Source organism: Myotis myotis, unplaced genomic scaffold (genome assembly GCF_014108235.1).
Source record: "Myotis myotis isolate mMyoMyo1 unplaced genomic scaffold, mMyoMyo1.p scaffold_m19_p_10, whole genome shotgun sequence".
Lineage (NCBI taxonomy): Eukaryota > Metazoa > Chordata > Mammalia > Chiroptera > Vespertilionidae > Myotis > Myotis myotis.
In genome coordinates this window covers 65,231,214-65,356,483 of record NW_023416314.1, presented here as the reverse complement: position 1 = coordinate 65,356,483, position 125,270 = coordinate 65,231,214, and the positions used below count along the sequence as shown (strand labels likewise).

Here is a 125,270-nt window from a genome sequence, read left to right as displayed (position 1 = left end):
CAATGTTGTTTACTCCCCAGAATACAAATATGAATAACATATCTGTCCCTTAAAGAAGTTTGCAGATTGATGGGATACTTAAAGAAATAATACTAGGTACAAATGATTAGTTTCCAGAAGAAAAACACATGGAATGTGAGACACTGGTAACTACCAGTGACAACAACAGTGCTTCATATAGACAATAATCAACAAATATATGTTAAATACATGAAAGACTAGATTTAATTTATTGTTTCTACCATGCCTCCCATGTTTGGTTTTCTGGCATCTGCATCACCTGTTGTTTCTCCCATTTATTAAGCTCAGGGCCTTTCTTTTTGTTATTCCAACGTGCCAGGCTTCATGCCTAAAACTTTGATTCTCCTGGTTACAATTCCCAAAGACTTTGGTTATGATTGCCTTATGCTGTTTATCTAGACTGCAATTCAAATGTCACTTTCTCCAACAGTCCTTTCCCATCTATTGAAGCTGACCCATTAGCATGACCTTCGCTTCTGATGTGGCCAGTTACCATCTTCCATATTGACTTGTCTTACTCTTTCCACAGCATTTACCCATACCTGAGACATTCCTTTCTAATTTATCTTTATTGTTAAAAGTATGATGGATGAGATATTCTATCTGTTTGTTTGCTATCTGACTCTGTCCCTCCTAAAGTTTAATAGAGGACTTTTTTGTCTTGTTTATTGTTGAATCTCCAGTTCTAATATATTGCCCAGTGATCAACATAAGTTCAGTTAATAAACATTTTAAACCAATGATAGCAATCACTGTCTCCAGATAGCAGCTCAGCAACCAATCTAGAAAGCAACCGTGCAAAATCCAAGAGTAAGATAGAAGCCTCGGGGCGAAAGTGTGCCTATTATAGGTCATCCAGCAGTTTGTCTCTACAGAAGGTCCTGTATAGTTCAGTGAAAGTTCTGGGGAAAGTGGACACAACGATAAAAGTAAAGACAACTGTCAGCTCTATGAAAATCAAACAATTCTGCAAACAGAGAATGACATTCATAGTACTACTAACGATCTTAGTAATTAGTATTGGCAATGCTCTTAGTGTTACTCATAGTATTAAAGTATCACTAATGATATATTCATAGTAGTTTAAAAAAAACAATATTTATTTAAGAAAAAATTCAAATGTGGCCAGATTGTGAAGATGAGGAGAAAGAAGTGGTGGCTCTTGGATAGGAATGCAGGTATTTGTGGAAGAATTATAATGCTTTCTTTTTTAATAAAAAAGGTGTCAGTCAATCATGGTCATGATTGAAAAATCAATGACTAGACATATAATATAATCTAAAATGAGTTAATTACCAAAGGAAATAATAGGAAGATGATATCTATGGGAAGACAAGAGTAAGAAGTGAGACAAAAACTCATATAAGTCTTATAATATTAATTGACTTTTGAAACAATATACATAGTTTACATTAGTAATTAAAACAATAATTACAATAAATGATTTTAACTAAACACATGCATATATGTAAAAACATAGAAAAAAGACTGGAAGAATATAAATTCCCAATTGTGATTTTTTTTGGGGGGGGTTGTGGTGTTTAATTTCTATATGGTATGCATCCCACCTGTTTAAATTTTATATGATTAATATTGTATGAGTCAGAAGAGGCTATTTCCTAGAAATAAGTAACTCAACATATTGTAGTAGCTTATAAAACAAAGGGCACTTCTCGTTCATTCTATGTTTCTATTTTGAATTGACAGTGAGGTTTGTTTCACATCTCCTCACTCAAGGACCCATGATGCTCACCATGGAAAGAAAAAAACCCACTGAAGGGTTCTCTTACCAACAATTATATGCTGAACTGAGAATTGATACATATGAATTCTAATCTAACTCATTGTCCAGAAATAGCAACACACTTTCACCTAAACCCAAAAGAGAAACATAATTCTATCATGTGCAAAAAAAATAATTATTTGTTTATATATGTATTTTAACATAATTTGTAGATAGTCTGGCTTTCGGTATAAAGTTATTTAAATATCATCTGGTCATAAGAGGGTTTGAAATAATTATATGGGATAATATACAATTAATGAACATTAAAATGTTATCCTACAGAAAATATTGAGCAAAAATAGGCTCTAAGTTGGGAAAGAAACTGAAATAAGCTGAGAAAAAATATCTCAGTTGGAGATGACTCATTACAGTTCTGTGACTTTTCCTCTGCCACTGGCAGCAACATTAACATATGTGATCACCAATCAGTTCTAACACTTACTTTGTTCAGACCTGCATGTTCTGACATAACATTTTACTGGAGGCTATGAGTATTTTGGAGCAGGAGCACAAGGAATGATTAAGTTTTTGTCTTGCACAACCACAAGACTATCTTCAGTATGCTGGGAATAAATTGCTTCTTTCCTCTTTTGCATTAGCTCTTCCATCTTTTAAACACTTGACAAGTTGTATTGATTTTTCTCTTTACAGCTTCGTGAACTCGAGAACCTATACAATCTTAGAACTCCTAAAGGTGCCTTAGTACTTGGAGCAGTACTTGGCTTATTGGAAATGCTCAGTACACATTCATTGATTTTGCTTATGTTATGTCGTTGCAAAGTCACCTGGAATGTTAACATCGCCAAAGAATTAACTCCTCGAAGGATAATTGTAGGTAAAATTTGAACTGTGGTACAAATAGCAAATATCTATCTCCTGAAAAGTAAATAAATATGCAGAGATGAGGGAAGACATACAACCCTAGGCCCCAGGAAGCTAGAATGACAATAATAAGCTCTACAGAAATTACAATTCTTTCTGAGACAAGCCATATATTTTTATAAGGGCCATTCTTAGCCTGTTTCAGAAGTTATATCTAAAACAAATAGTCTGGAGGTTCTTGTTTCCTGTTAGGGCAGAAGAAGGAAATGTCTTATTAAAAATAACTCTCATAAGCAGAGAGAAATAAATGGATGTCAGGCAAGGACATGGGGGTGTTATAGTACGTTCTTTTTCCTAGAGGTGACAGCAAGCCTCAACAGCATTTTGGTGACATTTCTGTAAACCATGGGATCAAAACCCCTACATTGTAAATGCTACAGAATTATAAAATACTAAAAATTAGCTCATGATAGTCAACATGTGTATTAAAATTGTATGTATATGTGTATATATACAATCATACCATATATTGATTTGTAGATATATAGAAATTTTCTTAAAACTTAAGAACTATTAATAGTGAGAATTTTGAGAAATGACAATGGAAGCTCAGGATAAAGAAAAAATATATTTTATTCTTTTACTTTATACTCTTCTAGAGTTTTGATGTTTTACTCTAAGAATGTTTTATAATCTAAAAGTAATATATAAAGTTATAAATGTAAAAATGTATATAGGAAGAGGAAGTATACCCCACATGCATATATAACTCCCCCCTCTTTACATACACAATGCATTCACATGTCTCATAGAAAACTACACATCCTCTGTACACGTCTTTTAAGTTTTGTAGTTATATTAGAGCTTTCATCAACAATTTAAAATTGATTTTACTATAAATGCAGTTAAAGTCAGATCCAGCTGTTATAAATATATCTTTTATTTAATTTTTAAAGAAAGATACACTGGGATATTACTTCAAAAGTACATTTCTTCTAACCAATTTCCACAAAGCTTGTTTCACATCCTTGTTCCTCAGACTGTAAATGATGGGGTTCAACATAGGGCTTACAAAAGTGTAGAACACAGCAATGATTTTGGACTCCTCCACTGACTTGTCCGTGGGAGGTCTAACGTACATGCAGAAGAGGGTCCCATAAAACACAGTCACTGCCACCAGGTGGGACCCACAGGTGGAAAAAGCTTTCTGCCTGCCTTCAGCAGAACGTATTCTCAGGATGGCAATGAGAATGAAGATGTAGGAGATGAGGATAATAAGGAGGGAGTTGGAGAGGTTAAATCCTGCTACCACGAACATGGATGTCTCCTTAATGAAAGTGTCAGAGCAAGAGAGTCGGATAAGGGGTGGATCCGCACAATAGAAGTGATTGATGATGTTGGAGCCACAGAAAGTCAAGCGATATGTCCACATGGTTTCCATCAGGCCGCTGAGGAACCCATAGACATATGGACCAGCAATCAGGCGGATACAGACGCCTTTGGACATCTTGCTGCTGTAAAGCAAAGGGCTACAGATGGCCATGTACCTATCATAAGCCATTACAGCTAGCATGTAATATTCAGTTATCACCATGGCAATGAAAAAATAACACTGGACTAAACACGCAGCATAAGAAATGGTTTTCTTTTCAGATAAGAAGTTCATCAACATCTTAGGAGTCACGTTCGTGGAATAGCACAAATCCAAGCAGGACAAACTGGCAAGAAAGAAGTACATGGGGGTATGGAGTCTTGCATCTATCCTGATCAATACCAACATGCCCAGGTTCCCTCCAACAGTGATCAGGTAGATCACCAGGAACAGCACAAAGAGGATGGGCTGAAGCTCTGGACGATCCGTTAATCCTAAAAGAATAAATTCAGTCACCAAGGTAGAATTTCCTCTGACCATTTTCTTAGGTGCCAGCATTGCTCACTTAGATGAATGAAAATAAATTAAGAAGTGAATGAGAAGTCCATCATATGTTTCTTTTCTCTTTCTCTCATTTTCCTTCTCTCTTCTTCTTCCACTCTCAGGCACCCTCACACATAGCTATTATTGGAATCTGAGACTGTAGGAGTGGGAACTTTTAAAAGAAGGTCAAGGTCCCTATTACCTAGGTATATAACATTCAGATGATTCCCAAATAAAATGACCCTTGTGACACCAAGTTGTTTTGGAATATGGGAATTATGACACATAGTTTGTCTAAAAATGGATTGAACCACAACGTGCCACATGCAGTACACAACGTAAAATCACCGGCTTCATCACTGAGCTCGGTATTTGTTTCTGGACAAAATGGTAATGTGTTTGAAAATGTTTTTCAGTCATTAGCCATTGTGCATATTTAGAAGTTCAACCTCTGAGTACTGCACTCCCTACTGAATTAGAGAGCTTAAAATTATAGAGGTTTGAAGCAAATTCCCTTGGACCTGTTTGACTGCATAATCCATGAACTATAGGAGGTTGTGGTATCCCTAAATGAATAGATAAGAACCTTGAAATTGGAAATAAAGGCCTAAAATTAAAATTACTGATAAGCCCATAAATTACTGATGGAAAAATTTTCATCCAGAAGAGTTTCTATGAATAAGAGCAAGAGAGACATAGATGAGGAAAAGAGAAATAGTCAAAACTTAGATCATAGTTTTGTTTGCTTATCCCTTTTTTTCACTTAACACTAATTGCATTCAGGCATCAGGATAGGTATCAAAGAATGATAACCTTCAACTGGGCTTAAAGGTAACTAAGAATTTTCTAGGACCAGTGTAGGCCCTTCAGTTAGTGAAGTTGGTCTATGCAGAGACAGCAGGCTTTCAAGAGAAATCAAAGATACTCCACCTAGAGGCAGGCATGCATTTTCAATTGTGCCAAATGAAACATTTAAGAGAAGGCAGAGAAAGATAAATACCACATGATCTCACTCATTTGTGGAATATAATGAACAACATAAACTGATGAACAAAAACATCCAGAGACAGAGAAGCATCCATCAAACCGTCAAACCTCAGAGGGAAGTCAGGGGAGGGTGGGGAGTTAGGAGGAGCGGTCAACCAAAGGACCTGTATGCATGCATATAAGCATAACCAATGGACACAGACACTAGAGGGTGAGGGCACGGGGGCGGGGGGGGGGGGGCATGAAGGGGAGGGGAGACAAGGAGAATAGGGGGATAAGGACACATATGTAATACCTTAATCAATAAAGGAAAAAAAAAAAAAGATGTGGCAAACATGGGAACAAACTGAAAGGCCCCACTATAAGCTCAGAAGAGTGTGAACACTCCTGAAAGCTCTTTGAATTTGTCTTTGATGTTGTTTTTTTCGAGTGTGTGTGTGTGTTATTCCCTGTTATTCCCAAGTTACTGTGATAAATTAGAACCAACATCCCCTGGTAATTTGACATAGAATTTGCAAGGCTTAAATATACAACTTTGGCCTTTGGCAGGAAAATGCAATCATTAGACAATCAGGATTTATGTCAATAGCAAAAGAGCTCTTTCCTCACTCACCAGAAGAACAAGTTCATTAGGAAAATGTTCGCTTAGTAATGAAATCTTCTATTATTGTGACATGCAGATACTCATCTAATCTTTAAATCTCTACAACCATGTTCCAAATAGTAGCACCTGGTGGATCATCATATTACATTAAACAACTAATAAAGACAACAATAAAGAAAATAAAAATGTAAAAAAAATTAGATTGGTATTTAATCTGCCTATTTTCTACTCTTTCCTGTAAATAGGCTTAGCAACCACATTCTACAGTTATGAAAGGAAAGGCTATATTTTGATAATAGTATTTTTTCTCATGCCCACAGACACTTCACTTTTACAAAGCAATTATGCCATTCTAATCTATTTTACCTTTAGGAGAATCCTGCAACTGATAGAACAAGTACAATTAGGAATGGGGAAAATAGGGCACAAATAAAAAGTAAGCTTGCTGTCACCTGAGTTTTTTTTTAATATTTTTTATTGATTTCAGAGAGGAAGGGAGAAGGAGAGAGAGATTTTTTTAAAAAAATCAATGATGAGAGAGAATCATTGATAGGCTGTTTCCTGCATGCCAACCAGGGTTTAAGCCCTCAACCTGGGCATGTACCCTTGATCAGAATCGAACCCAGAACCCTTCAGTGCATAGGCCAATGCTCTATCCACTGAACACAGTTCTGTCACCTGAGTTTTTAGATTAATATTTCCATAACTGTGTTCAGCGAAACAAGTGAATAATGGGCAACAAAAACTGGTCTATGATAAAAATAAATATTAAAATGCTGAGTTTGGAGGGGGAAAGGGAGTTGGATCCAGGCTTGCAGGAAGTCTCAGAACCTTTTATATACCGACATGCACTTGAACCTAAAGGAGAGGGGTAAGAATAGGCTGCCTTTCCTAAACTCACTTGTTCAAAGAGCCTGGAGCTCAAATGCTCTCTTTGGGCTAAGCAAATCTCAGTGGGGAAAAGTTTGCTCTCTTCAGGCTCCAGTTAAAATCCAAATGTCTAAGGTAGCAGGATCACATTGGACTCTGTCATATGTACTGTTTCATACACATAAGGTCACCATTGTCGTACTCCCATAAGATAGACTGACAGACTAGGGGCTAGCTATTGAAGTCAAAGGAAGAAGCCCAGAAAATAGATAGAAATGAGTTGCTGACTTTTAGTTTTAGTAATTTAGTCCAGAAACTACCACAACAAGTCATTAAGACTTAAATTTGCAAGAATAGCTGAGGAAAATTATATTTTAAGGTAGAAAATAAAGAAAAAAACTACCTGAGTCATATAGGTGATGGAGCCAAGCATGCCATGTGAATATAATTTCCCAGATTAGAGCACTCTGCCATATGAACTCCAGCACCTTCTCCCTCTCTTGGTCTTTTTATTCCAGTGTCTCACACATATAAGGGCAGGATGGATTACCTGAGTACAATGTATGAACCTAAATTATAGATCATGTTGTACATTGTGACTTCATACCAGTCAATCATACAACAGTAAAAGTGCATTAGAAAACATTCCTTTTACCTTAACATAGTGGCTTTCTTTCTACAGAGTCCTCATTTATTCAGTATCAGACTTTGACTAAATAATTTCTAAAATTGCCATCACTTGGAAATTCTGACTCATCATTTATGTAGTTACAAATCCCACACTCATTATAGTCATATAATATTTAGTGAATATTAAATTTGCCCCAAAAGTTTATCTCTCCGATAATATAATATAAAGTTTTATGAGAGTTTTACTTTAATAGAATGAGTATAATTATGCTTGAATTTGTCCTTCTTAAAAATTATTTGTCAAAGTGTTTTGGGTTTTTTTTGTTTGTTTGTGTTTTTGGTTTTTTTTTTGTTTTTTTGGAGGGGGAACTGTTTTTTCAATAGATATTATTCTAAAAATAATTTATTAGATTGTCAACTGCTTACTCCAATACAGTTATTTATTGTGCACTAAAATTATTAAATGAATAAAGAGAATGGTATTTATAAAGTAAAATGATTATAGTAAACACGGAATTCCAATTAAATTTTATCTTGTCTAGTGACCAATCTAAATAATATATACTGAGAAATTATACTAACATTCAAAGCTGCTTTTGTTGTCACCTGACTCCTACTCGTGAAGATTCAAAACTGAAACAAGAAGAGAAAGTACAGACCTAGCCTATGTGGCTCAGTTGATTGGAGCATTGTCCTATGCACCAAAAGGTGGTGGGTTTGATTCCTGGCCAGGGCACATATCCAGGTTGTGGGTTCAATCCCTCATCAGAGTGCTTATGGAAGGCAACCCATTAATGTTTCTCATTCTCTCTCTCTCTCTCTCTCTCTCTCTCTCTCTCTCTCTCTCTCTCTCTCTCCCTTCCTCTCTCTAAAATCAATTTCTTAAATTTTTTAATTAAATAAATAAAAATAAAATGCAAGCATGGAAGTCAGAATTTTCATACCTACCTGACCCAGGAAAGATTTTCTCAGAGACACTAATGGTCCAAGGAATGAGCTGCTGGGAATGATTTATATACTTACAACTTGGAACTTTTATCCCTGAAGTATTCTTCAACACACCCTGGAAAAATGATTATCATGTTACTACTGCAAGAGAAAACTCCAGGGGAATAGTAATTTATGTCGACTCATAGTCATTAGAGTCTTGGATTATGCACAATGGAATTGCATCAGATTGTAATTGTTTTGAGCTTATTGTTTTAGGAGTTTCTCATAGAATTTTTGCCTTGTGGATCACCATTCATTCCAATCAAATCAGTAAAAATTTAAGACATAAAATAATGATATAATTCATGGACTTTGATGTTTCCCCAGTTGAAATTGTGTTTTATAGAGTCCCTTCAACAAAACGACTACTGTTTGCTAAAAAGACTTTCATATCTAGAATAAAGTGGTTAAATTACAAAACCCAGTAAGTAAAATCATTTGGACAAGATAACATAATGAATTGAATTGTAATGTAATTAGTTCAAGGTGTGAGGTCCAGGACTTGGAAAGTAATATATTATTCAAAACCTGGTGAGCAATTACTTTATCAGTATGTGATTCATTTGCCCAGAGATGAGAACAGAGTAAAAGAAAATGATATACTACCTTTTCTTCCCATTTACCAAATATCTATCTACAACAACAAAAAATGTAATTATAGATGATAGATGTCTTAACCAACCTTACTGTAATAATCACTTTCCAATATATACCTTAAACAATGTTATATGTCAATTATATCTCAATAAAGCTGGAAAAATATTAGCCAATAAATTTTCAAGAATAAAATTATAAGACAAGGTCTTTGACCAGAGAACTTACAAACATGTAACAATAAAATTTCTTTTAAAGTCCCAAATGTATGGTCATTAACCACTCTCTGCTAAGTAATCCATAGATGAAAGAAAAAGTCACCAAGAGGATAAGAAAATATAGCAAACTTAACTGTTAAAAAATAGTAGCTTTCAGCTAAAACAGTGTTTAGGTAAAATGTACAAAAACTTACTAGTATATGACAAAAAATGTGAGACTGAAATCAATAATCCAAACATTTATTTTTTTAAAAAAAAAGAAAAGATAACTTCAGTTAAGTATTAAATTTTTCGAATTCAGGTGCTACAGAAAGAATTCATTCTTTTTCCTAGAACTGAGTTCATGGATCCAGGGTTGCAATTCAGAGGAAGAAAGTAGAATCCTATAGCTCAGAGGCCACAAACTAGATCCACAAACTCATGTTTATGAAAGATTCCAGTCTGATTCTAGTCCTCTCTCTACCAGTCACATACTGAACATTTCTCAAGCACATAAACAGGAAACCATTATTCTGACCCATAGTTTATGGTTTTACTTAGTAAGTTGGGGTGGGAAGACATATTTCTTAAAAATAGATGGCAATAAGAACAGAGTGAATTCAAGGAACTGGGATGAAAGCATGTTTATCCTGTCTACTGTTATAAACAATAAGAGCACACCAGTGCCCCAGGTCATTCCAAGAGGACGTTTCCACTGAGAGCACTGCTGCTCAAATTTAATGTATTTACAAATCACATAGGATTAGGCTGAAACACAGATTTGGATATCATAGATCTGAGGTACAGAATGTGATGCCACGTTTCTAAAATCTCCAAGGTAATGCTGTTGCTGCCGGTTCAAGGACCGCACATTGAGGGGCAAGGGTATAGCTCACTTACTTTTGCCCAGAACTGAGTTTTACAGATTACCTTGGGACAGACCCATAGAGAATACCCAGACTTATCATCAGTATGCAAGGACATTTGAGCCCAAGGTTTAGTGTTATGGTTTATTGGGAAATGGAAGCATTGCCATCCTAGTGACCACATTTCGTCTGAGGACATTCTTCAATGCCTGCTTCACATCTTTGTTCCGCAGGCTGTAGATTAACGGATTAAGCACTGGATTTACAAAGGTGTAGAAGACAGCTATTATTTTGGATTCCTCAACAGTCTTATCTGTTGGTGGTCTTACATACGTACAAAAGAGTGACCCATAAAATAGGGTAACAGCCATCATGTGGGAACCACAGGTGGAGAATGCTTTGTGCCTTCCCTCTGCTGATTTGATCCGGAGGATGGCAGCAATAATGAAGGCATAGGACACGAGGATGATGGTGAGGGAGCTGGAGAAATTGAAGCCAGCTGATATGAGCATGGCAAGCTCTTTGATATAAGTGTCAGAACAGGAAAGCTTAATGAGTGGTGGGTCAGCACAGTAGAAGTGGTTGATGACATTGGATCTACAGAAGGTCAGGCGGAAGGTCAGGATGGACTGTAACAGGCCATCTGAGAAGCCATAGACATAAGGAAATGTGGCCAAGCAGGTGCAGACCTGCCTGGACATTTTCACACTGTAGTGCAAAGGGCTGCATATGGCCACATAGCGGTCATAGGCCATGGCTGCCAGCATGTAAAGCTCTGTGAGAAGGAGCGCAATGAAAATGTAACACTGGGTAAAGCAGCCAGCAAAGGTGATGGTCTTCCTCTCTGAAAGAAAATTAGCCAACATCTGTGGGGTGGCGTTGGAGGTATAGCACAAGTCAACAAAGGCTAAATTGGTGAGGAAGAAGTACATAGGGGTGTGAAGGCGAGAATCCAGTCTGATCAACACTATTATGCCCAGGTTGCCAAAGAGAGTAGCAAGGTACACAACCAGAAACAGCACAAAGAGGAGAGGCTGGAGTTCGGGGCGATCTGTGAGCCCCAGGAGAATGAATTCTCTTATTGCACTGCCATTTGTGATGGACATTTTCTGAGAATCTGTGCCTGAACCTGAAACAAATGTGATAAGGTCAGACATGAAGGCACACATAATGTTACTGATTATTGAAATTTTTTTCCTAAATCCATATAATTCAAAATGAATACTATACTAAACCAACTTTGTGCTTCTACTAAACCATTTATATTTTTGCCTTTATATTGAATTACTATTATACTTATCTACACTTATACCTACAGTTATCCCTATAGATACTTATACCCATCCTTACCTATACTTATACCCATCCTTAAGTTGATATATACAGCTTATATTCATATACCCATACATATCCCCTTTATTCATGAACTATTTTTGCCTCTCAAATTCTACTTGTCCTCTAAAGGTCAAATTCAAGGCCAGTTGTTTGTGAGACACTTCTCACTCCACTCTGTCATACATGAGATTGAACTCGTCCCTTTCTGTGTTCCTCTTCCAACATACCCCTCATACCACTAATTTATTCCAGTCCACTGTTGTACTGTTACTTCTAAGCACATATTTATATACTGTACTTAAGAAGAAAAGAAAAAATAGTGTACACATGAAAGAATAAATTGCATGCAATGTTTTACTCATCTCTATATCTCCATGAACTTTTCATGGTGTCATATCCTCAGAAGAATTACGGGATTTTTAAGCAATTGCTTGAAAATTTGTTAATCAAGCAAATTACAAAAAAAAAAAAAAAAAAAAAAGTTTTGCTTCAGAAAGTCTGACGTGACGATTCTAATGCAGATGTTCCCAGAATCACAATTTAGAAAAGCATGGTCACAGGGTCCCATAAACATATGGTAAATAAGTGAACAATGAATAGTGAAATCAAATGAACACTCACCTAGTATCCTGAGGATGGTTTAAAGCAATGACATAATCCTATATAATAAAGAGCTAATTTGCTAATTAGACCGAACAGCAGAATGATCGTCCAGATGATCTTCCGGACAACCCTCCAGATGACCTTCCTGATGAAGCTGGGGCTGCGAGGGCCAGCTGAGGCTGTGAGGGCCGGCCGAGGCAGCTGGGGCTGTGAGGGCTGAGCCCCTTGCGTGAATTTGGTGCATCGGGCCTCTAGTGTGTTTATAAATAAAAGAAATGTTTTAGATACTATTTAATTAGTCACAACTTGTATTTTCCTAGAAGTGTCACAATTTATATAGATTTTTAGCTCTCCTTTGTATCACAACTAGTGCTGAGTCCCCTCTTCCTTTCTCTTAAGATGCTTTCATTTTTTCGACCTTTCTCTCATACTTAAGTTTTATAAACCTTCCCAATTCTTGCCTGATTTCAAAATGTCACTAAAAGTTGCTTTAGTAAAAATTTGAGAAAGACAGTGACAATAATATCTCCTCTACCTAAAATATTAAGTACTTAATAAACATTTGTTGCATACATTAATACTAGTTATTGGGAACATATAATTATCTTTCAGCATGAGTCATTTGATTTTCCCAATGTAAGGAGGAGGATAATATCTATTTTGTCTCCTTCTCAAGCCATCATGGACATCAAATTAAGTATTCATGAAACAGGCAATTATGGGTACTTAACATAGCATGTGATTAGTCACTGTAGATACACAATGAACAAAAACTTCAAAAACCCCTGCCTTTCTGGAATTATATTCTAGTGGACAGAGACAGATATTATTGCAAGTAAGTACATGGTGTTTTAAATGGCACTGTTATGGAGAAAAGTAAAGAAAATAAGGTTTGGGGAAATGATAATCAAATTTTAAAAAGTAGCATCAGCAAAAAAAAAAAAAAAATCATGAAAAGGTGACTTAGCAACAAACTAAAGGAGGAGGAGAACAAGCAATAACGTGATTTTAAGAAGGGTGTTCTAGGAAGATAAAGAGAAGGTGCTAAGATACCATGTGTGGTCTTCCTTTGGAATTGCTAGTGGGGTGTGTGTGTGTGTGTGTGTGTGTGTGACTAAAGTAGATTTATGTTTTGTCTTCAGGGAAATATATCAATTCTATGCCATTGGAAACTACAGATGAAGAAAAATTGCCTACTTCTAATCTGTTTTCAAAATGATTTTTCTGTTTAAAGGAGAGAGGGTGAATGGGATTACCTCCATTTCTTCCTCATTGCCCTCTCTTTCTTCTCTCTCTCATGATATCTTAGAAATGTTCTAACAAATAATTAAGGCAAAGAAATTATTGGAATTCAAATTATAAAATGTTTAGAGACAAATAGTCAGCAAGTAATATCAATTCAGGAGAGCATCTCAAGGAAAGAAGAGTGTACAATGGTGTTCCAGAGTGAGAGGTGGATCTAAGGGCCAGCACATTGTCTTGTGTTAACTTGGCACATGCAACCTGAGTGGATCAACCCTCATTACAGGTGTACACTAATGCCTAACTTGTCAGCAAGCTGCCCTTATGATCAGATGCTCATGACAAGGGGAGCACTAAGCCACTCAATGAGTTTTTTTCTTTGTTTGCAGAATAATTCCATCAATCAAATAAAGGTTCTGGGTGGGTCTGGAACCTTTTTTCCAGCTTTGCGACCAACTTACTCTGTGAACTTGAGTAACATTTAGCTCAGATGCAACTTTTTCACAATAAATAAATCTAATTAGATTATGCCAGGCCTGCTTTAACATGTCTAATGAGTCAATACTTTAGTACTTAGAAAGTCAGAATTTCATGAACCTAATTCCATTTAGTGATTCTGATTCTGGCTCCATCAGTTATGAATTCCATGCCAGTGTCAGGGTATTTAACCTGTCTTTGTTGTTTTCCTAACCATAAAATGGGAAATGCAATTGTCAAGAGTAATAAAATAGTTAACTCATTTAACGTACTTAGAAAAAGTATTTAAATAAAGTAGGCAAGAAATGAGTAGGGCAAGAAATAGAGATAAGACTTTTTATAGTTGAGCTTCCCTCTCTACTTCTTTTCCCACAGCCCTTGAGAGAAAGGCATGTTCTCATTCACAGCTAAAACTCAAAATTCATGAGCCTACTGATTTGCAAAGTCAGAAAAAAATATCTGACTTTTGAGGATGGAAAAATGCATATAATCCATGGATCTCTGTTTGAGACTTTAATATAATTTCCTTTTGACTCAAAATAAGGACAGTAAAAAGACTTACTTCTGGTTCTGATAAGCACCTGTTTGTCAAACTCTGATTAAGGAAGTTTCTTGATGCCTCTCTAAGCTGGTAAACATAGCTGTATTTATATCTGGATGTAGGATGGATCTGCTCTTAAAGGAAATCTCAGAAGGGCTTAAAAGTATCAGCAATGAGTGTTACTTTGGGAATCACCCTCTTGGGTTTAATTGGAGCACTCTAGGAACAGAAAGCTAATCATATGCAATAGTCATCTATACTAATAAAAGGGTAATATGCTAATTAGGCCAGGCGATCGGACATCTCCTGGATGCCCGACTTCCTTCCGGACAGTTAGGGGGCAACCAGGCCAGCAGTTGAGGGGCAGCCAGGCCAGCAGGGGGCAGTTGGGGGCAGCCAGTTGTCAGGGGGGCAGTTGGGGGGCAGCCAGGCCAGCAGGGGGGCAGTTGGGGGATGGCCAGGCAGGCAGGCAGGCAGGCAAGCAGTTAGGAGCCAGCGGTCCCAGATTGCAAGAGGGATGTCCAACTGTCCAACTGGCAGTCGGATATCCCTTGAGGGGTCCCTGATGGGAGAGGGTGCAGGCCGGGCTGAGAGACACCCCCCCCCCTCCATGCATGAAATTTGTGCACCGGGCCTCTAGTATTTTCTATAATTTTAAATTCACCATTTGAATTTAAGACCTCTAAGACCTCTGTGGAAGACACAAATAGGTGCCATCTCAACATTTTGATGATGGTCTGATTTTACATGTGGTTTTTTATCTTGGGTTTTTTGTGTGTGTTTTTTTCCTATCTCTTCTGAAAATCCAGATCAATGTTCCCTATCATAAACACTGATGTTTTGAGTAGGGTCTGCTATGAACAGGATTGTGAAACAAACAGGGTCTTCACATACCAAGTTGAGTACTTTATCAATTGTAGGAGACTGCCATTCCTCAAGCTATAGTCACAATTTATCCTTCCTTCCTGCATCACTTTTAAAATATTCCCTTAGCTATCCCCGAGTCAGTGTTTTCCTTATTCTCATCAGAATCGAGTTGGTTTGGGCAGTAGGAAAGGCTCAGATTGAATTCTTCCTTAAAGATGCTTCCTCTGCTTCCACAGCGCTGAGCCTGACCTCCCTCCACGCATTGTAACACTCTGCCCCTGGTAATATTTCTATTGCCCACTAGACTGCAAACCCTATGGGCAATAACTGTAATCTTCACACTTAGCATAGGCCCTGGAAAATAATAGTTGATCAATCAACACTTTCTGAATAACTTAAGGAGTGTTCAATATGCACTTAATTCAGTGAATAAAAAATGAATCTTGGTTATCTCCTCCCAGGTAACTGCATTTTATTGAGCTCATTTCCTTATCTCTGAAAAATTAAGAAGATGGATGGAATGAGTAACTAATTTGTTTAGGAAACTACAACAAAGAAAACAGGATGTGGGTAATTATTATAAGTAGTAAGCATTCAATACTTAACATGTACTATGCATTAGGCTTAGTACTTTACAAGCACTCACTTAGCTAATCCTCACATAGCTCCATGGGTTATTAGAATTATTATATTTATTTTACAAATGGCAATTTTGTGTATCTTGGAAGGAAATGCCAAAGATGATCAGAAGGATGCCATGACATGGTTGGGTGTGCAAATCGCCCAGCAGGAAATGTACTATTTTTGATGCATAAAGAGTAAAATAACACCACAACACCTCATTTCTGTGGCTCTTTGCCCTATTGGCTCTTAAATCCAGATATGGTACCTTCCAGCTAGGAAATTGGCCCAGTTTGGATAGGAAAGAAAGAATAATCAAGACATTTACAACTGATGATGTCTTGCAAAATAGATTAAACCATAGGTAAGGAATATTTGTGAAGGTGACTACCAAAATAAGAGGGTAATACAGGACTAAATAGAGGCCATAAATAAATTTATTTCTCATTCTCATAGACACCATTTCTGGGTCAATGAAGTTGGTTTCACCTGCCTTCTGGAGCAGTGAACTCATTAGTCAACAGAGCCAAATATCAACAGTACAACAATTGAAATTTCTTTTGAGAGCCAAATTTTTTAAGCTTAAACTATATAGGTAGGTACATTCAACTTTAAATTCATGGTTTTTGTCTTCCATTTTTCTTTGCTTCTTTGTAGCCATGTCAAACAGGGCACCTAAAAAAATGTTTCATTTTATAATAATAAAGCCACCAACACAAAAGAATTACAATTCTTAAATTGATGACAAAAATGCCTGTAGGATTTGCAGTTGTTTGGAAAAATACAGGTAACTTTATGCTTCGAGTAGGTACTTTTGTCACCCATGTGCGATTTGCGGATGCAACTAGCACTAACCACTGCACAATGAGACTGCTCACTGACTGGCTCACTCAACTCGTGCATGAATCACGCGCCCCTCCCCCGCGCCGCGTCTCCCATCGCCCGACCAACCGACACCCCCCACTTCTTCTAACACCACTTCTTCAAAATAGACTCGCCCAGGCTGAAAACCGACTTCTGTGCATGGGCCATGAAGTTTCAATCTGTACGTGCACACCTGCATGTGGTATTTTGTGGCAGAGCCACACTCAAGGGGCCAGAGACCACATGTGGCTTGCAAGCCACGGTTTGCCAACCGCTGTTCTGGAGAAATGATGGAAGTAGACTCTGGAGAGATTATACGTACTTCTATTTATTTTAAAGGTGTCTTCTGTCATAGATCCTTCAAGAAAATAATGTTCCAAGCTTTCAGATGAGGGTTGGTAAAGCTATTCTTATAAAGTAGTTTATAGTAATGAAGGGATTGATGAATTGGTCCTAGAATAAAGAACCCAGAAACAGACTGATACATATATGAAAACTTGATACATGACAGAGTTTACACTAAAAATGTAATGAGAAAGGTATGAAGTATTAAAACAGAGAAAATTGTTTTCCTTAAAAATAAGACTAGAGTCTATTTTTCAATATTTATGATAGCAGAAAGAATACTTAAGTATGCAAAAGCAAAACTTTAAAAAATGAAAGAGTAGAAGAATCCTATATAATAAAAGGCTAATATGCAAATTGTCCCCTTGACAGGGAGTTCCACCCAGAGTTCAACTGGGAGTTCAACCAGGGGGCGGGATCAGCCAGCCAACCTCCTGAATCCCCTCCCACTGCCAACTGGGATCAATTAGCCCCAATCGGGGCTGGTGGGCTGGACCCCACCTGTGCACGAATTCATGCATCAGGCCTCTAGTATCTTTATGATAGGAACACATTGTTTAAAGCAAATATTCAAAACACAACCATAAAAAGAAAATTGATAAATTTGAACTACCTGAAAATGAAAAATTTCCACACCACCAAATATATCATACACAAAAATATAATTCGAACTACAAAAAGGTTGAAGATATTTGCATAGATCATTAAAAAGTTAGTACCTAGTACAGAATACATAAGGAGCTATAACAAATGTGGAAAATAGAGATAAAATAGCCCAGCTGAAAAGTGAACAAGAACGTGGGCATACAACTTTTTTAAAAAAAGAAAAATTCCAATTAGCATCAAGCATTTACAAATACTTAACTTCTCTTGTAACCATAATTCAAAAACTGAGCCCTAGCTGGTTTGGCTCAGTGGATAGAGAACCGGCCTGTGGACTGAAGGGCTCCGGGTTTGATTCCAGTCAAGGGCATATGCCTAGGTTGCAGGTTCAATGCCCAGTAGGGGGTGTGCAGGAGGCAGCCGACCAATGATTCTCTCTCATCATTGATGTTCTCTCTCTCTCTCTCTCTCTCTCTCTCTCTCTCTCTCTCTCTCTCTCTCTCTCTCTCTCCTTTCTCTCCCTTCCTCTCTGAAATCAATGAAAAGATATTTTTTTAAAATTTGCATTAAATTTTTTTTTCAAAAGTTTAAACAAGAACTGAGACTATATTTTGCACCAACAAATTGGAAAATATTTTTAAAGTCTGGCAGTATATTGTGTTGACAAGAATGTGGAGTTAAGGATATTCTCACATAATATTGGCAGGAGTGTAATTTGATAAAATAATTTGACTACGTGTAGTAAATTTACAGATGCTCATGACTTAGAAATTAGAATCTTAGATGCATATATACATTTCTATACATTATCATGAAACAGAAAAATGTAATTGCCTATCAATAATAGAATAGATAAATATATTGTGACACATATATATTGACATAGAATACAGGGTGGGGAAAAAGTTTTAGGTCAACAGTTGTTCATATGGACAAATATATGCAGTTTATGAATATTATAAATAGCTTTATTGATTGTTTACCATACTCACAGCTGTAAACCCACTTTTGCCCCACCCTATATATCATTGAAAATGCTGCTGATTCAGCATGAATAAGTCTAAGGCATGATTCAGCATGTATGTCTAACAATGTATATGTAGTAAAAAATGAAATAAATTGCAGAAGAATACATAGAGTGATTTTATGTATTATCAAGTTTTTAATGTAGAAAATAATATAATTTTGTGTATACAGAAACACTATCAAATGACAAAACTCTACATAAGAATAAAAAACATTAAATTAATAATAGAGCTTAATGCAAGAAATGGGAAGAAAAAAGAATCAGTCAGGGAAGACTCACTTTTAGAAATATCTGAGTCTCTGAAATATTTGAAACAAAAATGTCATTATGAAAACATTTACTAATGATCAATTAGGGCTTACACAGGTTGTCTTTCTATTATTTATTTTTGACTGTATGTTGGAAATAGTACACAATAAAAAATTAACAAATTAAACCACACAACCAGTTTTTAGGTGGGGATGCATATTGTTAAAAATATAATAATAAAATATAAAACACTTTCTAAAGAAAATGTGGCATTTTCATCTTAGAGCAAAAATGTCAGATACCCAAAGATCTTCGTTGCTATATAATTTGTATAAAAGGAAGAAGAAAACAAAACTCATCTGCCATGGTTAAGAAGTTTCTGGAAAATAGTTTTAAAATTATTAAGCACTATAGAAATCTAATAGATGGTCATTGCCATAGCATCAATGGTAATTCTGTCTCTTATAACTTTGTACCAATATGACTATCATGGATGCAATCATCTGTTCTTTACTGACTTTAAAGAGCAGTAACAATGCCTTCCGGTAATGCCTCTGAGTTTCAATGCACTATTTTTTTTAATTCACTGACATGATACTGTAAATGCTAATAAATAATTTGACACATTCTTCCAAGTTCCATATGCTAATTGTGGAAGATAAAACATATTCAGTGACAGAAAGTGATTCTGTCATTGAAAAGGCTCATTAATTGGCCCAATAATAATGATTTATTGCACACCTGTGACCGAAATGTCTACTTTATTTAGCAAACAATTTCTTTCGGATAGCTTTCCTGAATGCTTTTTTAACATCTTTGTTCCTCAGACTATAGATCAGAGGATTTAACATAGGACTCACAAAGATATAAAACACAGCTACAATTTTCCCCTGTTCTACGGAAGTCTCCGAAGGGGGCCTCAGGTACATACAAAACAGCGTCCCATAAAAGATAGTGACAGCTGTCAGATGGGACCCACAGGTAGAGAAGGCTTTGCGCCTCCCCTCAGCAGACCGAATACGCAAAATGGCTGCGAAAATGAAAATGTAAGATACAAAAATCATGGTGAGAGAGCAGGTGAGGTTGGCACCAGCCACCACAAACATGGCAGTTTCTTTGACATAAGTATCTGAGCAGGCAAGGACTAACAGAGGTGGGTCCGCACAGTAAAAGTGGTTGATTTCATTGGGTCCACAGAAGGAGAGACGAAGCATCAGGATGGTCTGGACCAGACCATTTGCAAAGCCATAAGTATAAGGAATCACAACGAGAGAGAGGCAGACACCTCTGGACATTTTGCTACCATATAACAAGGGTTTGCAAATGGCCATGTAGCGGTCATAAGCCATCACTGTGAGCATATAATAATCTGTGATCACCAAGGCAATGAAGAAATGGAATTGTATAAAGCAACCAATGATGGAAATGGTTTTTCTCTTGGATAAGAAATTAACCAGCATCTGAGGAGTGACATCGGTGGCATAACAGAGGTCAACAAAGGAGAGGTGACTGAGGAAGAAGTACATTGGAGTGTGAAGTCTTGAGTCAGTCCAGATTAACAAGATCATGCTCAAGTTGCCAGTCACCGTGATCAGGTAGATGACCAGGAACACCATGAAAAGGACAGGCTGCAGCTCTGCTCTGTCTGTCAGACCCAGGAGAATAAACTCAGTCACCACTGTGTAGTTCTTTGACATTGTGTTTGGTTGGCTTCAAATGAGATCTAAATAAAGGAAATAGAGATTCATGTCTTTTGTCATTCATCATGTCATCTGAGACTTCTTCCTCTTCTCTCAAACTTGTAAATACCTGTGGCATAAAAAGTAGCCTCAGAAGCATGGAATTGATGTTTTCACTATCCAAATTAATACAGAGCTCTTTTATATTAAGTGTGGATGAAAAAGGAGCTCCATGCTAACCTGATAAGCTCAGAGAAGGCCTGCATGGCAGTCTTGCAAACTCAAAAGACCTAAGGAAACCACAAAAGATGGTCTGAAATTAAAACTTTAACTAAAAGCAGTTTATAGTGGGTAGTCATGTCCTAGGCCAGAATCTTCCCGGACAAAGGTCAATCTTTACCTTAATTGAGCCTATTGTCTTTTTGCATCTAAGATAATATACCTGTGAAATGTCAGGGTAACTTGTAACTTCCCTTTTTCCAGATCCCTCAGGGCACAACCAGGGACTGAGACCATAAATCCCTTCATTGTTATTGTTATCATGTTAATTGTTGACTGACCGTTAACTATTCTGTACTCACCTAAGTAAAGAAGTATGTGTCTATCATTTTACTTTTTATCCAATCCCAGAGGCCTGCCCCACCTTTGCTTTCTCCAGCCTTCCTAACCTACCACCAGTGGATTTCATGTAACCCACTTACCTCTCCTCCTTAGATTGCAATCTTAAAACAAGGTGAAAAACTGCCCTTCTCTGGCGCATTATCCCAATACTTTGAGATTCTGCTTCCTGGCAATTGTAAACAGTTTGGCTCAAATAAACTCACAAAAATTCTTTACAGGTTTGAATTTTTTTTGCATTAACACTGGGCAGTATGTTGTTAAATGCTTTCTGCAATTCTATTCATGTTTGAAAATCCTTTATCTTTGCTGCAAGTCTTTATCACATTTGTTCGCTTACAATTTCCTTAAACAATACTTTTCAGCATTGCTTTCTTGGAAATTGTGATCCCATTGTTTTCTGATATACCTGTTTTTGTAGTATCTAAAGCATCAATATTAGAACTCACTTGTTTTTCACAGCTGAATGAACTTAGGGAAGTGAAACTGATGTATAGCACAGGTTTTTATAAAATTAGGATCTGGAGCTATCAGTTTTGGCTCAGTGGATAGAGTGTCAGCCTACTGACCGAAGGGTCACAGGTTCAATTCTGGTCAAGGGCACATACCTCGGTTGCAGGGTCCTCCCCGACCAGGGCCCTGTTGGGGGCACATGCAGGAGGCAACCAATCGGAGTGTTTCTCTCATGTCCATTCACTCTAAAAATCAATGGAAAAATATCCTCTGGTGAGGATTAAAAAATACAAATAAAAAGTAGAATTAGAATCTGTCTACCTGACCCTCTAAATTCAAGTTTGTTTTCAAGTTGTATCCTGACCTTGAAATGCATGCTCATTTTCCTCTAATTCCTAGTGAGGCTTGGGCAGATTATTCATCTCTCTGTGCCTATGATTCCTCATGCATAAAATTTGGTTACTAATAGCAATTTCCTCCATATCAGAGAGTTCAACAAGGTAAAACTTTAAAAATGTCTAACAGGTGCCTTAACCGGTTTGGCTCAGTGGATAGATGGTCGGCCTGTGGACTGAAGAGTCCCAGGTTCGATTCTGGCCAAGGGCATGTACCTTGGTTGTGGGCACATCCCCAGTAGGAGGTGTGCAGGAGGCAGCTGATCAATGTTTTTCTCTCATCGATGTTTCTAATTCTCTATCCCTCTCCTTTCCTCTCTGTGAAAAATCAATAAAATACATATTTTTTAAAAAATGTCTGACATGTAGTAAGCACTTAATAAATTGTAGCTACTATAATTTTTGGTTAAAGAAACCCAGATCCAGTCTAAAACAAGACTCAACATCAAAGTGTGAGCTCCTTAGGAACAAGGAGTTTATGTAGTTACAGCCTCAGTGGAACCTAAACCAGTGTTTTCCCAAATGAAGGCAATTGATTATTATTGATAGAATGAATGTTCTCTTTTGTCCAGTTATCTTCTCATTGTAAATACTATTCCATTGTACATTTAAAATACTTGTACTCTGAGAATAGTCTGATATAGTAGAATTTAATTCAAGATAATTACTAATTCATCAGAATATGTTTCAGCTCATGATTTTATTTTATTGAATACAATATTTCTAGATCCCAAAATAGATTTTACAATACCTGTGAAAGAAGAGTGATTTGCCAATGACAGCATGGACATAAAAAATCTGAAGAGTTTATAACAGAATTGTTATATAGGGACCAAATCCCTGTGGTTCAATTATTTCTAGTAGAAAGTCATTCAGACTATAAACAGCCACTATGGTTTTATTGTTTTGCACATCCTATATCATCAGAGAATCAAAGCCCCCAAGAAACATGAAGTGATGGGATTCATTATTTGTTTTAATATGTTTTTATTTTTAAATATATTTTTTATTGATTTCAGAGAGGAAGGGAGAGGGAAAGAAAGATAGAAACATCAATGATGAGAGAAATTTTATTTTTTGCATGTATCTGTTCAATTTGCCCAACACCATTTATTGAATAGATTAACTATACACCATTGTATGTTCTTGCCTACTTTCTTATATGATTGAACATGTAAGTGTAGGCTTATCCCTTGCTGTTTTGTTTGTTTGTTTGCACAATATTGTTAAGGGAGAAAATAATGGCAGTTTAGATTAGAAGGAATCTGGATAACCATCCAGCTCAATGCTGATATGGAATAGTGTTGAACCCCTGCTTTTTCCTACATTCGTACTTAAATTCTCACATCAGTAAATAAAATTCTTTTATTTTAAACTAGAGGCCCAGTGCACGAAATTTGTGCACAGTGGGGGTGGTGGGTCCCTCTGCCCGGCCTGCACCCTCTCCAATCTGGGACTACTGGCTCCTAACCACTTGCCAGCCTGCCTGCCTGATCGCCCCTAACTGCCTCTGCATGCCTGCCTGATTGCCCCTAACTGCTTCTGCCTGCCGGCCTGATCACCCCCTAACTACTCCCCTGCCGGCCTGATTGACGCCTAACTGCTCCCCTGCTGGCCTGGTCATCCACAACTGCTCTCCCCTGCCAGCCTGATCGCCCACAGCTGCCCTCCCCCAGGCCTCACCGTGCAAAGCAGCCACTGGGCCCCACCTCCACTGCGCGCGTGGCCATCTTGTGGTGGCCATCTTGTGACGATGTCGCATGCGAGGGTGCAAGGACCACCTAGGCTTTTATTAGTCTAGATGGTGGGATCTGGGTGATCCTGGAAATATGCAGTTTTTGTTTGTTTGTTTTCTTACTCACAAAATTAGTAATTGTTCATCTTAGAAATTTGGTACATAGATATAAAGAAAAAGACTTACTTTTCTTTAATTCTAGTATTTTGCAAGTTATCATAATGTATACATTGTTGTGCCCTTCTTTTTTATAAAAAGCTATAAAAAATTATTTTCCCTTGCCTTAACTGGGAGCTTCTTCATTTTAATGTCTGGCTAAATTTAAATGGAAAAGCCCATCATGTGACAGTCACTTTTCTTTATGATTCTAGCCAACACACCCTTATAAAGGATCCAGTTGTGTACAACCAACCTCTGTTCCGGCTGCCATCTGCCTGTGTCCAGCCAAGTATTCAATGCAGGCTGTCCTCACTTTGCACAGCACTGTGGTAACTGAGACCCATTCAAAGCAAGGAGACACTTCCAGTCTTCACAAGTTTCGTTATCATGGTACCTTGCGAAAAGAGGGCTGCCTATATTTAATGCATCACGACCTTGCTTTTTCTTATTTATAACACAAACGTTACAATGAAAAATCTTCTTCAAGGGCTTTATTATGCCTTCTGCACATTTTTAAAATTGGGATAGCTGAGTGAAAGTGTACAAATATTTTTTTAAGACTCCTTAAAATATAATGTTAAATTGATTTCCAGAAAAGCTGTATATAATTGTTTTCCCTGATACCCTTAAAAGAGAAAGTGCCAGTCTTCCTAAACTCTCTTAAAGGTAAATACACAAAAGGGTATCTTATTTCACATTTTTATTACTAATCTTTTGACTAATTAATGTTAGCATTTTTGTATTTGTGTCAGTTTTCTATACATAACCTTCTACATTTATTTATATCACAGTGTTCTAGTAATTTGATTGATTTCTTTGATCTTATCCTATCTTAATAAATGTACAGCCTTATCTTATCTGGAGCAAATACTTTCCAAAACATTAATTGCCTCTTAATTTTAAGTAGTTTTATGATTAAATTTGAATGACTCTTCAACTGTAAATTTCTCCACTGCAACTAACCTCAAAAATATGTGCTCTTGATTATTTAAAATTTTAATATTTATCTTAATGCAGATCAACATAAATTTTTTTCAGTGTTTCTCAACTCACAGCTAAGGAGTATGTGTGGACATGTCAATTCTTTGGGGAGACAGTTGCTAACAAAGGACAATCTAGTTAGGTATAAGATTCTGTGTTTAGATATCTTTGTTGAAAAATAATGTTGCATTAGGGACACTAGAATGGTGCAAAAATAAATATTTGTGTAAAAGTGCTAATCAATATACAATATTAAGATGCCAAGGTTACATGTTGTTCTCATTAGTGATGTCACAAGCACCTATCTGCTTTTCTAGCAAAAAATAAATTTAAAAAATTACCTGTAAACTTTCATTCTTAGGCAGATCTTATTATGGCCTCCATTCCATACATATATCCATCAAATCTGGGGACCAAGTTATAACAATACTACTAAAATTAAAATATGTTTGTATATTTTCCAAATAATTTACAATGGATATTATTGTATATGTAGCCATATTTTATTTTCATGTGATTTTCATATACTTCCTAGACGAAACCATCATATGCATAATTTCTGGGTTAAAAATATTGAATACCTAGAAGCATCAAATTTGCATTCTCTAAGATAAATTTGAAAGAAAAAACAACAAAGATGGAATTTCTCTAATAAGAGTTAGCACAGTTTAAATCTACATTATTTGCAATAATTTGGCTTAAAGCACATATATAGATGAGTCAAAGGAATAGCAGAGTTAGGCCAGAAATAGATTTATTTAGTGTACAATGAAGATAACACATCAGTGGGTAAACAAAGGTTTGCTTAATAAATAATAGAAAGAAATGAGTTAAAAATGGGAGTAAAGAATTTTAAAACATTATAAAATACAAGATTGTATCCAGAGTAATTTAAGATAGTTCTACAAAATATGGTCCTGAAAAATTAATAATATAATATAGATACTTGATTATTAAATTGAAGATTGAGAAAACTACAAAGCAAAAGATAATTGATAAAGATTTTCTAAATAAAACTAAATATTTTTATGTGAGAAGTTATCAGAAATAATATGAAAGGCACTCATCAAACTGATTATTTTCTTTATTTGTCAAATATACATTTCGAAAATTCTTCTGTCAAAATAAAATAGAATCCCTACCTAAGAATTTCAGTTGAGACAACAAAGAAGCAAATAATCTTAAAAGGATGATACAATTAAATGATTATTAAATGATTATTATCAACTATTACTAGTCATAAGTATAAGCTGTTAAAAACTTTCTGGAGAACATTTTACCCATAGAAAAATTTAGCAAGAGCTTTGAAAATGTACAAAACATTTAATTAAGCAATTACATTTCTAGGTATCTATTCTAAAGGAGCTATCAAAGAAATATGTACATAAATACTAGATAGTCTTAAAAATAATAGGATACATCAACATGTTGGAATAATATTTTGCAAGATAAATCAAGTAGAAAAAATACACCAAAATATTGAAAAGAGTTCTCTTTAAGTAGGAAATTACAAGTAAATTTTGCTTTCATGTCTTATATCTTTTGATATTTTTCACTTTGTTTTTTTCTACCATTAATATACATTTATTAGTTATTTTAATAACTAAGTTCAATATGAATTAACTATTAAGTATTATACTACATTAAAATGGTGTCTATAAAAATATTTAGTCTGTATAAAGTACAAACAATATATTGTCAAGTTAACATCAGTGCCCTTACTTGTATATGGTAAATGATTCCAATTTTGTTTTACTAATATTGAGAAGAAATGCAAAAAAAAAAAACCAGAAATTATCTGCTGATAAATATTGCTTTTTTTTCTGTCTGCATTTCCAAGTTATCTATAATAAACCTGTGTGCTTTTGCAATTTGGACAATATATTCATAAAATGCAGTCTAAATAGGTCTACCATGTAGCACAATGGCCTTCATTACATGGGATGGTAAGACAATTCTACTTATATTGCACACAAGTTATCACGTTTACCTGAAATATCAGAAGGAATCTACATTAGTGTATAGCAATGACCATGTCAGTTTATTGTCCCCAACATGCTATCCAGCATTTGCAGTGTGTTGAGGAGTTTCACCACTGCACTGTGAGTTGGAAAGAGAAAGAATGGGAAATCAATGGATTTATCTGTGTGCTACTTAGTGACTGAGTGACGTTGGGTTGGCCATTTAATCTTTCTGTGCATAAGACTCCAAATGTTATAAAATGAAGATAATTTCCTACTAGTTCATTTGTGAAAATTAAAAGGTAGTGATATAAAAGTTAGCATTAAATTAAAATAGAGTATCACATATTATACTTGTTAATTTATGTTCTATTTATCTCTAATGAAATTTTGAGGTAGCATTCAATGAAAGATTTAGACAATAGAAAAAGTTCAATGCAGTGTTATGCTACATTATCTAAGATTTAAAAGCAGCCCATGTGTCCATCAATAGATGAGTGGGTAAGAAAGCTGTGGTACATTTATACAATGGAGTACTACTAAAATGTAAAAAAGAAGGGAATCTTACCTTTTGTGACAGCATGGATGGACCTGGAGAGCATTATGTTAAGTGAAATAAGCTACTCAGAGAAAGACAAGTACCATCTTATTTCACTCATATGTGGAATCTAATTGACAAAGTAAGATAACAAGCAGAATAGAGACAGACTCATAGAGAGCAGGCTGACAGTTGTCGAAGGGAAGGTGGTGGGCTGGGAGGGGTGGTGGTGGAGGGTTTGAGTACAAAAGAAAAAAAGAGAGAAGAACTCACGGACACAGGACAACAGTGTGGTGATTGCCAGAGTGAAGTGAGGGTGGGAGTGGGGTGTGGAGAAGGGTATAGGGGGGATAAATGGTGACTGAAGGAGACTTGACTTTGGGTGGTGAACACACCATACAATATACAGATGATGTATTATACAATTGTACCATCTGCAACCTATATAATTATATCAACCAATGTTACCCCAATAAATTTAATAAAAAATTTTTAAAAAGCAATTGGAACTGGGAACTCTATTGCATTTAGAACCCCTCTCAATTATTTCTAGGCTCTAATCATTATTTTATCACAGACACTGGTGATTTCAAATTAACTGATGCCTAAACTGCATTTTTGTGGAAGAGATTCCCTTTAGTCATTTGCTGCATGGCATGGATCACATGTTTATTCCTTAGACTGTAGATCAATGGGTTCAGCATTGGACTCAAAAAAATATAAAAGACTGCAATTATTTTGGACTCCTCTACAGACCTTGCCGATGGAGTCCTTACATACATGCAGAAAAGGGTTCCATAAAATATAGTGACTGATGTCAGGTGGGAAGCACAAGTAGAGAAGGCTTTCTGCCTGCCTTCAGTAGAACGGATCTTCAGGATGGCTGTAAGAATGAGGAGGTAGGACAGGAGAATGATGAAGAGAGAGCTTGAGAGAGTAAATCCAGCAACGACCAGCATTGCCATCTTTTTGACATAGGTGTCAGAGCAGGCCAACATGATAAGAGGAGGATCGGCACAGTAGAAATGATTGATCTCAAGAGAGCCACAGAAGGACAAGTGAAAAGTCAGCAGTGTCTGAGAAAGTCCATTGAGAAAGCCAAAAGCATAAGAGACCATGACTAGAGAGATACAAATGTCCTTGGACATTCTGACACTGTAATGTAACGGGCTGCAAATGGCTACATAGCGATCCAATGCCATGGAAGCGAGGATGTAAAACTCAGTGATCACCAGAGCGATGAAGAGAAGACACTGTGAGAAGCACCCGGCATAGGAGATGGTCTTCTGGTCTGAGAGGAAATCGTACAGCATATTTGGAGTAATGTTGGAGGAATAGCAAAGGTCTACAAAGGAGAGGTGGCTAAGGAAGAAATACATGGGAGTTTGGAGGTGGGAGTTGGCCCTGATCAGCACAATCATGCACATGTTCCCTGCCAGAGTGATCAGGTATATCACCAGGAACACCCCAAACAGGAACTTCTCTAGTACCGGATCATCCGTGAGTCCTAAGAAAATGAATTCTGTCACTGGAGTGTGGTTTTGGGAAGACATTTTCTTATGCTTTGAAAACTGAAAGTGACACAAAAAAAAGTGAAAAATTCTGTCTGATCAAGATTTGGCATTTATCTCATCCATCTTATTATTTATCCCAGCCATTTTATCACTTACTCTTTGATTGATCCATCGAATAGGAACTTACTCTTTTCCTTTCAATAACACATCAGAATTTCTACACAAATATGTTTCTCTGTGTCTCTGTGTTTTCTGTCTCTTTCTCTCTATATCTCAAACTCTTTTTCTTTCAGACAAACATGCACACATTTATACCTCTCTTCTTGGAGAAGTCCATGTTTAGTATTGTTTTTCTAATTTTGTGGGGGAGAAAAAGCACAGGAATTAAAATCTGATATAAAAAGCAGCAGGTCATAGGCATCATTCAAATGGAAAAAATGAATAAAGTTAGATTTCTAGGGTTCCTTCAAATTGATATCCTATTTTTCAGATATAATATAGAAAATAAATCTTCAGCACAGCATTTTCACTTGATACCCCTAGTTGTTTGATTTAATTTTCTTCAGAAAACATTGAAATAGCAAATCTATCTCTTAATATACAGGTTGTGGCAAAATTAGGTTACAGATGTGAGTATGTGAAGCATTGGGTTTATTCTTGTATTATTATTTATTAATTGTATTATTTTTCATATGAGCAACTGTATGTCTACTTTTGCCAAATCCTGTATAGCTAAGAGGATACAGAAGGAAGAATTGTTCTCTCTGCTTTGTAAAATCACCTATTTATTCATGTACACTACAAAAATTAATTTTTTTTCTGGGTAAGGTTCTGAGGTGACAGCAATGACCAAATTCCCCATCTTCATGCAGCATATATTGTAGGAAAAGGTACAACACATAGAGAAAAATATGTAAATAATGTTAGTTAGAAGTAAGTACTATGAAGAAAAATAAAGGTGGGATGCTTTTAGATGGCTATTCTGAGAAGGTAAAATTTGAACAGAATGCAAATATCTGGAGAAGAATGGGGAGTATCCCCAGTTTTCACACAACTAACACACATGAAAATATTTGTCTAGGAAAGCACAGTTAACAGGGTTTCATTCACTGCTGAAACCACTATCTATCAAATCTTTGTAAAAATAAGATATGACTAGAAAAATTGTGCTTTAAGAATTACACCATAAAGTTATTTTATTTAGCTTTTACATACACATCAAAAGACCTTGCATATAATAATGGAATTTTAGACATGCCCTGAAATATTATCATATCAATAAAAAATCAAGTACAATTGCTGAAAATAGTTTTCTATTTTAGTGGGGTACTAATTTCCACACTGAAAAGCAATCATATTTTTAGTGAATAAACATAGAAAATGACCTACCTCTGAAAGTTGACTTATCATATTTTATAAAAACAAGATGGGAAGATTTATAATATATTCCTTAGGTACATTCCCTAGAGTATTTATAAAATAATTCTAAAGAACCAATTAAAGTCATCATTTTTTTTTCCTCAAGGGCATAACCTTAATTTGGGGCTTTGAGATCCTAGTTTCTCTTTTGAGGCCAAAGTCTCTAACATCTATGTACACTGATTGGGACTGAGCACATGAAAATCTTTAGCACAAATAGGAAAATTAGCCATTACAGGTAATACTATGAAAGGAGAAAAATATGGGTAGATAAGCTTTGTATTTTTTTATCTTTATTGTTGAAAGTATTCCATATGTCCCTCTATTTCCCCTATTGACCTCTTCTAGCCCACCCCCACCATCCTGAGAGGATTCTGATGAGAAGATTCTCATCAGAAGCCTTCAATATTTCTAAACACCGAGGTGAGGTCATCTTATGAGAGAGAGGAAAAGGAAGGTGAAGTCCATGAGAAATTTGGGGAACAGAAAGGGTGTTGAGAGCAGAAGAGTCACATAACCAATGGAAGGAAGTAGAGGTACTGGTCAGGGGTAAGGACCCTTTGAAAGTTGAACATTATGGATTTATATTGAAACCAGTTTGCTCCATTGAGCTAATTTCAGCAACATGCCAGGAATTAAAGTGGGTCTGAGAGCCAGGATCATTCATAAAATTGATATTTTAGGAGGAAAGTCAAAAGTAGAACAAAAACTATTTGAACATTATTTGGAGCTGCATTTTCTGGAGAATAAAGGACTCTTCAGATGTTTTTTTCTGGTCTGTATCTTCCAGAGCACTGATGGTTCCAGGTCAATAAAGAGGAGTTCAAATGTAGTCTAAGATAAGAGAGTTGTCTCTGGTTTTGTTATGTCTCCAAATGCTGGGTTACAGGATGAGAAATCAGTCAATGAGATAAAGCTATATATCACTGATTTGGGTTGTTTTATTGAGCAGGATTCAAGATTGATTTCTTTCACTGATTCTTGTCCAGATGGATTCAAAGAATGAAGCCACGGGCAAAAGGTGGTAGGTGAAAAGTACAGAAACTTTATTGCAAGCAAATACTACCTCTAAACCTTAATTCTAAATTCTAAGCCTAAAACTCTGTCCTCTTGGAGCAGAGGGGCCACCTAAAGAAGGTGTCCTCTAAATTCCTAATCGTAAGTCTCTGCTCCTTCTGGAGGGACAGAGGGTCCCTAAGAAGGGTGACCACTGCCTTCTTTGTCTTGAGGTTTTAATATGCTGGGGACCCTTCTTTTCTATATGGGACTTTAGCCCTGTAATCAGTTCCCACGACCCTCACATCCGCACTTTTCCTCGTTTGGTCATCTCATCTGTTTAGGTTGGAGCCACTTTTGATTTATCTTATAGTTTTCTCCCAGTTGTGCTGGCTGGAGATATCCTATCTTATAGCTCTCCCAGCTGCTCCCGCCAGGGCTACTTTTGATCTAACTTATGATCACTTTAATTGCTCAAGCCAGAGATACCCTGTCTGTCCTTGGTTTATGGCTGTTTTAATTGCTCAGGACAGAAATATTTCCATCTGCCCAAAGCATTTCTCTATCCTCTGTACAAGTAAGATAAACACCTTGGCATCTTCAAGTTTCCATCTATGCATTCCTCTCCCATGGACCCTCCCCATTACCTAAAACTTCCTAATTAAGCTAGCTAGCTAATCTTTTTATCAATATACTAGTAAAAATGTAGTTTGTTTATCACCTTATCACATTTGAGAAGATTTAAGCATTGCCACATTTTTTTTTCCAAATTGAAGTAGAAACTTTTCTCTCTTCTATCCTGATTCCTTACACAAGTAAAATAATAACATTTAAAGAAGAAAATATACTGACTAAATCCCATGAAAAAGATGTTCCTTGTAGGATTGTGCACCTCAGTGTGAGATTGTAGAGCCCTCGTTTTCTGGCTCTTTAACGTGAGGTTCCCTGGTTTTATACAAAATGACTAAAGACATGACCCCTCTTTAAGCAGAATGCCTGCTTTCACTCTGATGAAAATTTGTCCTAAAGTATGTATGTATTTAAGTATTGACTGGAATGGAACCCGGGACCCTTCAGTCTGCAGGCTGACGCTCTATCCACTGAGCTAAACCAGCTAGGGCTAAATTTCTTTAGTGAATGGTTGGTTTATCTTTGCCTAAATCAAGCCCTGTCCATTGTTCTTGTGCATCTAGTTTAACACATCTTTGAAATACCAGTCATCTTCTTTTTCACACCCGAGAGGTGTAACCACCCTCCAGGGAGCACATAATCTTACTGAGTCTGTGCCTTCCTTTGTTCCACTTTCATGTAATCTTCCTTATGTTCCCTCCTTAACTCCAAATGTGTAAATAAAGCAAAACTGTCATTCTCTGGAGCTTTTGAAATCTTGCTTCCTGGCAATGTTGTCAGTTTGGCTAAAATAAACTCATAAAAATTCTCTACAGGTTTGGATATTCTTAGTTGACAGCATGATAAACATTTGATCTATTTCAGGCAACAGCTGCCTTTCTAAAGGACAGCAATGCAGTTGTCCTAAAAGTATGTAAATTTTAGGCCAGGATGTGAAAAGTCTGTGAAAGAGAATAAGTGAACCCATAATATGAGACATAAAATGAGAACTACAGAGGAGAGAGAGAGAGAAAGAGAGAGAGAGAGAGAGAGAGAGAGAGAGAGAGAGAGAGAGAGAGAGAGAGGGAGAGAGAGAGAGAGACCTGGGGCCACTGAGTCTTCCAGGTTTGTTTCTATGTTCCTTCGTGGAAAAATGTCCTGAATACTCTGTTATTATATGTTAAGATCACATTTTTGTAAAATGACAGATATAGGACACTGAAATATCATCTGTTTATTAAAATGTTTAGTTTCAAAGAAGACAGCTTGTTTTTGAAAAAAAAAATTATCTAACAGATAATCCAACCAAGTATAAGAGAAATTTTCTAACACTGCCTTTATGAAATTGTCATTATTGGGCACTTAACATTTCAGATGCCAGAAGCAACAGTTTGTCTTCCATCACCCTGCATCTTTCATTGGAATGATTCTTAGAACCTCTTTATATCTGCTGTCACAGTTCCATGACTCCATAATAAACTACCAATAAAAGTTTTTAAATGATTACTGAGTCTCTTTTAAGTGTTTGCTTTTGTACTAGGATCTATTTAGTCTTTCAATGGCAAAGGGATATGCTGGGATCACACCAAGTATATTATACCCAATCCCAGCCAGTTTAAAACATATTCTGTCGGCATGTCAGTGGTCACTTTCTGTAAAGAAAATCCAGTCCTACTGGGGAGACAGCCCAATTACGAAAATACCAGTTAAACCAACTGAAAGCTTTAAACTTGTCTCAATTACATCGTAGCCAGCAGTAAAATAGATGTGTGTGGTTATTTCCTAAAGAACTTGCCCTAGCTCTTTAAGTTTAAACTGCTTACTCAAAGATCAAACAACATGACATTTCATCTTCAGAAATTATAGAGAATACTTCTTTTGTAAGTCTCAGAACTTCTGCTCCATAAGCCTCGTTCTTGTTCTGTGATTCCCTTTTATCTTTACTTATGCTGTCATTTGTTCCCATCATTCCCTGTCGTCTAGATCACTTGCCCAGGTTAAAAACACTTGACCTCGGCACCTTATTGGGATTAAGTTCTGATTTTTCTTCCTGGCTCACTGGGGACAAGAGGCAGTCTCTGAGCCTGGTTTTAGTCCTCTGGATGGATTCTGGCTCAGCCTACTCCTTATCACCTGTCCTCTGGCAGTTAAAATACCACTGTCCAAACTCAGAGTCATCAAACAGGTGAGGAGATGGAGTCATTCCTCCCACCACTCATTCTATCTCTGTCCCACCTACTTTTATATTGGGCTTTATAACTCTGAATATGTATATTGGATTATTTTCAATCATATCGATTTTGTGAAATAAGTGGGATTTATAGTGTCATCATGCTCCCCGGATGCCTGGGACATTTGGTCCAACTCCACTATCAGGAAAAAAAAATAGCTTCATTATAGAATGAAATGGAGCTGGAATGAATGAAGGTGGACTTGCTCATTCCCACATGCCCTCAGTGTGCTAAAATTCTATGCTTTGCCATTCTAAGCACAGAAGTGAAAAGAGGTTGTTTTAAAAATTTTACCTAAAGAAGCTTTGACCTCCTTGTTTCTCAGACTATAGATGAGAGGATTTAACATGGGGATGACCACTGTATAAAACACAGACACCACTTTGTCCTGGTCCATTGAGTAGCTGGAGCTGGGGCGCAGATACATGAACAGGATTGTGCCAAAGAAGATGGTAACCACCATCAAGTGGGACGCACAGGTGGAGAAGGCTTTATGCCTCCCCTTGGCAGAATTGATCCTCAAGATGGCAACGAGGATATAGAGATAAGAAATGAGAATAGTTAGAAGGCAGCTCAGTTCATTAAAACTGGCAAAAGCAAAAATGACGATCTCGTTGACACGTGTATCAGAACAAGAGAGCTTCAGGAGGGGTGGAGTGTCACAGAAAAAATGGTTGATGACATTCGAGTGGCAGAAAGACAGCCGGAAGGTGAAGCCAGTGTGAATGGAAGCATTCAGAAAGCCTGCAAGATATGTGGCCGACACCAGCATGACATTAAGATGAGGAGACATAGTGACTGTGTAAAGAAGAGGCTTGCAGATGGCCACATACCGGTCATAAGCCATCACAGCCAACAGGAAGCCTTCAATACCAGCAAAAGAACCAAAAAAGAAGAATTGTGTGGCACATTCACTAAATGAAATGACCGGGTTCTCCACCCAGAAATTCACTAGCATATTAGGCGCAACGACTGAAGAATAACAGACATCAACAAGGGACAAGTTACTGAGAAAAAAGTACATTGGAGTGTGGAGACGTGAGTCAATATTGATTAATAGGATCATGCCAAGATTTCCGAACACAGTGATGATGTAGACGACTAGAAACACCATAAAAAGAAGACACCGTAGCTCTGGATGATTGCTGAATCCCAGGAGAATAAATTCAGTCACTGTTGAATGGTTGCTCATACCTTTGTCTCAAAATGGATACTTCATTTGCTGGGATAAGAAAGAAATCAAGGAAATAAGTTGTACAGAAAAACACCAGGAAAATCAAGTAGCTCATTCTCTGCTATAAGTAAAATTGCTTCTAGGATGTCTTAAGAACATATGTATTAAACCTCTTTAGTTTCTTACTGCACTAAGAAAAAGTTTCCTTAAGGAAACTCAGTAACCTATTTTATTTAATATTTAACATATGCATGTATGCGTGTGTGTGTGTATAAAGTTTTCAATGATTGACCCCTATTAGTCTATATCCTACTACACCTCCTTACTTTCTCTCTTCTTCCCTTGATCCTTCTGTCTTCACCAGCTACCATCCAATTCCTTGGCAACTTAAAATATGATTCAGTTGAATGTACTTGCTGTATCCTTTTCTGTTTTCTGTTAAGCCCACTCAAATCAGGTTTTGACCACATTACCCATGGAAACTGATCTTGCCTGAGTCATCAGGAATCTTTATTTTGCCAAACCCAGTGATCAATTAGCCCTCACCTTTTTTAATCTATCAGTAACATTTGATGGAGTTTATTGTTTATTACTCCTTGAAAGAGCTTCTTTTCTAATCTTCCAGAACACCAGACTGGGAGTTTTCCTCCTACCGTATGGGTTGCTCCTTCTCAGTCTTCTTTGCTTATTCCACTGCTTTCCTCTGACTCTTAAGGTTGAAATACTTCAGAAATCAGTCCTCATTCTCCTTTCTTTCCTATTTATACTTGACCTTGATGGTCTTGTTCAATATCATTGCTTTAAATATCATCTATATATTTATAACACCTAAACTCATATCTCCAAACCTGACCTCTTTTCCAAACTCCAGACTTAAACTTCTTACATATCTGAGTTAATATAGAATAGCAACTCAACATCACCCAAAACTGAATTCTTTATGTTCTCTCTTAATTTGCTCTAAACACAGCATTCTCTACGTCAAATCAATGACAACTCTATACTTCCATTTGCTCAAATTACTACAAATAAATATTGGAAATATTTTTTTTTTTTACATTCAATATTATTTTATATTAGGTTTCAGGTGTACAACATAGTGGTTGGACAATCGTATACTTTACAAAGTGTTCCCCCAATAAAAATATTGGAAATATTGATCTCTTCTCTATCTCACATTCCATAACCATTCTACCAATAAATATGTTGCCTCTATTTTTAAAATATATTAATAAGCCAATTACCTTCCACCACCTCCATTCCTACCACCAAGGCCCAAGACAACATCATCTTTCATCTAGATTATTGCAGTAGTCTCTTGGCTGATCTTTCTGTCCCTAGAATCAGATATTTTTTTTTCTTGTAAAATAACCACATTTAAAATTTTGCAGCCATTTCATAGAGCTCTGCTTTATGCATATATATTAATATGTATATATATGTTACATATCTAATAAACATATAAATTGACATAAATAAAATTATATTCTCTGTGATATATATGATCCTATATGTGTGCATACACACATACATGTGTATATACATATGATGAAGACTGAAAATTATAAGCATTTTTTCAATTTTTACATAAAAAGCATGAAATTATTTTATTTAATGCCCTTCAGAAGACATTACCAGTAAATATGTCAGGTGTTTTGGCACTCTTTCTACACAAACTTAATTCAATTTTGTTTACACACACATATATACACACAGATATGCAAGTATACATACATTCATGTGTGTATGTATGTGTATGCATATACTAAATATTCTATAAAATTCTCATCTGTTACTAGTGATCCTAAATTCTTCTCTTCTAAACAAGATCACACTAATTGAGTTGGTAACAATAAATTCAGTGTTTCAGACATATTACAAAAGAGATGTTTATTTTTAATTACTTGAATGTTTTTTGAGTTCTCTTGGAAATTTTCTATATCTGAACACTTTGAGATAAATTAAATCATCTTACCTTTTGTCCTAAAGAAATATTCACTGGAAATAGTGGTGGTTATTAGTTTATCTTTTTTTGTTGTTGTTTGTTGGATGAATACACATTTTCTGTTTCCTAATGTGATCTTTATAGCTTTGATAGAATTAAGTCATGAATTCAACAATGATTAGAAAATGCCACAACTGAATTCAAGGCAGAGGGTCACCTTTATAAAAGCCATGATCAGTCTCATGAGATTTAGTCTCTACAAATGTCTAAGGCTAGCAATGTGCTGATCAAAAATTAAAGCTTGCATTTTTTTTTTCACTGAAATAATTGAACTACATCTTCCCCAGTGAATCATGTATACTCTGGAGGGTAACTTAGGTATTTAGAGAAATGCAAAAATGATGTCATGATCCTGAGGTTCCATTGAGCACAACAATAAATTAAATGGTAAATAACTGACCACATCCTGTCTCAAAACCTCAGAATTCCACTCAAGATATGATCTCTACTTATTTCTACTGAAATATGGTTCTTATTGCATTCATTAATTGATTCATTCAATAAAATATAGTGAATGTGTTTAATGGAGCAGACAATGTCTTTGGTACTAGTAGAGTAGCCAGCAAAACCAATCTTGTCACTTCCTCATATCTTGCAGTTAGAGTTGGGGGAAAACAGCTATTACAGGGTGATATGAAAATAATGAAGTCTAAAGCCTATATGACCTATAAGGTTTATGTGACCTACTGCTCCTTCACAACACCTTTCTGATGTCAGTTTTTTCTCTCCTGTCATTTGCTCACTCTGGCCCACATATATTTGTCCTTACATTTCCTTTAGCAAACCAAGCATAATCTTTCTCAGGGCCTTTGTATTTAATGTAGCATGCCTAGAATGCTCTTTTACAGACATTCACATGATATTATCCCTATTTAGGTATTGATCAAATGTTATTTCCACAGGAAGCTCTTCTCTGACTCCACTGTTCTCTATTCTATTGCCTGCTTTATTTGTCTTCAAAGTACCACTCATAGCCATATCAAACACACACCCACACACACACACATACACACACCCACACCTGTGCATAAATACATACATACATACATACACACACATTTGGTATAAACAATAAAGTCAACCTTATTTGAACATAAGTTTCATGAGATCAGGAACTTTGTGTTTTCTTAACTGTTTTATTGCCATTACATGTTCCATTCCAGTTTTTTCATTAATAGATTTTTAAAACAACTTTATTGATATATGCATATGTTCAAATTCATCGAATTGTATACATTAAATATGTGAAGCTTTTTGGTATGTCAACAAATAGTTTTCATTTATATTATGAGTAAATAAAGATATCAACAAAGGAGAGGCTGCTGAGAAAGAAGTACATGGGTGTGTGGAGATGAGGATCAATCTTAATTAACACAATCATCCCCAAATTACCCACCATAGTTGCCATATAGATTAACAGAAACAATCCAAAGAGGACAATTTGTAGATCTGGATTGTCCGAGAGTCCTAAGAGGATAAACTCTGTCACTTCAGTTTGATTCCTGACTTGAACCTCTTTCATATATCTGATCATTTGAGCTGCAATAAGAGAGAAGACAGAATATGGCATTTGGTCAGATGAATACATGATAGAGCTATAAACAACTTTTGCTGACATATATCATATGCCTAACAGAAGAGTGCAACATGAAAAATATACTAAAAAGTGTGTTGGACTTGATGTCTAGTCAAAAGACATAGAAAGACTAAATCTGAGTTATGAGTATGCTGCCTACTTACTAATGACCTCAAGAAGAATGGCTTCATATTCATTGACTAAAATTACTTCTGGCATTAACCAATTATTAGATAACTAGAGGTCCAGTGCATAAATTCATGCACCAGTGGGGTCCCTCAGCCTGGCCTGCAGGATCGGGCCAAAACCGCCTCTCCAACATCCCTGAGGGGTCCTGGATTGCAAGAGGGTGCAGGCCAGGCTGAGGGACCCCACCAGTGCACAATCAGAGCTGGGGAAGGACACGAGAGGTTGGCCAGCAGGGAGGGACTGCAGGAGGGCTCTAGGGTGTGTCTGGCCCCTCTCGCTCAGTTCCGATCAGTCAGACCCCAGCAGCAAGTTACTCTGCCAATCAGAGCCTCTGCCCCTGGTGGTCAGTGCACATCATAGCCAGCGGTTGAGCGGCCATAGCATATCATTAGCATATTATGCTTTGATTCGTTGAATGGACAACTGGACACTTAGCATATTAGGCTTTTGTTTTATAGGATTACAGGAATTAAATTACAGTAAAAGTTTAGGCAATAGCTCTAGTGGAATTCTTCTCCACTTCCCCTCCAACTTCCTCTTCCTTCCTTGGCCTCATATTATTGACTGGTAAATAAAACTGCACTAGTCAAGCTGTCAAAGTATCAATTCCTTTCTCACTCACAGCAAGAATTTATTATATATTGTCCAAACTTAAAACATGGGACCAAAGTAACCCAATATCTGTGCTGCCATTGGATAGAAAGGATCTAATCCAAACTGACATTTTGAGTTTTAGCCTTTTAAAACATTGAGCACATAGACTTTGACCCTGTAACAGTTGGAGAAATTAACAGCATTGTGAATTTTCCTTCCAGTTCAGTGAGTTACATGAACAAAACATTTTATATATTTTCCTTACCTTTTTTAACTGCTGGACTTCTATTTGATCACTTTGCTTGTACCTACTCAATGCCCAAATTCACACCAAAAAAAGCAGGAAAAAATAAATCTTCCTTCTTAGAGATGGCACTCACTCCAGGTTAAGCAGAAGGTACAGTTGGAATGGACTTTAGCTACCATCTGTTACAGGGACAGGAAAACTGAAACCTTCCCTATCATAAGAAAGTTATTCTTCATTCAGCAGAGGTTGAGTCATTCTTTCTCTTACTTCTCCTTAAAGGTAAGTATCCCAGTTCGTTATATTATGGTATGGTAAAATACACTCCAAAATATAGAATATATCTTTGAAGAGCAGCTGTAATATTTTTCAAAGTTATTTACAATCACAGAGTCTCCAGATCAGACTGTGGAGTAGGCATCCTGACTTATTTTAAATAGAATGTATTTCCTGTTCTTTAGTCTCTGGAGACTCTATCTCTCATGTCACCTCATTTTAATCTACTTGTTTGTCCTCTCTGAAACTAAGGAAAACAAAATGTTTCTTTTATATTTCTCTCCTTTACCCTCAGGACACCTGGGCCCAGTGGAGAGCGAATTTTCAGTCCCATATTCCTAACAATTATTAAGCATCTTTTTTTTTTTCTGTCTCCCTTGATATTTGGTGTTCTGGTCGCCTTGGAAGCATTGAAAGAATCCACAAAGACAGCAGGTTGGTTCTACCTCTGTTCTTGCCTACCTGGATCATGGAGAGAGGAGCTGATTAAAGAAAGTGCAGAGAGGTAGTGAGAACAAGGGCTGTCTTTGCTTTCAGTTCTGGCTCAGTGTCTCGCTGATTGTGTGATTTTGGATAATTCACTAAACCTCATTATGCCTTAGCTTTTCATTTTTAATTGAGAATGCTAATGCCTAGGATGACTCTGACAAAATAAATGAATGCCTGTGAGTTGTCACATCAAATGCATATGGATAGATGACAATTAATAAATAAAGTTTCTTCTACTTTGACACTATTCACTACTCTCCAGAGTAAGAAATGGTTTCAGACTATGTAGCCTAGATAGAGACTTACCAGGTTTCCCATTTGTCCCACTATAACTTGCATAAAAAAGACACAGAGTCTGCCCTAGTTGGTTTGGTTCAGTGGTCAGAGCGTCGGCCTATGAACTGAAGGGTCATGGGTTTGCTTCCAGGTCAAGAGCGCATATCTCAGTTGCAGGCCGATCCCTGGCACCAGTAGGGTGCATGCAAGGCAACCAGTCAATGTGTATCTCTCTGTCTCTCCCCCTCACTTCCATTCTCTCTAAAAAAAAACCAATGGGGGAAAGAATATATACTCCAGTGAGGATTAAGAACCAAAAACAAGGACACGGAGTCTGAAACAAATTGATAAATATCTGATGGTTATTTACATATCTTTGTCACTTTGAGAAGACATTCTAATTAATTTATCTCTAAGTACTATTTAATCAATGCAATTTTTACTAAATGCTGGGGGAACACAAAGATGTAAAAGATGTGTCATGCTACTTTATCTCTAGCAATTAGGCAAAATTTGAATTTATTGGCATCTTGGAGGGAAAATATAGTAGGCTTCTGTCAACACAGAATCTGAAACATAACTGGCAAACAATGAAGATTTATTTAATAACTAAATAAATAACTGTCAATTAAGTGTTAATTAGTTTTACATAAAAACAAACAGTGATGAATTAAATGAGATTAAGCTTTGTGTAATTAGAAGAAAGGTCACATGGCACTAAGAGGCGAGGAACACAAGATATAAGACCCTAGGTGATAACAGAGTAGTAGAATGAGACACTGGGTAACAAAGGAGTAATTAATCATGGACAGGATATATGATAGGTCCTAGTCAGTCCCAGGATGCAAAACAAGAAATCTCAAAGAGCTTTGAACCAACCTCTATTTTACATGTAAACACATTTTAAGTATAAATATGAAATATTGAGTAGAATTTTATATATAACAAATTTGCCACAAATTCATTTATTAAGTAATCAAGGAGAACAAAAACTGGCTTGGGACTTTATTTACAAGGAGCTGTTAATCATTTCAGAAATTGATGCCATGAGCTAGAAAGTTACAAAATTGTTTGAGGTGCCTATACAACAAACCAGTATCAACCTGTCTTTTTAACTGTCACATTTATGAAGATTTTCAATATATAGGCAAGCATTATTATTACTATATTTAATTTTTGTTTCTCCTATTTAAATTATATATGTAGGTAAGTTAAATAATCTATGAATATTATTTCAGAAGTAGAGGGGACAAAATAAAAAGCAAAAGGAGCTTGCTATAAAAAGACACCATTTGGGTCTGAAAGGGTGCAGACCTATACACTTACATAGTAGTCACTAGCCACAAATAAAGTTTACTGAAATAGATTTTATAGCTGACAAAATCAAGAAGAGAGGGAGAAAATTAGTAAATTAACAAAATGTTAACTTAGCTAATAACTTCATAAACACAAACACCTCCAGTTAGGGAATTTATGTGGAAGAGGAGCTCTCATTCATGATTGCCAAACATAAAAGCCTTAAGCAAAACCAGATGAAAATATGTGCAAAACGTCTGTGAAGAAAAATGTTAGAGAGATACCAGAGTAGATTTGAAGAAGTATGAAGACATACATGCTCTTTGATAGCCAGACTTAATGACATAAAGGTGGCAATTCTGCTAAGTCAATTTATAAATTTAATACTGTCCCAATAATACTTGTGGGAGTGCTAGCCAACCTTTATGAAAAGTAAGCACCACTGGGTATCCCATATACTACTGGCTGCCACATGTACATTTAAATATGAACCATCCATATAGCACAAAAAGTATCATCCTCTTTGAAAGGATTTTCAGGCATCAGCAAACAGACCTTTCTAAATTACCATCATAATCACACCATAACAGGCAGCTTAAGGCTATTAAAGGAATCCATGCAGCCCTATGGTGGACTCAATAATCACAACTAGAGTGGTGATATGAATCCCCTTGTGTTTCCTTCTTTTATTATTGGGGCTTAAGGAAAACAGTGAAATCTTCAGGGAATGACAGTTCATCAAACCTTTGGGTCTCCTAGGATTGCAGAAAGCATTTCATCATATTTCTTCTGGGGATTATTTGTGACTCTGGGGATTAAATACCTCTTGCACACAGAAGCCAAGGTGGGATGAGCAAGCAGCTCAGACAAATACCAGAGTGACTCACTGTCTTTGGAAACTTCTCAGAATATCTGTTCAGTACCATTCATCAAGAGAAGATGAGACATTCAACCCCTCACCAACAGGTAGAAGACAGGTCAGGTCACAGGTCAGTATTTGTGACAAAAGAGAAAATATTGTGACCTACTGGGACTAGAGCAGTGATGGCGAACCTATGACACGCGTGATAGAGGTGACACGCGAACTCATTTTTTGGTTGATTTTTTCTTTGTTAAATGGCATCTAAATATATAAAATAAATATCAAAAATATAAGTCTTTGTTCTACTATGGTTGCAAATATCAAAAAATCTCTATATATGACACGGCACCAGAGTTAAGTTAGGGTTTTTCAAAATGCTGACACGCCGAGCTCTAAAGGTTCGCCATCACTGGACTAGAGCATTACACTGCCCAGTGCTCCTTCGAGAGTGTGCTTGCTTGGCACCAGGTCCATGCCATTTTAAAATTTCAAAAAGAGACACAGTCTGGGGGGTTGGCTTTTAGGTATATCATGATTTTAATAAGTATGATTTTAAAAAAAAATCCAGATTTGGAAAGTTCCATAGAGTTTTCTATCTCCGCTCCATTCATTTCACAGTTAAGGAAGCTGAGTCTAATACAGGAATTCACAAAGTCCAAATAAATAATTAGTGGAAAAAACAAGACTATGACGAGGATTCTAAACTCTTACTTCAGTACTCTTTACATTTAAATATGCAAAAGCAGGTGATACATCAAAATCTAAAATACAGATGGTTTATACTTGCAATATTTTGCTGGGCTTGTTTTAAACATTTGAATTATTGTTAACTGTGAAATATGCTTATTTACTCACTATTCTACTATTTCTTCAAGTGTCAGATGGGGTTGAACTTTAGTTAATGTTAGTCTCATGTAGGTAGATATATATAAATATATATGATAGGAAGCACTATTTTCATCCACCTTAGAATTAAGATAACCTATTATGAATGTATACACTCCCACAAAAAATACATAATTCTACCTGCTTTCTTGTCTTTCCTAAGCAATAAACCAATTAAAGTAGATACTCTCTGATATCTGCCTTCAGGTTTAGATAGGGGATGTTATTTATTTCTTAATTACTGCATTTATTTTGTTTTGGTTTGGTTTTACCCACTTCCTTTTTAGAATTTTTCCATGGACCAGCTATTCATCCAATTAAAGAGAAAATAGCAAATGTATGCTCCTATGTACCCGCAGAGTCGAATAATGCTTTCTCTATTCTCCCTGAGTGAGGGATCCTTGAATTGTAACTTTGAACTGAGCTATGAACAACCTGTTGGTTGGCAATAGAATTGTCCAAAGACATAGCCTCGTTATACCCTATGCCAAACCCCTAGATACTTCTAAAGATTAGGGAAACTAAAAGACTAATTCTATGCCCATGCATGATAGGCAAGACAGGGGGGAAAGGCAGGAATAAAAATAAAGAGAGTTCACCTTCATAAAATCACATACAGACAGAGAACAATAAAGTGAAGTGAACTCGAGACTCTACTCAGATAGAACCAGCTCTGCTACTTATTGGTTGTCCAATTTGTTGAAGTTACTTAATATCCAGTCTTATTCTTTTCCTATATAAGATGGAGATAATAGTGATACCTACTTCATAGGGTTGTTGTGAGGATGATATTAGGTAATATATGCAAAGCATTCAAAGTTCTGGCCTACAGTTAATACTCAGTAACTTCTGCTTTTTCAAAATTATTATCCTTTCCCTTTTCTAATATTTTTCACCCTCTGCTCGAAGTATTTCACTTTCTGTAAATGTGTGTATGTATGCGATGTCATGTGTAATACTTTGAGATCCTTGAATATTTCATTTATTTAATTTTTGTGCCTATATGCAATGAGAGTTCATGTTTATTCATATCTATCTGCTTTGTTTTAGGAGGAAGGAAGAGACACTCAAAACTGTTCTTCTTTACTGATTAGTAAGGCAGATAAATGCATAGGTCAGGTCATGCCTTGGTACCATATGACAAGTGACCTCAGAGCACTAAGGTCTTTGGAGAAACAGAATTTACAAGCCCCAAGACACTAACATCTACTCCTATTCTGACTGGGCACCTGGAGAGGACACACCACCATCATCTTCACCCTGTAAGTCATAGAATATAATCACTGGGAAGATTCTTAAGGATCACCCCAAACAATAAACCAAATCCAGGCCCACACGAAATGGAAAAAATGGATAAAGAAAACCACTCAGTGGTGACTGAGTTTATCTTTATGGGCATCACACAGGACCCTCAGCTGCAGATTATCTTCTTTGTGGTCTTCCTCTTGGTCTACCTGGTCAATGTCGTGGGGAATGTTGGTATGATCGTCCTCATCATAACAGACGCTCAGCTTCACACACCCATGTACTTCTTCCTCTGCAATCTCTCCTTTGTGGACCTGGGCTACTCCTCAGCCATTGCTCCCCGGATGCTGGCTGACTTCCTCACAAAGCGCAAAGTTATCTCCTTCTCCAGCTGTGCCACCCAGTTTGCTTTCTTTGTGGGTTTTGTGGATGCTGAGTGCTATGTCCTGGCTGCCATGGCCTATGACCGTTTTGTGGCCATCTGTCGACCCCTCCACTATAGCACGCTCATGTCTAAGCGAGTCTGCTTGGTTCTCATGCTGGGTTCTTACCTGGCTGGTCTGGTGAGTTTAGTAGCTCACACTTCCCTCACCTTCAGTTTGAGTTATTGTGGTTCCAATATTATCAACCACTTCTTCTGTGAAATCCCACCACTCTTGGCCCTCTCTTGCTCAGACACCTACATCAGCGAGATCTTGCTCTTTAGTCTGTGTGGCTTCATTGAATTCAGCACCATTCTCATCATCTTCGTCTCCTATGCCTACATCCTCATTGCAATCATCAGGATGCGCTCAGCTGAGGGCCGCCTTAAGGCTTTTTCCACTTGTGGATCTCACCTCACTGGCGTTACACTTTTCTATGGCACAGTGATGTTTATGTACCTAAGGCCGACATCCAGCTACTCCCTGAACCAAGATAAGTGGGCATCTGTGTTCTACACTATCATCATCCCCATGTTGAATCCCTTGATCTACAGTTTACGGAACAAGGATGTAAAAGCTGCTTTCAAAAAACTAGTTGGAAAAAAACCTCAAGAATAACAAAAAATGAAAACATGTTATTATCACAGATAAATGATAGTGATAGAGGAATGGTGGCAGAAAATTTAAAAAATGCAAATACTTTGCCAATAAACACTACCCAAGGTACCATCTATTTGTTGAGTGAATCTTAATTTTGGAAGAGTTTTATGTAACCCATAACTCTGTTATCTGAAGGAAATATAAATTAATATTTTTGAAAGATGCACTGAGCAAGATTCATTACTTTTTTATTTTTTATATATTTTTTGATTTCTTTATTGATTAAGGTATTACATATGTGTCCTTATCCCCCCACTACCCCCCACTCATGCCCTCACCCCCCTGTTGTCTGTGTCCATTGGTTAGGCCTATATGCTTGCATGCAAGTCCTTTTGTTGATCTCTCTCCCTTACCCCCACCCTCCCCTACCTTCCCTCTGAGGTTTGACATTCTGATCGATGATTCTCTGTCTCTGGATCTGTTTTTGTTCATCAGTTCATTGCTTTTTTATTTAAAATGTATTCAAATATTGGTTAGAAATGAAGACAGGATTTGATAGGGGAAATAAATAGCCCATCATTCTTAAGCATATTTTTTCATGGTCATGAGGAATGACAGGTCTAAATGTTGAATATTTCTCTACTCTGAAAGGAAGTCAGAGAAAATTTAGTTAAATACATTGGGGATGGGGCTTGTGTGAGAAATGACTAACTCAGCCCAGCATCCATCCACTCATATTCAGCAAAAACTTGGAAGTGCTAGGTACATTCCAGGTTCTGGAGGGTACAAATACAAGGTACACATTTGCCAACAAGGAGTTTGGTGTGCTTCCAGTTACTGTATTATCTCTCTGAAACTGCTGCCACCAATAACCAAGACCCCTTTCTTTTCTATCCTCAGTCTTTCCTTCAGGCAAATGGTTGGTTTTACAAAATAATTTCTGGATCCCTTTGATCTCCTCTGCCTAATATTTTTAAGTGGTGGGCATGTAAGTTTCACATATTGACATCCTTTCAGGCCTCAGGGAAGCCATAGGACTCTGGGATCCTGTGAAAGAGACAGTTTTGGATCAATTGCTAAACCTAATATCAGCAAGGTCAAAATGTCTACAGGTTTGTTTTCCTGCTTCCCTCTAAAATGTCCCCATCCCTTTTTCTCCTTCTCTTCTCATTTTAATTAGACCCTCATCTTTTCCTTGGATGCCAAGAGTCTCCATGCTTTCCACCATCATCCCCAGGCCCTTATTAGAGAATAGTCTCATTAACCCTGATATATCAATGACAGGCAATAGAAGACGATATATTAGTAACTCCTTTTTGAATGTTCTCAAAACTACAAATTTTTAATTAAGAAACAAGGATGTCAGGTATCAATCGTAGGTAAAGACGAAAGCCTGAGAGCTGGGGAAATATGTTTTTCTCAGATATTCTGAAAGTCCATCACACCATCCATTTTGAATACTTACAATCAATAATCTTTCTACCCCAATCCTTCCTCCAGTACAATATAGTCAAATATCAGGGAAACACAATGCTTGTCCTAAAGTATAGAGCAGCCCCATTCGTCATTAAAGACACCAAAGAGTTTTAGGGATAAAATACTCAGTATTTATCAAGTTTTCTAGTGGTTGTAATTCTATGGAGTGACAATTGCTTGCTTCAAAATTATCCAATCATATCATGGATTTCCAAAAGCACATTCCTGATGTTACCTTATAGGGAAAGTACAGTGGCTAATAGACAAGTGTAGAATTGGCAGTCCAGAGGTTTAGCCTTCAGATTCTTTTTTATAATCCAATGTGTAAGTCTATATGTTGTGTGAAAAGTAAGGGAAAAGGGTATTCCTATTCCATTAACTATATTAAAGAGAACACCACAAGCCCAAAATGGCATCACTTGTGGTAAAGCCCATGATACCAAACCTAGAGTAATGCCTGACCTGGTTGCTGTTTTAACCTGTCCCTCTGTCTTTGCTGCCATGGCTCATTTGCAATGTTCTCACTGTTAAAGAACAGGGCTTTCCAGGGAAAGAAACTTACCAACATTCTCAATGTGGATCATTTGTCCCCTTGATTACTGAATGTCTTTTCTGCAACCAGTGCCCTCTGGTAGACATTTATAATGGAACATGAATATCTTCACACTACCCTCTCCAAGAGATCTATCCACACACCTCTCCCAGACTTCCCTGTCACTAGTTTCCAGTCTTATTCTAAGTCCTTGCTCACTCAGCCAATCTATTAGTTACAGCTCATGAAGCAGTGTAGAGCAAGCATGTCAAACTCAAAGGCTAACATGGGCCAAAAAAACAAGGCATGCTGCCTGCAGGCCATGAGTTTGACATGCTTGGTGTAGAGACACACCTCAGATCACCCCTTTCAATACCAAAAAAAAAAAGATAACTTATTGTACCCCATGATATTCTGCGTGTACACATTTCAGACATAAAGTTGTATCTCTATTGATACTGCCCACCAGAAATAATCAGTACTTTCCAAAGCATAGCTCAATCTATGTTTTCTAGTGAGAAAATACAGGTACTTGTTGTGTCTAGAAAACATGGATGCTTTTACAAATGATAGAGCAGTGACAAAAAGAACCAACAGAAAGAGTCTTCATTGGGGCGGGGGGGGGGTGTTGGTTTTGTTTGTTGGTTTCCTTTGCTATGCAAAACCTTTTTAGTTTGATGTAATCTCATTTGTTTATTTTTTCTTCTGTTTCCTTGGCTGAGGAGATATAATTAGGACAAATATTGCTAAGAGAAATGTTAGAGATTTTACTACCTGTGTTTTCTTCTAGGACTTTCATGGTTTCAAGTCGCATTTAAGTCTTTAACCCATTTTGAGTTTATTCTTGTGTATGGTGTAAGAAGGTGATCTGGTTTCATTTTTTGCACATATCTATCCAATTTTCCAGCACTATTTATTGAATAGGCTGCCTTTACTCCATTGTATTCTCTTGTCTCCTTGTGTTGATAAAATTGACTTGATTAATCTTTACATTTCATTTTCATTGGGCTAACACTTTTAGAACCCAATCCCAAACATGTTTCCCCAAATCCCACCAATACAGATTGATGAGATCCCATAAATTTTTTAATATATATTTCCTCTAAGGGCAAGTCTTTGATTTATTCTCTGAATATAAAAGCATCTCTTTTGCTGGCTGTGTAGTCCAGTTCTTCTTCTCTGCTGCTGGACTGGCCTACAATGAGTGTTACCTATTGACTGCTATGGCTTATGACCACTATGTGGCCATTTTCAAACCCCTTCTTTATACACAGGCCATGTCAAGGAGATTGTGCATCTGTTTGGTTTTATATTCCAATACTGGAGGTTTTGAGAACATAGTAATACTCAGCAGCAACACATTCACGTTGGGTTTTTGTGGTAACAATGTCATTGACTACTTTTTCTGTGATGTCCCACCCCTGGTGAAGTTGGCATGTGATGTGAAAGAGAGCTACCAAGCTGTGCTGTACTTCTCCTGGCCTCCAACGTCATTACCCCCACTGTGGTCATACTTGCCTCCTATCTCTTCATCATCACTGCCATCTTGGAGTTCCACTCCACCCAGTGCTGCCTCAAAGTCTTCTCCACATGCTCCTCCCACCTGATCTCTGTCACCTTATACTATGGCTCCATTCTCTACATCTACTCTCACCCAAGTTCCAGCTATTCCCTTGAGAGGACAAAAAGGTATCTACATTTTATACTGTGCTGTTCCCCATGTTGAACCCTATGACCTGCAGTCTGAGAAATAAAGACGGAAGGAAGCTATGAAAAAATTCTGCAGGTTCACATTATCTGAAGCCTAAATTGACATAAATTTCTCAAATTAGTGCTCAAGGAAAATGACCTGCTTTGGGATAAGGTTGGAGGACTATATTAAAAAATACTTCCTTTTATATTCAAATAAATCCAATGAAAAAGGTTTTGTTTGTATTAACTTGTTTTGCTTTAGTGATAAAATTATAATCTATACTATAAAATATAGATTCAATTAATATAGTTTTTTAAAGTAGCATGATGGCTTAATGTAAAGTTGCAGTGTATGTATTATATCTGGAATCCCAAAGAATTAAATTTGACTTAAGTATCTCCTATCGGATTGACCCACTTTTTTACCTACATGATGGGCTTTATGGAAACTGAAGATGTTACATGAATTTTGGAAATTTGTGGAACATACCGCTAATCCCCCTAATCTTTATTATCCAGTACCTACAGAACTGTGTAAATGAAAGAATAAGAAAAATTAAAAATATTATGATGAAAAATTTGGGGCAGTGATGTGTTATTTAATGAATGCAGATGAAAAGAAAGATCAGAAATGTCAGCGCTAGTACAAATGGTGAAGTGGTTATAACTATCAGTCCTAGAATATAGTGGGGCTTTTGTTTGTTGGTTGGTTGGTATCAGCTTAGTTCCACTTGTTTTTATCTTCCTTCGTGGGGAATATGTGATATATGAAATGAGGGAGAATATGGCAAGGTACTCATTCTCTGTGGAGATCACTCTTTCAGGACAAAGCACTGTCCTAGACACATATGTCTCCATGGATTTTAGTAAGGTCTTTTGTTGTGGTGATGTTTTATGGAATCTAAACAACTCTTAAACATTTTGTCTAATATTAAATTGATGTACAAGACACAAATTTTCCAAAGATATTTTCTATGTACTCAATTAGAGCTTTATGAAAGAATATGGAGGTAATGCATTACTAAAAGTAAATACTTACAAAATCTTAAGTAAATTTCCATCAGTTTAACCATTCCAAATATTTTTCCATACAATAAAGTATACTTTCCAAGCCTCAAAGTCAAACTATGTGCAGAAAACTACCCAATTCCTCTTTTCTCTTTCTAATACCTCAAAAAGATCATTAAAAGGATAAATTTCATGAAAATCTAGTGCTGCTAAGAAGCAAAATAGAATATTTTGGGATATCAAACAACCCAATATTATAGGTTTAAAATAGTTTAATCACAACAAAATAATATAAACAATTAAACAGTGGTTTTATTAATGTTTCATTGTTTTTGCATATAATTTACATTTACTTGAAATGTTGCAATATTTACCAACATGTCTGTTTATAAGCCAATAACTTGGAAAGTGCAATGAGAGCATTCTTCAAAAAGATAGCATTCATCTCTGTGGCCTTACGGCCTGTGTTGTTTCCCAGAAGGGCTCTTTGACATCTTTGTTTCTGAGGCTATAGATGAGAGGGTTGAGCAATGGGTTGACCACAGTGTAGAACAGGGCAGCCACTTTGTTTTTCTCCAAGGAGTGGATGGAGCTTGGCCTTGAATATATGAAGAGCAAGGATCCATAGAAGAACATGACTGAGATGAGATGTGAAGAAGGCCTTTTGCCTTCCAGAGGCTGAGCAGATCCTCAGAACAGCCAGAAGGATGTTTAAATAGGAAATCAGACTGGCAAGAATACTGGAGAGGACTGTGAAGCCCACCACACCCAGGGGACTTTTTCATAGACTTAGGAGTCTGTACAAGACATTTTTACCAATGGTGGTGCATCACAGAAGAAGTGGCCAATGATATTTTTACCACAAGAACTCAGATGGAAAGTATTAGCAGTATGGGCTATGGCATTCAAGAACCCTCCTATGTAAGAGCCAGCTACAAGTCTAGTACACAGAGAGCTGGACCTAGTACCTGAATAAAGTAATGGGTTACAGATGGCCACATGGTGGTCATACGCCATGGCTGCTAGGAGATAGCACTCAGTGTAGGCTACAACCCAGGAAAAGAACAATTGGGCTCCACATCCAGCCAAGGAAATGCATTTATCCTCTGAGACACAATTGGCCAGGATTTTGGGAGTATACACAGAGGTGTACCAAAAATCCAAAAATGACAGATCGCTGATAAAAAAAAATACATAGGTGTGTGCAGGCGGGAATCAATATGAATTAAGATACCAGGGTCATGTTCCCTGACAAGGTTATTAAATAGAGTGTCAGAAATAGTACAAATAGAATCAACTGACACCGGGGGTTTGCTGAGAAGCCCACCAAGATGAATTCAGTCAGGATGGTGAAGTTTCTCACTTTCATGTCCACAGAGAAGAATGCCAGATGAAGACTTAGGGGGAAAATTATTTAGTGATTTTTCTATTGAAAGAAATAAACAAAGATATCAATTAAGTCAACAGTTACTAGGAGGCATATGGACTTTTATCCATAACTCTCTAGAATAATAGAACTTCACTCTGTGACTTCAGAAGACCCCAGGAACTAGTATTAGAATATGATTTTGAAATTAAAGCTTTCACTTATTAATAGTTTAATGCCAGGAAAGTCCCTCAGTCTCACCAGACTAGAAAAATAAAGCTCTCTGACAGGTTGTCTGGGTAAAGAAGATATGCATGAAAACACCCAACCCAATGTTAGGTACATAGTGAGTACTCAAAATATTTTCAGTATCCTTTATGTATTACTGAGAATTTATGTGTCATGCATTGTGCTGATTGATTGTAAATATCAATATACACCTGCTACAATTATATATATATATATATATATATATATATATATATATATATATATATATATATCACTATGTTCCAGTTAGTATTCTAAGCCTTAATCTTAACCCACTTAATTCTTTCTACACCTGTATAATGTAAGTATTATGATGATCCCCATGGAGGTTAAGAGACAATTCTGGAGTCACAGACCTGGTCAACAGCAGAGCTAGTATTTGAACCCAGAACTGTCTTTACCAAGGGTATATGTTCTCAACTGTTAAGCCAGGTATATCTTTTATAGGTGCATAGGTTATGAAAGCATCCCTCTATTTTCACACAAGAAACTACAAAATCTTGGTAAGGGTGGAGAAATAAATTTGATGAAAGCTTGGGACACTGTCCTAAAAGACCCTATCTTATGGTCAAGTGTTTGGACAGAAAATATACCTAACTAAAAGAAAAGGATGTGCATCATTTCTCGGCCTTTTGGCTAAAATCAAGTGAAAAGAAAGAAATGTAAACTAAACCACAAACTAGTGATCTATGTGACATATTTTTTCACAAAAAAAAACCCCTACACATTCTTTACTGATTTCCTGTTTTAAAGAGTAGATTCTGTTATTCTACTGCTTGATCTAGGATAGCCTTGAGGTTTGTTCTGGCTAATGTTTTGCAGCATAGACAGCACTATGCAGACGCCGAGCTTGGGTATCAAGAGGGGATGCATGCTTTTCTTCTCACTTTTGAAATCCTTCTACCATGTAAATAAGCTTGGGTGATTTTGCTGGATAATAACACATTTCGATACATTCTCTCTGTGACCACAGCTAAAAGCAAGCGCGCCCCTTCACATGTTAGTGCATTCATCTTCATCATTCAGCCCCAATGACCTAACAGCTAGTCACAGATATACAAGCAGACTAGCTGAGAGCAGAGACACATCTGGCATAGGCAGACTCATTATTGCGTAGTTGAACTGAGTTTAAATTCTGATTCTACACTTTGGTAGCTCTGCAGTCTTGAGAAAGTCCTTAAAAACTTCTAACTCACCTAGTCTCATACAATTTGACAAAGGAGTGACAGGTTTGGAAATGCAAAATTCACTGGCCTTGGATGAAGGAGTCCTGTGATGACCAAGCCTGTCACTATCACCTGTGCGATTTTAAGTCACCTGTCATCTCTGAAACACAGAGATGTTTGTGCACAGAGAATAGATCATGAGAGGAGAAAGCAAAAGGGTGGTCATCTGCAAGCAAAGGTAAGAGGCCTCAGAACAAATCAACCCTGATGGCATCCTGATTTTGGCGTTTGAGCCTTCAGAACTGTGAGAAAATAGATTTTGTTTCAGCCACTCAGTCTGTGGTAGTTTGTTATGACAGCTCTAGCAAATGAATACACTTGGTTATCAACACTAAGACTGTTTATATTGGTACAACTTTTTTTTTTCACGTAAAATGACTACTAAAATGAGAAAATGTGATCCAGCACAATGAAATCTTTTCTAATTTTTATTAATTCATGCACAAAACTGAAGAAGCAAAGAAATTCAAACATGCAGAGAACCTTCATTTTTGTTGATCATTGCTTAAAGTAGCAGAGTCTTTCTTTCTTTCTTTCTTTCTTTCTTTCTTTCTTTCTTTCTTTCTTTCTTTCCTCTTTTCCCCTCCCAAGATGTGGAAATTCTACCTAGTAGAGAGTTTCACTCTGAATCTTGGATGTAAAGCTTTTTTTAATGTATATATCTCTCTACTCATTTCTCTATTTCTCTCTACATTTTCATTTCTGGGTATTTTATACAGCTGCTATACTTTTGTTCTTGATTTTTTAATTGTTGGGGAAAGTATTTTTATTGGAAGCTCAGTGGCACTAATTTGTTCTTTCTTATATCTATTACTAAAGAAATTTTGTATCATGGCAAGCAAAAAAAAAATGAGAATCAGAAAAGAAAAAAATAAACTTGTTTCTAAGGGCATTTCACAGTAGAAATTTACTTATAAACTCCTGACTCTCTCTCGCCCAACAAATGGGGTAAGAACCTCTGGACTCAGAAGTTCTGGGTTTGTTTTATTTTTATTTTATTTTTTACCTATGAACTACAATGACTTGAAGCAAATCATTCACCCCATCTAATGCTGGCAGTGATTTCATAACTAATTTTATTATTCCCATATATAGATTAAAATATTTATATATAGGCAACTTATAAACTCTGAAGTGAAAATTCAAATATTGTTTTCTCTTTTAACCTTCACAGAATCACAATAATTTCATGGACTCTCTTCCAAGCCAACAGACATAGAAGTTTTTCCAAATGCACCAGCCTCGCTTATTTAAAAATGTATTCAAAAAAACAAAAATGCAGACCGATATTTCCACATTATCCAGTGATTTTATTTGTTTATTTTTAAAGTATATTTGATACTAATGACATGAAGATAATCTGTAAAATAAAATACAGCCATTTTTTACCAAATATTTTCACTTAAAAACACTTTGCTCTGTCCACCATTTTCTTTTTTTCCCCTCACCTGAGTATATGTTCATTGATTTCAGAGAGAGAGAGAGAGAGAGAGAGAGAGAGAGAGCTCCATTGATGTAAGAGAGAAACCTGGATCAGTTGTCTTCCATATGCACCCTGAACAAACAGGATCAAACCCGCAACCTAAGCATGTGCCTTGACGGAGAATCGAACCCACAATCCTTTGCCATATGGGATAATGCTCCAACCAACTGATCAACCAGGCCTGGGCACTCTGTCTATTATTTTTCTCAGTGCATTTTTAACATCTTTATTTCTTAAGCTATAGATCAAAGGATTCAGCATTGGAATCACCACAGTATAGAAAACTGACACCACTTTATCCCTTTCCAGGGCATAACTAGTACTTGGTCGGGAGTAAATGAACAGAATTGAACCATAGTACAAGGTGACAGCTGTCAAGTGAGAGGCACAAGTGGAGAAAGCCTTGAGGCGGCCTTGGGTGGAGCGGATCCTCAAGATGGCAGCGATGATGAAGAGGTAGGAGGCAAAAATGAGCACAGTGGGAGTAATGATGTTGGAGGCAAGTATGAAATAGAGCATAGCCTGGTAGCTCTCCTTCACGTCACAGGCCAACTTTACAAGGGGGGGCAGGTCACAGAAGAAGTCATCAATAATATTGTCCCCACAGAAGTTCAGGGTAAATGTCTCACTGGTAATGATGATTGAGTTAAGAAAGCCACCAAGGTAGGAAGCTGCAACAAGACTGGTACATAACTTTGAGGACATCACCTGGGAATAAAGCAGCGGGGTGGAGATGGCCACGTAGCGGTCATAAGCCATGGCAGCCAACAGGTAACATTCACTATAGGCCAGTCCAGCTGAGAAAAAGAACTGGGCCAAACAGCCAGCAAAGGAGATGCTTTTGTCTTCAGAGATGCAGGTCATAAGGATTTTTGGATTATAGACAGAGGAATACCAGAGATCCAGGAATGAAAGGTTTCCAATGAAGAAATACATGGGTGTGTGGAGCCGAGAATCAGCACAGATCAGAGAAATCAGGGTGATGTTCCCTAAAAGACTGATGATATAAATGATGAGGAAGATGAAAAAGAGCACATGCTGTAACCATAAGTCAGCTGTGAACCCTAAAAGTATGAACTCTTTAAGTTTGGTGAAATTTTTCTCATCCATTGATTTTTGAGTTTCTGTGGTCCCTCTCTGTGAAAAGATGAATTAAGATATATGTATAAGTTCCCCCATCATTGGCAATTTTAGATCATTGAAAAACCCAATAGATGCATATATGTTGTTCATTGTGAGACATGTTTATGCTGAACTGGGTTAATTATTCTTGTTGAATAACTAAAAAAATGTTCTATGCTAGCTTAAGAGATCAGTTATTATGAAAATAGCATGTGTCACCTTATTTTTCTTCTTGTTAGAGAGGGTGATTTGTATTCTTGTCTTTTATTTGCACTTAGGGTAATTGAGGACCATGTGGAAGATATAAAAAGGGGAGTTAGAAAGGATATGTTGGTTTCTCTTTGGGTCCTTGAATCCTTTTGTCTTTTTCCAGAGAATTCCATGAAGAACAGTTTTATTATTCTAATATTATATTGCATATCCTTGGAAGTTCATTTTGCTATGAATTTTTTAATGCGATTATATTTTATCCAACTTTTTATTCACACAACCAAGAACATGGATTTTCATAAATAAAAAATGTGCAATTTGAATAAAATAATAGATTTTCTTAGGTAATAGGAATCTGAGGCCATAGCTACTTGTCTGAATGTCAAATATACTCTGAAAGGAAGTAAAAATATTAATCAATTGATAATTGTGTTTACAATGTGTTTAAATTTCCTATAGCAGCAATTTTCAACTGGTGTGCTACAGAATTTTTAAAACATGCAATACCTGATTATTTAGTCAAGGGCACTGACCTCTTTTCCCTTCAATTCTCAAATTTAAAATGATAACAGTCAACACAGCAATAGCTGTCTGGTGTGACTTAATCAAAATTGTACCTATTTTTTTGTCAGATCCGCAAAAATATATATTTTTGGTGTGCCACAGAATTTTAGTAATTAGTTTATGAGATGAAAAAGGTTAAAAATCACTGTCCTAGATGATCAAGAGGAAAAAAAAACCCAACAACAACAAAAAACAAACAAACAAACAAAAAAAACAAATGCAAAAACAACTAAGCTGGCCAAATTGAATGATTTAGGGGAATATGGTAGGCTGAATAATGGCCCATAAAATATCCAAATTCTAATTCCTGAAACCTGTGAATGTTGCTTTATATGGGGAAAGAGTTATTAAGTGAAGAATCTTGAGATGTGTAGATTATAACAATGAGCCCTAACTACAATTACAAACATCCTTATATGAAGGAGGCTCAGGGAGATGTGACTACAGATACAAGAGGAAGCAATGGGACCACTGAAGCAGAAGGAGGAGAGATACAACCACAAGATGCCAACAGTCATAAGAAGCCTGAAGAGGCATGGAATGGAATCCCAACTAGAGTCTCTGGGTCGGGTGTGGTCCTGCCAATACCTTATTTTTGTCTCAGTGATATTAAGTTTGGACTTCTGACCTCCAGAACTATGAGAGAGTACATTTTTGTTGTTTTAAGCCGCCAAGTTTTTGGTAATGTATTAACACAGGAAGTTCTGGAACTTGACCTCTAACAGTCTTCTTGCCTTCAGAGGTAGAAACTAGTAGCTGAACTGTTGCCAGCAATGCGAAAAGCACCATCTTTGCTGGTCTATGTTACAACCCAGTACACACCACAGTAAAAAAAAAATGGCTAAACTGTGATCGTCAGGGCTCTGAAATGGCAGAAGATGCAGTATTTCTGCTGTTCAATCAAAATCTTTAAAAATCTCTTATGCTGGGGGGGGGGGGCAGTAACTTAATCTTGGTCATATACTCAGCTATGGACTTAAAATTGAGCTAGAAAAAAAAAATTCTCTCTTGTAACTGTATCTATTTGATGGCAAGAATCTATAATTTTTAACTTTACAATAAATATTAATGGTAGAGTCATAGTCAAAGTAGAAATTCTTCATCCTAAGCAAAGGGGGATTGGAATGAGTGACATTTCGATTCCCTTAGTATTTCATGGCTGTCAGCTGCTAAGATCAGTTTTAACAAAGCCTATTTCCGGAAGCAGCTTAAGAGTAAGAATCAAAAGAACTGGGTTCTGGTATGGGTTAGCTGCTGCCAATTTTAAATAAGCATAATTTCCAAATTCTATTCTCTTATCTACCTTTCTCAGATTAGTGGGACTTTTAAAGTTCACATTTATGAGAAAGCACTTTGAAAACTAAGAGTTAAAACTACACAGTACATTCTCTATGATTTCTTCATCTCTGTATTCAGTCCTTCAGATACGCTATTTGCTTTGTCTCACAAGGATGTCCCTAGAGTTGTTGTGTCCTCGTGTAGAAACTTCCCTTCTTTAATATGAGGCCTTTCCATGAGCTGGGAAATTGCAGGGCTTGCTTGCAAAATTACAATTGGGTTTGAATATTTCAAGAGACATTTCTTCCCTAATATCTCTTCTTTTCTTCTACAGTTATTAAAATATAAAATAAACATACATGTCAATGTATATTTATCAATGCTTTTACAAATAAAAAAGGGTTGAAGGTGGCTTAGCATGAGCCATAAGGCACAGGTAAATAGCGTAAATTAAGAAAATGTAAAAAGGAAAAACAAGACCTGGACATAAAATGAGGCAGGGATAAACCTGTTGCACACCATGAGTCCTATCTACTGCTCTGTGCAAATCACACACTTGACTGGAAACTTTCTAGGAACCCATATATGTAATTTGTAATGTCCAAAAGATAAGCCACCATCCAAAAAAAATTAGGCAGCACATTACCATTCTTGATATTAACTTTGAAATCATTTCTCCCAAGTTTCTTTGTAAAGAGAATGAGGGAAATTTAAGGCATAGTATATTGAATTATAGTATTATATAGGTAGACACTAAAGAGAGTGTTTTAACCCTTGGCATTTTAAAATGAGGGAAAGGGGGACATCTGTAATACTCCCAACAATATTTAAAAATAAAAATAAAATAGTTAAAAATAGAGTTTCTTTGTGCTACATTTACTTGCCATTAATTTGTAGACTTAAATATGGTTGCATGCCTTGTTATAGTCAAGGGATGCTCAGATATCATCTCCCCACCAAACATCTCTCCTCCCTGTCTTCTCTAATCTCCCTTCACCAGGACGTCTCTTTAAAAGGCAGACAGCTCTGAGGGTGATCACCCAAAAGGAACTGATCCTTAGTGATCTCTCAGTCCCCTCCAGACTTAGTGCACCTGCCATCCCTGTCATTCAGTTTGCTACATTAATCAGATACATCTTGACTTATATATTAATTATAAATGTACAGTATATTGTTGAAGATATAGCTTTATTATATATATATATATATATATATATATATTTGCACTCTTCTTAAGAAGCTCCTACCTCATGCACTGCCTAATGTAGCAAAATAAATATTTTTAACTCATTAAAATATTCACATTTACTATTAGGTTGACCTACTATAAAGGGCCAATAAATTTCCTGTGAGATCACACAAAAAACAATGGTAGGTCACACACAGCTACAGAGGGTTTATGAGAACAAAAACACCCATCAAGTACACATCTAATTGCTTGTTTCACTGAAAGAGAAAATAAGGCCTAAAGAAAAGATATGTCAGCTTCCTTCACCAAATGTAATTACAGGAAATAAAACTTTATTCTATTTCACAAAGTCAAATTATTATATAGTTTCATTATATTAAGACTCGTTTTGTCTTTTGTTCATATTGTGACTTACTGACCTTTTCCCCAGGTTAATTAAACATAATACTTACTACATGAACATCAATTACTACTTCATTTGAATTTCAACTCAAGTCCAGAATTTCTCACATTACCTTAAAAATGCCTTCTACTCAACTGCAGAAATCCTCAATCCAATGCTAATAATGCTGGGAGAAAATATAAGCCTGAGCATACCTTTGGGATATGCTGCAAACAGAAAAGTGTACCTCTGTGTGCTATTCTGGAGCCAAGTGACAAATTATAAAGCTTAATTACCTTTCCTGATGAAGTAGAGAGAAATTATTCACCATTAATATAATTGATCCAGTTAACCTCTAAAGCCCCTTTGCCTTGTGAGTTTTATTCATACATTTGAGATAAAAGAGGATTCAGCAGAAAGGAATAACCAACAGAATAGTCTTCATATAGTAGATACTCAAGAATTATTTGCAGTCTATAACAATAATGATAATAATAATGATAATGAAAAAATATACAATTTTAGTTCTGAAACATATTCGACTGTCACTTAATAAAATGATCTCATTTACAAACAATGAAATCAAGAGACAGAGTTTGGAGAATTTGAAATTGAAAAACAGAATAAAATTTATGTGGTCAGAGCAAATTTTTACCTCTACATCAGACCATGATTATATTTACTTATTTAAAATATATCTTACTGAGCAACTTTTAGGTACTCAACATTGGGATGTTGAGGGCGATACAACTGTGGGGCAAGGTAAGGCATTGGGTGAGCTTTGTAATGGTTGAGTGGCAAGCCTCAATTTTTCTATCTATAAAATGGAAATAACTTGTCTTCATAAAGTTGTTATAAAGATTACATGACATAACACATAATAATATATTAAGAAATATCAATGGGGGAAAAAACAAGCAAAAATAAAATAGTGAGAAATATATAGTGCCTGCCCTTGTGGAACTTATGACCTCATAGGAAAAGTCATCAAACATGCATATAAATTTATACTTACAAATTAGGACTAGTGTGTGGAGTCATAACAACAGGTGTCAGGTGATTATATACAACATTTGACATAGTGTTCGATCTTAGGGAAGATTTCTCTGAGGAAGTTACATTTGACCTGAAAACTGAAGGATAATAATAAAAGTTCAGTAATGAAAGTGGGTGACAAAGGTGGGGAGTTGTTGGGGGCGGTAAAAAGAATAGTGTTGCAGGTTCTGAGGAAAAGCATTGTGAACTCCAGGAAGTGAAGAAAGTTTGGAGCTGTCAGTACCTTTTCAGTCTCTCTCCTCAATACACCTCTTTGGTTTTAGGTCCAAGAGAGTTACATCCAAGCATAGCCCAGACGGGGAGTGCAGGGAATGCTCTGTGAGGACACAGGGATGCCCCTGAGGAGTGGTGGGACTGTGCTAATTGTCACAAGCAGAGTGATAAGAAAGAATAGTAAGGGAGTTTTATAAAGCAGATAAATCATGAAATAACATCAACTAAGGCCTATAATTAGTACAACTAAAGTATAGACCATAATTTATGGAGGGAATCAAAAACGTTAGAGGGATAGATATGCTGGTGTAGATCCTATATAATAAAAAGCTAATATGCAAATGGTTGTCACGCCATCACACCATCACTCTGTAAGGCTCAGACACTCAACACTGGAGAGAGAGGAATGGGGACCAGCCAGGCACAAATGAGCTCATGAGTGAGGAATGGGGACCAGCCAGGCTGTGGCCCAGGAGAGGAACAAGCCACCTGCCCCATGATCTTGGGCACCAGTGGCTGTGTCTGCACCTATGGCCCAGGAGAGGGATAAGCTGCCCACCCCACTGTCCCAGGTGCCTCCAGCTGCGGCCCGGGCAGAGCTGCTTGCCCAGAGTCCCCTGTGGCTGTGGCCAGCAAAGGTGAAGCTGGCTCAAGTCCTGGGTGCCTGCAGCTGGCCAGAGGGAGGGAAGGCTGGGTCCCAGGTGCCTGCAACCGGCTAGAGGAGGGAATCCTGGGTCCTGCATGTGGGGCAAAGCAGAGGCAGTTAGGGGTGATCAGGCCAGCAGGGGAGCAGTTAGGGGCGATCAGTCAGGCAGAGGTGGTTAGGGGTGATCAGGCAGGCAGGCAGAGGGGTTAGGGGCAATTAGACAGGAAGGCAGGCAAGCTGTCAGGAGCCAACGGTCCTGGACTGAAGAAGGCAGTCAGACATCCCCCGAGGGGTCCCAGATTGGAGAGGGTGCAGGCTGGGCTGAGGGACACTCCCCCCTCTGTTCACAAATTTCGTACACTGGGCCTCTAGTTAATTATGATCATATAAACTACTCAACCATCAGCTAAATGTGAGGTTCTCAAATCTCTTGATCTCAGCAACCCTTTATACTCTTAAAAAGTATGAGACCCCAAAACAGATTTTCTGAAAATGGGTTATATCTATCAATATTTACCATTTCAGAAATAAAAACTGAGAAATTTGATATGTTTTATTAATTCATTTAAAAAAATAATAAGCCCAATATATGTTAATGTAAATAATAGTTTAATAAATACAGATAATTTTATTTCAATACCAAAAAAATATATAGTGAGAAATAACAGTTTTATATTTTTGCAATTTTTAAAACTGGCTACATAAGATCATCTAATTCTTATGAATAATTCTAAATTCAACATACTGAGCATTTTGTTTTGATTTTATATAAAGAAAATTTATTCTTAAACAGATATACAATTAGAAAAGGGAAGACTAATCAAAAAATGGGCAAAAGACATAAATAGATACTTTTTAAAAGAAGACAGAAGAAAGGCAATAGACATATGAAAATATGCTCAAATCACTAATCATCCAAGAGATGCAAATCAAAACGACAATGAGGTACCATCTCACACCTGTCAGAATGGCTATCATCAACAAATCAACAAACTACAAGTGCTGGAGAGGATGTGGAGAAAAAGGAACCCTCGTTCACTGCTGGTGGGAATGCATACTGGTGCAGTCACTGTGGAGAACAGTATGGAGTTTCCTCAAAAAACTAAAAATGGAACTCCCATTTGACCCAGTGATCCCACTTCTAGGAATATATCCCAAGAAAACAGAAACACCAATCAGAAAGGATATATGCACCGCTATGTTCATAGCAGCGCAATTCACCATAGCTAAGATTTGGAAACAGCCTAAGTGCCCATCAGCAGATGATTGAATTAAAAAACTGTGGTACATCTACATGATGGAATACTATGCTGTGGTAAAAAAGGAGTTCTTACCATTTGCAACAGCATGGATGGAACTGGAGAACATTTATTCTAAGTGAAATAAGCCAGTCAAAGAAAGATAAATATCACATGATCTCACTCATTTATGGAATATAATGAACAACATGAACTGATGAACAAAAATAGATCCAGAGACAGAGAATCACCGATCAAAACATCAAACCTCAGCGGGAAGGTAGGGGAGGGTGGGGGTAAGGGGGAGAGATCAACCAAAGGACTTGTATGCATGCATATAAGCCTAACCAATGGACACAGACAACAGAGGGGTGAGGGCATGAGTGGGGAGGGGTAATCGGGGGGGCGGCGTAAGGACACATATGTAATACCTTAATAAAGAAATTAAAAGTCAAAAACAATCAGCAAAACTAAAAGAGAAAAAAAGAAAATGGAAGACTACTTAGTCTTTAGATAATTGTGATACTCTTCTTTGATAATATAACAAAACACTCGTATTTTTAAGTTAATTTCAATGTGAAATATGAAGCCAGTATGTAATATCTTGGACTGTTATGGAAACACTGAGTATGGACTGCATGAAATTGCCTCAAGAACCCCCAAAGTTTCCTAGACTATACTCTGAGAACCACTGCTCTAAACATATCCCTTGAAAGTACCCAAAGGATATTTTAATCAAGCATAAGTAAATGCATTAGTGAGATAATTGAAAATCTTTGACACTGTCCTCAGAGTCTGGAAATGACAGTAAGAGATGCTGCTACAAAATCAGGTTTCTTGATTTCAAGGAGAATAATAAAATCTTGGAGTTTCATCTAAGAGAGAGCATAAAATAATCACAAATAAATTGGGAACAGTTACTATAATAAGCCCCAGGAATACTTTCAGTTGAGGTAGCTGAAGAATAGTAATGGTGCTGAATAAATTGTGCTAGGTCATATAGCTAGTGATGTGCAGATACAGACAAATTTCCAATGCAGGTCTTCACAACTCCAAAACATATAATATACTACTTACCAGAGATACAATCATGAACAAAGTGGAAAGAGTCCTTGTCCTTGTGGAGTTTATAGTTCAGTGAACAAAATTCATGCACCAGGAGGCGGGGGGGGGGGTCCCCTCAGCCCAGTCTGTACCCTCTCGCAGTCCAGGATCCCTCTTGTAGTCCAGGATGCCTTGCTCCTTACTGCCCACCTGCTTGTTGCTCCTTAGTGCTCAGCTCGCTGCTCCTTAGCGCTGCTGCAGAGGTGGGAGAGGCTCCTGCCACCACCGCTGCGCTCGCCAGCTGTGAGCCTGGCTTCTGGCTGAGCAGTGCTCCCCCTGTGGGAGCACACTGACCACCAGGGGGCAGCTCCTGTGTTGGGTGTCTGCCCCCTGGTGGTCAGTGTGCATCATAGCTACCAGTTGTTCCACCATAATGGTTGATTAGGCTTTTATTATATAGACTAGAGGCCTGGTGCACAAAAATTTGTGCACTTGAGGGGGTCCCTCAGCCCGGTCTGTGCCCTCTCATAGTCTAGGACCCCTCCGGGGATGACCACCTGCTGGCTTAGGCCCGCTCCCTGGGGGATTGGGCCTAAGCTGGAAGTCAGACATCCCTCTGGCAGCCCGGGAGCCCTTGGGGGATGTCCACTTGCCAGCGGGGAGCAGGCCTAAGCTACAGTCAGACATCCTTAGCACTGCTGAGGAGCCGGGAGAGGTTCCCACCACCGCCGCTGTACTGGCAGCCATCAGCCTGGCTTGTGACTGAGCAGAGCTCCCCCTATGGGAGCACACTGACCCCTGGTGAACAGTGTGTGTCATAGTGACCAGTCATTCCCTGTCATTAGGCTGTTAGGGTCAATTTGCATATTACCCTTTTATTATATAGGAGTGCCTGGCCAGCCTGGGTGAGGTGCTGATGGCTGTTTGCAGGCTGGCCACAGCACCTTCAGTGTGGGGGTCCCCACTGGGGTGCCTGGACATCCTGGGTTAGGGGCTGAGGGCTGTTTGCAGGCTGGCCACAACTCTCTCAGGGTGAGGGGTCCTGCTAGAGTGCCTGGCCAGTCTGGGTGAGGGGCTGAGGGCTGTTTTCAGGCTGGCCAAACCCCCCAGGAGGAACCCTTACCCCATGAGGGTGTGGCCATCCTGGGTGAGGGGCTGATGGCTGTTTGCAGGCTGGCCAGGCCCCCAGCCACCCAAACTCCCAGTGGAGGCTGGCTGGAAGCAGGTATCTGGGATCTATTTGTCTTCTATAATTGAAACTTTGTTGCCATGAGCCAGCTCAGGGCAGGCAGGAAGCTTGGCTTCCTCCAACGCCCAGGCAACCAAACCTCCTGCTTGCTCCAGCTCCGTGGCTGCCAGCTGCCATCTTGGTTGGGTTAATTTGCATATAGTCACTCTGATTGGCTGGTGGGTGTGGCTTGGGTGTAGCAAAGGTATGGTCAATTAGCATCTTTATCTTTTATAATGTAGAGTGTCACAACTACAGAGCAAAGCAATTTCCTAGTGTGATTTTGAGAGGTTACATGACTTGCCCCAAACCAGGAAGAGAATTAATGACAGGTTTAATATCATCAGAACTCTTCAAAATGCAGTTTGTATATCTCAGGCACTCTAGCATTTAGCTCTCTATTCTACTTTTCTACCTGAATGGCTAGCTCTACCTCCACCAGAGCAGTTCTAAATTAAGGTCCAATGTTCATTAGGAAGAACATATCTGGATTTCAAGGAGTCAAAGAGCTCCGCTGAAGATGTGCACAGGATATCTTTCTTTTTTTGAGACTTATTTATATTTATTTTTTTAATTTATCTTTATTGTTGAAGGTATTACAAATGTCCTTTTTTTTCCCCAATGACCCTTTCCATCCTGCACCAGCCCCTCCCAGGCCTTCACCACACTATTGTCTGTCACAGGGTATCTTGTTTGTGTTTTATTTCCAGAGGGTCTATCACTCTTTTGCATAATTTCACACGCATTTTCATTACAAAACTCTTATTTTTATCTTAATTCTTGGCACTTTAATATGTAACTATTAACCTTCATCATTTTGGAACCTTTCCCTAAGCTAGTATAAAGTTTTATCTGTCATATATTTGCTTTATTATGTGTGTGCATGTGTGTGTATACACAGTTTACAAAACAAAACAAATCTCAAGAATACAGGTTAGCAACCAATGAAACAATAATGCTGGAATATGGCCTTCCTGCCTTAAATCATTTTAAAAAGGTCCATCCTTTTTTGCTGAATGACTTATGACAGGCCCCAGGAACTTACTTTCAGAGCTGAACAGCAATTATAACCCAGGAAATTTTCTTACTTAAAGTTGCCTTGATTAATTAGTTCCTCTGAAACTTGTTTAGGAATGAGGCAAATCATTTCTTTCAAGTTTAGTAATTGCTGGAATCTGAGTACCTTAATCAATCTCAATGATGCCTAAGGCATCTTATTAGAAAGGGGATCAGTAACAATGTTGGGCCTTGCAGCCCAGTCTCACACTGGCAAACGTAGTTTGTTTGCTGTAATGGTTTCTCTGAAGAGTTAAAGGCTGATTCCTCAGACTTCAAACTCCTACAGCATTTTTTTGCATTACAGACATGTTAGAAGCAAAAACTACCTTAGAGATGATCTGGGCTGAACCCTTTCTTTGTCAAGTGAGGAAACAAAGAAGTGGAACGGAGAATTTATCTACTCAAAGTCATGGAGTTAGAGGCACCACAACCCTGGCAAGAACCTGGTCCTCCTCATACTTAGCACAATTACCCTCCATTATGTGGGTGGGCCTTAAATCAGTTGAAGGTTTGAATAGAATAGAGGCTGATCTTCCCTGATCAAGAGAGAATTCTGCAGCAACTAAAGACAGCATTGGCTTTTGCTGGGTCTTCGGCTTGATGGTCTTTAGACTTGAATTGCAACATCAACTCTCGCCTGAGTCTCCAGCCTGCTCCATGTGCAGGTTTTGGACTCGCTGTCCTTCATAATCTTATGAGTCAATTCCTTAACATAAATCTCATAGTATATATATACACACATCCTTTCGGTTTTGTTTCTCTGAGGACCCTGCTTAATACAAGCACCACAATTGTGTAACTGCTATTGTTATCATCCCCACTCTCTATATGTGGTCACAAAAGCTCAGAGCGGTTATGTAACTTGCTCAGGTTCACACAGCTATTAAATAACATAGTCTCAATATGAACCCATGTTTGGTTCTAAGTCCTATGCTCTTATCCAATATTCAATATACTGCCTCTCTGGAGCTGCATGGGAATAGGATTTCTCAAACAGCAGTTGGAGTCTTATTAATGGGAAATTAAATCAGTTTAGTAGGTCATGACCAGCATAGTTTAGAAAGAAAAAAAAAGACACACGGTAGAAAAAAATAAGAGTCATCAAACTTTTTTATAGAGGGCCATAGAGTAAATATTTTAGAATTTTCTGGCATACTGTCCCCCTTACAGCCACCCAACTCTGCTCTTGAACCTCCAAAGCAGCAGGGACAAGCCATAGAGAAATATATGTTCTGGCTTACATATATTTTCACCACAGAAAAGATCTGGATACCTTCTGTTGTAATGACTAGGGTGGAATGCTACAGGCATCTGAGTAGAGTCTAGGATGAGACTAAACATTCTCCAATACAAAGGACAGTACCCACAACAAAGTGTCATCCTGTCCAAACTGTCCACAGCATTGCTGTGGAGAAACTCCCATGTGAAGATGGCTGTATTCCAATAGGAATTTTGTTATGGACACTGAAATTTGACCTCCAAATTATTTTCATGGGTCATGCAATATCATTCTGCTTTTCAGTTTTTTTAACCATTTAAAAATGTAAAAACCATTTTTACAAATGGGGGCTGGGCTGGATTTGGCCCACAGCCTATAGTTTGGCAATCCCTGAAATTTAGTAATAAAGAAGTATTGAAGGTAGTAAAACTAAGTATATTTTGTGGAACTTTTCTTTCCTGTTATGCACTTGTATGTCTTTACTGATTATCTCTTTGAGATATATATATATATATAACTATAGGATGTGTTTGAAACATATAATTCTTCTCTAAGTATGAATTGGGTTATGAAATCCCTCCGGGTTGTTCTCCTTAATTAGATTCTCTTAAGGAATTGTAAGTTGAGACTCTACAGGAAGCACCTTTACATGAAGACAAGACTGTACAAAGAACAGAACTCATTTTGGCTCAATTCAATCAGAACATAACTGTGAGGACTTTCATGTGGTATTGTCCGATGATAAGTCCAAGCCTTAAGCAAATGTTCTATGAATGGACACTTCGTCCTGATGGGACTATCCTTTTGTTGTCCACAAAGTAAACCGCTCATAGACTCGGGGAAATCTATGTTGTAGCTCCAAGTTATCCTCAGAATTACACATCTTTCTCATTGTCTCCAAGCTCTAATAAAGTCCCAATAGAAGTTGCAGCTTGGCTTCAAATATGCTAGTTAATGAAACCAGGGGTTACTTGGGTTTTGTATATACACATTGAAAAACACATCCCTGGATAAAGGTACCATCACCATCCAACCTTGCATTTTCAGTTATTTCCTTAGGACAATCTCCAAGAGAAAGAGCCAGTAATCGTGCTTCTGTCATTGAAAGAGGTTGGCATGGCTCAGGGGTTGAGCATCTACCTATGAACCAGAAGGTCATGGTTCAATTCATGGTCAGGATACATGTCTGGGTTGTGGGCTCAATCCCCCATGTGGGGCATGCAGTGTGAGAAGGAAAATTAAATGGACTGTGAGTTTGAACTATAATATTGGAATATTGCATAGAAAAGATCACATACAGGGCTTAATGAATCTACACTACTTGACTAAATGAATGAATGATTGGAGAGATGAACAAAGAAAGGAATGTCAACCAGCCACAGACACTTGCAAGTAGCCTAGAATCATGGAAATCCACACAATTAGTCTGTCCATTTAGAATCCTCCCCTAATTGCCTTTCTAGATAAGATTTTGGGCCCAACAAGTCTTCCTCTTAGCGACAGTCCTGTGGATGGCATCTTTGACCTCCTTGTTCCTCAAGCTATAAATAAATGGGTTTAACATGGGGATCACTGCTGTGTAAAACACGGACACCACTTTATTGAGATCCAAGGAGAAACTTGCACTAGGTCGTACATAGATAAAGAAAAGAGTACCATACAGGATGGAGACGGCTGTCAGGTGAGAAGAGCAGGTAGAAAAGGCTTTGCTCCTCCCATCGGCAGAGTGGATCTTCAGGATGGTAGTGAGGATGTAAATGTAGGAGATCACAATAGTCAGACCACTGAAGACTCCCACAGCTCCAGCCACGACAAAAACGACCAACTTAGTGAGCTCAGTATCCGCACATGCAAGGGAAAGCAGGGGGAACACATCACAGAAGAAATGATTGATGACATTGGGGCCACAAAATGGGAGACAAAATGTGTTTGTTGTATGAGTCATGGTGTTCATAAACCCGATGACATAGGAACTAACCACCAGCTGGATACAGAGTCTCTGAGACATGGCAACTGAGTACAATAGTGGGTTGCAGATGGCTACATAGCGGTCATAGGCCATGGACGCCAAGAGAAGACACTCTGCTGCCACAAAGAAACCAAAGAACCACTGCTGCAAAGTACACCCCAAGAAAGAGATGACTTTCTTCTTCACAAAGAAGTCAGTGAGCATCTTAGGGCTCACTACTGAGGAGAAGCAGATGTCCACAAAGGACAAGTGGCTGAGGAAAAAGTACATAGGTGTGTGAAGGCGGTTATCGTTCCGTATCAGAATAATCATACCCAAATTGCCTGTTAGGTTGATGATGTAGAAACTCAGAAAGAGCAGGAAGAGAAAGACCTGCAATTGGGGGTTGTAATTCAAACCTGTAAAAATGAACTCGGTGATCCTTGTGTAGTTTTCATTGGCCATTGAATGGTTGTGGTTTCCACTAGAAGAGCAGAGAAGTCACAGCAGATTTGGTAAACCTGTCTTCAAAAATAAGACCCAGAAACTGAAAGAGTGTTAAGAGTGACATGAGTTAGTTACATGCTGCTGCTGGGGATGCAAAATGAAATATAGACCAGAGCCAAAGGTCAGCCCTGCAGCTATAATATTTAAGAATCTATGGAAGCCATCAATACAAAGGAGAAAAAAATAAAAGCCCATAAATAAGAGCAGCTTGCTCAAGGTACTCTCAGTTGACCAACTGAGCCCAGGTGGTTTCCAAATAGATATCTATTAACTCCCACTTTAGTGAACATCAACTGAGTTTACCATATGGCCACACACCAGGTCAAATGATACATGTGAGTGGAAGTGAGGCAAACTGGAGAAGGAATGAGCAGCCACTCATATTTAGGCCATTTTCTTTGCATTTTGTGATGTTAACCTAAGTTTAAATGCATTTTATCCAACTGCTCTGACATCCACTTCCTTTCATCCCAGGAGAGTTATTTTTCTTCTTCTGTGAAGCAAGAATAATAATAGTAAACCAACCTTGTAAATGGTTGTGAGGATTAAATGAGACAACACATCCAAAGCATTTAACAGTTTTACTGAGCATCTAAGGAAGTGCAAAATAATTGCTAGTATTTTTACCTTACATACTCTTTTCAATAAATCTGCAAGCTAAATGCCATTATCTCATCTTATATAAGAGGAAAATTGAAGCTCAATCCACATTCATAATGCTAGTGACTGGCAGAGCTGGGCTTTGAAATGCCTGTCAAAATGGTCTGTGCTCTTCCCTTTCTCACACTAAAATGTTTATGTCTTTACAATTCCTTTCATTTAAAATGGATCCAAAACTCATTCCAATATGAATACAGGATAATGCATTCTGGTTTCCTATTCTGGTGTTGAGTTTACAGCCAGTGGCCATTAGTGGGAAGCCTATAAGATCATAGAAAGTGCTGAGTTTAGGTATCACCTTTATGGCAACAGTACAGAGAAGAAATTTGGAAAAGAGCCTATATTCTCCCATTTCTGTATCTCCTAAGATTCTTATGTCACCTACTATAAGGGTAACCTTGAATAAGTCAGCTAATCTCCATGAACCTTAAATGCTTCATTCATTTAATTTAGTTAAAACTATCATTGTTTTTGATCACTGAGAATCCTCACCCACATAGAACAAGAAAATAAATGTACAGGTGCTCATAAAGCTACTTATACTTTACTTTTTTAAAAAAGTATGAGCCCAGGAATATCAGAGTCCAACATTAGACTTATGCTAGAAACTTTTCCTTCCGTTTTCCAGTTTGAAATTTATTATTTGACTAGCAACATCTCTTCTCAAGCCCAAAATACTGTTTACATTATATCCTTGGCATTGGGGGAATTAAAGAGAAAGATTAAACAGCCAGTAAAACTGTTTACTCATCACATTCACCTCTTGCTTCAACCTCTTCAAGAGTCTATTAGGCCGAAACCGGTTTGGCTCAGTGGATAGAGCGTCGGCCTGCGGACTGAAGGGTCCCGGGTTCGGTTCCGGTCAAGGGCATGTGCCTGGGTTGCAGGCATATCCCCAGTGGGAGATGTGCAGGAGGCAGCTGATCGATGTTTCTCTCTCATCGATGTTTCTAATTCTCTATCTCTCTCCCTTCCTCTCTGTAAAAAATCAATAAAATATATTTAAAAAAAAAATAAGAGTCTATTAGCTCCTCCAGGATCAGTCACACTCTATTTCAGTCTTCCACTTGACAGTTGCCTGAAGCTCCTCAACTCTTTTCTATTAATCTTGGTTTCTACACTTACCCAAGCCGTCTGCCCCTCTATGCACATTTTAGTTTCTCAGTTTCTCTTTTTCATTTGGTGCTTAGAATAGAATACAGTTCTCCATACAGGTCAAACCACAGAGTTGGGGCCACAATTGGCTCTCATGTTCAGAGCACTGGGATAATACCAACATATCCTATGTTAGTCTTCCTTTAGTAAAGAAATTACCCTGTTGTTTTAGACAGGGATGGAGTAAATTCAGAACTATCTTTTCCCCTTACCCTGTTTCTAAAATATCTAATTTCATATTTATTTTGATCTATTTCAAAACTTAAATTTATCTCCACATAAATGCCCTTGTCTTAGGTCTTGCTCAACATCCAACAAAGATCAGGATCATGCCGATCTTGTCCATTAACCAAATATGTAGTATATAACTTATTTGTAAATTTACTTAAAATAATTTATACGCTTTTGAACTTGTTAAAAATCAAGTTGTATGAAGAACAGAAGATGATTTAGAAGATCTCAACTTACATTATAATAGGTTCCCTCCCTCTTCTTTCAAGATGACAAGAAGAACTAAAGTAAAAATGAGCCGAATTTCTCTGGTTTCATCCCTTCCCTTAACATGGGAATGGGGCAGAATTTTCAATGGTCGTTTGATTTTATTCTTTTTCTTCTTCCGAAAAGAAAATATGGATGACTTCAGTATAAAATGTATTCAGTCTTCATTGGTTAGATAAAAGTTCCTTGAAAAATTGCATCATTTCTTTCTGTGTTAATGTTATTGAAAAAGCTTTGTTCCCAAAACATGCAATTTCTAGGGAATGAGGCCACTAAGGGAAAGTGTAATTAGAGTTTTGCTTCATATCCTAAGTGAGTCCAATGAGATCTGTTTTTTGATCATTTAAAGTTTGTTTCTAACTGGATATAGACTTTCTACTACCTCTAGGTATGTGCTAAGCAAGGGAACTCTATGGAATCCTTTGCAAGTTAAAGTACAGACAGGGTAGTACCCCTCTCTCATCTGCATTAATGTCTTGGAAACAAGTTCTAAGAATGAAAATTGGACTTTCCTCAGATGTACTACTTACTACATGTTGCCAACGAAATAATTTTTCAGAATTATGTCCAAAAAATATGAAGAGTTTAACTATTGTAAGCTGGAACTGGAAAAGAAATCTTCTGATAATATATTAATTTGTCCTTAGAATATAGCAATTGCATCTGAACTGTTAGCCTATAGCAATAGAAAATACATTTTTTATTTCCAAGACATATGCTTCAACTCCAAGTCAAAACAGAGTCAATATGGAAATTTGAATTTTGGTTCTAGCCTGGGTAAGAAAAAAAATCACAAGTCTTTCAGCATGAAATACTATCCTTACTCTAGAGGTTTTGTTTTTTTATTAATTTCTAAACATGCTGCTGTAATCTTTTTTATTAAATTAATTGGGGTAGCATTGGTTAATAACATTATATACATTTCAGGTATACATTTCTATGATACATCATCTGTATATTAGATGGTGTGCCCACCACCCAAAGTCAAATTGCCTTCCGTCACCATATATTTGACCCCCTTTACCTTTCACTACTACTCCCCACTCACTTCCCTCTGATAACCATCAGACCATTGTCTACATTTGTGAATTTTTGTTTTTCTTATTTGTTCATTTGTTGCTTTCAGTTTTATATCCCACATATGAGTGAAATCATATGGTTATGAACTTTTTCCGACTTATTTTGCTCAGCATGAGATTTTCAAGATCTATCCATATTGTCACAAATGACAATATTTCATCTCTTCTATGGCTGTGTAGTATTCCATTGTATATATGTACCACAACTTCTTTATCCAATCATCGATCAAAGAACACTGTTTGTTTCCATGTCTTAGCCACTAGAGCCCAAAAATAAGCCCACATGTATGTATATGAACAAATAATTTTCAACAAAGGAGACAAAAACAATGGAGAAAAGAAAGCCTCTTCAATAAATGGTGCTGGGAAAACCGGAAAGCTACATGCAAAAGAAGGAAGCTAAACTACTATTAGTAGTATGTAATACTACTCTCCAAACACAAAAGTTAACTCAAAATGGATCAAAGAATTAAATATAATACCTGAAACAATAAATTACATAGAAAAAACATAGGTACCAAATGTATGGACCTTGGTGTTAGAGGGAATTTTATGAATTTGACCCCAAAGGTAAAGAAAATAAAGGCAAAAATAAATGAATGGGGCTATATCAAATCAAAAAGCTTCAGCACAGCAAAAGAAACCACAAATAAAAAAAGGCAACAAACTAAATTGGAGAAGATTATTTGCAAACAATAGCTCTGACAAATATATATAAAGAACTTATACAACTTAACACCAAAGAAACAAACTGTCCAGTGAAAAATGGGCAGGATGCCCTAATTGGTTTGGCTCAGTAGATAGAGCTTTGGCCTGTGGACTGATGGGTCCCAGGTTCAATTGTAGTCAAGGGCATGTACCTTGGTTGCAGGCACATCCCCAATAGGGGGTGTGTAAGAGGCAGCTGATTGATGTTTCTCTCTCATTGATGTTTCTATCTCTCTATCCCTCGCCCTTCTTCTCTTTAAAAAATCAATAAAATATATTTTTTTAAAAAAGAAAGAAAAATGAGCAGGGTGTCTGGGCCTGTGTTTCCAGTAATTAAAGCATCGGCCCAAGGATAGAAGGATTGTGGGTTTAATTACCCATCAATGACATACCTGAGGTGCGGGTTCCATCCCTGGCTCTAGTCAGGGTTTATGCAAGAGGCAACCAATCAATGTGTCTCTCTCACATCTACATTTCTCTCACTCTCACTCTCTAACTCTCCACCTCCATTCCTCCCTTTTACTTTCTCTGAAAATCAGTGGAAAAAACATCCTTGGGTGAGGATGAACAAAAACAAGGGGGCAGAGGATGTGAATAGACATTTCTTCCAAGAAGTCACACAAAATGTCCAACAGATATATAAGATGCTCAACTTCACCAGCTATTAAAGAAATGCTCATCAAAATTTTGATGAGATACCACCTGTCAGAATAGCTATTATCAACTATACAAGTGATAGCAAGTGTAAGAAAGGTTATAGAGAAACCTCTCATTCACTCCTGGTGTGGATGTAAATTGGTACAACCATTATGGAGAACAGTATTTAGGCTCATTAAAAAAATCTTATTTTGGGTTTCTACCTGAAAATTTGGAAACATTTATTCACAAAGATATATGCTGTATTAATTTAAAGCAATTTTTTCTATAAAAGCTTAAGTTTGTATAACTTTCTGTTGATTCAATATGAAAGAACCTTTTATTGAGGTATAATGGACATATAACATTATATTAGTTTCAGGTATACAATAAAATACTTCCATATTTGTATATATTGCAAAATGATTACCACAATAACTCTAATTGACATCCATCTCTATGCATAATTACAAAATACATTTTTCTTGTGTTAAGGACTTGTAAGATTTACTCAGCCACTTTAAAATATGTAATACAATATTATTAACTGTAGTCATTTATTTCACCCCTGAAAACTCTTTAGATGCTGTACTTTAGTTATTTATTCCTTATTAATAATATTAGTAGCCCCGTGCACGAAATTCATGCACTGGGGTGGGGATGGGGGGAAGGGGCCCCTCAGTCTGGCCTGCACCCTCTCCAATCTAAGACCCCTCAGGGAATGTCTGACTGCCTGTTTGTGCCCACACTTTTAACAGATAACAGCTCCATTGTTGTTTCTTTCTTCTCATGCTTAAAACCATTGGAATTAGTAGGTATTCAAAGTGTGCATACATTTTGGGGAGACACCCTGTATATCTCTAGTCAGCGGTGAAAGAAACCAACAGTAGATTTGGAACCCCCAGACAGGGAACCTCGCTCACTCCCCACATATCTCCCCACTTCACTTTCCACCTTCTTGGGCAGTGGGGCAATCAATGTTTTCTCTCATTAATTCAGAAAAGCACATGCTGTCATCCGCTGCTTGGCAGGAGTGCACTAAGCCCCAAGCAAGCGAGGCTCAGTCGGGGCAGCCTTCACTCATGGGTGCTGGCACCAAAGTGCACATTCCTCCTCTTCAGTCACTCCAACTATCCCACTGTTTCACTGAGAGGATGGAATTCCTCTCCACCTCTGGGTTCTTGATCTTGAACCCTGACTGAAGGCACCTCAGCGAGGGCCACCCGTGCCCACCAGGTGTGTCTATCTGCTCCTGCTCCCACCTCAGCACCTGCATTAACCCCACAGAGGTGATCTCGTCACTGCACTGGCCTCCTGCGGGAACAGGGCATCACCACTCTGCCCTCTCACTGTCATCTCACAGGCACTCAGCCTCAGCACCCAGAACACCCAGACACTCTCCAAAGGACATGAGCGTGTCAGAGGGGATGTGTGTACATCCTGTGGGGGTGTTAGGCATGCTGGGGTTGATGGAAGTGCGGCGGAGAGGCGGGGGGAACTTGTGCACGCCTTATTCTGTGACTGTTGCAGGCATGCAAGAGTGACAGTATGCTGGGGGATGTTTGCACGCAAGGTGGGGAAGAGAGGATTTGCACACCGGAGGCCTGTGGCTTTGCAGATCTGCAAACCCCCGTGATGTGGCCAGGAGGACGTCAGTCTGGCCTGCCAGGGTGGTTGTCCGGCGATCCTGCACCTTGTGGGCCAGGAGGTGGGACTTGTGCAGCCACTCCTCAGCACTGATGGCCTGCAGGCGCTACTTCAACTGGGCCTGCAGATTCCGCTTGGCATGCTCACAGCTGCCACCACAGCTATGTGGGGAGTACAGCCAGCCCTCCGGCGGCCCGCATCCCCTGTCCAGAGGCTCTCTGCATACTTGCCCACAGGCCCGGAGCGGCCTGGTCAGGGCAGGAAGCCAGCGCGCACTGCTCACCTGCCCAGACTGACTCGGGCTGGGTGGAAGCCAGGCGTCCTACCCTGCCCAACCCCGGCTGCCCTGGCCCTTTGCACGCTGCCGCCCCGCCTCGCCAAGTAAAGGATCCAGTCCTGCGGGAGACTCCCGGGCTGCCGGCCCCACCTTCAGGATGCAAATTAGCCGCCATCTTTCTTGGCGGTTAATTTGCATATCATGCTGATTAGCCAATAGGAGGCATAGGGAAGGTACGGTCAATTACCTTGTTTGTCTATTATTAGATAGGATTAAGAGGACTGGGAGTTGTTTGATTTTTCCCATTTTTTTTGAGTAACGAGTTATAATTACCCTCATACTTAAAGATTATTTATTAACCTTACAATTGAAAATTTTCCTCTAGGGTCTGTGGAATTCTTTTAATCTATTTTTGTCTAAACACAGTTAAAGTTTTAAATCTAGACATTTGAGGTTTTGTTGCTGTAAAAATATTTTATAGCTTTGATCATTCCTCTGTTTCGATTGCTCTGACTTATCCCAGAAGGGAGTAAGGAAAGAAATGAACATGTGGTTTAGTGAATATAGCTGTTCAAAATGTGCATTCAATTTAACTATGTAATCCCTCTTGGATGGGGACGGGAGGGCACTCAGCTCTCTCTAGATTCTGCAGTAGTCCATATAGTCACCTTTGGAGGAACAGAGGCATCTAAAGTAATCAGGCATGATTTAACTAGGACCTGGAGAGTATTATGCCAAGCAAAATAAGCCAAGTATCAGAGAAAGACAAGTACCACATGATCTCACGTATGTGTGGAATCTAATGAACAAAATAAACTGATGAACAAAATAGATACACAGAAGCATGAAACAGACTGATGAATCTCAGAGGGAAGTTGGGAAAGGAAAAGGGAAGAGATTAACCAAAGAATTTATATACGTATGTACATAACCCATGGACACAGACAACAGTGGCCTGAAGGCCTGGGAGGGGAGCGCAGGAGTAGGTGGAGGGGGTCAATGTGGGGAGAAAGGGGGACACCTATAATACTTTAAACAATAAAGATACATTTTTTAAAAATAAAAAATATAGAAATAATAATAATTTAATTATATAATTTTATTTATTTTTAAAGTAGCAAAGAACACTAGGAAAAATATTTACAGCTAAGGTTACAAAGTCTCTTTATTTATTATCATTATGAAAGTCTTTTTATTTATTATCATTATGATAATAGATGGACTTATAAGAATGTTGGATGCAGTAAAGATCTCTGAACTATGTGTTTTAAGAACAGGTGTGCAATAATGAATTCTGTTACATATCATGGGAAAATCATTCCTTGCCCTTTATACATTAGTTTTACAATTTGAAAGGTAAGAATGTTAGATTATATCAGAAACTTTAAATTTTTATGTGCCATGCACTTTAAAAATCCTGATGAAAGAAGCAGTTCTTTCCTATGGCATGAATATATGTAAATGAGTGGCCCAAGCACACAAAACTTGTGTATAATTTTTCCCTCAAAAATTAATAATTAGACTTTGAAAGCTATTTTTTAAGCCTCCTGTCTTAATAATGCTTTCAATTATTAAAGAAAATGTTCATTGTGATTGAGAAGCTGATGCTGCTATCTAGTGGCAAAGTGTAAAAACATTTTTAAGAAAGAACTATTAGTGTTTTTTCACTAGGATTGCTGCCTAGCCTTTATTTGAATACATTCTGTATTTGCTGAGACCATATTAAGAGGTGATGACTAAAGAGTAAAATGAGGAGAAAATATGTTTCATGAAGAATGTGAAAGTGTATGTCACAGGTACTGAAAGCACATTCTGTAAAACATACTTTGGCCCTCATGTTCTTAAATAACACTAAATATTTAAAACTAAATTTTTTATAAAGCAGGAATATTGTTTTAATCCTCACCTGAGGACATGTTTTTATTGATTTTATTTTATGTTTTTAGAGAAAGAGGAAAGGAGAGGGAGAGAGAAAGCGAGACAAAGAAATACCTATGCTAGAGAGAAACATGGATCAGTGGCTTCCCCTACACACCCTGACCAGGGATCAAACCCACCACTTGGGTATGTGCCCTGGCCAGGAATCAAACTTGCAACCTTTTGGTGCATGGAACAATTCTCCAACCTACTGAGCTGCACTGGCCAGGGCAAAACTAAATTTTTAAGAATTGAGGATATATGGTCATTTTGAAGGAATCTTTATTAACACAAAGTTGAAGAAACATTATTAGCTTTAAAAATTAATAGTTATCATCTTGAACCCAAGTCATTACCCAACACAGACACCAAAACTGGCAAAAGGCATGGTGAAATAAACAAAACAGACCAAAAAAAGTTTAGAGCATTGAGGTTATTTACAACCTTGAAAGTCAGTGAACTGATATGAAATGTCCTTTAAGGAAGAACTTCAAGGAGAAGATAGAGCGTAAATCTCAGAGAGTTTTTCCTAGATTTGTTCCTTGTTCAAGGGAAAAAAAAAAAGAACAGAAGTATGGTTGAAAGCATATTGTGCCTGAAAAAATTAAACTGTGAGACAAATTATGAGGTCCTGGACAACCCATTGATTCTTTGTGGCTATCCAGCTTATCTTCCATAAAAAAAGGAATTAATGCCCTGTTATGACACAAAAATTAATAAATAATAATAGTAATAACTAGCTTTTTATTAAAGATCTATAATCCATTCTTCACTTAACATGCACTACGCATGTAATTGCAGTGGGAAAATACCAATTAGTTATTACTATGAGCAGAGAGTATCCTATCTAATAAAGTGGAAATATGCAAATTGACTGTCACAAAGATGGCGGAGCCTATTTCCCTCAGCCCACCAGAGTGCCCCAGTCATTTCAGTTCTGGGGGAGCGAGGGACATGGCAGACAGGCAGTGCAGCAAGACCTGCCCTCAGGCAGGTCCGGCCACTCATGCACCTGCCACCGGAGTCCCACAGTCCTTTCAGCCCAGCTGGGGGCGGCAGGCACACAGTGAGGCCGGACCTGCCCTCAGCCCCACAGTCACCCAGGGCCGGCCTGAGGTGCAGGCAAGCCTCAGATATCTACTTCCCAGCCGCCCAAGGCTGCCTGAGGCTTGCGCTGCTGGCAGTGGCAGCAGTAGAGGTGTGATAGGGGTGTTGCCTTCCCCTGATCGCTGGGTTGCCTCCTGCCCCTAAGGGCTCCTGGACTGTGAAAGGGGGCAGGTGGGCTGAAGGGCCCCCTTACAGTGCATGAATTTTCATGCATCGGTCCTCTAGTCTACACTAATAAAAGACAAAAAATGCTAATTGACCATGCCTTCGCTACACCCAAGCCACACCCACCAGCCAATCAGAGTAACTATATGCAAATTAACCCAACCAAGATGGCGGCCGGAAGCCACGGAGGTGGAGCAAGTAAGAGGCTTGGTTGTCCCGGCGATGAAGAAAGCCAAACTTCCCGCCTGCTCTGGCCAGCTGTGGCCTCCGCAAAAGGCAACAAAGTTTCAATTATAGAAGCTAAATAAATCCCAGATACCTGCTTCCAGCCAGCCTCCAATGGGAGCTTGGGTGGCTGGGGGCTGTGGCCAGCCTGCAAACAGCCATCAGCCCCTCACCCAGGCTGGCCAGGCACCCCAGAGGGGACCCCCACCCTGATCCGGGACATCCTTCAGGGCAAACCAGCTGGCCCCCACTCATATACCAGGACTCTATCCTATATAATAAAAGGGTAATATGCAAATTGACCCTAACAGCAGAGCGACTGGGAATTGCTGGTCACTATGACACACACTGACCACCAGGGGGCAGATGCTCAATGCAGGATGCCCCCTGGTGGTCAGTGTGCTCCCATAAGGGGAGCTCTGCTCAGCCACAAGCCAGGCTGATAGCTGCCAGTACAGTGGTGGTGGTGGGAGCCTCTCCCGCCTCCTCAGCAGCACTAACGATGTCTGGCTACAGCTAGGCCTGATCCCCGCTGGCAAGTGGACATCCCCCAAGGGCTCCTGGGCTGCCACAGGGATGTCTGACTGCCAGCTAAGGCCCAATCCTCCAGGCCTAAGCCAGCAGGTGGTCATCCCCGGAGGGGTCCCAGACTGCGAGACGGCACAGGCCGGGCTGAGGGACTCTCCCGAATACACAAAGTTTTTAGCACCGGGCCTCTAGTCTATATATATAAAAGCCTAGACTGGTCAACCAAACTACCAGTCACTATGGCATGCACTGACCACCAGGGCACAGACACTCAACACAGGATCTGTCCCCTGGTGGTCAGTGCGCTTCCACAGTGGGAGCACCGCTCAGCTGACTGGGATGAGTGGGCCAAGATGAGTGGAGCAGCTCCTCCCCAGATCCCTGCAGACCACGCCAAGGGACCCCATGAGTGCACGAATCTAGTAGGGGATATGTGCAATACAGTATTGTTAAAAATAGTCACCATGCTGTACATTACATCCCCAGAGCTTATGTATCATGTAGTGGAAGTTTCTACCATTTAGCATAATACACTTTTTACGTTTATGTTTAAATGTCAAGGTCAAGTTTATAGACAATTGATGGATCTCAACAACTTGTAAAGCAAAGCGGAAGTATTATTAAGTCACTGGTTATGACTACAGCATGTAGGATTTAACAAAGAACATCTCCTTTTGTTAAATTTGAGAATATTTTTAAAATTTTGTTCACAAAATTGAGAATATTTTTAAAATTTTGGAGTTCAATAATCCTCAATTTAAAGCTCTCCTATTCATTCCTGCTGAATGAGAAAATCTGGGGGGAAAAAAGTAACGTAAAGACATTAGATAACTTGTCAATTACACAGAATAAGACAGAGTGATTCTCAACATAAAAGTAGGACTCCCAACACCCAGACCATGTTCTTGCATATTGCATGTAGATTAGCTGTCAATCTGTAGTACAAATGGTATTCTAGTTTATCTGCTCATCAGGAATTTCTTCTTTTCAAACATCTATAATTCCTGAACAGCAATTATGACCCAGGAAATTTTCTTACTTAAAGTTCCCTGATTAATTAGTTCCTCTGAAACTTGTTTAGGAATGAGGCAAATCATTTCTTTCAAGTTTAGTAATTGCTGGAATCTGAGTGACTTAATCAATCTCAATGATGCCTAAGGCATCTTATTAGAAAGGGGATCAGTAACAATGTTGGGCTTTGCAGCCCAGTCTCACACTGGCAAACGTAGTTTGTTAGCATTCTGCTGTAATGGCTTCTCTGAAGAGTTAAAGGCTGATTCCTCAGGCTTCAAACTCCTACAGCATTTGTGTGTGTGTGTGTGTGTGTGTGTGTGTGTGTGTCACAGAAATGTTAGAAGCAAAAACTACCTTAGAGATGTTCTAGGCTGAACCCTTTCTTTGGCAAATGAGGGAACAAAGAAGTGGAATGGAGAATTTATCTACTCAAGGTCATGGAGTTAGAGGCACCACAACCCTGGCAGAATCTGATCCTCCTCATACTTAGTACAATTACCCTCCATTATGTGGATGGGCCTTAAATCAGTTGAAGGTTTGAATAGAATAGAGGCTGATCTTCCCTGATCAAGAGAGAATTCTGCAGCAACTAAAGACAGCATTGGCTTTTGCTGGGTCTTCGGCTTGATGGTCTTTGGGCTTGAAATGTAACATCAGCTCCTCCCTGAGTCTCCAGCCTGCTCCACGTGCAGGTTTTGGACTTGCTTTCCTTCATAATCTTATGAGTCAATTCCTTTTTTTTTTTTTTTTATTTGTAATCACTTCTTTTTTTTTTTTTTTTTTATTAGTTAAGGTATTACAAATGTGTCCTCATCACCCCCATTAACCCCCAACCTCCCCCCCACACACAAACTCATGCTCCCATCCCCCCGTTGTCCATGCCCATTGGTTTGGCTTATATACATGTATACAAGTCCTTCGGTTGATCTCTTCCCCTTACCCCCGCCCTCCCCTACTTTCCTTCTGGGGATTGATAGCCTGATTGCTATTTCTCAGTCTTTGGGTCTGTCCCTTTTCATCAGTCTATGTTGTTCTCTATAATCCACAAATGAGTGAGATCATGTGGTATTTATCTTTCTCTGACTGGCTTATTTCACTTAGCATAATGCTCTCCAGTTCCATCCATGCTGCTGCAAAAGGCAAGAGTTCCTTTTTTTTTACCGCAGCATAGTATTCCATTGTGTATATGTACCACAGTTTTCTAATCCACTCATCTGCTGATGGGCACTTAGGCTGTTTCCAAATCTTAGCTATGGTGAATTGTGCTGCTATTAACATAGGGGTGCATATATCCTTTCTGATTGGCGTTTCTGGTTTCTTGGGATATATTCCTAGTAGTGGGATCACTGGGTCAAATGGGAGTTCCATTTTTAGTCTTCTGAGGTAGCTCCATACTGTTCTCCACAGTGGCTGCACCAGTCTGCATTCCCACCAGCAGTGCAGAAGGGTTCCTTTTTCTCCACATCCTCTCCAACACTTGTTGTTTGTTGATTTGTTGATGATAGCCATTCTGACAGGTGTGAGATGATAACGCATTGTCGTTTTGATTTGCATCTCTCGTATAATTAGTGACTTTGAGCAGGTTTTCATATGTCTTTCGGCCTTCTGTATGTCCTCTTTCGAAAAGTGTCTATCTAGGTCCGTTGCCCATTTTTTTATTGGATTGTTTATCTTCCTTTTGTTAAGTTTCATGAGATCCCTGTAAATGTTGGAAATTAAACCCTTATCGGTGGTATCATTGGCAAATATGTTCTCCCATGTAGTGGGTCTTCTTGTTGTTTTGTTGATGGTTTCCTTTGCTGTGCAAAAGCTTTTTATTTTGATGTAGTCCCATTTGTTTATTTTCTCTTTAGTTTCCATTGCCCTAGGAGCATTATCAGAGAAGAAATTTCTTCGGCATATGTTTGCGATTTCGCTGCCTGTGGATTCCTCTAGTATTTTTATGGTTTCCTGTCTTACGTTTAAGTCTATTATCCATTTTGAGTTTATTTTTGTGTATGGTGTGAGTTGGTGATCTAGTTTCATCCTTTTGCATGTATCTGTCCAATTTTCCCAACACCATTTATTGAAAAGACTGTCTTGACTCCATTGTATGCTCTTGCCTCCTTTGTCGAATATTAATTGGGCATAGTGGTTTGGGTTGATTTCTGAGGTCTCTATTCTATTCCATTGATCTATATGTCTGTTCTTGTGCCAGTACCAAGCTGTTTTAAGAACAGTGGCTTTGTAATACAGTTTGATATCTGGTATTGAGATCCCACCTACTTTGTTCTTTCTCAGGATTGCTGCAGCTATTCGGGGTCTTTTTTTATTCCAGATGAATTTTTGGAACGTTCGTTCTAGATCTGTGAAATATGCTGTTGGTAATTTAATGGGGATTGCATTGAATCTATAAATTGCTTTGGGTAGTATGGACATTTTGATGATGTTGATTCTACCAATCCATGAACACGGTATATTCTTCCATCTGTTTATGTCTTCCTCTATCTCTTTTTTCAGTGTCCTGTAGTTTTCAGCATATAAGTCTTTTACCTCCTTAGTTAAGTTTATTCCTAGGTATTTTAATTTTTTTGGTGCAATGGTAAATGGGATTGCTTCTGTAGTTTCACTTTCTGTAAGTTCACTATTGGTGTAAAGAAATGCCATGGATTTCTTAGCATTAATTTTGTATCCTGCTACATTGCCGAATTCATTTATTAAGTCTAATAATTTTTTGATGGAGTCTTTAGGGTTCTGTATGTACAGTATCATGTCATCTGCAAATAAGGACAGTTTTACTTCTTCTTTTCCAATCTGGATGCCTTTTATTTCTTCTTCGTGTCTGATCGCAATGGCTAGTACTTCCAGTACTATGTTGAACAGGAGTGGTGAGAGGGGGCATCCCTGTCTTGTTCCTGTTTTTAGGGGGAATGGTTTGTCATATATGGCTTTTATTATGTTGAGGTATGATCCCTCAATTCCTATCTTGCTGAGAGTTTTTATCAAGAAAGGGTGTTGGATTTTGTCAAATGCTTTTTCCGCATCAATTGATATGACTATGTGGTTTTTCTCTCTCAATTTGTTTATGTGATGTATCACATTTATTGATTTGCGGATATTGTACCATCCTTGCATCCCTGGGATAAATCCTACTTGGTCATGGTGTATGATCTTTCTGATGTACTGCTGGATCCGATTTGCTAGGATTTTGTTGAGGATTTTGGCATCTATGTTCATGAGGGATATTGGCCTATAATTCTCTTTCATTGTATTGTCTTTATCTGGTTTTGGGATTAGGGTGATGTTGGCTTCATAGAATGAGCTGGGAAGTGCTCCTTCCTCTTGGATCTTTTGACATAGTCTGAGGAGGATAGGTTTTAGGTCTTCCTTGAATGTTTGGTAAAACTCCCCTGTGAAGCCATCTGGCCCTGGGCTTTTGTTTGCTGGAAGCTTTTTGATTACTGCTTCGATTTCCTCCATAGTTATTGGCCTATTGAGATTTTTAGATTCTTCCTGGTTAAGTTTTGGAAGGTTGTATTTATCTAGGAATATGTCCATTTCCTCCAGGTTGTCTAGTGTGTTGGAGTAGAGTTGTTCATAGTATTTTCTAACAATCCTTTGTATTTCTATGGGTTCTGTTGTTATTTCTCCTCTTTCATTTCTGATTTTGTTTATTTGGGTCCTCTCTCTTTGTTTCTTGGTGAGCCTGGCTAGAGGTGTATCAATCTTGTTTATCCTTTCAAAGAACCAGCTCTTGGTTTTGTTGATCTTTTGTATTGTTTTTTTGGTCTCTATGTTGTTTATCTCCGCTCTGATCTTTGTTATTTCCTTCCTTCTGCTTACAGTGGGCTTTTTTTGTTGCTCTCTTTCTAATTCTTCGAGTTGTAGAGTTAGGTCATTTATTCTCATTGTTTCTTGTTTCTTGCAGTAGGCTTGTAGAGCTATGAACTTCCCTCTCAAGACTGCTTTTGCTGTGTCCCATAGGTTTTGGATTGTTGTGTTTTCATTGTCATTTGTTGCCATGATGTTTTTTATTTCTTCTTTGATCTCACTGGTGACCCAGTCGTTGTTTAATAGCATGCTATTTAGTCTCCATGTGTTTGATTTTTTTGGATTGTTTTTGTTGTAGTTGATTTCCAGTTTTATGCCTTTGTGGTCTGAGAAGATACTTGATATGATTTCAATTTTCTTGAATTTGAAGAGACTTTGTCTGTGACCCAATATATGGTCTATCTTTGAAGATGACAAATGTGCACCCGAGGAGAATGTATATTCTGTGGCTTTGGGGTGAAATGTTCTGAAGATGTCAATTAATTCCATCTGATCTAGTGAGTCATTTAGGATTGATGTTTCTTTGCTGAGTTTCTGTTTAGAGGATTTGTCCAGTGAAGATAATGGGGTGTTAAGATCCCCTACTATGATTGTATTGCTGTCAATCTCTCCCTTGATCTTCTCCAGAAGATTTCTTACGTATTTGGGTGCTCCTATATTGGGTGCATATATATTTACCAGAGTTATTTCTTCTTGTTGGGCTGCTCCCTTTAGTATTATGAAGTGGCCTTCTTGATCTCTTTTTATGTCCTTCACTTTGAGATCTAATTTGTCAGATATAAGTATTGCTACCCCGGCTTTTTTTTCACTTCCATTGGCCTGAAAAACCTTTTTCCATCCCTTCACCATCAGTCTGTGTGCGTCTTTTTTTCTGAGGTGGGTTTCCTGTAGACAGCAGATATATGGGTCATGTTTTCTTATCCACTCATTTACCCTATGCCTTTTGACTGGGGAATTTAATCCATTTACATTTAAAGTTATTATTGATAGAAACTTGTTAGTCGCCATTTTTGTTCTTTACCGCTGCGTTCCTTCTTTGTTTCCTGTTTTTTCTATTTACAGCAGACCCTGTAGCATTTCTTGCATTGCTGGTTTGGTTGTAATAAACTCCCGTAGACCGTTTTTGTCTGTGAAGCTCCTGATTTGACCCTCAATTTTGATTGATAGCCTCGCTGGGTATAGTATTCTTGGATTCAGACCCTTCCTTTGCATGACTTTGTATATTTCATTCCATTCCCTTCTTGCCTGATGTGTTTCTGTTGAGAAATCGGTCACTAGTCTGATGGGGGATCCTTTGTAGGTAACTTTCTGTCTCTCTCTGGCTGCTTTTAAGATTCTTGCTTTGTCGTTGGTGTTTGCCAATTTAATTATTATGTGCCTTGGTGTCAGTCTTTTCGGGTTCATTTTGTTTGGGACTCTGTGAGCTTCTTGGATTTGTGTGAGTTTTTTCCTCCCTATATCAGGGAAATTTTCTGTTACTATTTTTTCAAACAGGTTTTCTATTCCTTGCTCAGTTTCCTCTCCTTCTGGCACCCCTATTATTCGGATGTTGTTTCGTTTAGCATTGTCCCATAGTTCTCTTAGGCTCTCCTCCTGCTTTTTAATTTTTTTTTCTAGAAGCTGTTCTGTTTGGGTATTTTTTTCTACCTTGTCTTCTAGCTCGCTGATGCGGTCTTCTGCTTCTTCTAGTCTACTATTGATGCTTTCTAGTGAGTTCTTTATGGCAGTGATGTTGTTTTTCATTTCTTCTTGGTTTCTCTTCATTTCCTCTTGGTTCTTCTTCATTTCCTCTTGGTTCCTACACATATTGTTGAATTGCTCTTCCATTATTTTCATCCACCTTATGGCCATTACTCTGAATTCTTTCTCTGACAGGTTGCTTGCCTCCATTGCCTCCATTTCGTTTACTTCCTTTTCTGATGATGCCTGTTTTTCTTTCATATTTGGGTTGGTTCTTTGTTTCACCATGATTTCTCTTCTCAAGGTGTTTGGTTATGTAATTCTCTCTCTGCTGCGCTGATTCAAAGGCACAAAATACAACACAACAAGGCACAACGTACAAGGCAACAAACTAAATGCATTCACGATATTAATAACCCCAAATAAAGGTGACCCCCCCGAGCGAAGAGAATTAGGGGATAAAGAAGAAAAAGAGAAAAATATTAAAGAGAAAAATAAAAAACAAAAAGGAGTGCCGAAATGAGATTGGGAAAAGGGAGAGAAGAAAAAAACAAAAAGACAAAAAAAAAAAAAAAAAAAGTAAGAGAATGAAATAGAGGTGGGGAAGAGGCTATTTGTATGGGGAGAGCGAGGGATTGGAAATTAGATATATAAGTAGGGTGAAATTTAGACAGTGGGTAGAAAGAAGAAATAGGTAAAATCCAAAGCAGGAATAGGGTAAGAGAAACAGGACAACAAAAGAGGAAAAGTGAGGAAGAGAGTTTTGGCTTAAGGGTAAATGTGAGCTAGAGAGAAATGATGCTAAAGGAACGATGAAAATAGTGTGTATAACACTAATCCCAAAATAAAATAAAGAAAAAAAATAATAATAATAAAAAATAAAATGACACTTGAAAAAATGGTAAAAGGATAGCAATAATACTGGTTAAAAAAATGTAGTAATTAAAAAGGTAAAATCAAGTGATGAAAAAAATAAAATAGGTTCTTAATGAAATGCTGAAAAAAGAATTAAAAATATATATATATATATATAAAAATATTCGGAAGTGAAGGTGCTTCAGATCTTCCACTCTTCTTTTTGGCACACCTCAGTCCTGCCAGGCATTCAGGGGAGTGTTGAACTTCCCTGCGATACACTGTCCCTCCGTGCAGTAAACCACAGACCTGATTTTAAGGCGGCTTGTATTTGTTTACCAGACTGCCTTTATTTGTGATCGTAGAAGAGACAGTTCGTGGCTCTGCCTCTGGGTGGCAGTGTGTCTGGATTGACCTCCGAGGCTATAGGTCCTCTCTATCAGTAGGGTTTGTTTTTTTTGTTTTGTTTTTTTTCCTCTATGGTATTCGGAACCGATTCGGGGAAAGACCACTGCCCAGAGCTGGTTCCTTGCCACTGCCCGCTGTTTCCCAGGCTCCCCAAAAAGAACTTTCCCCTACAGGCTCTGCGAATGACCCCAACTGGGGAATCCCATGCACTGGGTTTAATAATCAAATGCACGGATCTAAGGGGAACTGTAACAAGAGCCTGATAGTTGTGCGAATTCGCAAGCCTCCACCTTCCAGGTCTGCGCACAGTCTCCGTGCGCAGTCTCCGCGCGCCCACTCGCCCCTGGCACCAAGCAGCCAGCAGATTGGCAAAGTCCAAGGCTGCTCCTTTACATCCAGTCCAGATATGGGCTCATTTTTCGCTTTCCCTTCTGCCAGCAGCCCTGTGGGGCCCCTTCCCCACTCGCGGGTCACGCTGGTCCCAACGGCTGCAGACTCTGTGGGGCGCAGATTCAGCCCCGCGCGCGCGCGCGAGCTCGGTCCTCCCTCCAACCCGAACTGCAAACCGCACCTTTAGGGGATGTCCAACCTTTCCATGAGAAGAAGCAGTGCTCCTCTGAGTTCAGGCAGTCACGCTGCTTGAATCCCTTGTTTCCAGGTTAGTAGCTGGTCTCTGGATGCCGGCAACAACCACCCAAGATGGCGCAGTCTCCGCTGCTTAGCTGGCGCACCAGGAGAGGCTTCAGCCGCAGTCTCCAACCGTCCTTTTTTTCCTGGGGGGTTCTCGGTCTTTCCTAGCTGCAGACAGTCTCTCAGCTGAAAATCCTCTGCCTATTCGGGCTGCATGTTACCCGTTTCAGCTGCTCACCCTTATCTGCTCCAGGACAAGGCACAGGACACGTCCGTTTATACCGCCGCCATTTTTTTCCTTATGAGTCAATTCCTTAACATAAATTTCATTGTATATACACACACACATCCTTTCAGTTTTGTTTCTCTGAGGACCCTAATAAAAACACCAATAATAATAACAAACAATTATGTAACTGCTATTGTTATCATTCCCACTCTCTATATGTGGTCACAAAAGCTCAGAGAGGTTATGTAACTTGCTCAGGTTCACTCAGCTTTTAAGTAATATAGTTGAAATATGAACCCACATTTAGTTCTAAGTCTTATGCTCTTATCCAATATTCAATATACTGTCTCTTTGGAGCTGCATTGGAATAGCATTTCTCAAACAGCAGTTGGAATCTTATTAATGGGAAATTAAATCAATTTAGTAGATCATGACCAGCATTGTTAGGAAAGAAGAAAAAACACATGGTAGAATAAAGTAAGAGTCATCAAACTTTTTTATAGAGGGCCATAGAGTAAATATTTTAGAATTTGCTAGCATACTGTCCCCCTGACAGCCACCCAACTCTGCTCTTGAACCACCAAAGCAGCAGGGACAAGCCATAGAGCTATGGTTCTGGCTTACATATATTTTCACCACAGAAAAGACCTGGATACGTTCTGTTGTAATGACTGGGGTGGAATGCTACAGGCATCTAATGAGTAGAGTCTAGGATGAGACTAAACATTCTCCAATACAAAGGACAGTGCCCACAACAAAGTGTCATCCTGTCCATACTGTCTACAGCATTGCTGTGGAAAAACTCCGATGTGAAGATGGCTGTATTCCAATAGGAATTTTGTTATGGACACTGAAATTTGAACTCCAAATTATTTTCATGGGTCATGCAATATCATTCTGCTTTTCAGTTATTTTAACCATTTAAAAATGTAAAAACCATTCTTACAAATGGGTGCTTGGCTGGATTTTAGTAATAAACAGGTATTTCAGGTAGTAAAACTAAGTATATTTTGTGGAACTTTTCTTTCCTGTTATGCACCTGTATGTCTCTACTGATTATCTCTTTGTAATACATATATATATATATATATATATATATATATATATACACACACACACGTGTGTGTGTGTGTGTGTTTTTGTGTGTGTGTGTGTGTGTGTGTGTGTGTGTGTGTGTGTGTGTGTGTGAGAAAAAACTGTACAAAGAACATGACTCATTTTGGCTGAATTCAATCAGGACATAACTGTGAGGACTTCCATGTGGTGTTTTCCGATGATAAGTCCAAGCCTTAAGCAAATGTTCTATGAATGGACATTTTGTCCTGATGGGACTGTCCTGCTGTTGTCCACAAAGCAAGCCACTCACAGACTCAGGGGGATCTATGTTGTAGCTCCAAATTATCCTCAGAATTGCGCATCTCTCTCATTATCTCCAGCCTCTAATAAAGTCCCAATAGAAGTTGCAGCCTGGCCTCAAATATGCTGTGGGTGACTTAAAATAAAGTGGGACTGTTGTCAGGTTTGGGAGAAAATGATGGGATCTTTGAAGAATAGCCACTACTGAGAGGTATAAGAGAAGACTTATAGTAATGGGAATAGGAACCTGTGGGTGAAGCAGCCAATAGCAGCTGAGAAGGCAGGAGAGCAACAGTATAAACTGTTTCTCTCCCCCTGGGTTGCTCAGGGTATACATGGGGAAGAGACACTCATAACACTCTGCATCTTGCATCAACAACTTGAGCTCATCATAATTTAGCATTAAAGGAAAGAGAATGCCAATTGTACCTACTAGTTAATGAAACCAGGGGTTACTTGGGTTTTGTATATACACATTGAAAAACACATCCCTGGATAAAGGTGCCAACACCATCCCACCTTGCATTTTGAATTATTTCCTTAGGACAATCCCCAAGAGAAAGAGTCAGTAATCATGCCTCTGTCATTAAAAGATGTTGACACCAGATCCCAACAATCCCAGCCAGTGTTTTTCTGCTCTCTTTCCCCTCTTCTTTCCATCCCAGCAGAGTGGAAGGGATGGGCAGCAATAATAGAGATTCAGATCTGCCTCTTTTTATCACCACTCTAGAACCTGAGATGGGGGAGGAAGGATGTTTTAATTTGGAAAGTGTTGTGAAGTTGACATCATCATGGACTTGACTTATTTTAAATTTCATGGATGTAATCCAATTTTTTGACTAATATCTTCACAGTCTCAATGTGGCTTCTTCTTTAATTCTTAGTTATAGCAATTCTTTTCAGCTAGACTTACTGATGGTCGTTCTACACTTTATTTGCAATTTTTATGGTAATGGGAAGAGAAGAGCAAAGCATTGACCTGCTCTGCCATCTTGATCTGGTCTGAACTTGACTTTTAATAGTGGGAAATGGAAAGCATTTGTTTCTTACTTCCAAGTGAAAGAAAAAACTATTAGATCTATCTGTGATGTGAGTGAGTGATCAGGAGGTTTGAGATGACACATCAGCCAGCATTTTGAAAGGGCAATGATAAAAAAATAATGAAAATTCCTCCTACTTAAACCCTGTGAACTTCAGCTCCTTCAAGCAACTGGTTACAAATCCTCAGTAAATTAGACACTGTTATTGTTAGTTTATAGTTGGGATTAAAAGACAACCCTAAAAATCACAAAATTACAGTGATGGGTCTAGGATTAGAATTCAAGTGGCTATACCATGCTGCCTCCACTCTCCCTCCCATTGTTGCATCTAAGATCCTGCAAATGAACCTGTATGGAGGAATCTGTCACACTTAGGATAAAATCCTGGTTCCAAAGTGTTGTTATTTTCAATTAATAGTTTTTATTAGGAATCAGAAAATATACATTTATGAAGTATATTAAGTGATTCCATCTTCATCTTCTAATTTAATCTTCACAGTAGTCCTATGATACAGTGGATACTATCATTACTTCCATTTATCTCATATGGACTTGACTGATACACCCAAAGGGTAATAAACAGAAGTACCTCTTAGATATGCTATCCTGTCAACTCTTTGCATACAGGAATGCTGTTCATTTTCTTCACTGTTGTTTACAACACCAAGCTCAGTGCCTGGCACACAGAACATATTTGATAATTATTTGTTGAATATATAAATGTATGAGGTCTTCCAATTCTAAATTTTGTTTCTTTTTGTTATATCATTTTGCATTTCTTTCTTTTTTATTGATTTCATAGAGAAAGGGAGAGGGAGAGAGAGAGATAGAAACATCAGTGATGAGACAGAATCATTGATCGGTTGCCTCCTGCATGCCCCACACTGGGGATTGAACCCACAACCCACGGATGTGTCCTGAACATGAATTGAACCATGACCTCCTGGTTCATAGGTAGATGCTCAACCTCTGAGCCATGCCAGCTGGGATCATTTTGCTTTTCTGATATTTCCAATAACTATTCTGGAATAAATTTTATTCCATCTAGGAAACCCACTCTAAAACAAGGTTCCTGAAGTTTAAATGGACCTTCCATAAATATATTGATGGCAAGTCATATTTTGGGCTTTACAGTACATAAGATGATAAAACATTTCCCCTCCCACGACCACCCCAAGCTTCAATGATGAGCCAGTCATTTGGTTAGGATAAACTGGTCTTTAAGGCCCCTATAGGTAGAAAGCATGCTATGATTGTGTGAGTACTCACTGATTGATGTCAATTTTCAGAGATTGTGCCTTATATGAAAACCAATAGAAAATAGCTCACAATACTTTGTATATAGAAAGTGCTCAAAGATTTAGAAAAATTATTTCTGAATCTAAATAGTGATAGGCTGTGACTTTTAGAGAAAGCTTCTTAATCAGGTTTGCTAAACTTATTTTGTGGGAAAAGGCAGACCTAAGAGTTCCTTAAAATTCTGAGAAAATTTCTATAACAATTTAGCTATGACATTATAATGTCATCTAGAAAAGCTGACCTGTTTCCTCAGTGAAACTATCCCTTTTTCATGTCTTTATGTCAACATCAAGAGATAAGGATAAATCCAGAAAGATAATATAAATTAGGTAGCATTCCTGGGTCTCTAAGAGGAGCTCAGATCAAGGCTGCCTATCACACACATTGCCCAGGAGTCATAACCATCAAGTTGAGTGGCATGTATATACTGCCTGTGATGCTACAAATCTACTGGCCTTACTAGGAACAGGGCGATCTGGATAAAGAGTCTAAATACAACCATATTTTTCTGTACTGACTGAGTAATGAACTTATTTATTAACAGTGTTTAGAAGGCACTATCACACACACAACCAAGCCCCATATAGAGAAGTTTAGGTAATCCTCTGAGCATCTACCAGAAAAGTTGAATTCTAAGAAAAGATAAGGTTTACCTTTTCTATAAGAAGCTTTTTCAGGTATAAACTGCATTAGAATGAGCACAAGTCTCTTCATTACTTAAAGAGGCTGTGTGGACCACCCCATCTGTCAGAATGGAACACAGATTGGTTTTCAGTCCCTGAGATGTATATAGTTCTTTGTCCTAAGGTCACCCCTAAAACTGGTGTTTACAGCCAAGGATTTTATTCCACTGATGAGGTTAAACATGAGATCTCATTTCTTTTCTTCTTTTTTCTTCAGATTCCTATTGAAGGAAGCTAGATGTGAGTGTAAAACCTAAAGTACTGCATTTTAAAATTCCAGTTACCATGGAGTCAGCAGGAAGAGAAAACATTAGCAGAATGATAAAAAAAATTAATAACTGAAATTAAATAAAGCTTTTTGGGAAATAATCAGACTGAGAAGCAAAATTAAATGGACTGTGAGTTTGAACTATAATATTGGAATATTGCATAGAAAAGATCACATATAGGACTTAATGAATCTACACTAATTGACTAAATGAATGAATGATTGGAGAGATGAACAAAGAAACACTTGCAAGTGGCTATAATCTTGGATATCCACACAATTAGTCTGTCCATTTAGAATCCTCCCCTAATTGCCTTTCTAGATAAGATTTTGGGCCCAACAAGTCTTCCTCTTAGCGACAGTCCTGTGGATGGCATCTTTGACCTCCTTGTTCCTCAAGCTATAGATAAGTGGGTTTAACATGGGGATCACTGCTGTGTAAAACACGGACACCACTTTATTGAGACCCAAGGAGAAACTTGCACTAGGTCGTACATAGATAAAGAAAAGAGTACCATACAGGATGGAGACGGCTGTCAGGTGAGAAGAGCAGGTGGAAAAGGCTTTGCTCCTCCCATCGGCAGAGTGGATCTTCAGGATGGCAGTGAGGATGTAAATGTAGGAGACCACGATAGTCAGACCACTGAAGACTCCCACAGCTCCAGCCACGATGAAAACTACCAACTTAGTGAGCTCAGTATCCGCACATGCAAGGGAAAGCAGGGGGGACACATCACAGAAGAAATGATTGATGATATTGGGACCACAAAATGGGAGACGAAATGTGTTTGTTGTATGAGTCATGGTGTTCATAAACCCGATGACATAGGGACCAACCACCAGCTGGATACAGAGTCTCTGAGACATGGCAACTGAGTACAATAGTGGGTTGCAGATGGCTAAATAGCGGTCATAGGCCATGGACGCCAAGAGAAGACACTCTGCTGCCACAAAGAACCCAAAGAACCACTGCTGCAAAGCACACCCCAAGAAAGAGATGACTTTCTTCTTCACAAAGAAGTCAGTGAGCATCTTAGGGCTCACGACTGAGGAGAAGCAGATGTCCACAAAGGACAAGTGGCTGAGGAAAAAGTACATAGGTGTGTGAAGGCGGTTATCGATCCGTATCAGAATAATCATACCCAAGTTTCCTGTTAGGTTGATGATGTAGAAACTCAGAAAGAGCAGGAAGAGAAAGACCTGCAATTGGGGGTTGTAATTCAAACCTGTAAAAATGAACTCGGTGATCCTTGTGTAGTTTTCATTGGCCATTGAATGGTTGTGGTTAGAAGAGCAGAGAAGTCACAGCAGATTTGGTAAACCTGTCTTCAAAAATAAGACCCAGAAACTGAAAGAGTGTTAGGAGTAACATGAGTTAGTTACATGCTGCTGCTGGGGATGCAAAATGAAATATAGACCAGAGCCAAAGGTCAGCCCTGCAGCTATAGTATTTAAGACTCTGTAGAAGTCATCAATACAATGGAGAAAAAATAAAAGCTTATAAATAAGAGCAGCTTGTTCAAGATCCTCTCAGTTGACAAACTGAGCCTAGATGGTTTCTGAATAGATATCTATTAATGCCCACTTTAGTGAACATCAACGAATTTACCATATGGCCACACACCTGGTGAACTGATACAGGAGAGTGGAAGTGAGGCAAACTGGAGAAGGAATGAGCAGCCACTCATATTTAGGCCATTTTCTTTGCATTTTGTTATTTTAACCTAAGTTTAAATGCATTTTATCCAACTGCTCTGGCATCCACTTCCTTTCATCCCAGGAGAGTTATTTTTCTTCGGTGAAGCAAGAATAATAATAGTAAACCAACCTTGTAAATGGTTGTGAGGATTAAATGAGACAACACATCCAAAGCAGTTAACAGTTTTACTGAGCATCTAAAGAAGTGCACAATAATTGTTAGTATTTTTACCTTACATACTCTTTTTAATAAATCTGCAAGCTAAATGTCATTATCTCATCTTATATAAGAGGAAAATTGAAGCTCAATCCACATTCATAATGCTAGTGACTGGCAGAGCTGGGCTTTGAAATGCCTGTCAAAATGGTCTGTGCTCTTCCCTTTCTCACACTAAAATGTTTATGTCTTTACAATTCCTTTCATTTAAAAAGTATCCAAAACTCATTCCAATATGAATACAGGATAAGACATCCTGGTTTCCTATTTCTGGTGTTGAGTTTCCAGCCAGTGGCCATGAGATCATAGAAAGTGCTGAATTTAGCTATCACCTTTAAGGCAACAGTACAGGGAAGAAATTTGGAAAAGAGCCTACATTCTCCCATTTCTGTATCTCCCTAGATTCTTATGTCACCTACTATAAGGGTAACCTTGAATAAGTCAGCTAATCTCTTGAATGCTTCATTCATTCAACGTAGTTAAAACTATTATTGTTTTTGATCGCTGAAAATCCTCACCCACATAGAATAAGAGAATAAATGTACATGTGCTCATAAAGCTACTTATACTTTACTTTTTAAAAAATATATGATCCCAGGAACATCAGAGTTCAACATTAGACTTATACTAGACACTTTTCCTTCAGTTTTCCAGTTTGAAATTTATTATTTAACCAGCAACACCTCCTCTGAAGCCAAAAAATACAGTTTACATTATATCGTTGGCATTGGGGGAATTAAAGAGAAAGATGAAATGGCCAGTCAAACTGTTTACTCATCACATTCACCTCTTGCTTCAACCTCTTCAAGAGTCTATTAGCTCCTCCAGGATCAGTCATGCTCTATATCTCAGTCTTCCACTTGACAGTTGCCTGAAGCTCCTCAACTCTTTTCTATCAAGCTTGCTTTCTACACCTGCCCAAGCCTTCTACCCCGCTATGCAAATTTTAGTTTCTCTTTTTTTATTTGGTGCTTAGAATAGAAGACAGTTCTCCATACAGGTCAAACCACAGAGTTGGGGACACAATTGACTCTCATGTTCAGAGCACTGGGATAATATCAACACATCCTATGTTAGTCTTCCTTTAGCAAAGAAATTACCCTTTTGTTTTAGACAGGGATGGAGTAAATTCAGACCTATATTTTCCCCTTACCCTGTTGCTAAAATATATGTCTAATTTCATACTTAGTTTGATCTGGTTTCAGAACTTAAATTTTTCTCTACATAAATGCTCTCATCTTAGGTCTTGCTCAACATCTAACAAAGATGAGGATCATGCTGATCCTGGCCATGAACCAAATATGTAATTTATTTTTAAATTTACTTAAAATAATTTATGCTCTTTTGAACTTGTTAAAAAATCAAGTAGAATGAAGAAAAGAAGATGATTTAGAAGATCTCAACTTACATTCTAATAGGTTCCCTCCCTCTTCTTTCAAGATGACAAGCAGAACTAAAGTAAAAATGAGCCAATTTTCTCAGGTTTCATCCCTTCCCTTAATATGGGAAGGGGCAGAATTTTCAATGCTCATTTGATTTTATTCTTTCTCTTCTTCCAAAAAGAAAATATGGATGACTTCACTATAAAATACATTTAGCCTTCATTGGTTAGCTAAAAGTTCCTTGAAAAGTTGCATCATTTCTTTCTGTCTTATTGTTATTGAAAATGCTCTGTTCCCAAAGCATGCCATATCTTGGGAATGAGGCCACTAAGGGAAAATGCAATTAAAGTTTTGCTTCATATCCTAAGTAAGTCCAATGAGATCTGTTTTCTGATCATTTAAAGTTTGTTTCTAACTAAATATAACTCTACTACCTCTAGTTATGGGTTAAGCAAGGAAACTCTATGGAATCCTTTGCAAGTTAAAGCACAGAGAGGGTCGTACCCCTCTCTCTTCTGCATTAATGTCTTGGAAACAAGTGCTAAGAATGAAGAAAATGGACTTTCCTCAGATGTACCACTTACTACATGTTGCCAAAGAAATAATTTTTCAAGTTTTTGTCCAAAATATGTAAAGAGTTTAACTATTGTAAGCTAGAACTGGAAAAGAAAAACTTCTGATAATGTATTAATTTGTTCTTAGAATTTAGCTATTACATCTGAACTGTTAGCCTATGGAAAAAGAAAATACATTTTTTATTTCCAAGAAATATGCTTCACCTCTGAGTCAAAACAGAGTCAATATGGAAATTTGAATTTTGGTTCTAACCTGGGTAAGAAAAAAACAAACAAATACAAGTCTTTCAGCATGAAATACAATTCCTTACTCTAAAGGTCTTGTTGGTTCGTTTTGTTTTCTTTTTAATTTCTTAACATGTTGATGTAATCTTTTTTATTAAATTAATTGGGGTGGTATTGGTTAATAATATTATATAGATTTCAAGTGTACAATTCTATGATACATCATCTGTATATTGGATGGTGTGCTCACCATCCAAAATCAAAGTGCCTTCCGTCACCATATATTTGATCCCCTTTTACTACTACTCCCCACCCTTTTCCCTCTGATAACCACCAGACTATTGTCTACATCTGTGAGTTTTTGTTTTTCGTATTAGTTCATTTGTTGCTTTCAGTTTTATATCCCACGTATGAGTGAAATCATATGGTTCTTAACTTTTTCTGTCTGACTTATTTTGCTTAGCATGGGATTCTCAAGATCTATCCATGTTGTCACAAATGACAATATTTTATCTTTTCTTATGGTTGAGTAGTATTCCATTGTATATATATGTACCAAATCTTCTTTATCCAATTATCTATCAAAGGGCACTTTGGTTGTTTCCATGTCTTAGCCACTGAGAGCCTAAAAATAAGCCCGCATGTATGTATATGGACAAATAATTTTCAACAAAGGAGACAAAAACAATGGAGAAAAGAAAGCCTCTTCAATAAATGGTGCTGGGAAAAATGGAAAGCCACATGCAAAAGAATGAAGCTAGACTACTATTAGTTTCCAAATACAAAAATTAACTCAAAATGGATCAAAGAATTAAATATAATACCTGAAACAATAAATTACATAAAAGAAAACATAGGTACTACACTTATGGACCTTGGTCTAGAGGGGATTTTATGAATTTGACCCCAAAGGTAAAGAAAATAAATGCAAAAATAAATAAATGGGGCTATATCAAATCAAAAAGCTTCTGCACAGCAAAAGAAACCACCAACAATACAAAAAGGCAACAAACTAAATTGGAGAAAATTATTTGCAAACAATAGCTCTGACAAATATACATAAAGAACTCATACAACTTAACACCAAAGAAACAAACTGTCCAATGAAAAATGGGCAGGGTGTCCTGACTGGTTTGACTCAGTGGATAGAGCATTGGCCTGCGGACTGAAGGGCCCCAGGTTCGATTCTGGTCAAGGGCATGTACCTTGGTTGCAGGCACATCCCCAGTAGGGGGTGTGCAAGATGCAGCTGATCGATGTTTCTCTCTCATTGATGTTTCTATCTCTCTATCCCACAACCTTCCTCTCTGTAAAAAAATCAATAAAATATATTTTTTTAAAAAAGAAAGAAAAATGGGCAGGGTGTCCAGGCCTGTGTTTCTCAGTAGTTAAACATCGGCCCAAGGATGGAAGGATTGCAGGTTTAATTCCCCATCAATGACATATACCTTGGTTGCAGGTTCCATCCCTGGCTCTAGTCAGGGTGTGTGCAAGAGGCAACCAATCAATGTGACTCTCTCACATCTACATTTCTCTCACTCTCTCTAACTCTCCACCTCCCTCCCTCCATTTCACTCTCTCTAAAAATCAGTGGAAAAAAATATCCTTGGGTGAGGATGAGCAAAAGAAATGGAGGCAAAGGATGTGAATAGACATTTCTTGCAAGAAGACACACAAATGGCCAACAGGTATATAAGATGTTCAACTTCACTAGCTATTAAGGAAATGCTCATTAAAACTTCGATGAGATACCACCTGTCAGAATGGCTATTATCAACTAGACAAGTAGTAATAACAAGTGTAAGAAAGGTTGTGGAGAAACCTCTCATTCAGTCCTGGTATGAAAGTAAATTGGTACAACCACTATGGAGAACAGTATGGAGGTTCATTAAAAAAAATCCTATTTTGGGTTTCTACCTGAAAATTTGGAAACATTTATTCACAAAGATATATGCTGTATTAATTTAAAGCAATTTTTTCTATAAAAGCTTAAGTTTCTATAACTTTCTGTTGATTCAATATGAAAGAACCTTTTATTGAGGTATAATGGACATATAACATTATATTAGTTTCAGGTGTACAACATAATTATTCCATATTTGTATATATAGCAAAATGATTACCACTATAAGTCTGATTAACATCTATCCTTATGTATAATTAAAAAATATTTTTTCTTGTGATAAGGACTTTTAAGATTTACTCAGCCACTTTAAAATATGTAATACAATATTATTAACTGTAGTCATTTATTTCACCCCTGAAAACTCTTTAGATGCTGTACTTTAGTTATTTATTCCTTATTATTAATATTGTTAAGAAGACTGGGAGTTTTTTTATTTTTCCCATATTTTGGTAGCGAGTTATGATTACCTTCACACTTAAAGATCATTTTATTAACCTTACAATTGAAAAATTTCCTGTAGGGTCTGTGGAATTCTTTTTATCTATTTTTGTCTAAAACACAGTGAAAGTTTTAAATCTAGACATTTGAGGTTTTGTTGCTGTAAAAATATTTTATAGCTTTGATCATTTCTCTGTTTCGATTGCTCTGACTTATCCCAAAAGGGAGTAAGGAAAGAAATGAACATGTGGTTTAGTGAATATAGCTGTTCAAAATGTGCATTCAATTTAATTAAGTAATCCCTCTTGGATGGGGAGGAGAGGGCACTCAGTTCTCTCTGGATTCTGCAGTAGTCCATATTAGTCACCCTTATACATAAAGTCAGGTGCTGATGCAGGGGAGGAACTCAGGCATCTAAAGTATCAGGCATGGTTTAACTAGAACCTGGAGAGTATTATGCCAAGCAAAATAAGCCAGTCAGAGAAAGACAAGTATCACATGATCTCACTTATATGTGGAATCTAATGAACAAAATAAACTGATGAACAAAATAGATACATAGAAGCATGAAACAAACTGATGAATCTCAGAGAGAAGGTGGGAGAGGAAGAGGGGAGAGATTAACCAACGAATTTATATGCATATATGAATAACCCATGGACACAGACAATAGTGGCCTGACGACCTGGGAGGGGAGCATGCAAGTGGGGTGGAGGGGATCAATGTGGGGGAAAAAGGGAGACACCTATAACACTTTAAACAATAAAGACACATTTTTAAAAATGAAAAATATAGAAATTGTAATAATTTTATTTATTATTAAAGTAGCAAAGAACACTAGGAAACATATTTACAGCTAATGTTACAGAGCCTTTTTATTTATTATCATTATGAAAGTCTTTTTATTTATTATCATTATGATAATAGAAGTACTTATAAGAATGTTGGATGGAGTAAAGATCTCTGAGCTATGTATTTCTAGAACAGGTGTACAATAATAAATTCTGTTACATATCACAGAAAAATCATTCCTTGCCCTTTATACATTAGTTTTACAATTTGAAAGGTAAGAATGTTAGATTATATCAGAAACTTTAAATTTTTATGTGCCATGCACTTTAAAAATCCTGATGAAAGAAGCAGTTCTTTCCTATGGCATGAATATATGTAAATGAGTGGCCCAAGCACACAAAACTTGTGTATGATTTTTCCCTCAAAAATTAATAATTAGACTTTGAAAGCTATTTTTTAAGCCTCCTGTCTTAATAATGCTTTCAATTATTAAAGAAAATGTTCATTGTGATTGAGAAGCTGATGCTGCTATCTAGTGGCAAAGTGTAAAAACATTTTTAAGAAAGAACTATTAGTGTTTTTTCACTAGGATTGCTGCCTAGCCTTTATTTGAACATTCTGTATTTGCTGAGACCATATTAACAGGTGATGACTAAAGAGTAAAATGAGGAGAAAATATGTTTCATGAAGAATGTGAAAGTGTATGTCACAGGTACTGAAAGCACATTCTGTAAAACATAGTTTGGCCCTCATGTTCTTAAATAACACTAAATATTTAAAACTAAATTTTTTATAAAGCAGGAATATGTTTTAATCCTCACCTGAGGACATGTTTTTATTGATTTTATTTTAGTTTTTTTAGAGAAAGAGGAAAGGAGAGGGAGAGAGAAAGTGAGACAAAGAAATACCTATGCTAGAGAGAAACATGGATCAGTGGCTTCCCCTACACACCCTGACCAGGGATCAAACCCACCACTTGGGTATGTGCCCTGGCCAGGAATCAAACTTGCAACCTTTTGGTGCATGGAACAATTCTCCAACCTACTGAGCTGCACTGGCCAGGGCAAAACTAAATTTTTAAGAATTGAGGATATATGGTCATTTTGAAGGAATCTTTATTAACACAAATTGAAGAAACAGTGTTAACCTTAAAAATGAATGATTAGCATCTTGAACCCAAGTCATTACCCAACACAGACACCAAACTGGCAAAAGGCATGGTGAAATAAACAAAACAGACCAGAAAAGGTTTAGAGCATTAGAGATTATTTACAACCTTCAAAGTCAGTGAACTAATATGAAATGTCCTTTAAGGAAGAACTTCAAAGAAAGAGAAGATAGAGTGTAGATCTCAGAGAGTTTTACAATTGTAAAGAAATAAGCCCCATATCCTCTTTTCCTAGATTTGTTGCTATGTTCAAGGGGAAATAAAAGCACAGAAGTATGGTTGAAAGAATATTGTGCCTGGGAAAATTAAACTGTGAGACAAATTATGAGGTCCTGGACAACCCATTGATTCTTTGTGACTGTTCAGCTCATCTTTTATGAAAAAGGAATTAATGCCCTGCCTATGACACAAAATTAATAAATAATAATAGTAATGACTAGCTTTTTATTAAAGATCTATAATCCATTCTTCACTTAACATGCACTACCCGTGTAATTGCAGTGGCAAAATACCAATTAGTTATTACTATGATCAGAGAGTATCCTATCTAATAAAAGAGAAACATGGTAATTGGCATACGACCTCTACCCTTCCCATTGGCTAATCAGCGAGATATGCAAATTAACTGCCAGCCAAGATGGTGGCCGGCAGCCAGGCAGCTTGAAACTAACATGAGGCTTGCTTGCTTCAGTGACGGAGGAAACCAACATTCCCCGCCTGCCTTGCTGGCCACTGAGCCTGAAGGACCCCCTTTCCCCCCCAAGTGCACAAATTTTTGTGCACCGGGCCTCTAGTCTATATATATAAAAGCCTAAGTGATTTTATGACTGGTCAACCAAACAACTAGTCACTATGACACATACTGACCACACAGGAGCTGCTCTCTGGTGGTCAGTGTGCTCCCACAGCGGGAGCGCCACTCAGCTGACCGGGATGAGTGAGCCGGGGTGAGTGGGCCAGGATGAATGGAGGAGCTCCTCCCCGGATCCCCACAGGCCACGCAAAGGAACCCCCTGGGTGCACGAATCTAGTAGGGGGATATAAAAAAAGGCCTTCGTAAAATATCTACTCCAAACACAGAGGCAGTATTAGAGAATGCAATTATTACATACTTCCTGAATAATTCACTGTTTTTCATTATTATTGACATATAATTGACATGTAGCATTGTGTTAATCCATGGCATACAACATAATGATTTTATATATGTATAGAGTATGAAATGATTACCAAAATACGTGTAATTAATATCCATTACCTCACATAGTTACAATTTTTTCTTGTGATGAGAAATGTTAAGATCTAATCTCTTAGCAACTTATGAATATGCAATACAGTATTGTCAAATATAGTCACTATGCTGTACATTACATCCCCAGAGCTTATATATCATGTAATTGGAAGTTTTTTACCTTTTGGCATAATACACTTTTTAAGTTTATGTTTAAAAGTCAAGGTCAAGTTTACAAACAATTGATGGATCTCAACAACTTGTAAAGCAAAACGGAAGTATTATTAAGTCACTGGTTATGACTACAGCATGTAGAATTTAACAAAGAACTTCTCATTTCCTACTCACAAAACTTGAGAATATTTTTAAATTTTTGGAGTTCAATAAAAGCTCAATTTAAAGCTCTCCTATTTATTCTTGCTGAATGAGAAAATCAAACTGAAAAAAAAAATGTAACCTAAAGACACTAGATGACTTGTCAATTACACAGAATAATACAGAGTGATTCTCAACACAAAAGTAGGATTCCCAACACCCAGACCATGTTCTTGCATATTGCATGTAGATTAGCTGTCGATCTGTAGTACAAATGGTATTCTAGTTTATCTGCTCATCAGGAATTTCTTCCTTTCAAACATCTTTCTTAATGAATCCTTGACTTCCTTGTTTCTCAGGCTGTAGATAAGTGGATTTAACATGGGAATCATAGCTGTATAAAACACAGACACTACTTTATTGATGTTCAGGGATAAGCCAGAGCTCGGACATACATAGATAAAGAAGAGTGTCCCATAAAGGATAGAGACAGCTGTCAGGTGAGAAGAGCAGGTGGAGAAGGCTTTGTACCTCCCATCAGCAGAGCGGATCTTCAGGATAGTGAAGATGATGTAAATGTAGGAGACCAAGATGATCAAGCCACTGAGTACTCCTAGGGCTCCAGCCAAGATGAAAAGCAAAAATTTATTGACCTGGGTATCTGCACATGCCAGAGAAAGAACTGGGAGGAGATCACAGAAAAAGTGATTGATGATTTTTGGACCACAATAAGGTAGGCGAAAGGCAAATGTCGTATGGGTCATGGCACTTATAAGACCTATGGTATATGGCCCTACCACCAGCTGCACACAAACCTGCTGGGACATAAAGAGTGTATACAACAAGGGTTTACAAATAGCTATATATCGATCATATGCCATGGAAGCCAGGAGGAAACACTCAGTCACTACAAACTGACAAAAAAACCATAACTGGGCTGCACAACCAAAGAAAGAGATTACTTTTGTCTCGGCAAAGATGTCAGTCAACATTTTGGGACTTATGACAGAAGAGGAACACACATCCACAAAGGATAAGTGGCTAAGAAAAAAGTACATAGGGGTGTGGAGTCGGGAATCTATCCAAATGAGGGTGATCATCCCCAAGTTTCCCAGAAAAGTGACAAGATAAACCAAGAGAAATATCACAAAGAGTACAACCTGGTGCTGGAAATGATTCGTTAAGCCCATGAAAAAAAACTCGATCACCAAAGTTTGATTTCCGTCATCCATTTCTCTGACTTAATCTGGAATAAGAAAGAGAATATTTTTTTCTTTGCAATCATTTGGTAATTAAGGGCTTCTCATTTTTAAATCAGAATTTAACTTTTATTTTTCTACATTTCATAGGTTAGATTGACAAATAACACTCATGTTCTCCCCTAGTGGTTGTCATACCTCCCAATTATCTGTGCGATACTGAGTCACTGAATCTCACTGGGTCCCTCAGTTTCCTTCTTGATCAAAGCAGGATTTTGGAGAATTATAAAATTTTAGATGTAGAAGTGATCTCTGGAGATTATCTAAGGTAAATCCTCTAAATATATGAGGTTACATTTCTAAAAATCCCTGCATTGAACCAAGGTTATCTTAAAAACATTTCATAGAAAAAAGTATTGTGTGAATTTAATTAATTCAGACTAATACTCTCACTCTAGATAAAAGGTGTTAGGAATATAACTTCCTCATCAATTCGTTTAGATTCTAGAAAAAAATGATTAGTTGTGTTGTCAAAAACATAATTCTGGTGTCTAAAAATGGAACAGAAAAGAAATTGACTTTGGAAAATGATAAAAATTTTCAACAGCATCTCCCTGTGATGCTTTCTATTATACACACACACACACACACACACACACACACACACACACACACATATATATATATATATATATATATATATATATATATATATATATATATATATATTAGAGCTGGAAAACAGGTTAGTTGTTGCCTGGGATTAGGAATGGTGGGAAAGAGGGTAGTGGTGTGACTATAACAGGGTAGCACAAGGGAGATCTCTGTGGAGATGAAATTGTATCCTGAATGTGGTGGTGATAATACAACTCTACACACATAATAAAATTATATAGAGCTATACACAGACATCATATTGATGTCAATTTCCTATTTTTCATGCTGTACATTTGTTGGGAAGATGTAACAATTGGGGGAAACTGGGTGAAGAGTACAAGGGACCCGGAAATTTGTATTTATTAAAAATAAAAAAAAAAATTGTGAGAAAGAATAGATGAGATGTAAGAAAAGAGAAACTGACAGTAGTACAAAAAAGGAAAATTGAGGAAGGGAGGCATACATTTCGGACCTTGAAATAACCATAACGATTCCAACAGCATAATCACACAAAATATTAGCAGGGTGTTCAGCAGCAGAACTATTGACAGAAGTCTAACAATATTCTCTTCTAAGAAAGCTGGAAAGAACTTTGGTTACCCAAAAAATTAATTAAATGAAAATGGGATGACCTCCTGAGGTTTCAGGCGATGGAGCTTAGAAAGAAACCGCTTCAATGGGTAAAGTGTAAGATTTGTCAGAAACTATACTTTAATAGTAAAATGTTTCAAGAATTCAAAATTTTCTAAACATAGAAACTCATTCCAGGTCCTTTATATTTTATTCATGATGACTCAGGGAAGATGGAAGCAAAGCACTTTGAGTGTCACAATAAATTTAGGTGTAAAAAATTATGAGGATGAAACTGGAGTATACCCATCCATGGACTCGACCAACGCAAACTATTGTGTGAAACCAATCATTTCTGAATGTCAACATGTATACTGTTTTATTTTTCCTAATCTCACCCAATCCAAAGAGTCTAATATAAAAAAAAATCATGATTCTAGGTATGCATGTGACTCTGGGTGTGAGCAGCAGAGAATTCAAGCCAACTGATTGATAGGTTTATTTCCTACTTATAATACCCAATCTACGTGAAAAAATTAAGACCCAGAGAAGTCAAAGTTTTTTAACAATAACATTCAATGAGCCCATAAATCTTGCAGCACATTTCAGTACGTTTATGCCAAAGGCAAAATTCAACCAAAATATACATTCAAGTTAAGTCATTTAAACCAAATGACACAGACTAAATATTCTATTTATACCAACATTTCATTCTTGGTAGGCTCAGAGATTATGTTTTCTTGGGCTTCTAAATTTACTTTTCATATCTAGCCTCTTGAAGACAATTTAGGAAATCGCTTAACCTTCCTGTCTGAAGAAACATGCCCTGGACTTTGCCTGCTTATGTCTAAGTGAATGACAAAATTAACATTTTATGATATGAAAATGAATTACCCTGCAAATGTAGACTTGTCATTCTTCTCAGTTTCTTCAAGTGTCTAGGAAGATAAACAATAGAATAATACCATCTTGAAACCTGGGCCTTCCAACAGCACTTTAAAAAAGTGTTCATTGACTCCATTCTGCACAACACATACCAGTTTTTCTAAAGGGCTGTTTGTGAATTGGAGCTAAGTCCCTCAAGGAGCCATAAGCTCAGGAGATCAGTCTTAGAGAGAAGATCTTAAAGTATTTAATGAGAAAATAATTTGGGGACTTTGAGTCAAGTGTAATTGCACAAAACAAAACTGTATCTTCCTTTGAGACCACCACGCGCACACACACACTTTGAAATTCCAGTGTTGAGCCTTTAGCTGCTGCATAATGAGCAGTGTGTAGATTTGAGAATTTAAAACAGAGCCCTGCAGCCCAGCCAGGTGTGACTCAGCAGTTGGGCATCAACCCAGGAACCGAGTCGCTGGTTCGATTCCCAGTCAGGGCACATGCCCTGGTTGTGGGCTTGATCCCCAGTGGGGATGTGCAGGAGGCAGCCAATCAATGATTCCCTCTCATCATTGATGTTTCCATCTCTCTCTCCCTCTCCCTTCCTCTCTGAAATCAATAAAAATATATTTTTTAAAAATAAAATAAAATAGAGCCTGCTTCAGAGAAAGTACAGTCAGAAGGTGACTCTGGGTACACAAAAGCACTAAAGACCCTCTGATTGGCTCATGAGCTACTGGGAAGGTCAGATCATTATAACCAGGGGGTTTGGAAATAGGGTCTGAGACAAGATGAGTCTCAAATGGAAGCTAAGATAAAGTTAAATAAAAATAAGGTGGACTAGAAAAATAAAGCTGTCTATGAAGCAATGGAGAGCTCTAAATTCGGACAGATTCTGTGAGAGACAAAATAATCCACTTTGGCTGCATGCAAATTTCAAATGTGAAAGGGGAAAAATAATTTGGGCTCAAATTTAATAAATATTTTAATATTATACAAAGAAGTTTGATTTATTTCTGTAAACAAAAATGACTCAAAGTATTTCAGAAAGCAGATAACATCTATTCATAAGAATGTTGCTACAGGACATTAGTCTTACCACTGGAGATGTTTATTTTTCAAGGTGTTATGAGAGCATTAACTCATTTGAAATCTCATAAGAGCCCAATAAGTGGATTAATAAAAAAGAACCAGATTCTCCAACCTCTTTTTTTTTTTAATATATTTTATTGATTTTTTACAGAGAGAAGGGAGAGAGATAGAGAGTTAGAAACATCGATGAGAGAGAAACATCGATCAGCTGCCTCCTGCACATCCCCCACTGGGGAAGTGCCCGCAACCCAGGTACATGCCCTTGACCGGAATTGAACCTGGGACCCTTTAGTCCGCAGGCCGACGCTCCATCCACTGAGCCAAACTGGTTTCGGCGATTCTCCAACCTCTTGACACAGACCCCTTTCTAATCTTGGGAAATGCAAAGCAGAATTCTATGATTATGTCCAGAGAGTTCCCTCCAAAACAAAGCATACACATCTAACACTCTTTTTATAATTAGCTGTACAACATTGCATGAAAGAATATATTTTCTCCTAATAATGTAGATTCAGATTGTTTCCTTTTATTTCCTCTACAAAATATGCTGGTATTCATATTTTCATGGCATAGATTGCCAAATGTAAGACAGATAAGTCAAAGATAATGTGAATTTTAATATAAATCATCAAATTACAAATTGTGTTACGGAAATGTAGCTAGCCACACCTAGTTACACTAGATATGGATAAAATTGTGGTTTATATCCAAACTAGAGGCTTAATGCATGAAATTCTTGTGTGGGTATGATCCCTAGGCCTGGCCTGCGATCAGGACCATCTTCCCCAGCTACTCGTAGTCAGCCCCACCCCTGCCACCATCCACCCCCGGTTCCCCATTCGCCATTGGATGGTTGGTGCTTGATTGCCAGGGGAAGGGACTAAGATGTCAGCTGTTCCTGCCCACTCGCTGGCCCTGGCCCTGGCCCCACAGTGGTTGTCCATCAGGTGCTCGGAGCCTGCCAGCCGGGGAAAGGGACCAAGAGATGGTCAGTGCGCTTCATAGTGACTGATCGAGTGGTCATTCTGGTCGTTCTGATGTTAGGGTCAATTTGCATATTAGTCTTCTATTATATAGGATGGTAATCTTACTAAGCCTTGAATATAATCATTTTCATGTTTGCTAATCTAATAGATGGGGGGAGGGAGCGAAGAGCATTGCCTTATCATTTTGATTTCATTTACTCAAGCAATTGTGAAGTTGAGTTATATATATATATATATCATATATATATATATATACATATATATATGATATATATATATTATATATATATATATGTATATATATATATATATAGCATTTTAACATATAATATAATTATATATATACTAGAGGCCCAGTGCATGAAATTCATGCACCCTCTCACAGTCCGGGACACCTTGCTCCTTACTGCCCACCTGCTTGCTGCTTCTCAGTGCTGCTGCGGAGGCGGGAAAGGCTCCCACCACCGCTGTTGCACTCGCCAGCTGTGAGCCTGGATTCTGGCTGAGCAGCGCTCCCCCTGTGGGAGCACATTAACCACCAGGGGGGCAGCTTCTGAGTTGAGCGTCTGCCCCCTGGTGGTCAGTGTGCATCATAGCGACTGGTCATTCTGGTTGTTCGGTTGTTCTGCCATAACAGTCACTTAGGCTTTTTATATATATATATATATATTTTTTTTTTTTAATTCAGAACCATTGCATTTCCAATTGTATCAACTAGCCATTCATTTCTTGGGTTATTTCTCAGCTATATTTCATTTTACTATTGTGTTTCATATATATACTAGAGGCCCGGTGCACAAAAATCATGCACTCTGGGGTGGGGGGGGGTCTCAACCTGGCCTTTGCCCTCTCACAGTCTGGGAGCCTTCAGGGAATGTCTGACTGTTGTGGAGGCAGGAGAGGCTCTCGCTACGGCCGCTACGCTCACCAGCTGTGAGCCCGGCTTCTGGCTGAGCAGTGCTCCCACTGTGGGAATGCACTGACCACCAGGCGGAAGCTCCTGCATTGAGTGTCTGCCCCTGGTGGTCAGTGCGCATCATAGTGACCGGTCGTTCCTCCATTCAGTTGATTTGCATTTTAGTCTTTTATGATATAGGATTCCAACACTTTCCTATTGAGACATTAACTCATTGTGAGTCACTCGTGTTGTAATTGCTCTCTTTCTTTCTATTGTTCAACATTTAATAAGGTCAATGAAACATTTCTTAATGAACTCTATTGATCTTTCCCTTATAACATTTACTTTTCTGGTCTGGAATAAAATATCTTCCCACATATAAGAATATATAAAAGTTCTCCTGGCCGAAACCAGTTTGGCTCAGTGGATAGAGTGTCGGCCTGCGGACTGAAGGGTCCCAGGTTCGATTCCGGTCAAGGGCATGTACCTGGGTTGAGGGCACATCCCCAGTAGGAGATGTGCAAGAGGCAGCTAATCGATGTTTCTCTCATCGATGTTTCTAACTCTCTATCTCTCTCCCATCCTCTCTGTAAAAAATCAATAAAATATATTTTTAAAAAAAAAAGTTCTCCTGGATTTTCTTCTGGCATAAATTATATTTTCATTTTTTATTCTGCATCATTTCACAAAGGAGAAAACTGATTTGAAAGCAATATAAACAGCAATTTAGTATACAAGTAACCTGGTAATGGGCAGGAATTTTCTAATTCTCTAATTTACCATCCATCACTGAATCACATTACTGCATTTTTCTTTCAAACTTGCTCCTGAATGCATTTTTTACCTCCTTGTTCCTCACACTGTAGATGAGGGGGTTCAGCATGGGGATGACCACAGTATAAAATAGAGAAATCACTTTATTGATATCTAGGGAGGAACCTGACTCAGGAAGAACATAGCTAAAGAAAAGAGCTCCATACAGTATGCAGATGGCTGCCAGGTGAGAAGAACACATGGAGAAAGCTTTCTGCCTCCCGTCAGCAGTCTGGATCTTCAGGATGGCCACCAGGATGCACACATAGGAGATGGTGATGATCATGCCACTGAACAACACAATAGCTCCAGCCATGATGAAAAGAAGCAACTTATTGTTCTGAGTGTCAGCACATGCCAGGGAGAGAACAGGGAGAATGTCACAGAAAAAGTGGTTGACCACATTAGGACCACAGAAAGGTAAGCAAAAAGTGAAGGTCTCTTGAGTAATGGCATTTAGAATGCCCATGGCATAAGGTCCTGCCACCAGCTGCACACAAACCCTCTGGGACATGATGACCGGGTACAACAAAGGGTTGCAGATGGCTATGTACCGATCATATGCCATGGTGGCCAGGAGGAAACACTCAGTCACTGCAAATTGACCAATAAACCACATCTGTACAGCACAACCCATGAAGGAGATGACTTTTCTGTCTGGAAAGGTGTCACACAACATCTTTGGAGCAACAGAAGAAGAGCAGCAGACATACACAAGTGACAAGTGGCTGAGAAAAAAGTACATGGGTGTGTGGAGTCGGGAATCTGTCCAGATAAGGGCAACCATCCCCAAGTTTGCTCCCAATGTGACAAGATACACAATCAGGAAGATCAAGAAGAGAATCATCTTCTGTGGAAAAGTATCTGTTAAGCCCACAAAATAAAATTCAGTCACTGCTGTTTGATTCTTACCATCCATTGTTGGGTGGTAATCTGGAATGAGAGCCAAAAAAAACCCAAAACACCCTTTTTTATAGATCAATAATTAACAAAGGCTTTGAATCCATTAGCTTCCATTAATATCTATGTTCCTCAGATAGTATAAATATTTAATTTTACATCTCAATTGTACTTTTCTTCTTATACCAAATAGTTCAAACATGTAAAAAGTTATGGAGGTGTGTATGTAATACCCTTGCATTTGCTACTCACTTTTATCAAGTCATAATATGCTATAAATAACTTTTAAAAAATCATGCAAAGTACAACAAGCATTCATGGAATTAGTCAAATGCCTAGATTCCTAGATTCTATGTATGGCTACTTTGCTAGTTATCTGTGCAACTTGGGCAATTTATACTTAATGTCTATGGATTTTACTATTTATTTAATTTATATGGATTATCTACTATTGCCTTCCATCTCTTTAATGTCATGGTTTTAAACATTGACATTAGTTTCCATTTCCTTTCAGTTGAGGGGAAGGGTACTGACTACTTCTGAATACACATCTCAGAAAAACTCTAAAAATGAATAAAATGCACAAAACTTGCATGCATTCAACTTGACCTAGTACCTCACATAACTGAAATGGAAAAGTCCTTCTACCTCACTCGTATTATCAATTACTTCTTGCTAATAAAAACTCTTGATCTGCTATTTGTCATTGTATGCAACACACATAGAGGGAAACAGACCTTAATAGAGAAGAAAAGAATGTATTAAAAATCTGAAGTTTCTTGCAGACCCGTAAGCAGTTACAGAGTATCAAAGGTCATGCTGGCCTTCTTGGTTTCGTTCTTTCTAATTTAAACCGGAGTGTCTCAGTCCATATTCCTGCACACATGAAGCCTGAGGGTCATCATGGGCATTGAACTCCCAGCACCTGCGCCACCTACTGCAGAGTTTGTGGACATCTATGGGAGGAGCGCACAGGAAGACAGGAGAGAAAAACTCACAGCTGTGTCTCCATGTAGGAGCTCATTGTTCCTGACTCTCCTGTAACAAAGGACAGGAGAGGGTGGCTCTTTGAGCATTTCCAGCTCCTTCTGACTGTGAGTGTGATAGAAGCAGATGAATGGGTTGCACTGATGTCTTTGAAGGCACATTCTCATGATGTAGAAATAACTCCTCAACATCACACCACCTGAGAAAACAACCAGAAACAGGAGCAGGACCAGGAACAAGATGATGCGGCTGCTTCTCGGGAAACACTGATCTTCAGGAACATGTCCGGAAATTTATTTCAGGAGGAGCTGAATACCTAGACCCAGCTTAGTGAAAATTGTACATGGATATGATTTTGAAGAACTACAGGAACCTGGTCTCCCTGGGTCTTGCTGTCTCTAAGCCAGTTGTGGTAATCTTTTTGGAGCCAATGAAGAATGTGAAGGGGGGAAAGACCACATCCATCCACCCAGCTATGTCTTCTGAAGACAACTAGGTCTTTTTACAAAAGCCAGGAATAGAATATTCATTCCATAAAATAATACTGAGTGCATATAATGGAGACAGAAGTTATCAATGCAATGAACATTGGAAAAATTTAAACCAAGAGTCAAATTCTAATAAACATCAGAGAAGTCAGTTTCCAGGCAATAATTATGAATGAGGAACACTCTTTGACCAAAAGTCAAATCACAATATACATAAAATTATTCATATTGTGTAGAAGACAAACAAATGAAGTAGATATGACAAATCCTCTAACCAATCTTTAAATCATACTGAACAAAGGAGTATTCATACTGGGGATAAATCTTAAAAAGTATAATCCATGTGAGATTTATATTGAAGACTTACAGATGTACCATATGTGGCAAAGTCTTTCATTTGCATTCATATCTTACTCAACATTTGATCACTCATATTGAATCAAAGCCTAACAAACACAAAGAATGTGGTAAAGCCTTACTCAGTACACAAACCTTGCTCTATATCAGAGAATTCATACTGGACAAAAACAACACAAATATAAAGAATGTGGCAAAGCCTTTATTCAGTTTTCACAGCTTTATCAGCACATTTAATAGTATGAGAATTAATAGTATGAGAAACCTTGAAACTGAAGAATATGGGAAGAACTGCAGCCTCACTCAATATCAGGGAAGGTACACTGGGAAGGAATATTACTTACGAGGAAGACTTTTGTTCAAAATATACACTTCACAAAAGCCCAAAGAATTTATGATTGAAAGTGACTTTAAAGAGGTAAAAAAATTTAGTAAAGTATCCAATTGAAAATGAATTTTAAATTATCAGAGAATTCACAGTAGAAAGTCAGTCAATAATAGTTTTCAGGTATTACTCTAAATCAGAATACTTATTATAGAGAGTAATTCAAAGTTAAAATTTTGATATAATTACTTTGGTTTTTTGTTTTTTTCTTTTTGGAGTGAGAGGAGAGGGAAGCGAGGGAAATACTTATTTGTTGTTCCACACTTATTTACGCAATTTGTGAAATAAATGGAGCTTACATTCAAGTCAGACACGAGACTATAAACCAACACATAAATACATAATGAATACTTGTCTATTAGTACTCTAAGGCTGCCACACCAAGTAACCACAAATATGGTGGCTTGAAACAGTAGAAATGTATCTCTCACAGTTCTGGAGACCAGACATGTGAAATAAAGCTGTCAGGGGGCCTCACTCCTTCCAAAGGCTCCAGGGGAAAATCCTTCCTCATCTCCTCCATCGTCTGGTGCCTTGTAATCCATGGCTTATGACTGATCAACTCCATTGTCTGACTCTGTCTTCCCATTGCCTTCCTCTCTATGTGTCTCTATGTCCTCTCCTCTTTTTCTAAGGTCACAGTCATTGGATTTGGGCCTCACCCTAATTCAATATGACCTCAACTCAAACTAATTACAACTGCAAAAAAGTCTATTTCCAAATAAAGTCATATTATGAAGATCTGGGTGAACATGAATATTTGGGGGATACTTTTCTACCCACTACTAGAATGTGTAAACATATCATAGAGAGCAAGATCTGCTATGAAAACAGGAAAGAATCTCAGCTCAAAAGCCACTGTATGTAGAGCATAGTAGACAAGAATCAGCACAAGCTGGAACCAAGTGAACCTAGAATCAAACATTGCATCTTTCTGCATATATAGCTTTGTCTTGCTAGCATATGTTCAAGAGGAATGAAGAATACCTATCTCACAGAGCTATTTAAAAGTAGACTAAATAAAATAGCCAAATAGCTGTTACATAGTAAGTGCTCATAAAAAATTAATTCCCTACTCCTTTTTTCTCTCTTTTACTAAGTTTTTCTAGAACCTTGGGTCAATATTAATATCGCCTTCATCATAATTCCATAGCACCATAGCATCCCTTTAAAACAGCATTTATCAAAAATATTACATTATTTCACAACATAGAACAACTTGAGCAAGGAAAATCTGCTTTATTAGTATTTGTATCCCCTGCGCTTATCAAAGTTCATGGAGGGGCAGGGGGCTAGGTAGTTGAACAAACAAATTCTAACAAAAGAAAATTATGACTATATTTTCAACTGTATGTTTCTTCAACTGCGCATTATCCCGGGACAGTATCATATTACAATTATGAAAACAACTTACATGTCAGTCTGATTCTTGGCAAAGAAAAATGGAGGGAGCAGGTATGATAACACAAACAAAAATAGTGATAATCTCAGGTGATGCTGTCCAACAATTGACCCACAAAAAGTCACATGTAGGACACTGTGTTACAGTCACCGGAACATTCTATTCAACGTGTGGTCTATGAATCAAATCAACAGCATCTCCCAGGAGCATATCACAAATGTAAACTCTGAAGCCACACTCCAATTCAACTCAATCAAAATCTGCATTTTCAGCCCAACTGGTGTGGTTCAGTGGTTGAGCCACCTATAAACCAAGAGGTCACTGGTTTGATTCCTGGTCAGAGCACATGCCTGGGTTGTAGGCTCAGTCCCCAGTGTGGGGCATGCAGGAAGCAGCCGATCAATGGTTCTCTCTCATCATTGAAGTTTTTCTTTCTCATTCCCTCTCCCTTCCTCTCTTAAATAAATAAAAAAAATTAAAACTCTGCATTTTCACAATATCCCCAGATCATACACACACACACTCTAAAGCTTCTAAGCACTATCAGAGTCACACACATTTCTATACATATGAACCTCCCAGTGAATCACCTGTGTAAACAAGGATAATAGTTGTCCTATGATATCTAATAACATTAAATATAAAATTGAATTGCCATTATGGTACAACTGTAGTTGGCAAAAGTGGTCACATATTTTATCTCCCCAATAAATTACTTATGGAAGATCCCTGTGGATTGTATTTGCTTTAGTTATATGAGTGAATATTACTTAATGATATTTCTTATACAAATCTAAGCTTTCAACAGAATTCTACTCTATTGCAGGTAATAGTTTTATTTATTTATGAATGGTCTCATACAATTACAGGAAAAATAATGAAATAGAATTCACAAATTATTAGTTTTGAAAACATATATGTCCAAAACCCACCGGCAATGGAATACTGGTCATCCTACATCACCGAATTCTGATTAAAATGGAGATATTAAATGAACATTTGGTTCACTCAAAAATACCTAAAGACCTGCTATTTAAGTTTAAGAATCATGCAAATTTTCTGTTTAGTGTGACGAATGCATAAGAATATTTGAACCAAGATATTCTATTTGGAAAGCTTAAAACACTAAATTGGCCATATAATAATAACTATATAATTTTTTATTTTGGCTTAACCAAAATTGAGCAGACTTACCTCTTTCATAAAATCTTTATTTTCCTCTTTTAATTACTTCAAATTTTGTGAACTTATGGCCTCAGACTGGAAGAATTGAGTATCTCCAATGTGATGTTCTTTTTTTTTTTTTTAATATATTTTATTGATTTTTTACAGAGAGGAAGGGAGAGAGACAGAGAGTTAGAAACATCGATGAGAGAGAAACATCGATCAGCTGCCTCCTGCACATCTCCTACTGGGGATATGCCCGCAACCCAGATACATGCCCTTGACCGGAATCAAACCCAGGACCCTTCATTTCGCAGGCCGACACTCCATCCACTGAGCCAAACCGGTTTCGGCAAATGTGATGTTCTTGAAGCATCATGAATTCTTACTTTATTCTTACTTTCGTACATGAAGATGGATTATCTCTATCCTGATTAACCTGGCATTTACTAACACATATGAAATAATTCCTTGCCTTTTCTGACTCTCATATATTGTACAGTATGAAGTACATATTTCTCTTGCAAGTTTGAGTCAATTGGCATCTAATCCCAGAAGAATCTGAACCTCAAGAGTCTACATCCACAGAGAATAAATTAAAGCAAAATAGATAGAATGGAGTCTGAGCCAATAGTACTTCACAATGGGATTTTTTTTTTCTCAAAGGAGGGACCTGAAGAAACAGTACTCACATCTAGGTGCCATCTTTGAGAAGTGGAGCAAAGTGCCTTTGAACAAGAAGCACTCAGTGCTAAGAGACAGAAACTCACAATTCAAATACTGTATCTGAAAGTTGAAACAAAACTGCACATAAACTTGGGAATACCTTGTTTTAGGTTTATTTACAATGACTGGGGAAAGTCCTCAATTGGGTTAAGGACTACCAAAGTCCACTTCTACACAATAACATTTGTTTAGGGGTTAAAAAACCCCATACAAGCATTTCTGTTTATCAGTAAAATATACTATATTCTTAACTTCTAAATCATTCATGTTACGTTATGCCCAAGAGCAGGGCTTTACCGGGAAAATTTCACCACACCCATGATTCTAAGTGTTCTAGGACAGGTTTTATGAGATTTTAAGAAGAGCTCATCTTAAGAAATCCCCTTATGCTTCCAGCAGGAGGAGAACAAGAAGGAACATTTTTAAATACACCACAGCACTCTCTGTCCCTATGCTCACCCTCAGGAGAAACTAGTTAACCAGAGCCTACTCTGGGTTGTATTATCAGAGCCTAATTGACCCAAGGGCAGGGAAATGCCCAATTTCAGACCCCTCCAGCCATCCACTTGGGAGAAGGGAAATACTTAACTTTAGCCCACTCTAGCCATCCTGTCCCCATTTATGGGGGAGAAAAAGAAACTTAGAAACACTTGTGATGTTCACAAAGCAGAGGCAGCACTTCACTGAAAGACTGAGACCTAATCATGGTCTACAGAACACTCCCCGCCCCCTTTGCCTTGACACCACAGCACTCAAGGCTGATTGACATCGATTCCTTTCACTCAGTACATCATGTAGGCCTACCAAGAAGAAATTACAAAGCATACAAAAGGGCAAAAGATGCAATTTAAAGAGACTGAGCAAGTAACAGAACCAGACGTGGCAGGGATGTAGAATTATCAGGCCAGGAATTTTTTTTAATTAATATTTATTGTTGAGATTATTACAGATGTTCATCTTTTTTCTCCCCATAGCTCCCCTCCACCCGGTTCCCATCCTATCCCAGGCCCTCGCCACCCTATTGTCTATGTCCATAGGTAATGCATACATGCTTATAAGATCTTTGTCTAATCTCTTCTCACACTCCCCCACACTCCCTTCCCTCTGAGAATTGTCAATCTGTTCCATTTCCATGTTCCTGGTTCTATTCCATTCACCAGTTTATTCTTTTCATCAGATTTTTTATTCATTTGATGTTTAGATTCAATTGTTGATAGATATGTATTTGTTGTCATTTTGTTGTTCGTATTTTTTTTTACCTTTTTCTTCTTCCTCTTCTTAAAGAATACCCATCAGCATTTCATATAATACTGGTTTGGTGGTGATGAACTCCTTTAGTTTTTTCTTATCTGTGAAACTCTTTATCTGACCTTCAATTCTGAATGATAGTTTTGCTGGATAGAGTAATCTTGGTTGTAGGTTCTTGCTATTCATCACTTTGAATATTTCTTGCCACTCCCTTTAGGCCTGCATAGTTTCTGCTGAGAAATAAGCTGGCAGTCATATGGGCACTTCCTTGTATGTAACTAACTTTTTTCTCTTGCTACTTTCAAGATTCTCTCTTTGTCGTTAGCCCTTGGCATTTTAATTATGATGTGTCTTGGTGTGGTCCTCTTTGGACTCCTCTCTGTACTTCCTGAACTTGTAAGTCTATTTCTTTCACCATAGGGAAAGTTTTCTGTCATTATTTCTTCAAATATGTTTTCAGTATCTTGCTATCTCTCTTCTTCTGGCACCCCCATAATTTGGGTGTTGGTATGCTTAAAATTGTCCCGAGGTTCTTTACACTGTCTTCATATTTTTGGATTCTTCTGGTTGGGTGTTTTTTGCTTCCTCATATTTCAAATCATTTATTTGATTCTCAGGATCCTCTAGTGTACTGTTGAATCCCTGTATATTATTCTTTATTTCAGTCAGTGTATGCTTAATTTCTGACTGGTCCTTTTCCATTTTTTTTGGCATTCTCACTACGATCTTTGAAAGTCTCACTAGTTCCTCAGAGGTTTCTAGAAGATTCTTGAGTAATCTTATAACTGGTTTTGAACTCTATTTCCATTAGTTTGCTTTCTTTCATTTCTTTCATTTGTGACATGTTTCTTTGTCTCCACATTTTGGCTGCTTCCCTGGGTTTGTTTCTATGTATTGGGTACCTGTTAAGTCTCCTTGGGTTGATAGAGTGGCTTTGTGTAGTAGGTGTCTTATAGGGTCCAGTGGCTCAGCCTCTCCAATCACCTGAGGTGGACACTTGGTGCACTCCTTTGTGCGCTGTGTGCACAGTCTTGTTGTAGTTGAGCCTTGATTGCTGTTGGTATCACTTGGCGGAATTGACCTCCAGGCTAATTGGCTATGAGGACCAGCTGTATCTACAATGGAAGAGCTGCTGTACAGGAGACATCCTTATGGGGCAGGACTTGCTTCAGTGGGGCTTTGGTGCTCACTGAGTCTGCCCCTTGAGTGTGTCACTTATGGATGTGAAGAGTTGTAATCTGGTATGGTCTCACACTGACCACTGGGTACCCTGGTTCTTGGGTCTCCAGGAAGGTACAAAGTCAGCCACTGCCTGGGGCTATCTAGCAGGAGCTACAGAGAGATCTGCAGATTTCTTCTCTTTGTATCAGGTTTGGAAGTGTCCAGATGATGCCCAGCTGTGAAGCAAGGCAGGCTGGTGCTGGTGCCTGGCCTTGGGCCTTTTATTGATAGGTTTGGGGCTCCCTGACCCAGCTTCAGCTTGTTTGACAGAGATTTAGCCTGAGAAAGGACAGGCCATTCATGTGCAAAAGCTGCTGTGCACAGCTTGGGTGGAGTTGTAAATTGGGTGGGGCGGGTCTCAGGGAATCACCAAGGCAGAGCAAACAGAAATGGCTGCCAGTTAGCCCTGCACCAGGGAGGTCCCAGCACAGGAACAATGACCCCTGTGAGTACCTCTGTCTGGAAGAAAGCCACCCGAGTTCCTGCCCCAGTGCCAGACAGTTCAGTTTCTCCCCATGTGTGTCTGTGTCCCCAGAGTCTCACCTGGCACTGGAGCTCAGAGGAAGTGGGAGCTTGTAAATTTAGTTCATGGTGCTGGCCTTTTAAGAGGAGCAGCTGGGTCTCCAGCAGCCTGTGTCACTCAGCCCCAATCTGCACTGGTTTTTATGGTCTGTAGTTCTTACTGCCCATAGGGACCTCTCTCCCCAGCTCTGAAACCCTGGGGTGGGGTTCTGGTGTGGGCCTAGGACTCCTTGCTCCTCCACGTGGCCTCTGCAGAGGCAATCTCCCTCCAGATTAAAAAAGCAGCATACCTGGGTGCTAGACCAGCCCATTCTGTGCCTCCGCACTTCCTACCAGTCTCAGTGTGCTTTCTTTTTTATTTCTCTTGTTGTAATACTTCCACTCAGCCAGCTTTCTGGCAGTTCTGGATGATGGTTGTTCTGTATTTTAGTTGTAATTTTGATGTGGTTGTGGGAGGCAGAAAGTAAAGGCATTTACCTATGCCACCATCTTGGTTCTCTTTGATTTCTAGTTCCCAGGCCAGGAATTTTAATCAATTATAATTGAAATTCTTAAGATCAAAGATATAAATAAAATGGAAACTGCCTTTGATGGGCTTATTAGTAGACTGGACATGACTGGGGAATACAATCAGTGTGCTTGAGGATATATCATAGAAACTTCAATAAATGAAAAATATAGAGAACAAAGAGTGGAAACAAAACAGATCAGAATATCCTCCTTTATAATAAAAACCCAACGACTGAACGGTGGAACAACCAAAACGACCGGTCGACCAGTCGCTATAATGCGCAATGACCACCAGAGGCCAGACGCTCAATGCAGGAGCTGCCCCCTGGTGGTCAGTGTGCTCCCACAGTGGGAGTGCCACTTGGCTGACCAGGATGAGCGGTGCTCTCACAGCCAGCTGATCCTTGCTGGCCACGTCCCCCACCAGTGCACAAATCCTGTGCACTGGGCCTCTAGTCTAAGTATAAAAGGCAAAAGCAGACCCCAGTACTTGAGTTCTGAGTAAGAAAAAATTCAGAGCCAAGCCTCAAACTTTCAAGGAAAAGTTTATTCAGCAAGCAAAGCAAAAGTACACTCAAAAGAAAGTTTTGAGTGGTGGCTCAAAACACTGCCCCATGGTGTGGGCTAGGGCTCCTTTCAAACCCTTGGATGAGGGTTTCTTCTTGGAGCTGACCTATTGGGGCCTGTCTGGTCTTCTCCTGTCCTTGTATGAAAGTCAGGTAGGGCTTTTATCTAACCCCCTTGTTCTTCTCTAATGGAGGACAGAGTACAGGGTCTACTACATAGCTAGCTACATGCCACCGGATAAAGGTCAAACGGAGAATCAAACCCTAGAAACCTGAGACGATCTATGGGATGAAATGGCACCCTACGGGTGAAGTCCTGATTAACAATATTTATTTCTATTACCCGCTCTCCCATTTCTGCCCATTGCTAGGTAACCATTTCTAGGTGCCCAGGACTTTCTGCCCTGGTGACATTCCATATCTGGCCTATTGTCCTGCTCTGCTCATGCCTATCTGACTGCCTACCATATAAGTTCTGTGGGATAGCTGCAAATGGTGTAACACGGTGAAAAATGGAGCTATAAAAAGAAAAGGGAATGAAAGAAACAGAAGAAATATTTGAAACAATAATTACTGAGGATTTCCCCAAATGAATCTTAGATATCAAACTATAGATCCAAGAAGCTCACAGAATACTAAGCAGGATACATACCGACAAAAATTATACCTAGGCATACAATTTTCCAACTATAGAAAATCAAAGAAAAAATTCTGAAAGAAGCCAGAGACAAAATACACTTCACAAATATAAGAATTATATATGACTTCTTCTCAGGAATCATGCCTCATGAAAATTGATTACCTTCCTCCAGAAACTAATATTACCAATTAGATCACAGCATGTGAAGACCTTAATTGATAGAGGATTTTCCTACTGGTATTAGGACTTACTCAAGCTTTATAAAATAAGGAGAACCACTTAACGTTGTACAGGGTAAATGAAAAAAATGCATCTTCCATTGAATTTTGCTGACTGCCTAATATGAAAAATCAGATGGGAACATTTCTCACTATTAAAAGCAAAACAAGAATTTATCCTATTGTGCATTGTGTTGCACTTAAAAAGTCAAATAAAAGTAATATGATCTGATAACAGAAAAATAACTACAGGGGCTCTAATTTAGATTGGAAAATAAGGGTCTTTCTCTGAGTAGAAGAGACATTTAATCAGTATATGGAAAACAAGTACAGTTATCCATGTAAATATGGAAAAGAATTCTCCTAAAGGAAAATACATTAGAATATCAGAACAATAACTAAAGCAGGAGGAAGAGAGTCTGATTGAATGTATATGCATGTATTTGGAGGAACGCAATTAAGGCCATTTATAATTATCACTGGCTTCCTGGTGTTCTCTCCCCAATCTCCTTCCACTAGATTTTGCATCATAAATGTTTAAGAAATAATTTAAAAGACAGAAAATACTTCAGGTCTTATACTAGGAAATGATGATCTCAAACTTGTGGCTTGAGACAAGTTATATAATGGAAATACAGAATGAAATACTTTAAAGCAAAATCTGACTAGGAGAGACAATTTTTACCTTTCTAGATAAAAGTAAAAAAACAAACAAACAAAAAAAAAAAAACACATTACCCTTTGTCACACCTAAGCCAGAGTTTTAACAATTAGTAAAATGGTGCTGTAAAATTACACAAGGGTGACAGTTAACAATGTTAATTGCATATAACCTCTGACCTATCTATCTTACATTTGGAAATTTATGACTTGAAATGTTATAACATCAACTTTAGGGGGAATAAAAAAAAACACACTGAATTTGTAACATTAGGAGAAACGGACATTTTTTTCTATGAAATGTGGTGCTACAGAAACTATGAAATGTACTTTCATATGGCTATATATAAGATAATATTTAGTACACTTTCATATTTCATCATATTTGCATTGTGTCATTTTTAAGAGCATTTTGTTATTTCAAAATCTTTAATAAAGATAAAACTTACCACTATGTGTAAAATCATAGACTCCAGGAAGTGGAGGAAGATTCAAATCCTTAGAGAAAAAAATGAGAGATTTAATTCACCAATGTTAAAAAGTGCTTCATGAAATCAGACAATGTTGGAGTGTAGAGTAGCCTTAAGAGAAGACATTGAGCCCAACCCCTCAATTTATTTATTTAATAATATATTCATTAATTTATTCATCCTATCATTCATTCAGTTTTGACATGGAAGCTTTTGAAAAGTGAATTTTAATTATAAACTTAAGCATATTTGTTGTAAAACAAGTTCAACAACTTAGATGAGAATGATCCCTTTCCTACTCCAATGTCACACTACTGAACTAACCAATGTTAACAGCTTGGCCTGTAGCCATTCACACTTCTCTCTATGATCGTGTACATACCTACGTACCAACATAATTTACACATTAGGTGGATTTTACCCTCACCTCCTCACCTTTTTTTCTTTCCTTTTTTTTTTTTTATATAAATTATGGTCAGTTCTACAAATTAAGCTTTGATTTGATTCTTTCACATCTATCAGTGATTTTGTCAGAGAGTTTCTTCCAAATCAAAGCATGAACTTATTCTTTTTATAATCAGCTGCAAAACACTTCAAAAAAAGAATATTTTTCTCCTAATAATGCAGATACAGGTTGTTGTTTTTTATTTCCTCTACAAAAGATGCTGTAATATTTGTTTCTGTATTCCTATTTCTAAAGCATAGACTTCCAAATGTAAGACAGCTAAGTCAAAGATTATGTACCTTGCATTTTAATAGCAACCATAAAATAACAATTACTGTATGGCAATGTAGCTATTTACACATAGCTACTAGTACATTAGCTATGTATAAAATTGTTGCTCATATTGAATGGTAACCTTACTAGCCTTGCAAATAATCATTTTAATGTTTGCTAATTTAATAGATGAAAAAAAATTTTGCCTTGTCATTTTGATTTAATTTACTCAAGCAATTGTGGAGTTAAACAATTAATATATATAATATATAATATATTTAATCATAATTATAATATATATATTTAATTTAGGACTATTTGCAATTGTGTCAATTAGACATTCATTTCTTGGTTTATTCCTCAGCTGTGTTTCATTTTCCTACTGTGTTTTATATATGTATTCCAAAACTTTCCTATTTGAACATTAACTCATTGTGAGTCACTTGTTTTGCCATTTTTCTCTCACTTTCCATTGTTCAACATTTAACAAGGTTTATGAAACCTTTCTTAATGAACTATGTTGATCTTTTCCTTATAACATAACATAAAATATCTTCCCACATATAAGAATATATAAAAGTTCTCCTGGATGCTGAACTAGTTTAGCTCAGTGAATAGAGTGTCGGCCTGCGGACTGAGGGGTCCTGGGTTCAATTTCGGTCATGTGTCTCAGTTGCGGGTGCATCCCCAGTGGGGGGCGTGCAGGAGGCAGCTGATCGATCTCTCTCATCAATGTT

At 37.9% G+C, this 125,270-nt stretch overlaps 12 protein-coding genes and 2 pseudogenes across 12 annotated transcripts in view; 2 read left to right on the top strand and 12 right to left on the bottom strand.

The window, feature by feature from the left end:
* Positions 1-3,602: 3,602 nt before the first annotated feature.
* LOC118663830 (olfactory receptor 1030) lies at positions 3,603-4,559 on the bottom strand. The gene has a single exon (XM_036323850.1). The coding sequence runs from the start codon at positions 4,557-4,559 to the stop codon at positions 3,603-3,605; it is 957 nt and encodes a 318-aa protein (XP_036179743.1).
* A 5,860-nt stretch (positions 4,560-10,419) lies between these two features.
* Positions 10,420-13,493, bottom strand: LOC118665465 (olfactory receptor 5M11). The gene is made up of 2 exons (XM_036326914.1): positions 13,477-13,493; positions 10,420-11,368 (listed from the first exon to the last, which is right to left on the bottom strand). Exons 1-2 carry the CDS (start codon positions 13,491-13,493, stop codon positions 10,420-10,422), a joined length of 966 nt encoding a protein of 321 aa, XP_036182807.1.
* A 6,324-nt stretch (positions 13,494-19,817) lies between these two features.
* On the bottom strand, positions 19,818-20,753 carry LOC118663825 (olfactory receptor 1030-like). The gene has a single exon (XM_036323835.1). It carries the CDS (start codon positions 20,751-20,753, stop codon positions 19,818-19,820), a length of 936 nt encoding a protein of 311 aa, XP_036179728.1.
* Positions 20,754-28,180: 7,427 nt separating this feature from the next.
* Positions 28,181-29,128, bottom strand: LOC118663823 (olfactory receptor 5M10-like). Its single transcript, XM_036323822.1, has one exon. The coding sequence runs from the start codon at positions 29,126-29,128 to the stop codon at positions 28,181-28,183; it is 948 nt and encodes a 315-aa protein (XP_036179715.1).
* A 5,469-nt stretch (positions 29,129-34,597) lies between these two features.
* LOC118665464 (olfactory receptor 1020-like) lies at positions 34,598-35,536 on the bottom strand. Its single transcript, XM_036326912.1, has one exon. It carries the CDS (start codon positions 35,534-35,536, stop codon positions 34,598-34,600), a length of 939 nt encoding a protein of 312 aa, XP_036182805.1.
* Positions 35,537-45,559: 10,023 nt separating this feature from the next.
* On the top strand, positions 45,560-46,495 carry LOC118663817 (olfactory receptor 1019). The gene has a single exon (XM_036323808.1). The coding sequence runs from the start codon at positions 45,560-45,562 to the stop codon at positions 46,493-46,495; it is 936 nt and encodes a 311-aa protein (XP_036179701.1).
* Positions 46,496-47,579: 1,084 nt separating this feature from the next.
* Positions 47,580-50,258, top strand: LOC118665463 (annotated as a pseudogene).
* A 1,368-nt stretch (positions 50,259-51,626) lies between these two features.
* LOC118665462 lies at positions 51,627-52,566 on the bottom strand (annotated as a pseudogene).
* Positions 52,567-55,701: 3,135 nt separating this feature from the next.
* On the bottom strand, positions 55,702-56,640 carry LOC118665461 (olfactory receptor 1013-like). Its single transcript, XM_036326911.1, has one exon. The coding sequence runs from the start codon at positions 56,638-56,640 to the stop codon at positions 55,702-55,704; it is 939 nt and encodes a 312-aa protein (XP_036182804.1).
* A 12,797-nt stretch (positions 56,641-69,437) lies between these two features.
* LOC118665460 (olfactory receptor 1009-like) lies at positions 69,438-70,391 on the bottom strand. The gene has a single exon (XM_036326910.1). It carries the CDS (start codon positions 70,389-70,391, stop codon positions 69,438-69,440), a length of 954 nt encoding a protein of 317 aa, XP_036182803.1.
* Positions 70,392-94,625: 24,234 nt separating this feature from the next.
* LOC118665459 (olfactory receptor 1009-like) lies at positions 94,626-95,579 on the bottom strand. Its single transcript, XM_036326909.1, has one exon. The coding sequence runs from the start codon at positions 95,577-95,579 to the stop codon at positions 94,626-94,628; it is 954 nt and encodes a 317-aa protein (XP_036182802.1).
* An 8,962-nt stretch (positions 95,580-104,541) lies between these two features.
* On the bottom strand, positions 104,542-105,486 carry LOC118663811 (olfactory receptor 1002-like). Its single transcript, XM_036323796.1, has one exon. It carries the CDS (start codon positions 105,484-105,486, stop codon positions 104,542-104,544), a length of 945 nt encoding a protein of 314 aa, XP_036179689.1.
* A 3,399-nt stretch (positions 105,487-108,885) lies between these two features.
* LOC118663804 (olfactory receptor 998-like) lies at positions 108,886-112,270 on the bottom strand (the record flags this gene model as incomplete). Its single annotated transcript, XM_036323782.1, has 2 exons — positions 111,348-112,270; positions 108,886-108,895 (listed from the first exon to the last, which is right to left on the bottom strand). Coding segments are annotated over exons 1-2 (933 nt in total), but the record flags the coding sequence as incomplete, so codon positions are not given.
* Positions 112,271-123,836: 11,566 nt separating this feature from the next.
* The window catches only part of LOC118663799 (olfactory receptor 1002-like), a 3,126-nt gene continuing 1,692 nt past the window's right edge, over positions 123,837-125,270 (bottom strand). Inside the window, exon 3 of the mRNA XM_036323769.1 lies at positions 123,837-123,843. Within this exon, the coding sequence (XP_036179662.1) occupies positions 123,837-123,843 (7 nt within the window). The remainder of the gene's footprint in view (positions 123,844-125,270) is intronic.

Excerpts from the sequence above, each read along its gene's own strand:
- LOC118663825 (XM_036323835.1), bottom strand. The coding sequence starts at position 20,753 with ATGTCAAAGAACTACACAGTGGTGACTGAGTTTATTCTCCTGGGTCTG.
- LOC118665461 (XM_036326911.1), bottom strand. The coding sequence starts at position 56,640 with ATGGATGAGAAAAATTTCACCAAACTTAAAGAGTTCATACTTTTAGGG.
- LOC118663830 (XM_036323850.1), bottom strand. The coding sequence starts at position 4,559 with ATGCTGGCACCTAAGAAAATGGTCAGAGGAAATTCTACCTTGGTGACT.
- LOC118663823 (XM_036323822.1), bottom strand. The coding sequence starts at position 29,128 with ATGTCTTCCCAAAACCACACTCCAGTGACAGAATTCATTTTCTTAGGA.
- LOC118665460 (XM_036326910.1), bottom strand. The coding sequence starts at position 70,391 with ATGGCCAATGAAAACTACACAAGGATCACCGAGTTCATTTTTACAGGT.
- LOC118663811 (XM_036323796.1), bottom strand. The coding sequence starts at position 105,486 with ATGGATGACGGAAATCAAACTTTGGTGATCGAGTTTTTTTTCATGGGC.
- LOC118663817 (XM_036323808.1), top strand. The coding sequence starts at position 45,560 with ATGGATAAAGAAAACCACTCAGTGGTGACTGAGTTTATCTTTATGGGC.
- LOC118665464 (XM_036326912.1), bottom strand. The coding sequence starts at position 35,536 with ATGAGCAACCATTCAACAGTGACTGAATTTATTCTCCTGGGATTCAGC.
- LOC118665459 (XM_036326909.1), bottom strand. The coding sequence starts at position 95,579 with ATGGCCAATGAAAACTACACAAGGATCACCGAGTTCATTTTTACAGGT.